Source organism: Glycine soja, chromosome 14 (assembly GCF_004193775.1).
Source record: "Glycine soja cultivar W05 chromosome 14, ASM419377v2, whole genome shotgun sequence".
NCBI lineage: Eukaryota > Viridiplantae > Streptophyta > Magnoliopsida > Fabales > Fabaceae > Glycine > Glycine soja.
Genome location: NC_041015.1, coordinates 49,405,699 through 49,549,877, shown reverse-complemented (window position 1 = coordinate 49,549,877; position 144,179 = coordinate 49,405,699). Strand labels below are relative to the sequence as shown.

Genomic DNA, 144,179 nt, shown 5'->3' with positions numbered 1-144,179 from the left:
ATGTTAATAATATAAGTTGTTGATATTATGAAGTTTAACTTCTGCAATAAAGTTTTTCTTTTGACGTACATAACAATAAAGTTCTAATTTTAAATATAGACCAAATCATCTATTTGATTTCTTATGTTATTTTTTTAGTTTAATATTTTATCTTTTGAAAAAATTTAGTTTAATCCTCTATCTTAATTAAAAGGTTTAAAAATAGTTCTTCAATTAGATAATTTAACACCATTAATAATATAAAAATATTAATCAGTGGCTAAAAAATACCACAAATTATATATATTTTCTTTCTAAACATCCTTCATTTTATATACACAAGAAAAAAAAACATAAAAAACCAAAACAAGTCAAAAACCACAAATCAAAGAACCAGTAATCACAAATCACAAAACTTGTGAACTATGGAAAGATGAACTTGCTCTTGAGGGCATGGACAGTGTGAGAGATTGGAGTCGATGTTGGCTGAGGGAGGTCGAGCATCTCACCATAGAACTTGTTGGCTTTGGTGATGATGAGAATGAGATCGCAAGCACAGTGGTCCTTTCCACATTGTTGGCTTGGCCCCAAAATGTAGGTTGCCTTCCTTCATCAAAACACGTGTCTCATAATATTTCATAGGTGTGACTTTATTGTAATTTAGACTTTGACCAGAATTTGGGAAAAAAGACTTGGAATGTTTGATTTGAGGAAAAAAATGGTGGAAGGTAGGCAGCAGACAAAACAAAGAAAATAATGGATGATAACAATGTTAACTATAAGAATCATTTCAAACCTTTTAAGTAAGAAAAAAGATGTGTTAAATCCAACTTTTTAGAAGATAAAACACTTCATTTTAAAATAAAAGAAAATAAAGTATTAAACTAAATAATAAATAAGATAAGAAAACAAATAGATTATTTGACCCAATATATTATCAACTATTTGCATGCTGAAAAGTATATTACTAGTTTCAATAATATTTACTATTTTTGTCTATTCCAAAAAATACTAATGAATAGTTATCATATTAAGGTATTGGAGTTATATTTCTATATTTTTCACGTTAAATTTGAATTTATGTACCAATATCTTCTTTCTTTATAAGAAAAAAATTGTTAAATAAGTGCATAAAGAGTTGTTCTTTGAAGGATAAAAATTAATTAGGTCGGATAACACTTTGCTTAAATAAGTAAGTCTTATTTAAAAATCAATAACCTTCAAAATCTAACCGCTTACTTGCCATGCTTTTGTTTATTTTAGTTTGACATTTTTAAGTGTACCTTGACCGGTTAAACTACTTGAAAGTCTGTTATATCTAAAAACTAAAGTCTTTTATATCTAAAAGTTTTTAGATAGATTACTATTATCCAGAATAACCTAATTGATTAATGGGTTAAAAAGGAAAAAAACTCTATGTACAACAAGATATAAACTATGAAAATTAAAATCACTTCTACTTAATTAAGGCATGAGATTGAAGTAGAAAAAAGTATGTTAACACTGTTTTGATCCCTTGTGGTTTTAGTAATTCTCACTTTAGTCTTTTCTGTTTTAAATTTTTTGTTTTGTCCTTTACGTTTTTTAATAAGGAATCAATTTTGTCATTTGATCAATTTCATACTAGCGAGTAAGACGCTCCAATATCTTTTTCCCATTTAATATTAATTTCACCAACAAATTTAGCTTTTATTAACGTGAAAAACAAAGCACAACCGAAAAACCAAACAAGTGAAGAACCTTAAAATTAACCAAACAATCTCAATGAAAGGATCTAGCAATCCCAAAGTGTACTAAATCTCAACCAACAAAGTTAGGAAAAAAATATGCAAACTGGACATGGGAATCATCAGTAGATGTACTCACTCTCTTTACAAAACCTTCACCACCTTAAAATATAAAGAATCAAAAGCAAAAATTTCTATATTAACCTTTATTTTTTAATATTTTTCCTTCAATCCAAGTGATTTTGCCTACTCGTGACTTGCTTGCAATATTTAGTGTTAGCTTAGGTCCTAAATTTTTTTATACGGATCAACAAAAATGAATAAATAGATAAGAGATTGATAATTTTGTGAAATTAACTTTCTCATTGTTAATTAATTTATAATTTTTATTTTCTACTGTCAATATTATAAAAAAATATTAGTAAAAAATAATTGATGATACATTTAAAAATTAAAATAATAATTATTATGGAATGGGGATACTTTGTGAAAATATCTTTAATTTTAAATTCTAACCGTTACTGTCATTCTTCAATTACATTAAATTGTATTGTTTATTTTCATGAGCATAGTATTATCTTTAAATTCAAATTAAATTATATTTTATGTTAAGTTTTAACAAATCCTATTGTCTTAAAAATATTATTCATATCATTTTTCAAATAACAAATATTATTGATATCACTGTAGTATTAGTCCTCTAACAACATTATTTTATGAAAATATTGGAAGAAGATATGAAAAAATTTTAAGTTATATATAGAGAAATAAATAGTACAACTCCGGTTAGAACACAATCTTATGTATGAATATGAAAACAACTAATAATAATCATCAAATCAAGATTAAAAATAGTAGACAATTGAGATTAAAATATTTAAAAATTAAAATCTAATATAACTATCAGATATTTAAAATATTTATCAAACAAAAAATAAAAATCTATAAAAGGTCTCAATTATCAATTTCTAAAATATTTCAATTAACACATCATCACCACTATGATCATCATTGTCACGATTACATTCATCATTATGATTGTCATTGTTGTTGTCGTCGCCTTGACCATTGTCGCCCTGCCACCACCACTATGACCACCATCGCCTTTCCATCTTGACTGTTGTTGTCACTATCATGATTGATGCTACAATCATCGCTCTCACCACCATGATCGTTGTTGCACATTGACGACAATGTCGATGGCAACAACAATGGTGATCAAGGCAATGAAGATGGTGAACGTCATAGTGGTTAAAGTGGTGATGAATTAATGATAATCTTGAAGAAGAGTGATGCAATTATTGAGATATCTTTGTATGCAATAGTTAATATCTTTTGTAGATTTGATTTTGGTTTGGTGAATATTTTAGATAGTTGATAGTTATATTAGAATTTAATTTAAATATTTTCTTATTCTTAAAAGGCAAGTAACATATTTATATCACTTGTCTCCATTTTTTGTAAGCCTTGAACAAATATTAAAATAATAAATGTTAGGCTAAGTAATACATTTGGTTCTTTATCTTAATTTTTATATATTTAGTTTTGTCTTTTATCTTTTTTAAAAAATAATTTACTCCTTTATCTATTAAATTTGGTCCAATTAGGTCCTTCTATGAGGTTAGAATTAAAATTGTTAATAATATTAACGTAATGATGGTTAAAAACTACCACAAAACAATACTTATGAGCTTGGACGCTTTTATGCACACAAAATTGAAAGATACCTATTATTTAGACAAAAACATATGCTAAATTCCAATTATGGATCTCTTTTAACACTTGATTTGCAATTTCTATCATCCTTTTTTCTATCACTATTTTACTAACCACATTTTAGAAAACCTGTATCTAGGTTCAATCCTTAATTTTGTATATGCTTGATTTCTTTTTTTTTTTTTCAAATGAACCTTATATCTAACATATTTATTTAATATATCATAAAAAATTAATTTCGTTAATTAAAACATAAAAAAACTTAATTAATATATTTATAGTTGAAGGTTAAACCAAAATTCTGGATTTTTAAAAAATATGAGGACTACAGTCGTGAAAAAAGGCAACAAAAATTGTGGATCAAAATTTAAAGGGAGACCACAAATTACAATTTACCCTCAAATTATAAAATTAAACCTCCCTTAAATCTTAAAATTGATTAAGATTTTTGTAGATTGAAGCATTCTGGTCTAAATGTCAAGATTTTGTAAAACTGGATATCTAGATTGAAAGAATTGAGCATATAATGTTAAACATGTGCATTAGAAAATAAGTTTCTTCAACCTAGTAACTTACCCAATTTGTTCTCTTCCATTCTTGATTGGAACGATATTTTTAAAGTTTCTTGGAGGAGAGTTGGCTTGGATTCCTCACTCAAATGCATAAAACATGGACTTAAAGCATAGACCAAAACAAATTAGATTTCGCAAAATCCATACGATAAGCAAACCCCCAAAACATTGGTTCAATTTAGTTCTCTGTTTAGAGTTCTAATACTACTTTTTTGCCCATAGTTGGAGAAAGGTATCGAATGTGCAACATCAACTACTTTCACTTCCGTTTTTAAATACAACAACGTCAACATCCATCAAAGGTATTATTACGTTATTCTTTCCTTTAATTGCATCACTACTCCCTACTTTGCTTAACATAATATTAAGCTAAAATGTTATGTACTCATTCATCATTAGGACTCTGCTATTACAAATGGGGGATATCGTTGTTTCCATCGTAGCAAAGTTAGCAGAATATACAGTGGACCCAATTTTACACCATGCTCGATACTTGTGTTGTTTCAACAACATTGCTGGGAATCTTCCAAATGCCAAGGAAGAATTGGAATTAACCCGAAACAGTGTGAAGGAACGAGTTGAAGAAGCTATTATGAGGACTGAAAAAATTGAACCAGCAGTTGAGAAGTGGCTGAAAGATGTTGAGAAAGTCTTAGAAGAAGTGCATATGCTTCAAGGAAGAATTTCGGAAGTAAGCAAGAGCTATTTCAGAAGGCAATTCCAATATTTTCTTACCAAAAAAATAGCAAGAAAAATTGAGAAAATGGCTCAACTCAACCACAACAGCAAGTTTGAGCCATTTTCTAAGATTCCCGAACTTCCAGGCATGAAGTACTATTCATCCAAAGATTTTGTTCTTTTCAAATCTAGAGAATCAACTTATAACAAGCTTTTGGAAGCTTTAAAGGATAAAAGTGTTTCCATGATTGGACTAGTTGGACTAGGAGGCTCAGGAAAAACTACTTTGGCGAAAGAGGTTGGTAAGAAAGCTGAGGAGTTAAAACTTTTTGAGAAGGTTGTCATGGCAACAGTCTCTCAAACTCCAAATATCAAAAGCATCCAAATGCAAATTGCTGATAAGTTGGGTTTGAAATTTGAGGAAAAAACAGAGGAAGGTAGAGCACAAAGACTATCAGAGAGATTAAGGACAGGCACAACTCTACTAATCTTGGATGATGTATGGGAAAAGCTAGAATTTGAGGCTATTGGTATTCCATACAATGAAAACAACAAGGGCTGTGGAGTGATTTTAACCACTCGGAGTAGAGAAGTATGCATTTCCATGCAATGCCAAACAATAATTGAGCTTAATCTCTTAGCTGGCAATGAAGCTTGGGATTTGTTCAAATTGAATGCAAACATAACTGATGACTCACCATATGCATCGAAAGGCGTTGCAACAAAAATTGTAGATGAGTGCAGAGGATTGCCTATTGCAATTGTGACGGTGGGAAGCACACTGAAGGGCAAAACTGTTAAAGAGTGGGAATTAGCATTGTCAAGACTAAAAGATTCTGAACCACTAGATATTCCAAAAGGCTTAAGAAGTCCTTATGGCTGTCTTGGATTGAGTTATGATAATTTGACCAATGAATTAGCCAAGTCCTTGTTCTTGTTGTGTTCTATATTTCCAGAGGATCATGAAATTGATTTGGAAGATTTATTTCGATTTGGAAAGGGAATGGGCCTACCTGGGACTTTTGGAACAATGGAGAAAGCAAGGAGGGAGATGCAGATAGCTGTTAGCATCCTCGTTGATTGTTATTTGTTGTTGCAGGCCAGTGAAAAAGAGAGGGTGAAAATGCATGACATGGTTCGTGATGTAGCCTTGTGGATAGCATCTAAAAGTGGTCAAGCAATTTTGGCAAGTACTGGAATGGATCCAAGAATGTTGATAGAGGATGAAACCATAAAAGAGAAGAGGGCAATATCCTTATGGGATTTGAAAAATGGCCAGCTTCTTGATGATGATCAATTGAATTGTCCATCGCTTGAAATTCTCTTGTTTCATTCTCCCGAGGTTGGCTTTGAAGTATCAAATGCTTGTTTTGAAAGGCTAAAAATGATTAAAATCCTGGCATTCTTAAGATTTAACTATACGTGGTGGACGTGGACGACAGATCGCACCTTGTCACTGCCACAATCAATGGAGTCATTACAAAATCTTCATACTCTGTGCTTGAGAGGTTATGAATTAGGTGACATCTCCATTTTGGAAAGCCTACAAGCACTTGAGGTTCTTGACTTGCGTGGTTCTTCTTTCATAGAATTGCCTAATGGAATCGCGTCATTAAAGAAATTGAAGCTTCTGGATTTGTTCAATTGTGTCATTCAGGAAAATAATGCTTACGAGGTTATAGGAAGATGTATGCAGCTGAATGAATTGTATTTGTATATACCTTCATATGCAAATGAGGAATTTCCGCATAATATCTCTTTCTCAAGATTAGAGAGGTATGTTTTAATTTTTAAAATGGACCCCTGGCAGCTGCGGACTGGCATGTTGGAAGAACATAGACCATGTAGAGCTTTATGCATAAATGGTTTTAATGCCTCAGTTCAAAGTTTTATATCATTACCAATCAAGGATTTCTTTCAAAAAGAAGAGTACCTTCATTTGAGGTACCTTAAGGGAGGTTACGAAAATGTAATCCCATCCATGGATCCACAAGGCATGAATCACTTGATTTTCCTAATCCTCGAATATTGTCCAGAGATAAAATGCGTCTTTGATAGTACCAATGTTGATCTGCTGCAAACTGAAGATGCGTTCTCCAGCCTAGTCATTTTAAGCTTGTCTCAATTGGATAACCTTGAAGAAGTGTTTAATGACCCCTCTTCCAGATGTTCTCTCAAAAGTTTAGAAGAGCTAAGCATAGAGAGTTGCAGACAATTGTACAATATTTCCTTTCCCAAGAACTCAAAGCTATGTCATCTCAAGTTCTTGACAATATATAAATGCCCGATGCTAACTTGTATCTTCAAGCCATCCATTGTCCAAACTCTAGAGCTGCTAGAAGTTGTGAGAATATATGGATGCTATGAATTGAAGCAGATAATAGAAGAAGTGGAAGAAGGGAGTGTTGATTATGTTAGCAGTCAAAGTCATACCTCTTTGATGCTCCCAAAATTAAGGACACTTACTATTCGTGGATGTCGCAGCTTGAAATATATATTCCCTATGTGTTATGCTCATGGGCTAGCAAGTTTGGAAGAACTGGTAATTGACGAATGTAATGAGTTGAAGTATGTATTTGGCAGTGAAAAGGAACATGATCTTACAGTGTACCAGCACCAGAGTCATCCTCAGACTAATATTCACATCAATTTCCTTAATTTGGAAACTCTATGGTTGGATGAGTTGCCGAATTTGGTAGAGATTTGGCCTAAATATTTTGATCCACATTTACCAAATTTGAAAGAGCTACGATGCATTGATTGTCCAAGACTGCCTGACTCTTGGGTGCGTAGGGTGATGATTATTGATTCAGATCTGCAACAAGACTCAACTGCAACGGTAATATATTTTTCGAAAATGATTATTTCTTTAATGATTATTTGTTAATTTATTTTTGGGGATGTAGTTGAAGCGTGAGTTGTGAACATGAATTGACTTTTGATGGATAAGAATTATGAATAGATAGATGGTGATAGAAACTGTATATGTTTTATAATTTTTTAAGACACTATTTCAAGTAATATTTTTTAAATGATAGTTTTTAGTTTTTTGTATTTTATTATCTTTTTACCCTGAAAATATTGAATTTTCATATTTTTTATATAAATTTTATTATATATTTTTACCATTATACTATGTACATTATTTCTTTTTCCAATATTAACATTATATGTATATTTCAAGATATTGACACTGATAATAATAGGTTTATTTTATTTTTTCTATCATTTTTTAATAGATTTTTATATTACTTAGTATTTATTTTAACAATTACACTAATCAACATAATGAAATGCTGATGTCTAAGAATATGTTATTTTTTATATAAATTTTATTATATATTTTTACCATTATACTATGTACATTATTTCTTTTTCCAATATTAACATTATATGTATACTTCAAGATATTGACAGTGATAATAATAGGTTTATTTTATTTTTTCAATCCTTTTTTAATAGATTTTTATATTACTTAGTATTTATTTTAACAATTACACTAATCAACATAATGAAAGGTTGATGTCTAAGAATATGTTATTTTTTATATAAATTTTATTATATATTTTTACCATTATACTATGTACATTTTTTTTTTCCAATATTAGTATTATATGTACACTTCAAGATATTGACAGTGATAATAATAGGTTTATTTTATTTTTCCTATTATTTTTCAATAGATTTTTATATTACTTAGTATTTATTTTAACAATTACACTAATCAACATAATGAAATTGAATAACAATATAATTCATGGTTCATGTTTTGTATATATTATAAATATTTTGATCAAAATAACAACTAACATATAGGTATTTATTAAACATAATATTATAATTGAACATGTAAATTGTAAATGACCTAATGTATAATTTAAAATTAAAAAATGCTTAAAACTTTTTTAAGCATGCAATTACCTACTATTGTTCGTAAGCGGACACTAGTCAACATTTAACCTTACAATTAGCACTTAATTTTTTAAAATACTATTTAGTTATTACATTTTACATTAATTTTTATATTCATGGCCAAATTCTTTTTAAAAAACAATATATTGTACATCCTTGAAGTAAAAGTATTCATTTTCTTGGTATGGTCTTTCTTTAGATTGGAAATTCCATTAAATTGAATTATCACACGTAACAAACTAACAGTGAATTTTGTTATGTATATAGGAGAAGGAATTATTATGCTTGGTTACCACCACATTCAACCAATTATCCAATCAAGTGCTTTCCTCTAAACTTGGACATGTACTCAAATTTAGACAACTTGGATTGACTGGTCTTGGAGTAAAAGGTCTTTTCCAATTCCAAATCAGAGAACATGGGAGCAACAGAGAACTTGCTCCTTTAAACTTGGATCTAACGCGTGCTGAATTGAGGGATCTACCTGAACTCGAGTTCATATGGAAGGGCCCCACAAATTTTCTAAGCCTCCAGATGCTTGAATTGATTGAGGTGAATGGATGTCCAAAATTGAAAACCATCTTCTCCCCTACCATTGTTAGAAGCTTACCAATGCTGGGAAGACTGGAAATAACTGATTGTGAGGAATTGGAGCAAATATTTGATTCAGGTGATGCACAAAGCCTATATACTTGTTCACAACAAGTGTGCTTCCCAAATCTCAGTATTATTTGGGTCGAAAAGTGCAACAAGTTGAAATACCTTTTTCATAATTTTGTGGCTGGTCACTTCCACAATCTGATCGAGTTGGAGATAGAAGACTGCTCTGAGTTACAGAAGGTTTTTGCTTTTGAATGTGAAACTGATGACGATGGTCAAGAAGGGATTGTTAAGGATGGAGAAAAAGTACTACTACATAACCTGCTACGTATAAGACTCAGCCGTTTGCCAAACTTCAAAGAGATTCACCATGGATTCAAGTTAAAAGATGATGTTGAAGAATATTTCATAAATGATTGTCCTAAATATTCTCCAAGTTTATATCTACACACAGGTACAAATCTCATGTCCTTTTACTAGGAACAATTCCTATGTCTTGGATATTACAATGTCAAGAAGTGAAATATTATGTCATTATAAAGATGTTGGTTAAACATTGGTCGATGATGAAGTCCTTAATTTCATAAAGCTTTAAAGATGGAACTATAATATTATACTTGCTCTAATTTTCTACTCATGCTATTTTCATTACATTTTCTTACTGTTGGAACTCTTGTTTTTGCTGCATGGAATCTCTCTTAAACCCTTATTTAAATAGAAGAGTAAAGAATGAGCATCGAGCAAGGCCTAGGAGTGTATGAGTATGCGGAAGAGAAAGATGAAGACTAAAGACTCCATTCTGCTGCCTTACTCACTTTGTGTTCTTTACTCCATTGTGATGACTTAATTTGTACCTTTTAAATTAACTTCATTGGAGGATTACTTCCTTGCTTGCTTTTTATTGTTTATTTTATTATTTGGTGAGTTTCTTTCTAGACTTGTTTTAGTTTGTAGAGTTGGATTTCACTCGTGGTTTGTTACCTTGTTACCTTTCTATTATATAACTTTCTATTATAAACCATCTCAAAACTCTGCATGCATCACTTCAAGTTCAGAGATTTAGAATGGGACAACACAAACATTACCTAGCCATTAGCAGGCCAATTATATATGATATTTCCAGAACAACCCCATTTTCAAGCATTGATACAATAAAGAGTAAGAAAAGAAAAAAATAAAGGGGATTGCCACAATCATATGATCATGTGGTGAAGTCTAAAATGACCTTGGCTTTGCCACAATGGTGGAATGCTTGAGTATGTGCAAGCTAAACTGCCCTCCTTTCTCACTAGTGTCAATCTGGGACTGGCCAGGGGGAGGCAAGAGCTCAAAGTTTTGGACCAAACGTCCCAAAGTGATGGCAAGAATAGGCAATGCAAGAATGATTCCGGGGCAACTCCTTCTGCCAACCCCAAAGGGAAGGTACCTAAAGTCATTGCCATTGGCTTCCACATGCAATTCCTCCTCCAAGAACCTCTCTGGCCGGAACTCCTCTGGCTTCTTCCAGTGTGCAGGGTTGTTGGCCAGCCACCATGCATTCACCAATATCTTGCTCTCTGCTGGGATGTCATAGCCACCAAGCTTCGCATCGTGGAGGTTCATGTGTGGGACAAGGAGAGGGATTGCCATTCGAAGCCGAAGAGTTTCCTTCACAACTGCTTGAAGGTATGGCAGCTTTTGGATGTCTGGCTCAGTCACTTGGTGCCCTGCTTCAAGAACTCTATCAATTTCATCCCTCACCTTCTGCTGGATCTCTGGGTGGTTCACAAGCTCAGCAATGCCCCATTCAATCGACCATAGAGTTGTCTCAATTGCTGAAATAATAACACATATATAATTGCTACTTAGAAAAAATCATCATATGATTTGATGTAACATAGACTATATAGTGTATGTAGACTTTAATAGTAATTCAATCACAAATTCTTATATATAGTAAGGCTGGTGGCATGATTTTTTTAATTAATTAGTTAATAATGTAAAATGTTTTACCTGGTTGATACATGGAAATTAGACTCAGACTCTAGAATATATTTACCTTTTCAATAAACTAAATTAAGGTTTTGAATTTCCATGATACCATCTTAATCATACTATGCCTTTTGTTTTCCACTTTTCTCTAAAAGCCCCCCATTCTTTTTCCTCTCTTTCCTTCTAATCTAAACTGAGAATCTAAGTAAAACCACCTGCGACTTTTGGCGGAGGTAGGCCCACCTACCAAATTTGGTCACTATCATTACCCACTACCACTACGAGACTATCATCAGTTGATCACCCACACTCAATTTATAAAAATTTAAAAAGTCTGTTTTTTTAAGTTAAAATTTAAAAAGTTACCCACACTCAATATATGTAAAAATAGAAAGATAAGAACGAGTCTCCATATAAATTAACTAAGGTCACACATCAGAATAAACAAGTTGACAAATAGATAAGAATGAGCCCCAACATGGCATTGGAAGAGTAGCCACCACTTCAACTATCCACCAAACCCCTTATTCATTCATTCAATGAAAAACATAACATAACTACGTGTCCCGTTTCCCCCCTCTAAAAGAAATTCAGAAAATGACCAATAAAATATTTTTGTGTGCTCATTAAATACCCCGTTATGTTTGGTAGTATTTCTCATAAATGAAAAAAAGTTATTAAAAATATAGCGGCTATCAATCCTTGGACCAGAAAAACTATACTTTTGTAAAAACCTAAATTTGAGAAAAATAATCAGTCAATTTCTTGATTTTAAAAAACTTCCTCTCTATAAAATGGTTGATGAAATTGCGGTGCAGCTCCATACTAACTTCTTGTATCAGCAAATAAATATATATGAAATGAAAAAAAAAAATCTACCGTATGATTTAAATTAAAATATTTTATAAATTTAATTAATTTTAGTAACTCTACGTGTCCTGCACCATAATTATCATTTTTTGTTTGTTTCTTGTAGTGGGGGTAGAAATACAAGGCAAAGCATCATACCAGCGACATTGATGTTTTCAACAATGTAAAGGACGTTGTCTTCGTTGATCTCGCCTTTTCTCTGGGCATCCAAAATGTGGTCAATAGCGCATTTTAGTTCATTGTTATTGCTGCTCTTTATGCTTCCAAGCTTCCTGTTATAACATTGTCCATTTAATTTAATTTATTAGAAATAAATATACTAAGCCAAACTCTATAGTTTTAGCTACTACTCCGTAACATAAATTGTCACTTTCGTAAAAGTGGCTATTTAATTTAGGATCATGTCATCAATGACGTATATATAAAAAAAAGCTGCAGTTGCAAAATTAAATAAAAAAGCATAATACATTATTACTAAACAAAGTATAAAATTTGCTTTCCACCCACTAGTTCAAACTAAACTCTTTCATACCCATTCAAAGATAAACGATCTCCAATTCAAGATTCTACGCCTAGAAAAAGCGAAAAACTAGTTGACTCAATCAGAGTACCAAACTGAAAAAGGTACTTTAGGAATCACACAAACACGAATTAAAACCAAAAACAAAAGGAAAGAAACATAGTAAAGTGCAGAAAAGAAAAGTAAACAGAAAGCAAGTGATTGAAACTGGATGGAGGTCCAAATCCAAAAAAAAAGTAGTATCAAAAAGTAAAACACAAAAAACATGAGATTACGAAAAAGAAAACATTTACACTATGTCTTAAAAAATTTAAAGCAACGTCAAACTTGCAAATATTTTTCGTACTCCTAACATTTTCTCAGTGTTTCTAACATTGTTCTTCAATTAGAAGACCAAATGCCCCAAAATTTGTATCTAAACTTTATCATTACTGAATTTTTATAGCGTACATGATGACTTTAGAATTAATGAATTAATGAAGGAAAGGAAATGATGAAACAGAAAAAAACTTACTTCCTCTCGTCAACGAAGTAATCCTTGAAGAGCTTCAACCTGGTCTCCTTCACCTCCTTACAAATCTTCAAGTAACCCTTCAAAAAGGGTCTCAAGATGGGAATAAAATCGCCATAGTTATACTCAAAGCTCTGCGCCAAGCGACTCCTCTCTCCGTTCAAGGCCCTAAGCCTCTGGAAGATCGGATCCTCCTCGCTCTCGAACCTCCGGTCGAACATGATGCGGTACATGTTGTTGTACATCATGAGCTGGAGGCGGCGGCGGATGACGGTGCCGGAGACGGCGGCGTCGGGGTTGTTCTTGACGTCCTCCACGACGGCGGCGGCCTCGGATTCCCAGCCATGGCGGTATTGTTGCACCACCTAGAGATATAAAATGAATTGGATTGTTAATTAAGAAACAAGAAAGTGAGAAAAAGAAAAAGTAACGTGAAATAATAATCCTAAAAAAATGATTGAACTAGTCCGAATTATAAGATTGATCTAATAATTTTTTTTAAAAAATGATTTTTTTGATATTGCTACTAATCAAAATTAATAATTAATCCTGATAGATAAAAAGAAAATGTTGCACTACCTTGTTGGTGAAGAAGGGGACGGTCATGATGCGGCGCATTTTGCGCCAGTGCTCGCCGTAGACGGTGAAGACCATGTCCTGGCCCTTGCCGGTGAAGATGTCGAAGACGACGTTGCGAGTGCGGGAGCCGAACTCCACGCCCTGCGTGTGGAGAACCTCCTTGGCGAGCTCCGGGGAAGAAACCACGACGAGATTACGCTGCCCCATGCGGAGGAGGAAGATGTCACCGAATTTTTTGGCGAGATCGGTGAGGTTGCGGTGGTTGAGGTCGTCGCCGACCTGGAGCCAGTTGCCGAAGATGGGGACGGGGAGGGGGCCCGGCGGGAGCTTGAATTTGCGGCCGCGGAGGGTGGAGACGGCAATGGCGACCACCGCGGCGAGGAAGAGACCTATGAGGGTCTTTTCCAGAAGGAGGAGATCCATTTGTAGAAGAGTTGTCACTTGTTAGTGTTTTACGATTTGGTTTGGTGAATTGAGAATTGTGAATTGTGATTTGGGGTTTTATAGAGGGGATTATGATGGGGTTAGGTGGAGATTGTGGTTTCAGTGTTGTGTTTGTGTCCTTGTGACGTACTACGTCTATCACCATTCACCACCCCAGAGTTTTAAACTTGTAATTAACAAATAATAATAATATTCATTAAAGTGATAATTACTAATTACAGTACATAATCAGTTATGGGGTGAGGAATGTAGGGCTAGCTCCTTTCCTTTTTTAAGAAATGCAAAAAATGAGAGGCTAAACACAAACATACACCAACTCTTTTGCAGATGCTCAGAACTCAGCTCAGAACTCAGAAGTAGTACTGCTATTATGATCCTGATTCAGTCATGTTGAAGTTAATTACTAGTTTATAGTCGAATTTTGTTAATTACTTTTTAGATATTAATTACTAGTATAGTAATTTCCCTTATTTTTTTAAAGTTTATGAGAGTGTAAAGAATATGACATTTCATACTATTATTATATGATAACATGAGGACTTTTAGTGATGAAAAAGGTATTTATTAAATTTTTTATATTGATAAGTGCGGCATTATCTGTTTTAAATTGTATTGTATGATACTAAATCGTGGATGTGTTTGGTTGTATTTTAGTACTAAAATTGTTGTTGTGAATGGTTGACTCTGTTTCATTTTGTTGGTACTGAATCAATTTGATTTGCTCCTCCATTATGTTTGGTACATATATAAAAATAAAGATTGATGAATTGAGGAAAAGAATATAATCATTTTTAAAGGTGAGAAGTTGAGGAGGGAAAAAAGAAATTAACGAAGATTACAGATTTTTTTAGAGTCTTATTTTAAAAGTCAAAAGAAAGTTACTACATTAGATAACAGATTAAAAAGTAATATTGTTGTCATTAGTAGTATTTGTTTTATTATTATTATTATTATATTAAGGAACACAAACATGATTTTATTTAAAAAAATAGTTTTCACTTTTAGAACATTTAGTTTTTGTTAAGATAAATAATTTAGATTTATATTTGTGTTTAATCACTTTTTCAACTCAAATTATTTTTTATTTCATATATTTTTTTTATAAAAAAAAAATCAAAGTGTTTTGCTTTTGGAGCATGGGGCAGGGGAAATTGTGGATGGAACACTGACGGCGTTAAATTACGCTGACTGTGAGTGGATGGTAGGCAGAGAAGACAGAGAGCACGTGACGTGCTTTTGCTTGTAGTAGGTGAGGAGGGGTTGGTGGCATGCAGAAATTTTTAATTTTTATATAAGATAAGACTAAAATAAAATTGTCATCTTCTTAAGTACTAGTGTAGTAAAATATTTGTAATTGTCATGTTACCTCTCATATCCCATTAAGACATTTTCATTTTGAAAACATATTTTTTTAACATAAATTCTTTTAACACATTTTATTTTATTGTTCATTAAAATTTATTAAAGATTATGTTAGAGACCTATTAAATATGATGTAGAATCTATTATCTTTTGTAATTTTTAAAAAATTTCAACCAACAAAAATAATATATTCAAAAAAATAGTTAAAGAGTTTATTATTAGTATTTCTCTTTTTGTTTATAGAGTAAGAAACTAATGTTTTTACTTGAAGAATTTTTAAAATTTGACCAGCATTTACTTCGCCAGGAGAGAAATTAATTGTAGGATAGGAGAGAAATAGGATTAAAAAAAACACAGAAGCCTAACTGAACATAAGTGGAAAACAGTAGTAAAATAGATTTTACGAGTATTTGATTTGAGAAAAATAAGAAAGACGAAAAAGGATAAAAAGAATATTATCTCTTCATCTCTCCTAATTTAAACTCTCTATTTTCCAAACACTGATGCATGTTCTTTACTTTGATATTTTATCAAAAAGATTTTTACAAAACAATTTTATGATTCTGTAGTGGCAGCATATATCTATCATGTGATAGAAAAGTGAAAACTAGATTCTATGTGATAACAAAATATTTTAAGGGTAGCTAGCTTATGAAACATTACAATAAAAGTTTACTTGATATATCATTTTATCCATGTACCTAAGAAGGAAAAACCTTGTTTCTAATCAACTTCTGATTTGTAAGCAAAGAATTGAGAAAGAAAAATCAGAAACAAGCATGTTTTGTACAAAAAAAAAAAAAAAAAAACCTAATCAAGATCTATATCATTGAATAGCCAGGGTTGGAGACTCTCTCCTAGCTGAATTTACTTGCAGTGATAGTGAGTTTGAGCTATAGTTGGGACCTTGCATTGGGTACAAGTTTGTGGAATGTGATACTGAGTGTGAATATAGTGGACATCTTTCACTCTTGGGATGTTAACAAAATATCAATGCATGTTCATGCTAATGTCATTCTGAATATTAAAAGACTGATAAGTATAGAGAGTTGACTTTTATGGTGTCTTAGATGTTCTGGCGGTATGGGCCGGGGAGGAAGGAACCAAGATTGTCTCCAGTCGTGGACTTCTTCTGCGGATATGGTTCTTCAGAGTCTTCTTGAAGACTCACCTTTGCTTCCTTAGTTGTTTGTGTTTATTTTCTTTCTTTACCCCCCAAAAAAATAATCATTGAATAGCCATTGTCGATCATGTCATGGGGTGGTGACCTTAATCAAAATAGGTGTGACATTTAAATTTAAATTAGCATATACCTATATATCCGATGATTATTCTTTATCAAAGAAAATCTACTATATATGATCGACATCATTTCAAATTTAAATTTTTGAGGGTTGAATTCACCCTTACACTTAAACTCATATTTCATGTTAATAATTTTTTTTATCGGTTAATATTAATTATTAATTTATTAAATTTTATTGGTGAAAAATTCAAACTCATCATCTATTTTTTTCTTTTTTCCATCTTTAATTATTGAATCAATCTTATATGTATAGTATTGTGATCCCCTTAATGATCTTTATTATGGCTACTCTTATCATCATTTGTTATCATTTAAGTATCACTACCTTTACCACTGCTTCAATTTGTTCGATTGATGCACCATTACCTATGGAATATATTTTTTTTTTTTTACTCAAACCAAACATTAGTTTACTTATATAAATTGTTATAAATTCTTTGATATAAAGTTTCATTCCCACGGAAATTAAAAAAATTGTAATTAAAGGTTCAAAACACTATTTTTTTTTTCGCAACCTAAACATACAAATTATGATTCTAAGCCGATTCTAATTCTGTGAAAGTTCAAATTATAATTATAAACAGCAATCCCAATTTCATGCATATCAAAAACCATATATTTGATTGAAGAAGAGCTGGTACTGTGTGTGTGCGCGCGCATTAAAAGGATAGATAAGATGGGTGATATTTTATTTGGGAGCAACCACACCATTACCAAAACTGGAGAATCAAACTATCTGTGAATCTTTATGAAACGCAACTGAAGATTGATGCGAAGACATGGAACTATATATGGTGGGGTTAATTAGTGAGTGAGAATTAGTGGAGTTGGATCATGTTGGAAGGGTGGCTCCACCAAGATTATATAATAATATTCATGTCAAAAAAAGGAATTGAATGCGATGTTAACTTATATGGTATTTGCGTGCATTTAAATATATATAGATAGATAGATAGGTATCACGTACTCATACTCATTTGTGCTGGGTTGGGTGGGTATTCTTTATATAGCAAATATGCCTTAATGAACCAAACCCCACGACCACGATCGAGTCTCTTTTTCCAAACTTCTCTATGCAATATTTTATGTAGCAGAGCTAATAAAGAAGAAATTGGAATTCTATGTTAAAAATAACAACAATGGTATAATAAGATAAATAAAAATAATATAGTAGTATCAATGAAGTTGATTAAAACCGTAGAATTTTTACATTATATATGGTAGATTTAACAAAATCTTATTGTTACTTAGTGTTCAACCTGAATTCAAATATGATATTACATGTTCTCTAAAATTTAATTGGCGCTTAAATTAGTTTATAATTCTTATAAACATTTCGATATTTGGTTTTATTCTTTAGAAAAAAAAATTGTTAAGTTAGGTTCTCTCTCTTTAAGTAAATAATTTTTCGTCGTATTGAGTTGTAATTGGGTGAAATCGTTTATATTTAAGTCTGTGTAGTAATCTTCTATGTAAATATCTACAAGTAGTCTCAACATTCAATGGCATCATGTATAATATTGGAGGTGCCCTTTTGTTCTACGTACTACTCATGCCTATAAAATTTATTTTGATCCTTGTTATTAAATAACTGTTCTTTTAAAGAATTATTAAATAATTTTGATAACACTAAGTTGATTAATTGTTATCTTAATCACTCACTGAAAGAATTCTTGTTATAATTTTACTGAGGACTAAGTATATATATGTTTGTGTTAAACATTGAGTTGCCTTAAATGTACTTTTCTTAAAGGACTGTCTTTGTTACTTTAGCGATAAATTAAATCATAGAAATTCATGCTACGTACCACGATTTCAATGGCAAAACAAACATAACTTAAGCCATTAGTAAATTTAACAAAGGCTTAATCAATTTAGGATTTTTCTTACAGTGGAGAGACATTATTGAGAATTAACCTAGATAATTAACAAGGTCCAAACCCTAAAATTTGTAGAGGGCAAAGCTCCTCAGTAATTACCAGCTTAACCCTAAATTATTATTATCAATAAAAAATTTACATGAAAGTATATTAATTTCTAAGTGAAAAGGCCACAATCAAACAACAATGGTCTATCCTTCAGTGAGCCATAGGTGACATGTGAATACAATTCATATTTATTCATGCATGTTGATAAAAAAAAAAAAAAAAACTTTTACCGCATGAATAACTCGTGTTGCGTATTGTTGGCAAGATTTGGGGTGTACAAGTGAAACATGACCAAATTAAACTATCTTTTTTTTTTTTTTAAGTTGACATGTATTTGAAATTACAAATTTAATCTTAAACTTTGAAGGGGGAGACTTTTCACCCATGCTTAATGCACCCAAAAGTGAAAATCCCTCGGTCAAACAACAAATAACTATTATGAGAGCTAAGAGGTGATATACGTATAAAATTATTCCGTCACTCGTATCACATTTTGGCATGATTTAGTGTGGCCAAGTGAAAGAGAATTGAATTAAAAATGTTTTATTACTTTCTTTTTTTAAGTTGACGTGCATTTGAAATTTGAAATTATAAATTTAAATTTTTAGGAAAAAAAACTTTTCACGCATGTATGCTACTTGATTTATATAATAAGATAAGACTCTGGAGCACAAATTTCATGCATCCAAAAGTGAAAAAGCCCCTAGTCAAACAACAAATATCTATTTTGTGAGTTATGAGGTGATATGCAAATAAAATTCATATTTATTCACATGGTTTGATAAAAAAAAAAAAAAAAACTTCCATTGCATGAACAACCCGTGTGACATACGTCGGCATGATACAGTTTGGCCAAGTGAAACAAAACCAAATTTAAAATATCTTTATTATGTTTTTTTTAAGTTGATATGTATTTAAAATTAAAAATTTAACCTTAAACTTTTGAGGGGAAGCTTTTCACACATGTATATTACTTTATATAATAAGATTACATATTTAAACTTAAACTTTTGGAGAGAAACTTTTCATCCTTGTATATTACTTTTTATAATAATACTCTACAACACACTTGTAATGCACTTAAAATTGAAAAGCCCTCAGTGAAAGAATAAAGATCTATTTCTGTGAGCTATGAGGTGACATGCAAATATATTCATATTTATTCACGCGGGTTGATAAAAAAACTTCCATTGCTTGAATTATTCGTGTTGCATGTTAGCATGATTCAGTGTGTCTAAGTGAAACAGAATCGAATTATAAATATTTTTATCATTACTTTCTTTTTTAAGTTGACATGCATTTGATATTAAAAATTTAATCTTAAACTTTTTGGTAGAAAAATTTGCACCCATATATATTACTTATATAATAAGATATACAATAAGAAAGTTTGAGCATGTTATTTCACCCATGTATTTTTGTGTAAATCTTTAAATATTATTGTCAAGAGTAACTTAATAATTAAAGAATACTCAGAGTGTTTTAGCATATTAGGATGAGATTATATTAGTATAAAAATTGCCTAAATAATACTTGTTGTGAGTTAGAAGTGGTAAAGAAAAGAATATATATTATAGTCATATTTAATTAATAGAATTCTTCTCAAATTGAAGAAAAATTAAAGAGTGAATCAATATAAAAATAATTATTTTTATTCTTTTTCTAACACTCTTTTATTATTGTCTCCTCACATTTATATCTTTGGCCGAAAGATTTTATGAAAATTCTTTGAAACATATATTTGTGAATTTTTTTTAAAAAGATTTTTAATTTTCACATACACACTATTTATTCCCCTTCTAATACATTCCATTTATTTCATATAAGATTTTTTTTTAACTAATGCCCTTTAAAAAAGTTAGTTGATTTAGTTAGTAATATTAAACTTGTATTATTTTTTCAAGATAACTCTTAAAATTATTGAGACCCATCATCTCTCTCTTTTCACTTAGAGTATGTTTGCCAAACATTTCAGTTAACTTTTAGTCTTTTTTGTTAATTAAAAAAATTATTTGATTATTTGATAAATAATTTTTAAATAACTTTTAGTATTTTTGGAGATAATACTTGAAATAATATTTTTTAAAATGCTAGCTTTTAGCTAATTTTTTTATATTTATTTTCTTTTTATTCTTAAATAAATTTTTTTAATCTTTTTTAATTAAGATAAAATTTTATTATTTTTATCTTTTTTATAATTTTATATTTTTTAACTACTTTAACAAATAATGTTACTAAATACTTATGATTTTACAAGATAAGTGTTTAGTTTTCAATTATTATCTATCTACTCAGCTTTCAGTTTTCAACTAGTTCTACAAATTCAATCTACCTATGATTTTTCCCTTTTGATGAACCATCACACGTTCCTGAAAAACTGAAATCTAGCATTAAAACTCAGTTTTACAATGTTAGAAACAAACACAAATTATTACAATTCTTCTAAGTAAATTACAAATTTTGCCGCCGTCAACGTCTATGTAATATTGGGGAAGTGTCAAGCAAAGTAGACTCAATGGGGCGTTACTTGTTGAATATTATTTTCTCTTTTGGGGGGTTGCATCCTACAGGTACCGGCCACTTGGACTTTTCTAATATTCAACGTTCATCCCTCAATTTGCATAGTACAATTAGTCAAACAATTTAAAGCTTTTTTGACAAAAAATTAAGAAAAATATTAACACGTGCAACAAAAATATTTATTTCATCTACTCACTATCGCGTTTGTTTTCTTTCAACCAATTAAGACGCTCTGATATTTAAATATTTAACACTAAAATTCATAAAAAAAACATATTTTACTTCATTAAACAAATAAAATAATCTTAATAAATCTAAAAAAGATATAACACATTTTTATTTAATTTATTCTTATGTCATCGTTTATTATTTAATTTATATATATCTCTAAAAAAATTACATACATACAAATATTTATGTATAAAATAGTCTCACATCCATCGTTATTATTAACAAAATGTTATTTCAATCAATGAGTCATGAATAATCACATAAAAGAACTTGACATCATATCTTAAGGTTTAGATTTATAGATATTCTTCTCACTTATATAATGTTAAGTTTTCTACTTGCTCAATGTAAGACTTTCACCTCATATTTATATTCCAACACATATCACATTTTAATTTGAATAAAAAAAAGACATAAAATAAAATAAAATAATCAATTTATTTATAAAAACAAATATCATAGAAAAAATATTACAAAACTATAATTTTTTAAAAGAATTTTGACCCCTTTTAGTCGTGGGTCCAAGGTTGTTGCACCTCCAAAAGATGCTCAAGATTGACCCTACCAAGTGCCAATTATACAAAACTATTCTTATACCACCCATTCACTAAGTGTATGAATCAACTGATACAAAATTATTTTAGCTTAACTAGTAATTTTGAGTCCACATGCATTTAAAACTATAATAAATATTTGAAGAAATAATTTTGTTGCTTATAATAAATTTCGAATTCAACATGGTTGTCTCTTATAGACGATACACATGGACAAAATCAAGAAAAATTATTAAGGGAGGCAAAAATTTAATACATTTTAAACAAAATAAAAATGACTAATTTTTACTATTAATAGTTGCCTAAAATTTTGTTAAGTAATAAATCATACTTCATATATCTTATAAAAGTAAATATAACAATAAATCAAACTCATTTACTTTTTTATTATTATTAAAAGTTCATTCATCAGTTTACAAACATGTCGTGAAATTTGTGAATTTTATATTAGAAGATGAGGATAAAATATATCAAAATTATTTACTTCTTTATTCTTAAGGAATGAAGAAGGATTTTTTTAATTGTCATACTTTAGTTACATTATAAAATTAATTTATTATAGCTAAAATTAATTTATCTACTAAATTTAAATATTATAAATCCTTAGATAACAATAAATAACATTATTTGTTAAAAAAATTAATTATTGTGTAACGTATATCTATTAAAAAAAAAGACAGTTAAAAGAAATTAAATAAGCAATCCAAATCCTATAAGGTATATCTATTAATAGATAAAACTTATTATATATTTTATATGTTTCGAGTTTTGATTAGACAGAAAATATATAAAATAAACAAATAAAGTATTATTTTTTTGGTTTAGAAAAAATATATTAATAAAATATATTAGTATTATAGTTTGTACAAATAAAATATATACAATGATTTAAATATATTTTTGACCATGATTTTTTTTTGAATTTTTTTATTTGCTTTTGATCCTAAAAAATTTTATATTTTATCTCTGTTGTTACATTAATACTGTTAACTTAGCACATTATTATTGATGAGAAACATATTGGTGGTTGTAATAAATTAAATTGTAAGACCACTTAATAGAGTCAACATAATGAAAAAGACTAATATAAAATTATTATTTTTTATAATCAAAGTGAAGATTGTGAAGATTTTTTTATTAGGAACCAAGTTAATTAAATACAAAATTCAAAAAAATTTAAAAGAACAAAAACATGTTTAAATTTTATTCTTATGTTTTTTAATTTACTACACCTTCATTTTCTCAAAAGAAAAAATAATCACTTGATCTTTAATTCTCATCTTTTATAGTCCTCATGGACCTCATTCCATTATTGAATAATTAATGCAGTACCAAATAAGGGCTGGTTTTATATACCTCTTAATTTCTTTCGATTTTCAAAGAAGAATCTCAACAAAAGTAACCTCTCAAAAACAAAATGTTATAAACGTTTTTTTTGCCCTTTCGCTCTTATTCTTCTTGGCATATCTGTTTCTGCAACTTCCTTTTAGACAATCGTTCAACTGTAGAACCTACTTGTTTCACCGGAAGCATTTGACTTCTCAATGCTCTTCTATCCAGAAAAAACCTTCCAATAAAAAAAGTTTTAGTTTCAAAATAAAAAAGGCACATAGCCTGCACCTGATTTTGTATCGTTGGCTGATAATGACATTAATTTGCGTTAATTTTCTCCACGTTATCATTAGTAGATCGAGTAAAATATCAATTTAGTCTTTACATACATAATATTGTGAGTCAATTACTTGATGCTATAAGAATAAAAATTTTGATAGCTTGACTTCTTTTCCTTTTTGTTTTCTACATGTACTCTTCTTTCTAAGCAAACTTGTTTGAGGTAACACTAAGTTTATTTTACATCAATGTTTTTTTTTTTTAAATATCCTTGTCAAATACAAAACAGTCCCAATGTCTACACAACCAACATAGTAGGTAATTAACAATTTTTTTTTATGGGCAAATATCCTTTTCAATGCTTTTCTTTTTCTTTTAATTATTCAATTCACCTTATATCTCACACTCAGTAGCAATCACCTCTCACAAGTACTCGAAACAGCAATTGAAATAAATTATAATACCATATTACGACTACCTTATTGACTTTCGAATACTTACTCCCATGCTGCATGTTATCTTCCTCCACCAATATATTCCCCCTGCATTCTTACCCTGTCCAGCAAATAAGTGGCGTCATACCATTGATGCATAGATTAAGAAAACTTTGGCATTAACGGGGTTGAACGCCAAATCAAACTCAACCTAAACCTAAATAGTTGGTGACTTGATAATGATTGAAATAGTATATAGAAAACAATTTATAAGGTATTTGTTATGAAATAAACTTGTCTAACAATAAACTTTGTTATTTTCTTCTTTAGAGGAAGGATTTATAATGTGAAACTCGAGATTAGTGGTTAAATTAATCAGACCAATGTTACGCTAGTTGAGTTACATACTTAGTGATAAACTAAAAAGTTATTTAAATGAATTAAATAGTACTAATCATTTATGCTTACCAAAATTAACCCATATATATATATTTGGTTTAATTATTTTCAGAAAATAATTAAAATTTTAATAATTTTGACAAAGTTGTAAAAGAAATGATTTCTACATATAAGGGAAGAAAAGTAAAGGAAAACTCTCTTAAAAGAAATGCTAATAATTTGTGAGGGTTCGATACGTCTGACTATGACTTGGTTAATTTATTTAATCAGTGTTAAAAAAAGAAAAGAAAAAAGAGAGAGTCTTGAGTGTGATTTAAGAATAAAGATGGAAGCAATAGAAGGCAAGAAAACAATATATATGCACAGATAATTACTAATGTAAATAACCAATTGTGCAATTATGGACAATTAAGATTGAATAAGGGATTTTAATTAAGCTGAGTTATAAATTGAAATAGTGATTTGTCACTAGTGAGGCTGTCTCACCTACTACCACAGAAAAAGACCAACAAGAAGGAGATGTGGCACACCTAACTCAAACAAGTACAATAGCAACCACTCGTAATTCCAAAAACGTTTATAAAATTACATTCCATCACGTCATGCTATATGTCAGTGGAAAATCAGCAATTCAATATTGTTCTACTACTAACTTACAAACTATTGTACTTTTTGACACAAAATATATATAAAGTGTATCATAATTAAATGATGAAAATATTTAATATAAAATTATAAAAGTTTATCAATATAAAATAATGTATATAAGTGTGTACATTAATTACAAATAAAAGGTCTAATATTCCCATTCATCATGTTATATACGAGGGATTAATCTTTTTTAGCTTAATTCCAATAACTTTTTTGTTGTTGTTTAATTAGTGTTCTAGACATGGCCAACACTAGTCCAAGCCCATTAACTGTACATGCCCTTGCCTTTCTAAGCTCATCCATCATCACCCCAGATAGAGTCGACACAAGTCTTTCAAATCACAAATCAAGTTAGTTAGGAGTTATAAACTTATCTTGGTAATTAAAAATGAAGGCTAAAGTGTTGAAGAAAGAACAGAAGTCATTTGAAAGAGTGTTGAAGTTGTTACTCTACTACAGTTTACTACATGAGTGTTAAAGTTATGGTAAGTAGTAACCAATGACAGATCCAAAAATATATGTTGTAGAAGCAATATTGCATATATGTTACATTAAAAAAGTAAAAATTAGTGGAGGTAACTGCCCCCAAAACCCTTATAGATTTGGCCCTAGCAGCAACCACCTTCCTTCATTGCCTCAACGAAACAGCAGCAACAACTTCTGATCAGAGCCACATGGAGGCTAGAGTATAATAATTAGTAATGTTATATTAAAATTATTTTAAATCAAAGAGAGAACAAAATTTTGATTAAACACTTCGTTATTGTTTTTCTATCAAATTAAAATTAATATTTCTGTCACTTCAATTTTCAATTTTATATTCTAATGCGATATAATACATATCTCTTCAATTAAAATCCCTTATTCAATTTTATATAATACATATCTCTTCAATTTTCAATTTTATATTCTAATGCGATATTATCTAGGCAGCAAACAGAGCTGTACTGTCCGACATAGCATTTTGTTCAATGCTAAACCGAATATATATAATATTCATACATCTTTAAGAAAATAATAAATATGAATAATTCAGAATTTGACTTAAAAATAAATAAAATTTAACTAATAATTATATTTTATAAAAAATTAAATTTAAATATTACTTAAATAATTTAACTTTAATTTTAATGCATTAATCACTTCTCAATTGATTAGTAAAACTAAACTCTTACTTACCGTTACTTACCAAGGAAAAAAAACACTTTAATAAAAGTTTTATTCCACTAAATGAGTTTGACCGTAAATCGTATGACAGTATTTAATTCGTTAAAGATAAAACTTGTCAAGATATTATTTAGGGTTAATCAACATTCGATCTTTGCAAAGATGAATGGATGACCATGCTCTCAAAATTTTCTTAGCTTTTATATCTAATGGCGGTAGTAGGGTAAGAGCCTGTTTAGATAAATTTTTCTACAAGTATTTATAGAAAAAAGTGAAAAAAATTTATATTTTCATAATTAATAAAATTTTAATATTTAATTTTAGAAAATTTACATGTTAATATTTTCATTTTAACTATAAAATATTATTTAGTAAACAAGTTTTTTAATACCAATTATATAAATCAAGAAAATTACATAAATGTAAATTATTTATATAAATTATTTTATCTAATTTATAAAAATTATGTAATTTTTTTATATATATTATAAAAGGTAATAAATTTTATTTTTTTTGTTTTTAGATCATTTAAATATTACTTTAAATTTATGAAATTTTTATAAATTAAATAAAATTCTTTTTAGAATAATAAATATATTAGTTTGTGTAATGTTTTAAATTATAATAAAATAAGAAATAATTTATAATAATTTATTAATTTGTATTAAAATAAAATTTATAATAAAAATAAATGTATGCAAAATTAAATATTAAATATTTTATTTTAATTTATAAATTTTTATAATTCTAAAAAATTAGAAAATCTTGATTAATGATATATCTAAAATAGTATTTACAAAATTAAATAAACAAGACAAGTGTTTTAGCTAATAACTTCGTGTGTTGGTACCTAAATGTGATAACCGTACCATTATTCGTACTTTAGTTAATTATAAAAATTGATTAAAAATACAATAGTTTTTAAATTAAAGCTTCCTTGAAAGATCTTTATAAAACATAATCATAATCATAAAATATTACAAAATTAAAATTCTATTTAAAGATCTTTTTACAATAAATAAAAAATTAAGAAAATGAGCAAACAATAAAGTTGATATTTTTTGAATTAAAAAATGTGATTTATATCTAAGTAAATCAAGATCGTGATTCGTGATTTATCTCTATTGGAATCATAATCGTTTTTTGGTGAATTAAATAACATGATTTATCACTTAGAAATTAAAGAACGTGATCTTTTTCTTTTTATTTTTGGTAAATTAAGAAACGTGATATATCTTTTATTATTATCATTATTGGTAAGATTGAGAACTAAGAAACTCGTAACTTGGGTAATTTTTGGGAGTATCCATATGGTACGGGTATTATTGGTTCCCTAATCCATACCCACACATATCTATATATGTTACCGATTCAATAATCCTATTATTAAGAATTATTTTGATCAGAATTACAAAATATTTACTTCTCATTATTCTAATCTTTATCATGATAAAGATAAGATATCTAATCAAATCAAATATTTAATTTAACAATAAATATAATAATCAAAGCTGATTAAAATTGAGATTGGTTTCACGATTCCCTAATTAAAATCCTACACGCAGTCACACATGCAAAATTTTACCAAAGGGGAATTGAATGAACAATCAATCTCAATCATGTTAAAGTTCTAAAAAAATTCTCAATCATGTGAATAATGAAAGAACCTGAAACAATTTCCTTAATTAAAATTGGACAGAATCTATCTAGATAAACACGTTAGAATCGAACACAATTAAACTAAAAAAGGTAACTACGTTATTTTTCTAAGAAATAAAAAAACCTACACTATAAATAAGAATGATTTCATTCAGCACCCCATATTTCCTTATGTTCTTCTAGTTGTTTTTCTTTTCACTTTTATTTTTTTATTAGATTGACAACACAATGGCTTTTGCAAAAAGCACAATTGCGGTGATTCTATTATTGTTCATGGTAACTGCAGCAATAGTATGTTACGCTGCTAGCAAGGTGAGAAGACTCTAAAACATGCCATGATCTTATATTTTATTAATAAAGTAAAATATCAATATAATATTTATAATATATTTTATATAATATATTGTTGCAGGGTAACACTGATTGTGAATTTGGTCCAAGGGTGCAAGGTGAATGGGGTGATTCATCAGCAACCTTGGAGACCAGCCAAGCCTCACCTGGTGGTTTTCCTTTGCCTTTATTGTTTCCCATTGCCATTTTCTGTGTTCTTCTGTTCTTCGGTTCCAAATTTCTAGTTTTCGGGGTTCCTATATTGTTTGTTCTTCTTTTAGTTGTTGCCTTTGTGGGACTTAGGTAGGAAGATTGCAACAATAGTGTAGGATGGTAGATTTGTAAGACGAATTAGATAAGATTCTTTTGTATTTAAATATTTTAATTTTAATATTGTAAACATAACGTTGTACAATTTATTATATGGAGTGAATAATATAGTTTTAATCAATTCCAAATAGATGTCTTAGAATTTTTCTTTAATTTTTTTTTTTTGGTTATTGTCCATCTCCACTCGCAAAATTGTCGCCTATTACCCGCAAAACAAAACACAGAAACTTAAGCATTTTCTTATATTTAAGACTTCTCTAACCACTTGAACTGCCAGACATAACCTCTCTCATCCTAATGAATTCTGAACCCAACCTGCCTAAAATTTTACTTGCCAAAAAAATAAGGCATTGGTCAAGGGCAACGTGAAAATCCAAGTCAATCTATAACTATAATATATTTACTGTAAGAGAAATCCAACTTACAATAACATAAAAAAAAAGGGAAGAAAGAAAGAAAGAGAGAGTTGCACAACCATTCACATAAGACCAGACGGGTCGGTTATACAAATATTAGCCCAAACTAAGCAAAATTTTCAATCTCTCTTGAGCCCTTAAGGAAGGGTTCTCTTAGCAATGGCATCAGCATATTGTGGTATAGCTAACAAGCCAGAGTATAACTTACACCATGAAAACATGGTCATCACTTCTCCGTACTAGTACACATGACCTTCACTCATATACACTAGAACCATAAAACATCCCAAGACAGAGAAATGAAGATAGCACCAAAACAATATACAAAAGACTACGTCCAAGATTTCATTAATTAGACAGCCAAAACTGGAACCCGCTTGTGTCCCATAACATGCTGCCGAAGCATATTATAGCCATCTCTATAGTGCTCGAGTGAGAAACATAGCTGCCGTATGGCCTCGCGTTTCTCTTCTTCTCCTTCTAAAATCACGGTTTTTTGCCTCTCGACCTCTTCCTCAAGTTGCTTTGCTTTTGATTTTAGTTCTTCCACTTGTTTCTGTGCCTCATCCATTCCAGCAATCAGTTGTACATGTTCCATGTGAAGTTGGTTCAAATGGGTGTTCAGGTGCTCAATCCTACCATCTCTGGAGTTCACCTCTTCCTTGAGTGAATAGACTTCTACATGGAGACTATCTTTCTCTAGTTTTAAAGTATCAAGGATTGTGTTGAGGTCTTTTATGTTGCTCTCTCTCTGCTCTATGTCTGCCTTTAATAGTTGAATCTCACCCTTGAGTGCCTCCTCTGTCTCCATTTTTTCAGACTGGATCCTTCTGATCTCGTCTTCAAAACAACGGCCTCGACTTTCCCATTCTCTGATCCGTTCCTCTAAATGAGTCCGTTTGTCCAGCACCTTTGACATTTCAGACTTCAACTGAGCTTTCTCTGGGAAGATTTTCTGCTCGGTGTCAGATACTGCTGTTTTCAAATCCCTGATCTCATGGTCACGGTCTGATAGACTAGTCCTTAACCTTGCAAGTCTTTCATGGAGTTTGGTGCTCTCTCTTTTCTCACTATTGAATTTGGTTTTCCATGTAGAAATGTCTTTACGAGCCAACTCAAGCTGATCATGCAACTGCTGAATTCTTTCAGATGATTTATTGGCCTCAAATTTCAGTGAAGTAATTTGCATTTCTGAAGCTTTGAGATTTTCTTTGGTAATTCTTAGCTCCCTCACAAGTGTCTCGATCTCACCATTTTGGTCAAACAATTCCTTATCCACACCATCAATGCTTCCCTCAAGCTCTATAGTCTTGTGTTCCAGGGCTTCCCCTCCTTCATTGATGTGTTCTTTCATTGATGATGACTCAAAACCAGCCTCCAAATTTTCTGTATTGAAGAGTCTGTATTTTTCAAGCTCAATCTTCAGTTTAGTAATTTCTTCTTCTGAAAGTCTTAACTTCTCATTCACAGTCATCAGTTCTTGTTCATATGCATTAATTTTGGTATAAACATCTTCAGTATTCTCACTTCTTGATCCCCTAGATGATCCATCTACATGTTCCTCTTCCTGCATCCATAGCTTTTCTTTTACCTCACGAAGCTCAGTTTCCAATTCCATTATTCTTCTGTTTATCCCCAGATCACTACCATTCCGTGAGAAACCCAAATAATTATTAACTGATGAATCGTCAGATTCCTCCTCAGAATCTGTCAAAGTAGAGGACTCATCCCCATCTTTTTGGTATACATCAGTACCATTTCCACTAGTGCCAAGAAAGTATTCAAACCCAGCAGCTCGGGTACCAGACTTAAAACGACGCCCCCTCTTCGGAGTTGGAGAGGGCCAAGTGGAGGAAGGTTCAGAGCCAGCATCTGAAATACCAGAACCTTGGGATTGGAGATCAGAGGGTATATTCTTCCGTAATTCTCCTGTGACATGATCATAACGTTCAGCCAGAGCCCGGTAAACACGGTAAAATTCCTCAACCAGAGCAACCAATTCTGGCCTCTTCTGATAATACATTTCAGCTTTTTTGGCAAATGAATCTGCATCCTCTTCTATCAGCTTCAACATTCGCTTCACACTCCGGTCCATCTCTGAGAATGAAAATCATGTCATTTTCTTGGACGACATTATGACAAAAAAGGATTGACATATACAAAGCAAGATGCAAACCCCCTCCCTCCACCCCAAAAAAACAAAAAACATGACTGGAGAATTCTTATCCAGTAAGTCATGGCAAAGAAGAAAAAGAGATGCTAATATCGCAACGACATTTATTACTTTACTAGTATTAAATTGCCCTTGTTTAGACTAAGCAACAAGGTCATAAACTTGGCAATCTAAAAGCCCATGACCTTCATAACAAAGGCAACACCTTTCATTGTTTAGCCAGCAGAACAAAGACTATTAGACTAACCTTGGCGGTCTAAAAGCAAACTACGTCAACAGGTGTAACAGACATCATTGAAGTTTAGAAAATAGAATGCTTTGAAGAATCTTTCAGCTTGTTTAAAAGATGCATGCATGGAAAGAATAAAGGGATGGAAATTGATATTCAGGTCGCATTTGTTTCAGAGTATAACTTCTCATTTCTGGGAATAAGATAAACAGGAATGATATTCCTGAGTGAGTATGGTATTTCTGAAAATATATCATGTCCATGTTGGGTATTTGGTATCCTTTAAAAATTATTCCACCAAACATGCAATTATAAGAGAAAAATATACCTAAAAAACAAATTTTTTTTTTTCTCCCACTACCCACTACCCATTCTTGCAAGACTTCAATCATCCTCATGGGAATAAATTTTGCCCATCTTTATCAATGGGAATGAATTATTGGGAATAAGACTCAAAACATATGCCTGGGAATAATTTTTGGATGGGAAATGATTTTACAAAACACGACACAACTGTAGGAATGTTATATACTCTTCTTAACATTACTGGAATGTAAACCTAAACCCAGAAATAAATGCCCTCTTTGGAAAAGCAGGAGTTTGTATTTGTTGCATAGTTGATGAAAAAAAGTTGGAAGTAGAGCAATATGGTCTACTCAAAATAATTAGCATTCCATTCACCAAAACAAAAAGATATGTAACAGCCATAGCTATCTAACAGCAGAATTTGGCTTCTCAAAAGTGAGTACTGTATTTTGGAGGGATTGAGGGAGAAGTGTATAATTATAACCATTGATTAGAAAATAAATAGCTGAAATTATGATATTATACATGTATTACAAACTACCATGAAGTAGTTAAAAATATTTTCCATTGATTTTCCAATCAATGGTTATGACTCCACACTTTCTCTTCTAAAGTACCCGACACTTTAGAGGTTCTAAATCCCTTATAGGAGATAATCATTTCAAACTACAATAGAAAACTCCACTTAAAGATGGAAACATATCAGTTGAACTGTTGAAGAGTTATCATTCAAAACACACTTTTTACCAATATTTATTTTCTAGCTTTTCTGCTGAATACACAGAACATTAAAACCTATAATTTTTTTTTGAATATAGATATCAACTTATAAAAGAAGCTTCATGGCTCTCTAGTCATATTGGTATTTGGTACCCTGTCTAGTTGGCAGAAATGTCAAATAGCCAAATTGATGTAGATTCTGAATGGTGGAAAAGCTTGTCAATTAGGCAGGTAGTGATATAGAATAAAAGTATAACAATGTTATAAATTATAATAGGTTGAATCAAAATGTAAACTGTAAAGAACATAAAAAGACATCCCTACAACACCAATCAACTGATCCAAGGCACATCGAAAGACATGGTTCTTTTTTTTTCTACCACTTAAACTCTGATCCTGGCTCCAGGCATATATGTACTAAATAGATTGGTTGGGCATGTTTGGTTTTGGATAAATTTTGACGTGTTTGGTTTCATGTCGGAGAAGAGCTCATAACTCATAATTGATTATAAATTGAAGCAATTTTGAGTAATTTTTGTGTTGGATCCAAAATTTTGTATTAAATTTTACTCCTAACTTGATTTTATAATAAAAACATTCAAACATAAATCACATCACTTTAAAATCAATTTTAACCAAAATCAATTTTATTCAAAATTAATTTTATTAACATTCATCCAAACACACATAATTACTGACACTCCTATTCACCTATTTACACCCCTATTCAACTTAAGAAGTCTAAAGATTTGGGTTGCTTTGAATGACATGCTATAAATGATGTTCAATTTCTGCAAAAATAATAATAATAAAAAATTAGGCATGCTGATCTTAATGCAAGAAGTTTTATTTGCACGTTAAGCCTTGCCACATACAAACAGAGAATTCAATTATGAAAGATGAAAGAAGTGAAGAACATCTAAAGAAATAAAATGAAAAAACTGAGGAAGTTAATGAAGTTATTGCAGCTAAAAAGCTTTCATATGAGGTGAATTTTCATTCAAGGATTACTAGTATCAAATCAATAATATAATTTTTTAAAGGCTTAATTGCAAATTTAGTCTCTCTATTTATCTTAGTTTACAAATTTGGTCTCCTGTAATTTAATTCACCAATTGAGTTTCCTTTTTTTTTTTTTACAATCCCATTATTTTAGTCTCCAATACAATTTTGGAGTCGAAGACTAAAATAACATGATTGTAAAAAAAAAAAAACAAGAGACTCAATTAGTGAATAAACTACAGGGGATCAAATTCATAAGATAAAAAGAGAGATTAAATTTGTGAGCATTTTTTAAACGATGAGTGGGAATGTGAACATAGAGGAATCAAAGAATTAAGACAAATATAATACCAAACATATAAGTTATAACACTATAGGACCATTGCAATTGCATACCTTCAAGGTTTTCAAAAAGCCACTTAGAATTCTTGGGGCTAATGTGACTATCCCACCACCAAGAATGAGACTTCCTCGATTCCAACCTCCTCATTTGCTTGCAAGAATGAACCTGAGATAACAAAACAACCCACCATTATAATGAAGCCACGATTCATCTGAAACATGCATAAGTATAACACTATAACCCATAACAACTCAATTAAAAATTCCATAACACTTACCCCAGAAGCTGCCATTTTTGCAAGAGCAAATTCTATCTAGCTGGTGAAACTCTGGTATCAACAAGCAGCCCAAAAATGAAAGGAATAAATAAATTAGCATTCACAATTCAAATTCAAAATTCAAAAAGTGGAATAATTAGCTAGCCTAATGCCCTGAAGATAGCTTAAAAAGATGACAACAACAAAATATTTAATTATGATAGTACTAATACACTATCACCCATATGGGCCCCACCTACGTGGGCCTGCACCCTCGGCCCAAAACCGACCAACGAAGAAACGAGATGCACATGACCATGAGTACCGCGCGGACAAATTTAAAAACCAAAATAAATAAATAAATAATTAAAATTACTATTAAATAGCCATAAATTTTGACTTTTTTTTTAATTTTGATTTTTTTTATCTTTTCTCGTGCCTGAATATCACGTACAACTGGTTGTACCTAAGTACAGCTATATCCACGCGTCGTGCAGCGCAATCACCTCACTTAAACGTGGTAGTTGCATTTTGCATTGCACACACAAAAATGAATAATAACATTTTATAGAATAAGACAAAAAAAGTCATGAAGAAAATAATTTTATTTTATTTATTGACGATTATTACGGTATATTTGAGTAATTCGATTATTTTTCCGACGAGTCCAAAAAAAAAAAAAAACTAGTTCGGTGTGGTGGTAACAGGATAATGACTATGAAAGAAAACAAAATTGTAGTTGATGTAGATAACGATGAATAGAGACAAATACGAGAATCCTTAGCCTCACATCCAAGGTTTTCATTTCATATACATACATCATCTCAATAATCTCTTTTCTTCCAACAACATAAAAACATACAAACAAACACAATCTAATTTCACAAATAATAATATAATAACAATAATAATTAGAGAAAATCATAGGATAGAATATGAATGAATGGAAGGGAGAGAGTACTTGTTGTTTGGATGCAGTGGTGGAATGGATATGAAATAGAGAAAGAAGAGAGAAGAGAAAAAGGGTGGAATATAGAGAATAGAGATGTTTGGATTTAAAGTGTGAGGAGGTGAGAAATTTGTTAATAAAAAGGGAAGTGGGGACTCAAAGCAAAAGAAAGTGCCAGGAAAGGAAGGGCTTGTTCCATTTTAATGTCCACTAAGCTCCCACATACTCTCTCTCTCTCTCTCTTCTTTTCTCAAAACATTTTATTTCTTCTTTTAAGCACATTTTTATTTTATTTTATTGTTGTTTATTGTACTTTCACATGTACCTATTTCTTCTTGATCAATTCAAAACGCTTTGTTGATTATTATTATTATTTAGGATTTACTGTCTTTTCATACATATTTCAATCATTAATTATTATTGTTCATATCTTACCGCGTTGAGCCTTCAATTAATTTCCTTTAATTAATTAATATAAAGAGATGTTTGGTTTCATCTTTAACATTTCTTAATGTGATTGTGATTGTAAGTAAATTTTTACATGTTTGATTTTTTTGAAAAAATTAAGTCAAGTAATTTAAAATTATCTTTACGTTGAATTGAAAAAAAAATCATAATAAATTTTATTATTAACTTATTTTTATAATGAAACTTAAACTTAAATGTAATTTTGATGTTTCTATTTTTTAAAATTTATAATTTTTATCTTTCTATTTTAAAATAAAAACATTTAATCCTTTATATTTTAAGTTTTCAATTTTAATTTTTAGGTTTTAAAATAAAGATTTTTAGTTTCTCATTTGTATAAAATTTATAATTTTAATACTTCCATTAAATTGAGAGTGTTGACCTACAAGATTTAGATAGATTAAATAAATAAGTTTGTGTCAGTGTTACTCAATATAAGTTATATTAGGTTAAACATATCATTTGTAACTTTTATGGTTCAAATAGTCATTTGTTTAAAATTTAATGGAAGAACTAAAATTATAAATTTTATAAAATTGGAGGATTAAATATTTATATTTTAAAAAAAACTAAAATTATAAATTTTAAAAAATAGAAAAAATTAATAATTCTATTTTAAGATAGAGAGACCATAATTATAGATTTTGATAAATAAAAAAAACTAAAATTACATTTAAATTTAAAAATTAAAATAGAACTAATATTGCAAATATCATTTTGCCGTCCATTTCGGCTTTTTTTTCCAATTCATTTTTCTAAACTCTTCCATGGGGCAAAATGGACTTTCCGTTTATTGTTCCTTCTTGGAGATTGGAATTGGTAATACATCTTTATCTTTATTCCCAATTAGAAAACCTGCACGGTGCCAATATTCATGCCTTAAAAATAAAAGAATCAATAAGACAAGGAGTGAGTTTCACATTTGTAAATTGTCACTCGAAAATGTAACAAGAAAGTTAGATTACAATGATAAATAATTTAAATTTTCCTACAAATAAAGCATAACGTGCGTTTTTATTTTTATAGTTACAATATCATTTACTGGAAATTGAAGCATGAATGGACTTTCGCTTTATTTTTCTTTGTCCAAAAATGAAGCATGAAGAGGTGTTACTAGGGATCATCAAGGGGCACAATTCTTTTTCCTTTCTTCATAAGATCCTATCCTTTGTGAGCAGCATATATTCTTGTGTATATTAAGCCTGTCATGTTGTTCAAATTGAAATGCCTAATTAACTTTTTCCACCGATGTTAGTATATATGATGACTGTTCAATTTACTTGGTTTCACTTTTGCTATCAAGGATTTATATTTTTTTTACTAAAGTTGGAAAGCCTTTAATAGAACCTATTGTAAGTGCATGTGCCCTATCAGTGATTAGTCTTAATGGATCACTCATTCAGACTAATTCCATATAGCAAGTTAAAATATTGTAGCTTGCAATCGATCTTGCTATACTTTCCTCTCTTCAATGCCAAATAAGACTAGATTGGTTAGTATGAACAAGTTGAAGAGGCTTCATCAATTGGCTTCTTTTGGAAAGCATCTAATTAGAATGTTTGCTGAGGTGACGTGCTTCATATAATTGAACGGTTTTACTGTTTCTTGTATCAAAAGCAAGTTCAGAGTTTATAAAAATGCTGCTAGAAATATTTTTGCAATGAATAAAGCAAATAATTCAAGCTTAACCTTAAATCTTAACACAACATTCACATGAAAGTAACTGGTTTGCATTAACACACAACTTGATACGTAAATGGCAACAAACTTGAGCAATCCTTGAGCTTTCAAGATCATGAAAAACGAAAGACAAATTGAAGTTGTTTTCTGAATCAAGAAGCCCTAGAATCAATAAGACAAGGAGTGAGTTTCACATTTGAAATCACTAAACTATGTCAAACGAAAATTTGATTATGTCAAACGAAAATTTGGTATTCAAGTTTCATACTCCTTTCTCTACTGTCTTTGATAGTAAAATACACATTTATTATCAATTTATGGAAACCATTCTGTCTTAGCGTTGTCAGAAATCAGCTTTTGGGCTTTATTTAATAAACATGCCAAGTATGTGATGTGAACTAAAATATGTCACATTCCCTCTAATTGTTTTTATAGATAATATATTAGCAATAAATAATGAACCTAACATGTTATTTAGCCATAGTAAAATAAATAATAGAAAGGCAACAAGATAACAAACCACGAGTGAAATCCAACTCTACAAACTAAAACAAGTCTAGAAAGAAGCTCACCAAATAATAAAATAAACAATAAAAAGCAAGCAAGGAATTAATCCTCCAATGAAGTTAATTTAAAAAGTACAAATTAACTCATCACAATGGAGTAAAGAACACAAAGTAAGGCAGCAGAATGGAGTCTTTAGTCTTCATCTTTCTCTTCCGCATACTCATACACTCCTAGGCCTTGCTCGATGCTCATTCTTTACTCTTCTATTTAAATAAGGGTTTCAGAGAGATTCCATGCAGCAAAAACAAGAGTTCCAACAGTAAGAAAATGTAATGAAAATAGCATGAGTAGAAAATTAGAGCAAGTATAATATTATAGTTCCATCTTTAAAGCTTTATGAAATTAAGGACTTCATCATCGACCAATGTTTAACCAACATCTTTATAATGACATAATATTTCACTTGACATTGTAATATCCAAGATATAGGAATTGTTCCTAGTAAAAGGACATGAGAATTGTACCTGTACTGTGTGTAGATATAAACTTGGAGAATATTTAGGACAATCAGTTATGTCATGTAGCATAACATCAAATTTTAACTTGAATCCATGGTGAATCTCTTTGAAGTTTGGCAAACGGCTGAGTCTTATACGTAGCAGGTTACGTAGTAGTACTTTTTCTCCATCCTTAACAATCCCTTCTTGACCATCGTCATCAGTTTCACATTCAAAAGCAAAAACCTTCTGTAACTCAGAGCAGTCTTCTATCTCCAACTCGATCAGATTGTGGAAGTGACCAGCCACAAAATTATGAAAAAGGTATTTCAACTTGTTGCACTTTTCGACCCAAATAATACTGAGATTTGGGAAGCACACTTGTTGTGAACAAGTATATAGGCTTTGTGCATCACCTGAATCAAATATTTGCTCCAATTCCTCACAATCAGTTATTTCCAGTCTTCCCAGCATTGGTAAGCTTCTAACAATGGTAGGGGAGAAGATGGTTTTCAATTTTGGACATCCATTCACCTGAATCGTGTCAAGCATCTGGAGGCTTAGAAAATTTGTGGGGCCCTTCCATATGAACTCGAGCTCAGGTAGATCCCTCAAATCAGCATGAGTTAGATCCAAGTTTAAAGGAGCAAGTTCTCTGTTGCTCCCATGTTCTCTGATTTGGAATTGGAAAAGACCTTTTACTCCAAGACCAGACAAAATAAAATATCTAAATTTAAGTACATGTCTAAGTTTAGGGAAAAACACTTGATTGGATAATTGGTTGAATGTGGTGGTAACCAAGCATAGTAATTCCTTCTCCTATATACATAAAAAAAAATTCATTGTTAGTTTGTTACTTGTGATAATTCAATTTAATAGAATTTCCCATCTAAAGAAAGACCATACCAAGAAAATGAATATTTTGACTTCAAGTAGGTACAATATATTGTTGTTTAAAAAGAATGCGGTCATTCATGAAGATAAAAATTAATGTAAAATGTAATAACTAAATAGCATTTTAAAAAATTAAGTGCTAATTATAAGGTTAAATGTTGACTAGTATATGCTTACGAACAATATTAAGTAATTGCATGTTTATAAAATTTTCAAGCAATTTTAAATTTTAAATTATATATCATGTCATTTACAATTTACATGTTCAATTATAATATTATTGTTTAATAAATACCTATATGTTATTTGTTGTTTTGATCAAAATATTTATAATATATACAAAACATGAATCACGAATTATACGAATTATAGTGTTAGTCAATTTCATTTTGCCAAATAATCAAGTGTTACGTATGCAATATGAGTTGTCTTCATAGGCGTATAATTCTGTTCAATTTATCTTTTTCATGCCTTATGAAAAACTAACATAAATATAGATTAGAATTTACATGCTCTATTTTAGGTGAATGTATGAGATGTTTAAATGAGTATTATATTCTTCATATTTTTTTAATTCATAAAAATTAAAGACCCAAGCTTAGGAATTTACAATAAATCATATAACATGTTCAATCAATTGAACAATATTCCTTTGGTGCATTAAAGTCTTAATTATATTTTGTGCTATTTATAATTTGTTTTTAATTAACTTAAATTGTATTAATTTTTTATTTATTGATAAACTATATTAGTTACATTTTTAGTTTCAACAATTATATTTTTTCATATTGTGTATTCAACTATTAATCTAATATTATATTTTAAATTATTCCTAATCAAGTTTAAAATAAAAAAAATAACATATACTTAGACTAACTTTCATTATGTTGATTAGTGTAATTGTTAAAATAAATACTAAGTAATATAAAAATATATTGGAAAATAATAAGAAAAATAAAATAAACCTATTATTATCACTGTCAATATCTTGAAGTGTACATATAATGCTAAAATTGGAAAAAAAAATAATGTACATAGTATAATGGTAAAAATATATAATACAATTTATATAAAAAATATGAAAATTCAATATTTAAAGGGTAAAAGGATAATAAAATACAGAAAACTAGAAACCATCATTTAAAAAATATTAGTTGAATTAGTGTCTTAAAAATTTATAAATTATTAAAATAAACTTATTTATCAGCATTTTTAACGAGGTTAAACATGCTATTTTATAATAAAAAAGTTTGAAAATTAGTTGAACGAGTGTGTGCCAAACATAATTTAACTATTGGCTAAATGACTTGGTCTTTTTTTAAAAAAAAAATTGTTCAACTACTTGCTCTTTCTATTATTAAAATATTCAATATGATTAAGAAAAACTAAAATTAAAGCGGGCATAAAGTAGTTTGGACACTAATTAAACAAATAAAATTTCTATCACCATATATCTATTCATAATTCATATCCATAAAAAGTCAATTCATGTTGACAACTCAGGGAAAAAATGAATTAACAAATAATATCTATTATAAAAAACTCATTTAATTATGTGCCATTAAAGAAATAATCATTTTCGAAAAATATATTACCGTTGCAGTTGAGTCTTGTTGCAGATCCGAATCAACAATCATCACCCTACGCACCCAAGAGTCAGGCAGTCTTGGACAATGAAAGCATTGTAGCTCTTTCAAATTTGGTAAATGTGGATCAAAATATTTAGGCCAAATCTCAACCAAATTCGGCAACTCATCCAACACTAGAGTTTCCAAATTAAGGAAATTGATGTGAATATTAGTCTGAGGATGACTCTGGTGCTGGTACACTCTAAGATCATGTTCCTTTTCACTGCCAAATACATACTTCAACTTATCACACCATTCAACCTTCAGCTTTTCCAATATATGACAACAAAATTTGACCAACAAAATATGACAACAAAATTTGACCAACTTATCAAGCCATATATGACAACAAAATTTCCCCTTTGAGTATTCAATGCAATTGCATTTCAAAATATTATTATTATGGTGACTAAAAACTGCCACATTTTTTAACCATCATTATGTTCAAATCATTAACAATTTTAATTCTAACTCCATAGAAGGACCTAATTTGACCAAATTTAAAAGACAAAGGATTAAATTAAGTTTTTGAAAATATAAAAGACAAAATTGAATATAAAGAGTCAAGTGTGTTACTTAGCCAAATATTTCTTATTTTAATATTTGTTTATTGTAAGTACACTTGTCTACTTGCATTTTAAAAATAATGGATAATTGAGATTAAAATATTTAAAGATTTAAATTAAAATATAATATAACTATCAAATTTTTAAAATATTCATCTGACAAAAAATAAAATCTATAAAAAATATCAATCACCACATACTAAAACATCTCAATTATCATATCACTCAAGATTATCGTTTATTTATTATCACTGTGACCAAGAGTTCCAACAGTAAGAAAATGTAATGAAAATAGCAAGAGCAGAAACTTAGAGCATGTATAATAGTTCCATCTTTAAAGCTTTATGAAATTAAGGACTTCATCATCGACCAACAACTTTATACTGAAATAATATCTCACTTCAAATTGTAAAAGGACATGAGAATTGTATCTGTACTGTGTGTAGATATAAACTTGGAGAATATTTAGGACAATCAGTTATGAAATATTTTTCAACATCATCTTTTAACTTAAATCCATGGTGAATCTCTTTGAAGTTTGACAAACTGCTGAGTGTTATACGTAGCAGGTTACATAGTAGTACTTTTTCTCCATCCTTAACAATCCCTTCTTGACCATTGTCATCAGTTTCACATTCAAAAGCAAAAATCTTCTGTAACTGAGAGCAGTGTTCTATTTCCAAGTCGACCAGATTGTGAAAGTGATCAGCCACAAAATTATGAAAAAGGTATTTCAACTTGTTGCACTTTTTGACACTAATATAATAGAGATTTGGGAAGCACACTTGTTGTGAACAAGTATATAGGCTTTGCGAATCACCTGAATCAAATATTTGCTCCAATTCCTCACAATCAATTATTTGCAGTGTTCTCAGCATTGGTAAGCTTCTAACAATGGTAGTATAGAAGATGATGGTTTTCAATTTTGGACATCCATTCAAAGAAATCCATTCAAGCATCTGGAGGCTTAGAAAATTTGTGGGGCCCTTCCATATGAACTCAAGCTCAGGTAGATTCCCCAAGTAAGCACCAATTAGATCCAAGTTTGAAGGAGCAAGTTCTCTGTTGCTCCCATGTTCTCTGATTTAGAATTGGAAAAGACCTTTTACTCCAAGACCAGACAATTGAAGTTCTCTAAATTTGAGTACATGTCTAAGTTTAGAGGAAAGCACTTGATCGGATAATTGGTTGAATGTGATGGTAACCAAACATAGTAATTCCTTCTCCTATATACATAATAAAATTCATTGTTAGTTTGTTACTTGTGATAATTCAATTTAATAGAATTTTCAATCTAAAGAAAGACCATACCAAGAAAATGAATATTTTTACTTCAAGGACGTACAATATATTGTTATTTTAAAAAAATGTGGACATGAAGATAAAAATTAATGTAAAACATGATAACTAAATAACATTTAAAAAAATAAAATGTTAATTGTAAGGTTAAATATTGACTAGTGGTTGCTTAAGAAAAATAGTAGGTAATTGTATGTTTAGAAACTTTTTAAATATTTTTTAATTTTAAATTATACATCGGCTCATTCATAATTTACATGTTCAATTATAATATTATGTTTAATAAATACCTATATGTTATCTATTGTTTTGATCAAAATATTTATAATATATGCAAAACATGAATAACGAATTATAGTGTTATTCAATTTCATTTAGCCAAATAATTAAGTAGTTCTCTTCATACACGTACAATTATCTCTTCAATTTATCTTTTTCATGCCTAATTAGAAACTAACATAAATATAAATTAAAATTTACAAGCGCTATTTTAGGGGTATGTATGAGATGTTTTAATGAGCATTATATTCTTTATATTTTTTTTTAATCCATAAAAATTAAAGACCAAAGCTTAGGAATTTACAATAACTCATATAATATGTTGAATCAATAGAGTAAATTTCCTTTGTTGCATTAAAGTTTTAATTATATTTTGTGCTATTTATAATTTTAGTTTTTAATTAACTTAAATTTTATTAATTTTTTATTTATTGATAAACTATTTTAATTACATTTTTAGTTTCAACTATTATATTTTTTTTATATTGTGCATTCAACTATTAATCTAATATTACATTTTAAATTATTCCTAATCGAGTTTAAAATAAAATAAAAATAACATATACTTAGACATCAACCTTTCATTATGTTGATTAGTGTAATTGTTAAAATAAATACTAAGTAATAAAAAAACATATTTAAAAATAATAGGAAAAATAAAATAAACCTATTATTATCACAGACAATATCTTGAAGTGTACATATAATTCTAAAATTGGAAAAAAATGTACATGGTATAATGGTAAAAATTTATAATACAATTTATATAAAAAATATGAAAATTCAATATTTTAAGAGTAAAAAGATAATAAGATACAGAAAACTAGAAACTATTATTTAAAAAGAATTGGAGTTTGCAATTCCAAAAGCAAAGAGGAGTGTTGAAGATATACTTTTGTAATTGCATAATATTTTATTTTTCAGTTTTTAAAGTAGGATTTAATAAATAAGTTGATTTCCTATATTTTAGGAGTAAGAATGAAAGTATAAAAATCAAAGTTAGATGAGAGAAGAAGTATAAAAAATATGTGTATTGCTAAATAAAACAATAAAACTTGAAGAGAAAGTTCATCTTTCCATAGTTCACTAGTAAGGAATTGATAAATATGCAGATTATTCCTTAATTTTATGGGGGTTCATGAATAACAATAAATTCTTTTTCAACTGTTATGTTTGTGCTTTGAGCCCGGCACTCACACGTTATCCTGTGAGAAATATATACAAGAAAAGAAACCAGGACATAAGGTTAATTTGATTCCTATACAGGACTTCACATATATATTAATAATGAAAACATGTTTGAAAAATAAACTGAAATGAGTAAATTATTGTTTTTTTTTCTTAGAAGTAAATTAATCCTTTATCATGTGTGTTAATTCATTATATCAATAAATAAGTATATTAATAAATAAAATACAATAATCCTTATTATATATATCAATAAATAAGTAAATTAATAAATAAAATAAATAATCTTGAAGCAAATATTTAACACTTGTTTCAGATTGGATACACAAATAATAGTGAAGAGTAAAAATTTTGAAATATTATAAGATATTTTGATCAAAAGTTTATTTGACACATAAGTTTATTTTAGTAATATATTTTCTCAAATAGATTATTTTTCTAAAATACTTGAAATAGTTTGTAAAAAATACGCAAATTAATTATAAGTTATTAACCTTTTTTCTTCTTTATTTTATTCTTATTATTTTATTTAAAATTTCATACTATTTTTTATTCAATTAAAAACCTTCTTATCTAAGTTAACATTCATATACTCAATAGTTAATTCAATAGTCAATTGTCGCTAAATTATTGTTTAAGGTTAGAAATTTTTTGATTTTAAACAATAAGAGTAAAATCGTCAAGATGATAAATTATTAAAAATAAATTTCAATATTAAAAATATTAAATTTATCATTTTATGTTATTTTATATTTATCCATTAATTTATAAATTAGTCTTGTGAGTTACCTTTCAATTTTTTAACTCCTAATTTAAATAACATAAATTTTTAACTAACTTATAAACTAATTTTATTAGTCATAGCCTAGTGATCATCAAATGATGAGTGTCGTATGATCAAGTAGAGTATTAATTAAAGGTTGCTTTAGCAAATATTTGTTAATTATAGTTCTGTTAATTAAAAAAAATAAAGTTACATTGCTAGTAGATAAAAAATAAATTAGAAATCCGGTAAAGAAGAAGGTGAACTTTTAACAAAATTTTAGAATAAGACAACAAGCCAGCTCATTAATTATGGAGTTGGCTAAGTAATGAAGGAAAGGAAAAGTTCAAGTTTACTACTTTGTTTTTCCATGCCACAGTGGCACATTAATCACCATTTATAAAATTGCACATACATGCTTGCACAACCAATTATCCTAGGACGTTGCAATCATTGTATCCACCTCTTAGTTTCCGACAGAAAGCTCCAGAACATGTTTCATTCTTGTTTGACTTGACGCAAAGCCTTCATATTTCTATGTTTCTAAAATTTCAAAACGTTCCCTTGTTAGTATCAAAATGCTTGATGCTTGATGCTTGATGCCAATTCTCCTCATATGCAGAAAATAACAACATTTTTCCTAGTTTTAATCTCAACAATTTTTATTGCTGTGAAACTTATAAATACAATGTCCTGTAATGCCAGAATTCGAAACAAAAGTTGCCAAACAAAGTATACTTAATTGTTTTGATCATTAAGGAATAATAATGATGAGTGGCAAAAGCAGCTTCCCCGTTTGCTTTTCTTTGGGGACATTTTTCCTCCTTCTACTCAACCACGTATGGTGCTGCACCCCAATTTCATCAACCATTTTATAGAAAGGAAGTTTTTTAAAAACAAGAAATTGACTGATTATGTGTTATTATTTCAGCAATTGAGACAACTCTATGGTCGATTGAATGGGGCATTGCTGAGCTTGTGAACCACCCAGAGATCCAGCAGAAGGTGAGGGATGAAATTGATAGAGTTCTTGAAGCAGGGCACCAAGTGACTGAGCCAGACATCCAAAAGCTGCCATACCTTCAAGCAGTTGTGAAGGAAACTCTTCGGCTTCGAATGGCAATCCCTCTCCTTGGGGTTGGCAGAAGGAGTTGCCCCGGAATCATTCTTGCATTGCCTATTCTTGCCATCACTATTGTTTATTCTTTATTTTTTTCTTTTCTTACTCTTTATTGTATCAATGCTTGAAAATGGGGTTGTTCTGGAAATGTCATATATAATTGGCCTGCTAATGGCTAGGTAATGTTTGTGTTGTCCCATTCTAAATCTCTGAACTTGGAGAGATGCATGCAGAGTTTTGAGATGGTTTATAATAGAAAGTTATATAATAGAAAGGCAACAAGGTAACAAACCACGAGTGAAATCCAACTCTGCAAACTAAAACAAGTCTAGAAAAAAACTCACCAAATAATAAAATAAACAATAAAAAGCAAGCAAGGAAGTAATCTTCCAATGAAGTTAATTTAAAAGGTACAAATTAACTCATCACAATGGAGTAAAGAACACAAAGTGAGTAAGGCAGCAGAATCGAGTCTTTAGTCTTCATCTTTCTCTTCCGCATACTCATACACCCCTACACCTTGCTCGATGCTCATTCTTTACTCTTCTATTTAAATAAGGGTTTAAGAGAGATTCCATGCAGCAAAAACAAGAATTGCAAAAGTAAGAAAATGAAATGAAAATAGCAAGAGTAGAAAATTAGAGCAAGTATAATAGTTCCATCTTTAAAGCTTTATGAAATTAAGGACTTCATCATCGACCAATGTTTAACCAACATCTTTATAATGACATAATATTTCACTTAACATTGAAATATCCAACACACAGGAATTGTTACTAGTAAGAGGACATGAGAATTTTACCTGTGTGTAGATATAAACTTGGAGAATATTTAGGACAATCATTTATGAAATGTTCTTTAACATCATCTTTTAACTTGAATCCATGGTGAATCTCTTTGAAGTTTGGCAAAGTGCTGAGTCTTATACGTAGCAGCTTACGTAGTAGTACTTTTTCTCCATCCTTAACAATCCCTTCTTGACCATCGTCATCAGTTTCACATTCAAAAGCAAAAACCTTCTGTAACTCAGAGCAGTCTTCTATCTCCAACTCGATCAGATTGTGAAAGTGACCAGCCACAAAATTATGAAAAAGGTATTTCAACTTGTTGCACTTTTTGACACAAATCTCCTCGAGATTTGGGAAGCCCACTTGTTGTGAACAAGTATATAGGGTTTGTGCATCACCTGAATCAAATATTTGCTCCAATTCCTCACAATCAATTATTATCAGTCTTGTCAGCATTGGTAAGCTTCTAACAATGATAGGGGAGAAGATGGTTGTCAATTTTGGACATCCATTCACATAAATCATGTTAAGCATCTGGAGGCTTAGAAAATTTGTGGGGCCCTTCCATATGAACTCGAGCTCAGGTAGATACCATAAGTAAGCATAAGTTAGATCCAAGTTTAAAGGAGCAAGTTCTCTGTTGCTCCCATGTTCTCTGATTTGGAATTGAAAAAGACCTTTTACTCCAAGACCAGACAAAGCAAGTTCTCTAAATTTGAGTACATGTCCAAGTTTAGAGGAAAGCACTTGATCGGATAATTGGTTGAATGTGGTGGTAACCAAGCATAATAATTCCTTCTCCTATATACATAACAAAATTACAAAATTCACTGTTAGTTTGTTACTTGTGATAATTCAATTTAATAGAATTTCCAATCTAAAGAAAGACCATACCAAGAAAATGAATACTTTTACTTCAAGGATGTACAATATATTGTTGTTTAAAAAGAATGTGGCCATGAAGATATAAATTAATGTAAAATGTAATAATTAAATAGAATTTTAAAAAATTAAGTGCTAATTGTAAGGTTAAATGTTGACTAGTGTCCGCTTACGAACAATAGGTAATTGCATGCTTAAAAAAATTTTAAGCATTTTTTAATTTTAAATTATACATTTGGTCATTTACAATTTACATGTTCAATTATAATATTATGTTTAATAAATACCTATATGTTAGTTGTTATTTTGATCAAAATATTTATAATATATACAAAACATGAACCACGAATTATATTGTTATTCAATTTCATTATGTTGATTAGTGTAATTGTTAAAATAAATACTAAGTAATATAAAAATCTATTGAAAAATAATAGGAAAAATAAAATAAACCTATTATTATCACTGTCAATATCTTGAAGTGTACATATAATACTAATATTGGAAAAAAAAAATGTACATAGTATAATGGTAAAAATATATAATAAAATTTATATAAAAAATAACATATTCTTAGACATCAACCTTTCATTATGTTGATTAGTGTAATTGTTAAAATAAATACTAAGTAATATAAAAATCTATTAAAAAAGGATAGAAAAAATAAAATAAACCTATTATTATCACTGTCAATATCTTGAAGTATACATATAATGCTAATATTGGAAAAAGAAATAATGTACATAGTATAATGGTAAAAATATATAATAAAATTTATATAAAAAATAACATATTCTTAGACATCAACATTTCATTATGTTGATTAGTGTAATTGTTAAAATAAATACTAAGTAATATAAAAATCTATTAAAAAATGATAGAAAAAATAAAATAAACCTATTATTATCACTGTCAATATCTTGAAGTATACATATAATGTTAATATTGGAAAAAGAAATAATGTACATAGTATAATGGTAAAAATATATAATAAAATTTATATAAAAAATATGAAAATTCAATATTTTAAGAGTAAAAAGATAATAAAATACAAAAAACTAAAAACTATCATTTAAAAAATATTACTTGAAATAGTGTCTTAAAAAATTATAAAACATATACAGTTTCTATCACCATCTATCTATTCATAATTCTTATCCATCAAAAGTCAATTCATGTTCACAACTCACGCTTCAACTACATCCCCAAAAATAAATTAACAAATAATCATTAAAGAAATAATCATTTTCGAAAAATATATTACCGTTGCAGTTGAGTCTTGTTGCAGATCTGAATCAATAATCATCACCCTACGCACCCAAGAGTCAGGCAGTCTTGGACAATCAATGCATCCTAGCACTTTCAAATTTGGTAAATGTGGATCAAAATATTTAGGCCAAATCTCAACCAAATTCGGCAACTGATTCAACCGTAGAGTTTTCAAATTAAGGAAATTGATGTGAATATTAGTCTGAGGATGACTCTGGTGCTGGTACACTCTAAGATCATGTTCCTTTTCACTGCCAAATACATACTTCAACTTATCACAAAATTTAATGTGCAGCTCTTCCAAACTTGCTAGCCCGTGAACATAACACATAGGGAATATATATTCCAAGCTGTGACATCGAAGAATAGTAAGTGTCCTTAATTTTGGGAGCATCAAAGAGGTATGACTTTGACTGCTAACATAATCAACACTCCCTTCTTCCACTTCTTCTATTATCTGCTTCAATTCATAGCAGTCAGATATTGTCACTTCTTCTAGCAGCTCTAGAGTTTGGACAATGGATGGCTTGAAGATACAAGTTAGCATCGGGCAATCTCTTATTGTCAAGACCTTAAGATGGCATAGCTTTGAGTTCTTGGGAAAAGAAATATTGTACAATTGTCTGCAACTCCATATGGTTAGCTCTTCTAAACTTTTGAGAGAACATCTGGAAGAGGGGTCATCAAACACTTCTTGAAGGTTATCCAATTCAGACAAGATTAAAATGACTAGGCTGGAGAACGCATCTTCAGTTTGCAGCAGATCAACATTGGTACTATCAAAGACGCATTCTATCTCTGGACAAGATTCTAACTTAAGGAAAATCAAGTGATTCATGCCTTGTGGAACTATGGATGGGATTACATTTTCGTAACCTCCCTTAAGGTGCTCCAAATGAAGGTACTCTGCTTTTTGAAAGAAATCCTTGATTGGTAATGATATAAAACTTTGAACTGACGCATTAAAACCACGTGTGCATAACGCTCTACATGGTCTATGTTCTTCCAATATTTCCATCCACGACAACGAGTATAAGGGGTCCATATTATAAATTAAAACATACCTCTCTAATCTTGAGAAAGAGATATTATGCGGAAATTCCACATATGCATATGAACGTATATACAAATACAATTCATTCAGCTGCATACATCTTCCTATAACCTCGTAAGCATTATTTTCCTGAATGAAACAACAGAACAAATCCAGAAGCTTCAATTTCTTTAATGACGCGATTCCATTAGGCAATTCTATAAAAGAAGAACCACGCAAGTCAAGAACCTCAAGTGCTTGTAGGCTTTCCAAAATGGAGATGTCACCTAATTTATAACCTCTCAAGCACAGAGTATGAAGATTTTGTAATGACTTCATTGATTGTGGCAGTGACAAGGTGCGAGATGTCGTATATAAACTCCACGTATAGCTAGATGTTAAGAATGCCAGGATTTTAATCATTTTTAGCCTTTCAAAACAAGCATTTGATACTTCAAAGGCAACCTTGCGAGAATGAAACAAGAGAATTTCAAGCGATGGACAATTCAATTGATCATCACCAAGAAGCTGGCCATTTTTCAAATCCCATAAGGATATTGCCCTCTTATCTTTTATGGTTTCATCCATTAACTGATCCCTTCCAGTACTTGCCAAAATTGCTTGACCAGTTTTAGAGGCTATCCACAAGGCTACATCACGAACCATGTCATGCATTTTCACTCTTTCTTTTTTACTGACCTGCAACAACAAATAAGAATCAATGAGGACGCTAACAGCTGTCTGCATCTCCCTCCTTCCTTTCACCATTGTTCCAAAAGTCCCAGTTAGGCCCATTCCAAATCGAAACAAATCTTCCAAATCAATTTCATGATCCTCTGGAAATATAGAGCACAACAAGAACAAGGACTTGGCTAGTTGATTAGTCAAATTATCATAACTTAATTGCAGACAAGCATAAGGACTTCTTAAGCCTTTTGGAATATCCAGTGGTTTGGAATCTTCTAGTCTTGACAGTGCGGACTCCCACTCTTCAAAAGTTTTGCCCTTTAGTGTGCTTCCCACCGTCACAATTGCAATAGGCAATCCTTTACATTCATCAACAATTTTTGTTGCAACGCCTTTCAATACATATGGGGACTCACCAGTTATGTTTGCATTCAATTTGAACAAATCCCAAGCTTCCTCACCAGTTAAGAGATTGAGCTCAATTATTGTTTGGCATTGCATGGAAATGCATACTTCTCTACTCCGAGTGGTTAAGAGTACTCCACACCCCTTATTATTTTCATTGTATGGAATACCTATAGCTTCAAAGTCTAGGTTTTCCCATACATCATCCAAGATTAGTAGAGTTGTGCCTGTCCTTAATCTCTTTGATAGTCTTTGTGCTCTACCTTCCTCTGATTCTTCCACAAATTTCAAACCCAACTTATCAGCAATTTGCACTTGGATGCTTCTAATATTTGGAGTTTGAGAGACTGTTACCATGACTACCTTCTCAAAAAGTTTTAACTCCTCAGCTTTCTTACCAACCTCTTTCGCCAAAGTAGTTTTTCCTGAGCCTCCTAGTCCAACTAGTCCAATCATGGAAACACTTTTATCCTTTAAAGCTTCCAAAAGGTTCTCATAAGTCGATTCTCTTGATTTGAAAAGAACAAAATCTTTGGATGAATAGTACTTCATTCCTGGAAGTTCGGCAATCTTAGAAAATGGATCAAACTTGCTGTTGTGGTTGAGTTGAGCCATTTTCTCAATTTTTCTTGCTATTTTTTTTGTAAGAAAATATTGGAATTGCCTTCTGAAATGGCTCTTGTTTACTTCCGAAATTCTTCCTTGAAGCATATGCACTTCTTCTAAGACTTTCTCAACATCTTTCAGCCACTTCTCAACTGCTGGTTCAATTTTTTCAGTCCTCATAATAGCTTCTTCAACTCGTTCCTTCACACTGTTTCGGGTTAATTCCAATTCTTCCTTGGCATTTGGAAGATTCCCAGCAATGTTGTTGAAACAACACAAGTATCGAGCATGGTGTAAAATTGGGTCCACTGTATATTCTGCTAACTTTGCTACGATGGAAACAACGATATCCCCCATTTGTAATAGCAGAGTCCTAATGATGAATGAGTACATAACATTTTAGCTTAATATTATGTTAAGCAAAGTAGGGAGTAGTGATGCAATTAAAGGAAAGAATAACGTAATAATACCTTTGATGGATGTTGACGTTGTTGTATTTAAAAACGGAAGTGAAAGTAGTTGATGTTGCAGATTCGATACCTTTCTCCAACTATGGGCAAAAAAGTAGTATTAGAACTCCAAACAGAGAACTACGATAGCATATGGTATGTGTACATGAAAATCCATTTAGGCTAAATTACACATTTGGATTTTTAAAATTTAGTTTGATTTTCATGTTTTTATTTATTTATTTAATTTCATCTTCTATCTTTTCAATTTGGTCCAATTTAGTTCTTTAATATGCCTACAATTTAATGTGGTTAATAAGTTTAACATAACATGGTTAAAATTATTACAAGAAATACTTACATGTCTAGAAATTTTTCCACACGGTGATTAAAAAGTGACTATTTTTAGTTGTCACGATAATATTTAAAAAATAAAAAAAAAATAAAAATCTTGTTTAAACAAACATTAAAATTTTTGCACTCGATTTTTCTTGTAGGATCTCATGAATCTTAAAATTGATTAAGGAGTTTTGTTATCCTATGTTTCAATCAATATAATTTAAAATTAAATATTTTGCTGGACACGTGTTAGAATTGATTCTAAAACATGTTTAACGACTAACGAAATGGGTTGCTACAGTGGATTTTACGAAATCCAATTTGTTTCGATCGGTCTATGCTTGAAGTCCATGTTTTATGCAATTGATTGAGGAATCCAGGTCACCTCTCTTCCAAGAAACATATTTAAAAAATTGTTCCAGTAAAAAATGGAAGAGAACAAATTGGGTTGGAGAAACTTATTTTCAAGGCACATGTTTAACATTATCTACTCAATTCTTTCAATCTAGATAGTCATTTTGTTTTTTTTACAAAATCTATCCATTTAGATCAGAATGCATCGATCTACAAAAACCTTAATCAATTTTAAGATTCAAAGAATCGTATTAGAGAAATTCAGCATGAAATTTTAAAGTTCTTCACAAAGGGGGTTTTAATTTTATAATTTTGAGGTAAATTGCAATTTGAGGGCCCCTTTAAGTTTTGATCCACAATTTTTTGTTGCCTTTATTTTTTTTCAGGACTTTAGTCCTCTTATTTTTTAGAAATCCACAATTTTGGTTTATCTTCATCTTAAAAAATGTTTATTTCCCTTTTATGTTTTTTAATGTATATTAAATAAATATGTTAGATTTATGGTTGAATTGAAACAAAAGAAAAAAAATCGAACATATACAAAATTAAGAATTAAACCTAAATTACAGGTTTTCTAAAATGTGGTTAGTAAAATAATGAAAAAATAGAAGGACCAAAATTACATATCAAGAGTTAAAAAAGAATCAAAATTAGAATTTAACATCATTTTTTTCTAGATAATAGGTATCCTCTAATGAAGACAATTCTATTTAAGCCATATACGACAACAAAATTTTCCCTTTGAGTATTCAATGCAATTGCATTTCAAAATATTATTATTATGGTGACTAAAAACTGCCACATTTTTTAACCATCATTATGTTAAAATCATTAACAATCTTAATTCTAACTCCATAGAAGGACCTAATTTGACCAAATTTAAAAGACAAAGGATTAAATTAAGTTTTTTGAAAATATAAAAGACAAAATTGAATATAAAGAAAGAGTCAAGTGTGTTACTTAGCCAAATATTTCTTATTTTAATATTTGTTTATTGTAAGTACACTTGTCTACTTGTATTTTAAAAATAATAGATAATTAAGATTAAAATATTTAAAGATTTAAATTCAAATATAATATAACTATCAAATCTTTAAAATATTCATCGGACAAAAAATAAAATCTATAAAAAATATCAATTATCACATACTAAAACATCTCAATTATCATATCACTCAAGATTATCGTTAATTTATTATCATTGTGACCACTATGATCACCACCACCACCTCTTGATCGTTATTGTTGTTGTCATTGCTGTCGACGTACGACAATGGTCATGCCGACAATAATGATTGTGACGACAATCATGTAGTGACAACAACGATGATCATGATGACAAAAGTGGTAGTAGTCATGGTGATGATGACATGCGACAATGATCATGGCAACAACAACAACAATGACAATCATGATAGTGGTTGTAATAGTGGTAGCAGTGGTGATGATGGACTAATTGAAATATTTTTAAAATTAATAATTTATATCTTTTATAGATTTATTTTTTATTTAATAAATATTTTAAAATTTTGATAGTTATATTAGATTTTAATTTTAATTGTCTACTATTTTTAATGTTGATATGATGATTGTTATTATTTCTCATATTCTCAGACTAATGTTGAGTTGTATTATTTCTCTTTATATAAATTAAAATATTTTTATATGTTCTGCGAACTTTGCTACGATGGAAAGAAAGATATCCTCAATTTGTAATGACACAGTCCTAATCATGAATGAGTACATAACTTTTTAGCTAAATATTATGTTAGGCAAACTAAGGACGAGGGATTAATGATGCAATTAAAGGAAAGAATAACTTAATAATATATCTTACATACCTTTGATGGATGTTGTTGTATTTACAAACGGAAGTGAAAGTAGTTGATGTTGCAGATTAGATACCTTGAACTGCGAAGAAAAAAAGTAGTATTAGCAATGTGAACAGAGAACGGCAATAACATATGATATTTGCACATGAAAATACGTGTATGATAACACTTAAGGTAAATTACACATTTGAATTTTTAAATTTGATTCAATTTAATTCTTTGGTAAGTTAAGAAGTAACGTTTTGAATAATTTTGACATAAATCAGAATAAATCACCACAAAACAATGCTTACATGTCTAGATGTATTTTCACATGCGTAATTAAAATAGTAATAGATTTTAGTAGTTTGAGTAATATTTAAAACATGTGTAAGAATTGAATATTTTCGTGTAGTGGATTTTATGAAGTCCAATATGTTTTGATGTATGCTATAAGTCGATGTTTTGAGCAATCGATTAAGGAATTTAGGCATAATTGTGAAACCTGTTCCGGTTGATTCGGCTAAGACAATGGGTAAGTCAGACAATGGTTTAGTCGATGAAATAATAATTGGTATGATTTGACTTGATATAATTGTGTAATCGATTCAATCATGAAACTTATCTAATTAAATCATCGAGTTCTGATTGGAGCATTCCGACTGTCCGGACCGAATCTGATTTCACAATTATGAATTTAGGTGGCCTCACTCTTCCAAGCAGCATGTTAAAAAATTGTTTCATTTTGATCAATAATAATAAAAAAACTAAATTGGATCATGTTTCTAGATTGGGAAAACTCATTTTCTGATGCAAATCTGCTCACTTCTTTCAATCTAGGCATTCATTTATTTCAAAAATTTAGGCATTTAGATTGGAATGCATTGATCTAAAAAACCCTTAATCAATTTTAAGATTCACAAGAATCGTATTGGAGAAATTGTGCCAAAATTTTAAAGTTCTTCACAAAGGGAGTTCTAATTTTATACTTTTGAGGGTGAATTGCAATTTGGAGTCCTCTTTTAAGTTTTGAATTGAAATTTTGTCCTTATTTTTATTCTCCTAATTTTAGTCCATTCTTTTTTTAAAAAAAATAATCCACAATTTAGGTTAAATATTCAATTTTTACAAACATTTTATTTCTTTATGTTTTAATTAATTAAATTATTTTTTATGGTATATTAAATAAATATGTTAGAACTAGAATCTAATTGAAACAAAGTAAAAAGAAATTAAACATATACAAAATTACAGGTTTTCTAAAATGTGATTAATATAATTACAATAAAAAATAGGGAATCAAACTCACATATAAAAAATTAAAAGAGAATCAAAATAGTATTTTAATATAATGTTTGGTTTAGATCACATATATTTTTCTTTGGACATAATTTGTAAAATCATCATAAGCAACGAAACTTTTTCTCCTAATATTTAAGTTGCATTTAAAATATTATTCTGGCGACTAAAAATTGTCATTCTATTAATTATGTGTGCATAAACATCTCCAAACACATAAGTATTGTTTTGTGGTTGTTTGCAATTTTCATTATGTAAAAACTATTAATAACGTTAATTCTTAACTGATAACACATAAGTATTGTTTTGTGGTTGTTTTTAATTTTCATTATGTAAAAACTATTAATAACGTTAATTCTTAACTGATAGACAGACTAAATTGAAAATCAAAATTAAAATATAAAGAATTGAATTAAATTTTTAAAACATAAAATATCAAATTGAATATAAAACTAAGATAATAAAAAACAAATATGTTTTGGCCTAACGTTTTTTATATTGATATTTATTTACTGTAATTACTTGTCTTCATTTTCCAAGGCAATCAGACTATTAACCCTTTTCAATGTCAAAATAAAGTATATATTACTTAATTATATAAATTAATATGTTTTATTAATTCTTCCGATTATTCAAATTATTATAAAATAAATATTAAATAGGATTTAAACTTAAAGATAACAGGATATGTTAGAAATTATGATAAAGTAGAATTTAATTTGAATTTAAAAATTATATAATACCCATGATATTATTTAGTACAATTAAAACTTAATTAAAAAATGATAGTAACCGTTAGAATTTAAAATTAAATATATTTGAAAAAAATAACTCCTTCGTCCTATTATAATTATTTTGTCAAAAAAAAATCTCTAAATAATCATCATTTTAGTAATTGTTGTGTTTGAAATATATTCTTTATGATGTTAACGGTTGATCCACCAAATCTATAAATTAATGATAATGTTAATTTTGTGAAAGTATCATATATATATATATATATATATATATATATATATATATATATATATGAATGAATGAATGACAAAGGGAGTATAATTAAATTAACGCTAAAGATTGAAGGCAAGTCACAAGTTGGCAACACCACTTAGATTGAAGGGAAAGTGTTAAAAATATTTATTTTAGTCTTTTAATTTTTTAAAAGAAACCAATTTCATACTTTTTGTTAGTATTACATTAACACCATCAACATTTTACGTTTAAAAAATTTTGAAGATAATGATAGTTGAAAATTACAATAACTTTAAAATTAATTATGTTATCATAAAATAATTATTTTAAATATTGTGTCACGGCTATAATAATTTTAAGATTTAACTATGCTTTTCATATATGAAAAGTCAGATTATTTTGAAGTTATTATCCAAAATTTACTTTTAGTCATGAACCTCTAATCACTAACATATCAATACCATATCATTTTCCCTCCTCTTCTTCTCCCCCTGCCTACCTCACCGGTGCTGTCATTGCTCTCCATTGTAGCTGCCACGAATAGTGTTCCCGTCTCTGCCTCCTCCTTCACAATCTAACCCTTAATCCACCCCTCCCCATGTTGTTGGTTAAATTTGAAAAATCGAGATGATCCTGGATAAATCTGAAGTCGTGTATAAACACTTTCAGATTGAATCAAATTTCGGGGTTCAACCAAAATTGTTCAATCGGATAAAATCAGAAGATTATAATTCAAGAGTTTTGTTTTGGTCTTGTGAGTTTTTCACATGTTATGCTTTCTGAACCAGGATGATTATTTATAATCAAAGAACAGGTGGTTTTTGGCGGTTGATGGAAGTTATTTATTTTTAAAAAAAAATTGCCGTTAATGGAAGTTTTAGTAACTTCCATGTAACTTCCAACCGTTGATGGAAGTTAGTAACTTCCATGTAACTTCCAACCTTTTGCCTAAACCGAACATCTCGTTATTACATTAAAACAAGCGTGCACTCTTATTTTAACATAATAAAGAGATCAATTACACTAAAATGTCCAACAAACCTCCCCCATTTTAGTGTAATTACCGATCAAATCACCAAAGTCATAACATACCACAAACTACTGCATAGATGAAATATCGTGACGATTGAATTTCATCTTAGCAAATTACACGTTTCAAATATTCGAATATCAGGGTGTCACTAAGGATTGAACCCTTTCTATTCATAATGAATACATGAAGATAATCTGCACAATAGTTTATAACATTACTCTTGCTCGACACTAGTTTTACTAGCCTGTGTCCCTATCCTTCATAAGCATATCAAAGCCAAGTCCCAGCTTCTTGAAGCGGCTAAACTTCATGCTTATATAGGTAGTCCTTTTCTTTCTTGCACCTGCAAATGCAATTTTTCAAAAGAACCATTGAGAAGTTATACTTCAACCTCCTTAACTTACAGAACCGAACACATTCCTTTTGGGATACTTTCGATGATGTGTTCCAATCTCTACATGTTAAGCTTTCCACATTGAATTCAGCACCTAATGTCATATTAGATGGGAATTGGGTATCTTAACATAAGAGATTTCAGATGGACTTTAATCCTAATCCCACAGCCGACCTTTTTACGAGATCTCTACTTAACCCTTTGGTTAAATGATCGGCCAAATTATGCTGAGTTCTCACAAACTCCACTGATATCACACCATGCATGATTAACTCCCGAACCATGTTGTGTCTAACACCCAAGTGTCTAGACTTCCCATTATACACTTGACTATATGCCTTAGCCAAAGTTGTCTGACTATCACACCTGATAGACATGGGAGGTATAGGTTTGGGCCACAATGGAATCTCATAGATTAGATTTCTTAGCCACTCAGCTTCTTTACCAGCTGCTGCTAAAGCTACAAATTCAGATTCCATTGTTGAATTTGTAATGCAGGTCTGTTTCTTGGATGCCCAAGAGATAGCACCTCCTCCAAGGAGGAATACCCAACCACTTGTGGATGAATAATCCTCCATATTGGTTATCCAACTTGCATCAGAGTAACCTTCAATAACCGAAGGAAATCCAGTATATGTCAAACCATAATCAATGGTTCCCTTTAAGTATTTGAATACTCTATTCATAGCTTGCCAATGATGAGAACTAGGATTACTTGTAAACCTACTGAGTTTAGCAACAGCATAAGCTATATCAGGCCTAGTACTAATCATTGCATACATGAGTGATCCTATCGCCCTTGAGTATTCAAGTTGAGACACTGCTACACCTTTATTAGGTAATAGCTTCAGGTTAGGATCAATGGAAGTACTTACCGGAGAACAATCTTTAAAATTAAATTTCTCCAATATCTTCTCAATATAATGTGATTGAGAGATGGAAATACCATTGTTTCCACGTTTGATCTTTATTCCTAAGATCACATCCGCCTCCCCCATATCTTTCATATCAAACTTAGAAGACAAAAATGCCTTAGTTTCATCAACTTGATCTTGGTCGGTACCAAAGATCAACATGTCGTCTACATACAGACAAATGATAACTCCTTTGCCATGAGTATCAAACTTGCTGTATAGACATTTATCTGCTTGGTTTATAACAAAACCACTAGACAACACAACCTCATCAAATTTTTGATGCCATTGCTTAGGCGCTTGTTTCAAGCCATAAAGAGATTTCATCAGTTTACACACCTTATTTTCATTTCCTGGCATAACAAACCCTTCAGGTTGTTTCATGTATATCTCTTCATCCAATTCACCATTTAAGAATGCAGTTTTCACATCCATTTGGTGAATCATCAGATTGTGGATAGCAGCAAGTGCTAACAACAGTCTAATAGTGCATATCCTAGCAACAGGAGCATATGTATCGAAAAAATCAATACCCTCCTTTTGCCTAAAGCCTTGGATAACCAATCTGGCTTTGTACTTGTCAACAGTACCATCCACTTTCATCTTTCTCCTAAAGATCATCTTACATCCTAATGGCTTACATCCAGGAGGTAAGTCAACCAATTTCCAGGTATTATTTTGCATGATGGAATCCATCTCACTTTGGATTGCTTCTTTCCAGAATACAGCATCCCTTGAAGCCATTGCTTCACTAAAAGTCTTTGGGTCTTCCTCAACATTAAGGCAATATTGATATTGAAATTCAATATCATTCCTTGACCCTTCAACCAAATAGAGTTGAAAGTCATCACCAAATGACTTAGCCTTTCTTACTCTCGTACTCTTTCTAGTTTCAGTACTAGTTGAAGGTATATCCTCAATATTAACTGAGACTTTCGACATGGAATTCATGTCCTTTGGCCTAGGTATAGATGTAAACCTTTGTTCATCAAAGATAGCATCTCGTGACTCTATAACCGAGTTCACAGCAACATAATCATTAGATTCTAGCACATAGAATCTATATGCTTTAGAATGTTCAGCATATCCAATAAATATGCAATCTATACCTCTTTCACCTATAGTTTTCCTTTTAGGTTCTGTAAGCCTGACTACAGCCCTACATCCCCAAATTTTGAGATAACTCAAATTTGGTGTCTTTTTGTGCCAAAGTTCATATGGGGTAACCTTATTCCTTTTGTTAGGAATTCGGTTCAACAAGTAACAGGCTGTCAACATAGCCTCACCCCAAAATCCTTCACTTAAACCCGAATAGGATAACATGGAATTCACCATTTCTTTCAAGGTTCTATTCTTCCTTTCGGCTACACCATTTTGTTGTGGTGTATAGGGAGCTGTAGTTTGATGTATTATTCCAGTAGATTGAAAATAAACCGGATCATAATACTCACCTCCCCTATCCGTACGAAGAGTTTTGATTAGCCCATTTTGATGAAGTTCTACCTCTTTCTTATAAATTTTAAATTTATCAAGAGCTTCATCTTTTGTATTTAATAAATATACATAACAATACCTTGATGCATCATCAATAAAAGTAACAAGATATTTTTTATGACCTAATGATGGAGTAGCATGCAAATCACACAAATCACTATGAATAAGGTCTAAGACTTTAGTCTCACTTTTAACATCCTTAAAAGGTTTCCTAGTGATCTTGGTCAACATGCAAGTTTTGCATTTTTCAATGTTCATATCAAAAGGAGGAATCATACTTGTTTTTGACATATCTTTTAATCTTTTGTAATGAACATGTCCTAATCTAGCATGCCAAATTTCTGATTTTGTCATATTAGTTATAGAACTACACGAGGCCATACAAACAGATTCATGAACAAAAGGAACATCAATGTTTAATTTAAACATTCCATTACAACGATAACCAAATCCAACAAACGAACCATGTCTTGACAAGATGTACTTGTCACTTTCAAGTACTTGCTTGAAACCACAATTATTTAAAACCATACCAGACAATAAGTTCTTACGAATACCAGGTACAAATAAGACATTATCCAAATACAAACTTTTTCCGGAAGTAAAAACTAAATTAACACAACCTAATCCTAGGATTGGTTCAGTTGCAACATTGCCCATCTTCACAATAGAGCCATCATCGATTGGTCTAAATTCCTTGAACCAACGACGATCTTTGCACACATGGCTTGTTGCTCCCGAATCAAACCACCAAGCAACGTCATCATCCTGCACATAGAATGCATCAGATATTAGTGATACATAATTCGAATTCGTATTCGAATTAAAATTATTCACTACAATCTGACCTTGTTGCTTTTCAGGATCATTAGACCCACTTGGACCAACCTTGTTCTTTCCTTTGAACACCCGGCAATCCCTCTTTAAATGACCAGGTTTCCCACACTTCCAACATGATAATTTTGTCTGTTTGTTTGGACCTTTGTTCCTATTTCCTTGAAATTTTCGTTTGTTACCTTTAGCATTGTAATTTTGCTTAACTGTTCCACTTTCCTCTACCATATTAACGGAAAAGGAACCTGCTACGGTTTTATCATTGACTTTGTCAATTTCCTGAGCCCTCAGCGACTCCTCAATCATGAAATGACTACCGAGTTGAACCAGAGTCAACTCTTCCTTCATATGTTTCAAGGTATGCTTGAAGTCTTTCCAAGAAGAAGGCAGTTTATCAATTATAGATGAAACTGCAATGGATTCATCCATTTTCAAATCATGTTGAGTAAACTGACCCAAAATCCGCAGCAGTTCATTATATTGCTCCATAACAGGCCTCGAATCAATCATTTTGTAATTAAAGAAATTACTAACTAAGAATTGTTACTTGAGGCATCTTCTGCCATATACTTGGATTCAAGAGAGTCCCATAATTCCTTAGCAGACTCAACATTTTGATAAATATCAAAGAGAGAGTCAGACATACCGTTCAGAATGTGTCCACGACAAATGTAATCGTCGTTCTCCCATTTCGAACGCTTCCTTGTTTGATCCAGAGTTTCGTCTTCCATATACACCGGCATCGGTGTACTCAGCACATACACCATATTCAATGTTGTCAAGAGAAAGTGCATCTTCTTCTGCCATCTTCTGAAATCCTGCCCTTCAAACTTGTCCAACTTCGTAAACTTGCTTGTCATCTTCGAACTATCGTTCGTCATCTCGAAAAATTTGATTCAATCTTTTGTTGGTTAAATTTGAAAAATCGAGATGATCCTGGATAAATCTGAAGTCGTGTATAAACACTTTCAGATTGAATCAAATTTCGGGGTTCAACCAAAATTGTTCAATCGGATAAAATCAGAAGATTATAATTCAAGAGTTTTGTTTTGGTCTTGTGAGTTTTTCACATGTTATGCTTTCTGAACCAGGATGATTATTTATAATCAAAGAACAGGTGGTTTTTGGCGGTTGATGGAAGTTATTTATTTTTAAAAAAAAATTGCCGTTAATGGAAGTTTTAGTAACTTCCATGTAACTTCCAACCGTTGATGGAAGTTAGTAACTTCCATGTAACTTCCAACCTTTTGCCTAAACCGAACATCTCGTTATTACATTAAAACAAGCATGCACTCTTATTTTAACATAATAAAGAGATCAATTACACTAAAATGTCCAACACATGTCACTTCACCCATTCATCTTCTTCATATCCTTCCAAATTCATATGTTAAAACCTCAAAATCTTCTTCCTTCACAATATTTTTTCTAGCAATTGTCAACTTCACCTATAATCAATACAACTCTGTTTTTGAAGCTATAGGATAACCACTGAATCCACCCTCATAGCCCCAATCCACAATGTTCATTGTCATTTTGTTAGCATTTTATGAAAATTCACTGAAAGCGGAACTACTCTAGATTGAATGAATTTTGCATTGAATCGATGAATGTCAGATTTAAAATGGGAATGCTGGGCTTAAAGGGAATCGAATTGAGTGGTGTAGGTATTGTAGGTCCACCTAGGCGCAAAAACAATGGTGTTTTGAGGGACATCCAAAACGACATCATCATTTGAGGGTGTTTCGATGATTTGGGTTTGGCCTACGCTATGGTGGTCGAAAACAGATGAGTGAGGAGAAGGAAGAAGACGACAAGAGTCGAAGAAGATGAATGGGGTGAGGCGGTGCGGCCAGGGGTGGATTGGGGGCTGGATTGTGAAGAAGGAGGAGGGGAGGGAGGTGGCTGTGGGGGTGCTGTTGGCAGTGATGGCTGACACAATGGAGGGAGGCGGCGGTGCTGGGTGGCAGAGGGAGGTAGTGGGTGGAGAAGAGGGAGAAAAAGAGGACCAGAGAGACCAAGAGGGAGAAAAAGATTGAAACATAAATTCTTTCTAAGTACATAGTTGATAAAAAAGTAAATTTTAAATAATAACTTCAAAATAAAATATTTTATTGGTATGGAAAATATATTTAAGTTTAATTTTAATGTATAAAAAAAACTCAATAGAAGAATTCATCCCCAAATCCCTAATTTTCAACTTAAATATTTCAATTAACCAATTTGAAAATCCAATCACCATACACACATGATGCAATCACCGAGCATGTTCACGTGGAGGCCACCATGAGTCTATGAAGGTTCTTCACTTGTTTGGTTTCTGGGTTGTGCTTAAATTTTCTCGTTGAATCCAAATTTGTTGGTGAAATACAAAAACGAAAAAAGATTCTGGAGCATCTTACTCGCTATTGGTGTTTCAAGCGTTGTTGTTCCGAAAGGGAGGAGATTCTTTATAAATAAAAATAATTGTAGTAACGGATAAATACCCATTATCACAATGTTTAAATTAATTATTTTAAAACATAAAATCTTAACCATGTTAGTATGAAAGTAATGAAAGGACGAAATTGATTTATTTTTAAAATATAAAGGATAAAAACCAAAATTTTAAAACTTCAAGGACCAAAGAGATTATTTAAAAGCACAAAGGAATCAAAATGATATTTAGTCCAAAATAAAAAAAACATTGCATCAAACAAAATGGGAAAAGTAAAGTAAATAAACTAATATCATATAAACAAGTTATTAGATTTAACTATTATAAAGATTAACTTACTTTTTCTACCAATTTCATGCCTTTATAAGTAATAGTGATTTCAATTTTTATAGTTTTATATCTTCTTGTACAAAGAGTTTTTCCCTTTGACTCATTAATGGATTAACCTATTTAGGGTAATATTAATCTATCTAAAAAGTTTTAAATAAACAAACTTTTAAGTTGATGAACATGTCAAATTAAACTTTAAAAAATGCCAGTCTTAGAAAAAAAAGCATGACATGTAGCAGCAGATTATTAGGCCTTCCCACAAATTGTAATTGACATCGCAAATATACAAATGAAACTCGATCTATACCTTAATATTATGTGATCATTAGTATTTTATTTTTTTTTGGAAAAACGGAGACAGTATTTATTATAAAATATTTAATATACTTTTCACCATTCAAATATGCTGTTAATATATTAAAGGTGCAACTATATTTATAACTTCAAAAGATCAGCAAATTATATTATTCAAATGGACGTAAAATAAGAATTGTCCAAGTTAAACAAAATCTAAACTAAATTGAAGATTTGAATTGGGATGCGTACCTTAAGATATGTGCAGATATGATGTCGAGAAGGTCAAGAATTTAGAAACAGCCTTTATTGCTGCGAATCGCACTATTAATTGAATGAGTTGGAGTTGCAATTTTAAAGAATGAAAATGTTGATGAGATAGGAAAAATCAAAGATAGATGACTGAAGAAGTATAAAAATATGTATTGTTGTTAAATGAAAGAATAAAACTTGGAAGTTCATCCTTCCATTGTTAGCAAAGTAAGGAATTGATAAAGATGCAGGTTATTCCTTAATTTTTTGGGGTTCATGAATAAGAATATATACTTTGTAAACTTTGTTATGTTTGTGCTTTGAACAAAAAAAAGTAGATACAAGTAAATTAAGAAACGAGGCATATATAGATACAAGAAACGAGGACAAAAAGTTTGATTCCTATACATGACTTCATATATATTAATAAATCAGATGAAATTTTATGGTAAGCAAATTGAAAAAAAAAATACTAGCTTATATACATCGAACAATTCTTTCCTGGTCGACCTGTAATATTTACAGTAAAGAAAAGTCTCCATATAAATCAATTAATTATTGTGAAGAATATATCAGAATGAATAACCAATAAGACCAAATGAAAGGACCAGATAATTAGAGTAAAACGTTAAATAACAAAAATGTCAGTGTTATTGTTGTCGTTTAATTAAATGTTGTGGGGCTGTAAGGAATATGGGATGGATTTAGTTAGTTATTGTGAACTTGGTGTTTGCTATTGGTTAGTATGTATTTTTTTTCCCCAGATTTTTGGGTTAAAATTAATATTGGTTATATGGTGGGGTATGGCCGTATGGGGCATACTTGCCTAAACTTTTTAAGTTCTGATTTTGGCATCTCTGGTGCCCTTTAATTAATATATATTGCTTTTTGCCGACGTAAATAAAAACAAGACTTCCCAGGGACTTCAAGAATATTTTGATAGAGAGTGACTCTTAAATAACCACTATGAAGCTCAAGGCAGAATGAATTTGCTTCTGTTTCACCCTTTTTATCTATTGAAAAAAAGGACTTAGGCCCACTTCTTAATTAAGAAGATTTAAGATTGTGTTTGGCCAATCATTTGTTATTTGATAAATTTATAAATTTGTTTGACTAAACAAAGATATTTTCATAGTTTTAATCTCAATAAGGTTTTGTTGCTCTAAAATATATAAATTCAACACCCTGCAAAGCAAGAATTCCCTAACAAAACATAGTCAAGCAAATTGTCCTTAATTTGATCACTAAGGAATAACGATGAGGGGCAAAAGCAGCTTCCTTGTTTGCTTTTCTTTGGGGACATTTTTCCTCTTTTTACCTAACCACGTATACGACAGCAGTGAGGAAAGTTAATTAATACTCATTTTTCTCACTTTTTTTTTCTTTCAAACGTTTGGAAGAATTTATTTACAGTTTAGTTAAATTGATCTGGTAACTTAAACACTTTATTTCAATTAGGTGTTCAAGATAACTTATGAAAACACCCTACAAATTATCTGAAAATGGTTTAACCTTATTTCCTTGACCACTATAAAAACGGTTTATATATAAATATTTGCATTCATGAACTCTATTTCCTGATGCAAATTCATATCTAAGTCCATTCGGAAGTTGGAGGAGTGCTTACTTTCGCATAAACAATGTAACCAGCCAATAATAATGTGTATTATTAATTATGCACACACTAATTATGCACACACGCACACGTCGTGCCCACACTCACGCATGCACTTACTCACAAGCGCACAGACACACCAAAATTGTTTGTGTTAAATTGAACACATGCACACACACATATCAAGATTCTTCATGTGAATTTTAATCTATATATAAATAAAGTAATAAATGATTTTCGATTAATATAAAATTTGATATATATAATCTTTCAGAAAAAGACTTTCAATCTATGAATAATTTTAACAAAATATTATTCAATTAAAAGTGATAATAATATAATAATTATTAAAATTATATAGTATAATTATTAAAATTATATAGTAAATGTTGCATTATCTAGTGCTTAACTTGTCTGATACAAAAGTTTTTAGAAAACATGGACCTGGAGAAATTAAACAAGAAGAGGTGGGATGTAATCAGCATTTTGTTACATATGATATAATATTAATCACCATTTTTTTTCCTTTCTTTATGCGATCTTATCATTTGTAAGTGGCATATATTTTTGTGTAAAGACTGTCATGTTGTTCAAATTAAAATGCCTAACTTTTTCTATACCCATGTTGGTACGTAATGTTCTGTTCTGTTTTGGACTCTGATGACGTACTGCTCAATTTACTTGGTTTCACATTAGGCTCTCAGGATTTGGGAGGATTTAAAGGATTTCAAAAAATTTGGCTAAATCACAAGTTGGAAAGCCGCTAATAGATTGTTTGCCAAGGTGACTTGCTTTGCATAAAGACCCATATGGTTTCGTAACATAAATATCTTAACAATCAAACTTTCAGGTTGATCTTTAAGTCGCAAACAATGTATTGTTAAAGTGTAATATTGATACTTTCATCTGTAAATGCAACAAATTGATTAAATTTACATTATGGTTTTACTGTTTTAAGTACCAAAAACAAGTTCAGAGTTTATAACAATGCTGCTAGAAATATTTTTACAATGAATAAAGCAAATAATTCAAGCTTAACCTTAAATCTTAACACAACACTCACATGAAAGTAACAGGTTTGCATTAACACACAACTTGATATGTAAATGGCAACAAACTTGAACAATTCTTGAGCTTTCAAGAGCATGAAACGAAAGACAAATTGAAGTTGTTTTCTGGATCAAGAAGTCCTAGCATCAACAAGATAGGGAGTGAGTTGCACATTTGAAATCACTAAATTTACTCAGATGCATGCATGACCTGAAATCTCTTTGTTTTTGTGCATACAAATAAATTAAGTGTCGCACCTTCGATACATTTTTGTTAATTATCAGATGAAATTTTGAGATAAGAGACTTAATTTGTAGAATAATTCGCAAAATATAAGAATTATCAAACTAACTTTTTAAATCCATGGTTTGTTAAGAATCTTCCCAATAATATTTTTAAGGGTGGATGAAGAAGGAAGTGGGAAGAGGTCCCATGCTCGAATCTTCCCAATAATATTTTTAAAAAAATTATCAAACTAACTTTTTCTTATAGAAACACATTTTTATTATTGGACTTAAAAAAAGTCAGTGACCATGATAATAGTAATTTTCTTCAATTTAAAAAATGACTTATATCAATTTCAAATGTGTCGACTATGACTAGTATTACCTCTTTCTACAATACTGATTTTAATAAACTGAAATATTATCGACATAATCCTGTTGCCTATTGCTAAAAAATTAAAAAGAAAAGACTTAAATATGTTTGTTTCTTAATAAATATAAATATATAATTTATGTATTTATTTCTTAATAACTTTTTATTTCGTATTGCGTTTCTAATAAAATAATAATTTTAATTTTTATTCTTGAAATTTCTTTTCTCCTTGAAAAAAATATTTTGTATTAATTGAGACTAAAATCAAATTTGTTGATTTATCAAAAAAATAAATACAAAATTTACTAATAACTAAAATAAAATATGAAGGATAAAAAATAAAATTATTAATTTATTAAGAATTTAATGTATAATAAAAATTTATTAAAGGACAGATTTTAAAATTATATATTTATTAGGAATTAAAACATGTTTAAATGAAAAGAAAAATGTTACCTGATAACCTCTTCCTACGTATGTAAATCAGTTGGGCGATAACTTGAAGCACTTTTGACAGTACGTAATACCATTGTCTAATCAGAGCTGCATTCTCCACTCCATTCCATTTCTTCTTCTTTTTAAATGTGTTAACAAATTAAGAACAAGTCCACCATCAGTTGTATCTAGAAAGAACTTCCTCTAGTATGAATGCAATTACATAAGTTGCAGAATGAAAAAAGCAAGAGTATAAAATTAGAGCAACTATTTCTATTCTTAAAGCCTTATGAGAGGACTTTCTCATCGAGCAGAGTTTAACATAGAACTTCATGATAAAATAATATTTAACTTTACATTGTGATCCAAGGCATAAAAATTGTGCCTGCAAAAAGGACGTGAGAGTTTTACCTGGGTATAGATATAAACTTGGAGCATATTTAGGACAATCTGTTATAGTCTGTTCAACATGATTTGTTAACTTAAATCCATGGTGAGTCTCTTTGAAATTTGGCAAACTTGTGAATGTTATATATGTTAGGTTGCGCAACAGTACTTGTTCTCCATCCTTATCAGTTCCTTCTTGACCATCATCACCAGCTTCATGTTCAAAAGCAAAAACCTTCTCTAATTGAGAGCACTCTGCTATATCCAAATCAGACAGACTGGGGAAATGACCAGCCACAAAATATTTAGGCCAATCTTGGACAATTTTCGCAGATTAACTTCTCCAAATTTGGTAAACGTGGATGAAAATATTTAGGCCAAATTTCAACCAGATTCGGTAATGACTTTAAATGGAGCTCACCCAAATAGAGCAAATTGATGTCAACTTTAGTTTGACGGTGAGTCTGGTGCTGGTACACAGTAAGATCATGTTCCTTTTCACTGCCAAATACATACTTCAACTCATTACATTCTTCAATTTCCAGTATTTCCAAACTTGCTAGCCCTTGAGCATAACACATAGGGAATATATATTCCAACCCGTCACATCCATCAATAGTAAGTATCCTTAATTTTGGGAGCATCAAAGAGGTATGACTTTGACTGCTAACATAATCAACACTCCCTTCTTCCACTTCTTCTATTATCTGCTTCAATTCAGAGCATCCAGATATTTCCACTTCTTCTAGCAGCTCTAGAGTTTGGACAATGGATGGCTTGAAGATACAAGTTAGCATCGGGCATTTATATATTGTCAAGAACTTGAGATGGCATAGCTTTGAGTTCTTGGGAAAGGAAATATTGTACAATTGTCTGCAACTCTTTATGGTTAGCTCTTCTAAACATTTGAGAGAACATCTGGAAGAGGGGTCATTAAACACTTCTTCAAGGTTATGCAATTGAGACAAGCTTAAAATGACTAGGCTGGAGAACGCATCTTCAGTTTGCATTGTGGTACCATCAAAGACGCATTTTATCTCTGGACAATATTCGAGGAATAGGAAAATCAAGTGATTCATGCCTTGTGGATCCATGGATGGGATTACATTTTTGTAACCTCCCTCAAGGTGCTCCAAATGAAGGTACTCTGCTTTTTGAAAGAAATCCTTGATTGGTAATGATATAAAACTTTGAACTGACGCATTAAAACCACGTGTGCATAACGCTCTAGTTGGTCTATGTTCTTCCAATCTGTCAGTCCGCGGGTACGTTTTATAAATTAAAACATATCTCTCTAATCTTGAGAAAGAGACTTTATGCGGAAATTCCTGATTTCCATATGGAAGTATATGCAAATACAATTCATTCAGCTGCAAACATCTTCCTATAACCTCGTAAGCATTTTTTTTCCGAATTAAACAATGGAACAAATCCAGAAGCTTCAATTTCTTTAATGACGCGATTCCATTAGGCAATTCTATAAAAGAAGAACAACGCAAGTCAAGAACCTCAAGTGCTTGTAGGCTTTCCAAAATGGAGATGTCACCTAATATATAACCTCTCAAGCACAGAGTATGAAGATTTTGTAATGACTGCATTGATTGTGGCAGTGACAAGGTGCCATATATCCTCCATGACCTCCACGTATAGCTAGATGTTAAGAATGCCAGGATTTTAATCATTTTTAGCCTTTCAAAACAAGCATTTGATACTTCAAAGGCAACCTGGGGAGAATGAAACAAGAGAATTTCAAGCGATGGACAATTCAATTGATCATCATGAAGAAGCTGGCCATTTTTCAAATCCCATAAGGATATTGCCCTCTTATCTTTTATGGTTTCATCCATTAACTGATCCATTCCAGTACTTGCCAAAATTGCTTGACCAGTTTTAGCTGCTATCCACAAGGCTACATCACGAACCATGTCATGCATTTTCACCCTTTCTTTTTTACTGGCCTGCAACAACAAATAAGAATCAATGAGGATGCCAACAGCTATCTGCATCTCCCTCCTTGCTTTCTCCATTGTTCCAAAAGTCCCAGGTAGGCCCATTCCCTTTCCAAACCGAAATAAATCTTCCAAATCAATTTCATGATCCTCTGGAAATATAGAACACAACAAGAACAAGGACTTGGCTAATTCATTGGTCAAATTATCATAACTCAATTCAAGACAGGCATAAGGACTTCTTAAGCCTTTTGGAATATCTAGTGGTTCAGAATCTTTTAGTCTTGACAATGCTAATTCCCACTCTTTCACAGTTTTGCCCTTCAGTGTGCTTCCCACCGTCACAATTGCAATAGCCAATCCTTTGCATTCATCTACAATTTTTGTTGCAACGCCTTTCAATGCATATGGGGACTCATCAGTTATGTTTGCATTCAATTTGAACAAATCCCAAGCTTCATTGCCAGCTAAGAGATTAAGCTCAATTATTGTTTGGCATTGCATGGAAATGCATACTTCTCTACTCCGAGTGGTTAAAATTACTCCACAGCCCTTGTTGTTTTCATTGTATGGAATACCAATAGCCTCAAATTCTAGCTTTTCCCATACATCATCCAAGATTAGTAGAGTTGTGCCTGTCCTTAATCTCTCTGATAGTCTTTGTGCTCTACCTTCCTCTGTTTTTTCCTCAAATTTCAAACCCAACTTATCAGCAATTTGCATTTGGATGCTTGTGATATTTGGAGTTTGAGAGACTGTTGCCATGACAACCTTCTCAAAAAGTTTTAACTCCTCAGCTTTCTTACCAACCTCTTTCGCCAAAGTAGTTTTTCCTGAGCCTCCTAGTCCAACTAGTCCAATCGTGCAAGCGCTTTTATCCTTTAATGCTTCCAAAAGGTTCTCATAAGTCGATTCTCTTGATTTGAAACGAACAAAATCTTTGGATGAATAGTACTTCATGCCTGGAAGTTCGGCAATCTTAGAAAATGGGTCAAACTTGCTGTTGTGGTTGAGTTGAGCCATTTTCTCAATTTTTCTTGCTATTTCTTTTGTAAGAAAATATTGGAATTGCCTTCTGAAATCGCTCTTGCTTACTTCCGAAATTCTTCCTTGAAGCATATGCACTTCTTCTAAGACTTTCTCAACATCTTTCAGCCACTTCTCAACTGCTGGTTCAATTTTTTCAGTCCTCATAATAGCTTCTTCAACTCGTTCCTTCACACAGTTTCGGGTTAATTCCAATTCTTCCTTGGCATTTGGAAGATTCCCAGCAATGTTGTTGAAACAACACAAGTATCGAGCATGGTGTAAAATTGGGCCCACTGTATATTCTGCTAACTTTGCTACGATGGAAAGAACGATATCCCCCATTTGTAATAGCAGAGTCCTAATGATGAATGAGTACATAACATTTTAGCTTAATATTATGTTAAGCAAAGTAGGGAGTAGTGATGCAATTAAAGGAAAGAATAACGTAATAATACCTTTGATGGATGTTGACGTTGTTGTATTTAAAAACGGAAGTGAAAGTAGTTTATGTTGCAGATTGGATGACTTTCTCCAACTATGGGCAAAAAAGTAGTATTAGAACTCTAAACAGAGAACTACAATAGCATATGGTATGTGTACATGAAAATCCATTTAGGCTAAATTACACATTTGGATTTTTAAAATTCAGTTTGATTTTCATGTTTTTATTTATTTATTTAATTTCATCTTCTATCTTTTCAATTTGGTTCTTTCATCTGCTTACAATTTAATGTTGTTAATAAGTTTAACATAACATGGTTAAAATCATTACAGAACAATACTTACATGTCTAGAAGTTTTTCCGCACCGTGATTAAAAAGTGATCATTTTTAGTTGTCAAGATAATATTTAAAAAATATGAAAATGAAAATCCCGTTGAAACAAACATTAAAATTTTTGTACTCGATTTCTCTTGTAAGGATCTGATGCATCTTAAACTTGATTAAGGAGTTTTGTTATCCATGTTTCAATTAATATAGTTGAAAATCAAATATTTTGTTGGACGTGTTAGAATCGATCGATTCTAAAACATGTTTAACGACCGACGAAATGGGTTGCTACAGTGGATTTTACGAAATCCAATTTGTTACTATCGGTCTATGCTTGAAGTCCATGTTTTATGCAATTGATTGAGGAATCCAGGTCACCTCTATTCCAAGAAGCATATTTAAAAAATCATTCCAATCAATAATGGAAGATAGGGGTGTTGGCGGTGTGGTTTTGACAGTTTTTTTTTTCAAAACTACGTTCGAATCAAACAATAAATTAACATGCGTTTGGTTCAGTCTGGATTTTAAAAAAAAAAAAATCCAAACCAGATCAAACCAATCTATGTGATGTAGTTTGGACGGTTTTTTTGATTTTTTTAAATTATAAAATCTTGTTTATAATCATAATAAAAATTAACATGAGAATGTAAAGGAGATGTGTCATCCAAATCTATTTGTGCTTTTTAGAATAAAATTTTTTGCAAATCTCTTCTACAATAATCAAACATAATTTTTTGCAAATCTCTCCTACAATAATTTTTTCCTGAAAATCTCTCCTAACCAGCAACATATATATAATTACACGTACTAAAATAAAAATTAAAAATATATATAATATGTAAATATGCGATTTGATTTGGTTTGATTTGAATTTTCAGCTAGAAATCGAAACCGAAACTGAACCAAACCACTCAGTTTCTATAAAAAAAACCAAACTAATCCAAAAACTTGTGGCTTGATTTGGATTTCGGTTTTTTTTTTTTTTGCGGTTTGCTGTTTTCCGTTTGGGTTGGTTTGGTTTTGAATACCCCTAATGGAAGAGAACAAATTGGGTTGGAGAAACTTATTTTCTGAGGCACATGTTTAACATTATCTACTCAATTCATTCAATCTAGATATTTTTTTTTTACAAAATCTAGCCATTTAGATCAAAATGCATCGATCTACAAAAACCTTAATCAATTTTAAGATTCAAGGAATCGTATTAGAGAAATTGAGCATGAAATTTTAAAGTTCTTCACAAAGGGGGTTTTAATTTTATAATTTTGAGGTAAATTGCAATTTGAGGGCCCCTTTAAGTTTTGATCGACAACTTTTGTTGCCTTAATTTTTTTTTTCACGATTTTAGTTCTCTTATTTTTTAGAAATCCACAATTTTGGTTTATCTTCATCTTAAAAAATATTTATTTCTCTTTTATGTTTTATTAATAAAAAATTTTAATGTATATTAAATAAATATGTTAGATCTAGGGTTGAATTGAAACAAAAGAAAAGAAATTGAACATATACAAAATTAAGAATTGAACCTAAATTACAGGTTTTCTAAAATGTGGTTAGTAAAATAATGAAAAAATAGAAGGACCAAAATTAAATATCAAGAGTTAAAAAAGAACCAAAATTGAAATTTAACATAATTTTTTGTCTAGATAATAGGTATCCTCTAATGAAGACAATTCTATTTAAGTCATATACGACAACAAAATTTTCACACTGAGTATTCAATGCAATCGCATTTCAAAATATTATTATTATGGTGACTAAAAACTGCCACAGTTTTTAACCATCATTATGTTAAAATCATTAACAATGTTAATTCTAACTTGATAGAAGGACCCAATTTGACCAAATTTAAAAGACAAAGATTAAATTAAGTTTTTTGAAAGGATAAAAGATAAAATTGAATATAAAGAGTCAAGTGTGTTACTTAGCCAAATATTTCTTATGTTAATATTTGTTTATTGTAAGTACACTTGTCTACTTGCCTTTTAAAAATAATAGATAATTGAAATAGAAATATTTAAAGATTTAAATTCAAATATAATATAATTATCAAATCTTTAAAATATTCATCGGACGAAAAATCAAATCTATAAAAAATATCAATTACCACATACTAAAATATCTCAATTATCATATCACTCAAGATTACCGTTAATTTATTATTATTGTAGTCACTATGACCACCACCACCTCTGCTGTCTTGATGATTATTATTGTTGTCATATCATGCAGTGACAACAATGACGATCATGATGACAAAAGTGATAGTAGTCATAGTGATAGCAACAACAACAACAATGATAATCATGGTAATCCTTGTAATGGTGATAGTGATGGTCATAGTGGTCATGATGGATTAATTGAGATATTTTAAAAATTAATAATTGATATCTTTTATAGATTTACTTTTTGTTTGATAAATATCTTAAAAATTTGATAATTATATTAGATTTTAATTTTAATATTAAATTTCAATTGTCTACTATTTTTAATCTTGATATGATGATTGTTATTATTTTTCATATTCTCACATAAAATAATATTGAGTTGTATTATTTCTCTCTATAAATTAAAGTAATTTCATATGTTCTGCGAACCTTGCTACGATGGAAAGAAAGATATCCTCAATTTGTAATGACACAGTCCTAATCATGAATGAGTACATAACTTTTTGGCTAAATATTATGTCATGCAAACTAAGGACGAGGGATTAATGATGCAATTAAAGGAAAGAATAACTTAATAATATATCTTACATACCTTTGATGGATGTTGTTGTATTTACAAACGGAAGTGAATAGTTGATGTTGCAGATTAGATACCTTGAACTGCGAAGAAAAAAAGTAGTATTAGCAATGTGAACAGAGAACTGCAATAACATATGATATTTGCACATGAAAATACGTGTATGATAACATCTAAGGTAAATTACAAATTTGAATTTTTAAATTTGATTCAATTTAGTTCTTTGGTAAGTTAAGAAGTAACTTTTTTAATAATTTTGACATAAACCACAATAAATCACAACAAAACAATGCTTACATGTCAAGATGTATTTTCACATGCGTAATTAAAATAGTAATAGATTTTAGTAATCTGAGTAATATTTAAAAATTAAAAAAAAAAAACCTTTGCAAAGATAATTAAAATTTTCATATTCAATTTTTCTTGTACGGTTGCATGAATCTTGAAATTGATTGAGGTGTTTTTTTACCTTATGTGTATTAACCAATATAGTTGAAAATATAATTATTTCTTTGAAACATGTGTAAGAATTGAATATTTTCGTGTAGTGAATTTTATGAAGTCCAATATGTTTTGATGTATGCTTTAAGTTCATGTTTTGAGCAATCGATTAAGGAATTTAGGCATAATTGTGAAACCTATTTTGGTTATTGATTCGGCCAAGGTAATGGGTAAGTGAGTTTGGTTTAGTTGGTGAAATAATAATTGGTATGATTTGATATATATTAAATATTTAAAATTATACATGTATCTATTTATATAAATATATAACTAACATTATTTGAGTAGAAAAATTCATCTATACTCCAAAATTTAAAATAACAATGGATAATAATGATAGATCAAAATGAGATCGTAGAGGGGGTCCATTTTTTTGTTATAAAATCGATCAGGTCGGGCCGATCCAATTAGAATCTGGTACCTAATTGGTCAGGTTTGACCAGGTCATCCTGGTTTAATTGCGTGACCGATCCAGTAGTGAAACTTATCCGATTAGACCACTTAAAAAGTATCCAAACAATGAATTCTAAATTACAAAAATTTAAATTCTCTGATAAATTACTTTCCTCAGTTAAAATTCTCTATCCAAACGCACTTTTAATCAATTTTAAGATTCACGGGAATCGTATTAGAGAAATTATGTTCGAAATTTTAAAGTTCTTCACAAAGGGAGTTCTAATTTTATACTTTTGAGGGTGAATTGCAATTTAGAATCCTCTTTTAAGTTTTGATTTGAAATTTTGTCCTTCTTATTTTTATTCTCGTAATTTTAGTCCATTTTTTTTTAAAAAAATCCATAATTTAGGTTAAATATTCAATTTTTACAAACATTTAATTTCTTTATATTTTAATTAATTAGACTATTTTTTTATGATATATTAAATGAATATGTTAGAACTAGAATCTAATTGAAACAAAGTAAAAGAAATCAAACATATACAAAATTACAGATTTTTTAAAATATGATTAATAAAATTACAATATAAAAATATGGGACCAAAATCACATATCAAAAATTAAAAGAGAATCAAAATAATATTTTAATATAATGTTTGGTTTATATCACATATATTTTTCTTTAGAGGTAATTTTGTTCAAGCCAAGTAAAATCATCATAAGCAACAAAACTTTTTCTCCTAATATTTAAGTTGCATTTTAAATATTATTCTGGTGACTAAAAATTGTCACTCTATTAATTATGTGTGCATAAACATGTCCAAACACATAAGTATTGTTTTGTGATTGTTTTTAATTGTTATTATATAAAAACTATTAATAATGTTAATTCTAAACTGATAGACAGACTAAATTGAAAATCAAAATTAAAATATAAAGAATTGAATTAAATTTTTAAAAGATAAAAGATGAAATTGAATATAAAAATAAGATAATAAAAAACAAATATGTTTTAGCCTAACATTTTTTATATTCATATTTGTTTACTGTAATTACTTGTCTTCATTTTCAAAGGCAATCAGACTATTTACCCTTTTAAATGCCAAAATAAATTATATATTACTTAATTGTATAAATTAATATGTTTTATTAATTCAACTGATTATTCAAATTATTATAAAAATAAATATTAAATAGGATTTAAACTTAAAGATAACAGGATTTGTTAGAAATTATGATAAAATAGAATTTAATTTGAATTTAAAGATTATATAATACTCATGATAATATTTAGTACAATTAAAACTTAATTTAAAAATGATAGTAACCGTTAGAATTTAAAATTAAATATATTTGAATAAAATAACTCCTTAGTCCTATTATAAAATAATTATTTTGTCAAAGAGAAAAAAAAAGTCACTAGATAATTATCACTTTAGTAATTGTTGTGTTTGAAATATATTCTTTATGATATTAACAGTTGGTCCACAAAATCTGTAAGTTAAGCTAAAGATTGAAGGCAAGTCACAAGTTGACAACACCACTTAGATTGAAGGGAAAGTGTTAAAAATATTTATCTTAGTGTTTTAATTTTTTAAAAGAAACCAATTTCATACTTTTTGTTAGTTTCAAATTAACACCATCAACATTTTACATTTTTCAAAATTTTTTAAGATAATGATAGTTAAAAATTACTACACTTTTAAAATTAATTATGTTATCATAAAATAATTATTTTAAACAGTGTCGCTGTTATAATAATTTTAAGACTTAATTATGTTTTTCATATATAAAAAATCAAATTATTTTAAAATTATTATCTAAAATTCACTTTCGGTCAAACATACTAGTACCACGTTATTCTCCCTCCTCTTCTTCACAATCTAGCCCTTAATCCACCCCTCGCCATGTCACTTCACCCATGATTCTTCGTCAACGAGCAATATAGTGTTGATCGACATTGGCATAATCCACACCCCAGTCTTGTTATTCGAAGACAAGCCAACCTTAGATTTCTCCATGAACGCGTTCATGGCGGAGAACGTGTTGTAGAGGGAGTCACTGCTTGTGCTGATCCCAACTACATTTTGCACCTTTTTTTTTCCAGGCTTTGGTTAAGATTCGACGATACCCTTTGCTGCTGGCTGGTAGCTCCATTTGCCGAGATCTGTAGGGTTTGAAGGTTCTTCACTTGTTTGGTTTCTGGGTTGTGCTTAAATTTTCTCGTTGAATCCAAATTTGTTGGTGAAATACAAAAACGGAAAAAGATTCTGGAGCATCTTACTCGCTATTGGTGTTTCAAGCTTTGTTGTTCCGCAAGGGAGGAGATTCTTTATAAATAAAAATGATTGTAGTAACAGATAAATATCGATTATCACAATGTTTAAATTAATTATTTTAAAACATAAAATCTTAACCATGTTAGTATGAAAGGACGAAATTGTTTTATTTTTAAAATATAAAGGATAAAAACCAAAAATTTAAAACATAAAGGACCAATGAGATTATTTAAAAGCACAAAGGAATCAAAATGATATTTAGTCAAAAATTAAAAAAAAAGCATTGCATCAAACAAAATAGGAAAAGTAAAGTAAATAAACTAATATCATATAAACAATTATTAGATTTAACTATTATAAAGTTTAACTTACCTTTTTCTACCAATTTCATGCCTTTATAAGTAATAGTGATTTCAATTTTCATAGTTTTATATCTTCTTCTACATAGAGTTTTTCCCTTTGACTCATTAATGGATTAACCTATTTAGGGTAATATTAATCTATCTAAAAAGTTTTAAATAAAATAAACTTTTAAGTGGATGAACATGTCAAATTAAACTTAAAAAAATGTCAGTCTTAGAAAAAAAGCATGACATGTAGCAGATTATTAGGCCTTCCCACAAATTGAAATTGACATGGAAAATATACAAATGCAACTCTACACCTTAATATTATGTGATCATTAGTATTTTTTTTTTTGGGAAAAACGGAGATAGTATTTATTATAAAATATTTAATATACTTTTCACCATTCAAATATGCTGTTAATATATTAAAGGTGCAACTCTATTTATAACTTCAAAAGATCAGCAAATTATATTATTCAAATGGACGTAAAATATGAATTGTCCAAGTTAAACAAAATCTAAACTAAATTGAAGATTTGAATTGGGATGCGTACCTTAAGATATGTGCAGATATGATATGATGTCGAGAAGGTCAAGAATTTAGAAACAGCCTTTATTGCTGCGAATCACAATATTAATTGAATGAGTTGGAGTTGCAATTTTAAAGAATGAAAATGTTGATGAGAGATAGGAAAAATCAAAGATAGATGAGTGAAGAAGTATAAAAATATGTATTGTTGTTAAATATAATGAAAGAATAAAACTTGGAAGTTCATCCTTCCATTGTTAGCAAAGTAAGGAAATGATAAAGATGCAGGTTATTATTCATACTAATTCAATCAGGAATAGCGACCTTGTGACTGCATGCATGTGCCCTATGAATAATTAGTCATAATGGATCACTTATATATTCATACTAATTCCATGGCAAGTTAAAATAGTATCTTGCAATCAACAATGGAAGTTTAATTCCCTTCCTCTCTTCAATGCCAAGTATGAACAAGTTGGAGGGGCTTCATTTTTCTTGAATTGGCTTCTTTAGGAAAGCATCTAAGAATGTTTGCTGAAGTGACTTGCGTCACGTAATTGAGGGAGAAAATCCCTTGATATATATTCTCCTCCATCAAGGCTAGCTGAGTTCTATAAAATGCAAGAGCCTACCGCTGATGTGTCAAGATATCCTTCGTTTGTATTGAGATTTAAAATGAATTTTCCGTTTCATAGTATTAATAGCTTAACAATCAAATTAACTCGCATTTTGATCTTTTGTGTTTGATGTTTGATACCATATTCTCATCATACGTGCTGAAATTAACAACATTTTTCTTAGTTTTAATCTCAATAAGGTTTTGTTGCTCTAAAATATATCAATTCAACATCCTGCAAAGCAAGAATTCCCTAACAAAACGTAGTCAAGCAAAGTGTCCTTAATTTGATCACTAAGGAATAACGATGAGGGGTAAAAGCAGCTTCCTTGTTTGCTTTTCTTTCGGGACATTTTTCCTCTTTTTACTTAACCACGTACCACAGTGAGGAAAGTTAATTAGTACTCATTTTTCTCACTTTCTTTTTCTTTCAATCGCTTGGAAGAATTTGTCTACAGTTTAGTTAAATTGATCTTGTAACTTAAACACTTTATTTCAATAAGGTGTTCAATATTACTTATGGAAACACCCTACAAATTATATGAAAATGGTTTAACCTTATTTTCTCGACAACTATAAAAACCTTACTTCTGCATAAACCAGCTAATAATAATGTGTATTATTAATTACGCACACACGCACACGTGCCCAGATTATAATAATGAAGCCACGATTCATCTGAAACATGCATAAGTATAACACTGTAACCCATAACAACTCAATTAAAAATTCCATAACACTTACCCAGAAGCTGCCATTTTTGCAAGAGCAAATTCTATCTAGCTGGTGAAACTCTGGTATCAACAAGCAGCCCAAAAATGAAAGGAATAAATAAATTAGCATTCACAATTCAAATTCAAAATTCAAAAAGTGGAATAATTAGCTAGCCTAATGCCCTGAAGATAGCTTAAAAAGATGACAACAACAAAATATTTAATTATGATAGTACTACGATATGAATACACTATCACCCATATGGGCCCCACCTACGTGGGCCTGCACCCTCGGCCCAAAACCGACCAACGAAGCACATGACCATGAGTACCACGCGGACAAATTTAAAAACCAAATAAATAAATAATTAAAATTACTATTAAATAGCCTCACATCCAAGCTAATTAAAATAAATAAATAATTAAAATTACTAATAAATAAATAACCAAAATTACTAGTTCGGTGTGGTGGTAGTAGACTAGTAGGATAATAACGATGAATAGATACAAATACGAGAATCCTTAGCCTCACATCCAAGATTTTCATTTCATATACATACATCATCTCAATCATCCCTTTTCTTCCAACAACATAAAAACAAACCAACAAACACAATCTAATTTCACAAATAACAATAATAATTAGAGAAAATCATAATATAGAATATGAATGAATGGAAGGGAGAGAGTACTTGTTGTTTGGATGCAGTGGTGGAAGCCGTGAGATAAAGCAATGGATCTGAGAATAGAGAAAGAAGAGAAGAGAAAATGGGTGGAATTGGTTTTCTAATTCATAGACCTAAAGAGATAGCTAATAGAGATAAAGAATGAAAGAATTGGAACGTTAAAAAGAATAATAGAAAAATAGTCACAAAACGACAATTATAATTGTGGTCAGCTAAATGAATGCGTTGTATGTGGAAAAAAAGACAGTGCCTCTAAATTATTGTGATACACTCTGGAAAGAGAATGTGACACCCACTGAAAAGATGGGACCCACTGAAGGTGTGTGTCGTTGAAAATATTCACCAGATTTGAATTACTAGTTTTGAATTCCCACACTGTATGCATTGTCTTATTCTACAAACTCTCTTTTTCTCTTCTTTTCTCAAAACACTTATTTATTCTTAAGCACATTTTTATTTTATTGTTGTTTATTATACTTTCACATGCACCTATTTCTTCTTGATCAATTCAAAATGCTTTGTTGATTATTATTATTACTATTATTATTTAAGATTTGTTGCCTCTTCATACATATTTCAATCACTAATTATTATTATTCATATATTGCCGCGTTAAACCTTCAATTAATTAATCTAAAGAGATGTTTAGTTTCACCTTTAACATTACTTAATGTGATTGTAAGTAAATTTTTATATTTTTTATTTTTTTTAAAAATTAATTCAAGTAATTTAAAATTATCTTTACGTTGAATTGAAAATAATTATAATAAATTTTATTATTAACTTATTTTTATAATAAAACTTAGACTTAAATGTAATTTTGATCTTTTTATCTTTTTAAATTCATAATTTTTTTTATTTTAAAATAAAAACATTTAATTCCTTATTTCTTAAAATCTCTAATTTTAGTTATCATGTTTTAAAATAGAAATTTTTAAATTTTTATTTGTGTAAAATTTGTAATTTTAATACTTCCATTAAATTAAGAGTATTAACTATGAAATTAATATAGATTAAACAAATAAGTGTCTCACTTAATATGAATTACATTAGGTTAAACATATAATTTGTAACTTTTGTCCTTCAATATTATTTTTTTAAAATTTAATGAAAGAACTAAAATTATATTTTATAAAATTGAAGGATTAAATATTTATATTATAAAAAAATAAAATTATGAATTTTAAAAAATAAGAAAACTTAATAATTTTATTTTAAAATAGAGGAAACATAATTATAAATTTTAATAAATAAAAAAATTAAAATTACATTTAAGTCTAAAAATTATATTGCTTTAAAATAATCTTTACAACACACGTTAAGAAAATGTAAGTTTAAGGACGTGAATACTGCAAATGTCAGTTTGCCGTCCATTTCGGCTTTTTTTCAAATTCATTTTTCTAAACTATTCCATGGGGCAAAATGGACTTTCCGTTGAATGAATCTTGAAGCTGCCACCATTGTTCCATTACAAGTGAGCTTAAATCATCTTTGAGCTACCTACCATTATTACTGAATTTTACAATTATTCGAAAATGGAACAAGAAAGTTAGATTACAATGATGAATAATTTAAATTTTCCTATAATGTTTCTTTTAATAATTAACTTTCTTATTTTTATATAATAATTATTAAATTTGTTTTATGTTTTCAACATATTAAATAGTTTATTTTTTATAAAGTAAGAGAAAGATTTGTAGGACTATTTGCAGAAGAATTGGTAAGAGAATATATTATTACTTAGATTGGTATGCATAGTCTTAATTAGAGGTAAAGAGAAGCAGCGTAAGCTACTGTCATAGGTTTGAAAATTTTCAAACAAACGCGGTAAATTAATGGTGACTTTAATTTAACGTGGAGACAAAAAAATGATAAAGATGAAAGTTGTAAATAATGGGGGGAAAAGTTATTGGTGGTAGATTTGATTACGGTAGAATTATTTTTCAGTTTATTAATGATTCCATTAAATACAAATCAAACTAAAAAGTTAAAAAAAAGCATAAAAATTAAATTAATTATTTCAATTTTCATAAAGAATTTAAATAATTAGCGACAAGTCATGGTATTCACACTAATGTCATGAGTGCAAAATAAACTAGAATCAAATATTATTATAGCATATCCAGTTCTATTATACTCTTTTCATGTATAAACTAGAATTATATAAGATCTTTTTTCATCTCCACGTACAATAATACAACTACACTATTTAAATATTGACCACCAAAACTTCATCACCAGATCAACATGTCCTTGTCCTTAGAAAAGAGTCAAATATTATTATCAGTAAACAAAACTACAAGTTTCAAACAAAAGTCTCCTTCAAAGAAAATATATATACATAATCCAAAACGCTAGACTAAGACCCTAAGCTAGTCCCTTCTAATAGTATATACATAACTAACAAAAAGAAAGGACTTATTCGTAGTTTATCTTTCAGCTCTATGCCTTCGAGAAACAGTGTGATCTCCTGCATCATATGCTACCTGTCAAACATGATCATCACAGTCATACGACATAACACAAACACAAAAGTTTTTCTAATTTATAGTATTTTTTAGAATATATTTAGTATAACATTTGAATTTATATTACTTTTCCCTTTCTCGTTCTTAGTATTTTAACAAAATATTTATTTCATTAAAATTTTATTTTTTAATATTATATGTTTATTATTTTAATATCATAACTTAGTGTTGATTTATAACTAACAACATGTAGTCTTTGTCAAAAAAAACTAAGAGCGTGTAATTATAACAAAACGTTGTTTTTAACATTATATTATTTATATTACTTAACATTAGTAAATATTTAAATAAAAATAATGATTTTTTTTGTTTGAAAATCAAAATAAAAATTAGAAAAATGTTATAAAACGTTTTTATGTTATTTTTATTTACCAATTAGCATAATAGTTTATTTTACTAAATATATTTAATTTAATAAACAAACTTAAAAAAATAGTTAAAAATATCTTTTCATCGACCGTGTAATTTTCTTTAAAATTTTAAATAATTTATTAATTATTTTGTTAGATTTCTTACAATGAGTCATTCTTTTCGGTATTATTTTTTGTGTGTGTTTCAATTATTAGACAATTCTAAAGAATTTAAAATTTAAAAAATTTCAAATGTCTTAATTAAAATTCTTGAAATTTCTAATATGTAAAGGGAGAGCGAATAAGAAAATAGAAAGGAAAAAAAGTTCATTTTTGCATATTCTCCAAGAAATTTCTGACCTCCCTCCTAACTGGAATATCACTTTTGCAACAACTCTTTGACCAAATTCGGAGAAGAAATGGTTTCCTGTTCAACAACGTATGCATGCACCTGTGTTTGGGATAAAGCAAAAAGTTCTTAACTATATATATGGTTTCAAATATCCAATTGACAAGAAGTATTGTGCGGAAGCTTATTTTTCTTTGTCCAAAAAATGAAGCATGAAGAGGTGTTATTTGGGACCATCAAGGGGCATTCATTGTTGCCTTCTCTAGTGCTTTGGATTAACGAATTTTTTGTTTTCATAAAAAAAAAAGTGAGATAACTGATAAATCTTTCAACTTTTGTCTTTTTAAGACTTGCATGGCAGTGAAAAGCATTTCACATTTTTTGTTTCTAGCTACAAAGAGTCTAGAAAACATATGCCGAGGAAAACATACAAGAGGAGGTTTGATGTAATCGGCATTTTGTTACCGATGATAATCACCATTCTTTTTCCTTTCTCCATAAGATCTTATCCTTTGTGAGCAGCATATATTCTTGTGTAAATTAAGACGGCATCATCGACCAATGTTTAACCAACATCTTTATAATGACATAATATTTCACTTGACATTGTAATATCCAAGACATAAGAATTGTTACTAGTAAAAGGACATGAGAATTGTACCTGTGTGTAGATATAAATTTGGAGAATATTTAGGACAATCAGTTATGTCATGTCGCGTAACATCATCTTTTAACTTGAATCCATGGTGAATCTCTTTGAAGTTTGGCAAACTTCTGAGTGTTATACATAGCAGGTTATGTAGTAGTACTTTTTCTCCATCCTTAACAATCCCTTCTTGACCATCGGCATTAGTTTCACATTCAAAAGCAAAAACCTTCTGTAACTGAGAACAGTGTTCTATTTCCAAGTAGTTCAGTCGGTGAAAGTGACCAGCCACGAAATTATGAAAAAGGTATTGCAACTTGTTGCACTTTAGGACACGAATAGTCCTGAGATTTGGGAAGCACACTTGTTGTGAACAAGTATATAGGCTTTGTGCATCACCTGAATCAAATATATGCTCCAATTCCTCACAATCAATTATACTCAATTGTTTCAGCATTGGTAAGCTTCTAACAATGGTAGGGGAGAAGATGACTTTCAATTTTGGACATCTATTCACATAAATCATGTCAAGACTCTGGAGGCTTAGAAAATTTGTGGGGCCCTTCCATATGAACTCGAGCTCAAGTAGATCCCACAAGTCAGCATGAGTTAGATCCAAGTTTAAAGGAGCAAGTTCTCTGTTGCTCTTATTTTCTCTGATTTGGAATTGGAAAAGACCTTTTACTCCAAGACCATGCAGACGAAGGTATCTAAATTTAAGTACATGTCCAAGTTTAGAGGAAAGCACTTGATCGGATAATTGGTTAAAAGTGGTGGCAACCAAGCATAGTAATTCCTTCTCCTATATACATAACAAAATTCATTGTTAGTTTTTTACTTGTGATAATTCAATTTATATGTTCAATTATAATATTATGTTTAATAAATACCTATAAGTTATTCGTTGTTCTGATAAAAATATTTATAATTTATACAAAGCATGAAGCATGATAATGTATGATATTATGAGCTGTCTTCATACACGTACAATTCTCTTTAATCTACCTTTTTCATATCTTTTGAGAAACTAACGGTTCAACTACACCCCTAAAATGAATTAACAGTCCACGCATAAATTATAGTGTTATTCAATTTCATTTAATCATCCATCTATTCATAATTCATATCCATAAAAAGTCAAATCATGTTCACAACTCACGGTTCAACTACACCCCAAAAATGAATTAACAAATAATAACTATTTAAAAAAACTCATTTAATTACGTGATATTAAAGAAATAATCATTTTGGAATAATATATTACCGTTGCAGTCGAGTCTTGTTGCAGATCTGAATCAATAATCATCACCCTACGCACACAAGAGTCAGGAAGTCTTGGACAATAATTGCAATGTAACTCTTTCAAATTTGGTAAATGTGGATGAAAATATTTAGGCCAAATGTCAACCAAATTTGGTAACCGAATCAACCGTAGAGTTTCCAAATTAAGGAAGTTGATGTGAATATTCTGGTGCTGGTACACTGTAAGATCATGCTCCTTTTCACTGCCAAATACATACTTCAACTTATCACAGTATTCAATGCTCAGCTCTTCCAAACTTACTAGCCCTTGAGCAAAACAAATGGGGAATATATATTCCAAGCTGTGACAGCCAGAAATAGTAAGTTTCCTTAATTTTGGGAGCATCAAAGAGGTATTATTATGACTTTGACTGCTAACATAATCAACACTCCCTTCTTCCACTTCTTCTATTATCTGCTTCAATTCATAGCAGTCAGATATTTTCAAAACCTCTAGCAGCTCTAGAGTTTGGACAATGGATGGCTTGAAGATACAAGTTAGCATCGGGCAATTATATATTCTCAAGTCCTTGAGATGGCATAGCTTTGAGTTCTTGGGAAAGGAAATATTGTACAATTGTCTACAACCGTCTATGATTACCTTTTCCAAATTTTTGAGAGAGCATCTTGAAGAGGGATCATGAAACACTTCTTGAAGGCTATCCAATTCAGACAACATTAAAATGAGTAGGCTGGAGAAAGCATCTTCAGTTTGCAGCAGATCAATATTGGTACTATCAGAGAGGCATTTTATCTCTGGACAATATTTGAGGAATAGGAAAATCAAGTGATTCATGCCTTTTGGATCCATGGATGGGAGTACATCTTCGTAACCTCCCTCAAGGTGCCTCAAATGAAGGTACTCTGCTTTTTGAAAGAAATCCTTGATTGGTAATGATATAAAACTTTGAACTGAGGCATTAAAACCATCTATGCGTAAAACTCTAGTTGGTCTATGTTCTTCAAATATGTAAGTCTGATAGTCACTAAATTCTCTATGCCAAATCCATCTATGCAAATTCCATCTATCCATAAAGCTTGGGTGCATTTCAAAAATTAAAACATACCTCTGCAATCTTGAGAAAGACAAATTATGTGGAAATTCCTGATATGCATATGAACCTATATACAAATACAATTCATTCAGCTGCAAACATCTTCCTATAACCTCGTAAGCATTTTCTTCCTGAATTATACAACGGAACAAATCCAGAAGCTTCAATTTCTTTAATGACGCGATTCCATTAGGCAATTCTTTAAAAGTAGAACCACGCAAGTCAAGAATCTCAAGAGCTTTTAGGCTTTCCAAAATTGAAATGTCACCTAATTTATAACCTCTCAAGCATAGAGTACGAAGATTTTGTAATGACTCGATTGATTGTGGCAGTGACAAGGTACCATATGTCATCCCTGACCTCAAATTATAGCTAGATGTTAAGAATGCCAGGATTTTAATCATTTTTAGCCTTTCAAAACAAGCATTTGATACTTTAAAGTCAACCTTGGAAGAATGAAACAAGAGAATTTCAAGTGTTGGACAATTTAGTTGATCATCATCAATAAGAAGCTTGTCCACTTTCAAATCCCACAAGGATATTGCTCTCTTATCTTTTATGGTTTCATTCTCGTCCAACATTTTTGGATCCATTCCAGTGCTTGCCAAAATTGCTTGACCACTTTTAGATGCTTTCCACAAGGCTTTCACCCTTTCTTTTTTACTGGCCTGCAACAACAAATAAGAATCAATGAGGATGCTAACAGCTATCTGCATCTCCCTCCTTGCTTTCTCCATTGTTCCAAAAGTCTCAGGTAGGCCCATTCCCTTTCCAAATCGAAACAAATCTTCCAAATCAATTTCATGATCCTCTGGAAATATAGAACACAACAAGAACAAGGACTTGGCTAATTCATTGGTCAAATTATCATAACTCAATCCAAGACAGACATAAGGACTTCTTAAGCCTTTTGGAATGTCTAGTGGTTCAGAATCTTTTAGTCTTGAAAATGCTAATTCCCACTCTTTAACAGTTTTGCCCTTCAGTGTGCTTCCCACCGTCACAATTGCAATAGGCAATCCTTTGCATTCATCTACAATTTTTCTTGCAACGCCTTTCAATGCATATGGGGACTCATCAGTTATGTTTGCATTCAATTTGAACAAATCCCAAGCTTCATTGCCAGCTAAGAGATTAAGCTCAATTATTTTTTGGCATTGCATAGAAATGCATACGTCTCTGCTCCGAGTGGTTAAGAGTACTCCACACCCCTTATTATTTTCATTGTATGGAATACCTATAGCTTCAAAGTCTAGGATTTCCCATATATCATCCAAGATTAGAAGGGTTGTGTGTTTGATTAATGTCTCAGATAGTCTTTGTGCTCTAGCTTCCTCTGATTCTTCGTCAAATTTCAAACCCAACTAATCAGCAATTTGCACTTGGATGCTTCTAATATTTGGAGTTTGAGAGACTGTTACCATGACAACCTTCTCAAAAAGTTTTAACTCCTCAGCTTTCTTACCAACCTCTTTTGCCAAAGTAGTTTTTCCTGAGCCTCCTAGTCCAACTAGTCCAATTGTGCAAGCGCTTTTATCCTTTAATGCTTCCAAAAGCTTCTTATAAGTTGATTCTGTTGATTTGAAAAGAACAAAATCTTTGGATGAATAGTACTTCATGCCTGGAAGTTCAGCAATCTTAGAAAATGGCTCAAACTTGCTGTCATGGTTGAGTTGAGTCATTTTCTGAATTTTTCTTTCTATTTTTTTTGTAAGAAAATATTGGCATTGCCTTCTGAAATAGCTCTTGCTTACTTCCGAAATTCTTCCTTGAAGCATATGCACTTCTTCTAAGACTTTCTCAACATCTTTCAGCCACTTCTCAACTGCTGGTTCAATTTTTTGAGTCCTCTTAATAGCTTCTTCAACTCGTTCCTTCACACTGTTTCGGGTTAATTCCAATTCTTCCTTGGCATTTGGAAGATTCCCTGCAATGTTGTTGAAACAACACAAGTATCGAGCATGGTGTAAAATTGGGCCCACTGTATATTCTGCTAACTTTGCTACGATGGAAAAAACGATATCCCCCATTTGTAATTGCAGAGTCCTAATGATGAATGAGTACATCACATTTTAGTTTAATATTATGTTATGCAAACTAGGGAGTAGTGATGCAATTAAAGGAAAAAATAACGTAATAATATCTCTTACATACCTTTGATGGATGTTGTTGTATTTAAAAACGGAAGTGAAGTGAAGGTAGTTGATGCTGCAGATGGGATACCTTTCTCTAAATATGGGCAAAAAAGTAGTATTAGAACTGTAAACAGAGAACTACAATAGCATATGGTATGTGTACATGAAAATATGTATATGATAGCATTTAATTAAGCTAAATTACACATTTGGATTTTTAAAATTCAGTTTGATTTTCATGTTTTTTTTTAAAATTTAATTTCATCTTCTATCTTTTCAATTTGGTTCAATTTAATCCTTTCATCTACTTAGAATTTAATGTTGTTTATAATTTTAACATATAACGATGGTTAAAATCATCACACAACAATACTTACATACATGTAGGATCTCATGAACAAACATTACAGATTTCTCTTGTAGGATCTCATGAATCTTAAAATTGATTAAAGAGTTTTGTTATCCTATGTGTTTCAATCAATATAGTTGAAAATCAAATGTTTTGTTGGACACGTGTTAGAATCGATTCTAAAACATGTTTAACCACCGACAAAATGGGTTGCCAAAGTGGATTTTACGAAATCCAATTTGTTTGGATCAGTCTATGCTTTAAGTCCATGTTTTATGTAATTGATTGAGGAATCCAGGTCACCTCTCTTCCAAGAAACATATTTAAAAATCGTTCCAATCAAGAACGGAAGAGAACAAATTGGGTTGAGTTTCTAGGTTAGAGAAACTTATTTTCTGAGGCACATGTTTGACATTATCTACACAATTCTTTCAATCTAGATATTCATTTTTTTTATACAAAATTTAGTCATTTAGATCAGAATGCATCCATCTACAAAAACCTTAATCAATTTTAAGATTCAAGGAATCATATTAGAGAAATTGAGTACGAAAATTTTAAAGTTCTTCACAAAGGGGGTTTAATTTTATAATTTTGAGGGTAAATTGCAATTTGAGGCCCCCCTTTAAGTTTTGAACGACAATTTTTGTCGCCTTAATTTTTTCATAACTTTAGTTCTCATATTTTTTAGAAATTCATAATTTTGGTTTACCCTTCAACTTTAAATACGCTTATTTTTTATGTTTTAACTAATGAAATTAATTATTTTATGATTGATTAAATAAATATGTTAGATCTAAGATTCAATTGAATAAAAGAAATCAAACATATACAAAATTAAGGATTGAACCTAAATTACATGTTTTCTAAAACATGGTTAGTTAAATAGTGGGAAAAAAGAGGATGACCTAAATTGCGGATCAAGAGTTAAAGGAGAACCGGAATTAGAATTTAGCATATTTTTTTGTCTAAATTGTGGTGACTAATCACTACCACTTTTTCAACTTTGTGTGAATAAAAATGTTGAGGCAGATAAGTATTATTTTGTGGTGGTAGTTTTAAACTGCCATTATGTTAAAGTTATTAACAATTTTAATTTTAACCTGATAGAATGACCTAATCAGACCAATTTAAAAGGTAAAGGATTAAATTAATTTTTTAAAAGGATAAAAAACAAAAGTAAATATAAAACAATAAGATAAAGAACCAAATGTATTACTTAACCTAACATTTATTATGCTAATATTTGTTTACTGTAAGTACAAAAAATAAAGATAAGGTAATGGTAGTCATGACATGGTGATGACGGCCTGCGACAATGGTCATGACAATTACAACAACAATGACAATCACGACAGTGATTAAAATAGTGGCAGTGGTAGTCATAATGGTAATGATGGATAAATTGAGATATTTTAAAAATTAATAATTGATATCTTTTATAGATTTTTTTATATTAATATCTTAAAAATTTGATTATTATATTAAATTTTAATTTTAATTTTTAAATATTTTAATTTCAACTGTCTACTATTTTTAGTCTTGATATGATAATTGTTATTATTTCTCATATTCTCACAAAATAATGTTGAGTTGTATTATTTTTCTCTATATAAATTAAAATAAGTTCTACTAACTTTGCTACAATGGAAAGAAAGATATCCTCAATTTGTAATGACACGGTCCTAATCATGTATGAGTACATAACTTTTTAGCTAAATATTATGTTATGCAAACTAGGGACTAGGGATAATGATGCAATTAAAGGAAAGAATAACTTAATAATATATCTTACATACCTTTGATGGATGTTGTTGTATTTACAAACGGAAATGAAAGTAGTTGATGTTACAGATTAGATACCTTGGACTGTGAGGAAAAAAAATAGTATTAGCAATGTGAACAGAGAAACGGCAATAAAACACACACACATATATATATTTGCACATGAAAATATGTGTATGATAACATTTAAGGTAAATTACACATTTAAATTTTTTAATTTGATTCAATTTAGTTCCACAAAACAATGCTTGTCTAGATGTATTTTCACATGCGTAATTAAAATAGTAATAGATTTTAGTCGTCTGAGTAATATTTAAAAATTGAAAAAAAGCCTTTGAAAAGATGATTAAAATTTTCATATCCAATTTCTCTTGTACGGTTGTATGAATCTTGAAATTGATTGAGGTATTTTTTTACCTTATATGTTTTAATCAATATAGTTGAAAATATAATTATTTCTTTGAAACATGTGTAAGAATTGAATATTTTTATGTAGTAGATTTTACGAAGTCTAATATGTTTTGATCTATGCTTAATTCCATGTTTTCTAAAATCGATTAAGGAATTTAGGCATTGTCGTGAGATCTGACCCCATGATTGTTAGGGAGGTATTGAGTCAGTGGTCTAATCGGTTGGTCAGTAATTATTCTGGTTTAACTTGATATATATTAAAAATTTAAAATTATACATGTATCTATCATACATAAGTATATAACTAACATTATTTGAGTAAAAAATTTTATCTATACTTCAAATTCAAAATAACAATTGATAATAGTGATACATTAAAATTTGATCGTAGAGGGGCTCCATTTTTTTTTTGTAAAATCGGTCAAGTCGGACCGGTCCAATTGGAATCTGGTACCTAATCGGTCGGATTTGGTCAGATCATCTCGGTTTAGTTGCGTGATCGATCCAATAGTAGAATTGGTTTGGTTAAACCACCGGATCCTGGTTGAAACAATTCGACCGTCCGAGATGAAACAGATTTCACAACTATGAAGTTAGGTGGCTTCACTCTTCCAAGCAAGATGTTAAAAAATTGTTTCATTTCGATCAATAATGAAAAAAACTAAATTAGGTCAAGTTTCTAGATTGGGAAAGCTCATTTTTTGATGCATAGGTTTAACATGATCTACTCACTTCTTTCAATCTAGACATTCATTTATTTTAAAAATTTAGGCATTTAGATTGGAATGCATTGATCTACAAAACCTTAATCAATTTTAAGATTCATGGAATCGCATTAGAGAAATTGTGCGCGAAATTTTGAAGTTCTTCACAAAGGGAGTTCTAATTTTATACTCTAAGGGTGAATTTTGATTTGTAGTCCCCTTTTAAGTTTTGATTTGAAATTTTGTCCTGATTTTTATTCTAGTAATTTTAGTCCATTTTTTAAAAATCCACAATTTAGGTTAAATTTCAATTTTTACAAAAATTCTATTTCTATGTTTTAGTTAATTAAATTATTTTTATGGTATATTAAATAAATATGTTAGAACTAGAATATAATTGAAATAAAGTAAAAAAAATCACGCAAAATTAATTTTTTTTAAGAATGCAGTTAGTAAAATTGCAACAAAAAAAAAGGGAACAAAAATCACATATCAAGAATTAAAAGAGAATCAAAATAACATTTTAACATAATATTTGGTTTAGATCATATGTATTTTTCTTTAAAAATAATTCTTTTCACGCCAAGTAAAATCATGTTTGTTTATTGTAATTACTTGCCTCCATTTTCAAAGGCAATCAAGCTATTAACCCTTTCAAATGTCAAATAAATTATATATTAATTACTTAATTATATAAATTAATATGTTTTATTAATTCTTCCGATGATTCAAATTATTATAAAAATAAATATTAAATAAGATTTAAACTTAAAGATAATAGGATTTGTTAGAAATTATGATAAAATAGAATTTAATTTGAATTCAAAGATTATATAATACTCATGATGATATTTAGTACAATTAAAACTTAATTTAATTTGTGGGTTTGACCTACTGTGGTGGTCGAAAACAGATGAGTGAGGAGAAGGAAGAAGACGACAAGAGTCAAAGAAGATGAATGGGGTGAGGTGGTGCGGCCAGGCTGTTGGCAGTGATGGCTGCCACTATGGAGAGAGGCAGCGGTGCTGAGTGACACGGGGGAAGTAGGTGGGTCGAGAAGAGGGAGAGGGAGAAGAAGATCGATGAAAACCAAAGTCACTGCATGTTCACGTGGAGGCCACCATGAGTCTTGGTCAACGAGCAACAGAGTGTTATTCCAAGACAAGCCAACCTTAGATTTCATGGTGGAGAACGTGTTGTAGAGGGAATCACTGCTTGTGCTGATTCCCAACTACATTTTGCACTTTTTCTTTTCCAGGCTTTGGTTTAGATTCGACGATACCCTTTGCTGCTGGCTGGTAGCTCCATTTGCCGAGATCTGTTTGGTTTTTTGAAGGTTCTTCACTTGTTTTGTTTCTGGGTTGTGCTTAAATTTTCTCGTTGAATCCAGCTTTGTTGGTGAAATACAAAAACGGAAAAAGATTCTGGAGCATCTTACTCGCTATTTAATATACTTTTCACCATTCAAATATGCTGTTAATATATTAAAGGTGCAACTCTATTTATAACTTCAAAAGATCAGCAACTTATATTATTAAAATGGACGTAAAATATGAATTGTCGAAGTTAAACAAAATCTAAACTAAATTGAAGATTTGAATTGGGATGCGTACCTTAAGATATGTGCAGATATGATGGCGAGAAGGTAAAGAATTTAGAAACAGCCTTTATTGCTGCGAATCACAATATTAATTGAATGAGTTGGAGTTGCAATTTTAAAGAATGAAAATGTTGATGCGAGATAGGAAAAATCAAAGATTGATGAGTGAAGAAGTATAAAAATATGTATTGTTGTTAAATGAAAGAATAAAACTTGGAAGTTCATCCTTCCATAGTTAGCAAAGTAAGGAATTAATAAAGATGCAGGTTATTCCTTATTTTTTTGGGGGTTCATGAATAGGAATAAATACTTTTTAAACTTTGTTATGTTTGTGCTTTGCACAAAAAAATAGATACAAGTAAAGAAACGAGGACAAAAGGTTTGATTCCTATACATGACTTCATATATATTAATAAATCAGATGAAATTTTATGGTAAGCAAATTGAAAAAAAAAAAATACTAGCTTATATACATCGAACAATTCTTTCCTGGTCGACCTCTAATATTTACAGTAAAAAAAGTCTCCATATAAATCAATTAATTATTGTGAAGAATATATCAGAATAACCAATAAGACCAAATGCAAGGACCAGATAATTAGAGTAAAACGTTAAATAACAAAAATGTCAGTGTTATTGTTGTCGTTTAATTAAATGTTGTGGGGCTGTAAGGAATATGGGATGGATTTAGTTAGTTTTTGTGAACTTGGTGTTTTGGTTAGTATGTATTTTCCCTCAGATTTTTGGGTTAAAATTAATACCGGTATTTGTTGGATTATAAATATGAGATAAAATTTTACATTAGACAAAATAAGAAAATAAAGTATCATATAAATGAGTCCGAGATGTTCTCAAGGAAAAAAAATACATCTTGACAAGATTTACACAAACAAAAACTGGTCAGACATGAGAGAGAAGTGTGTGGTATGGGGTATACTTGCCTAAACTTTTTAAGTTCTGATTTTGGCATCTCTGGTGCCCTTTAATTAATATATATTGCTTTTTGCCGACGAAAAGAAAAACAAGACTTCCCAGGGACTTCAAGAATATTTTGATAGAGAGTGACTCTTAAATAACGACTATCAAGCTCAAGGCAGAATGAATTTGCTTCTGTTTCACCCTTTTTATCTATTGAAAAAAAAAGGACTTAGGCCCACTTCTTAATTAAGAAGATTTAAGATTCTGTTTGGCCAATCATTTTAATTAGTTATACGTTATTTGATAAATTTATAAATTTGTTTGACTAAACAAAGATATTTGGTCATTAATAAACAGAGCTATTTCTCTAATATATAATATCTTTTCATATGCTATTAATTTGAACAACATTTGAATTTATTAGTTTGTCCTACTGGGAAACAGGTACTTCAATATAGATAAGTAAGGGGCCTTAGTTAGTTTGTTACTTCAATCAGGAATAGCGACCTTGTAACTGCATGCATATGTGCCCTATAAGCAATTAGTCCTAATGGGTCACTTATATATTCACACTAATTCCATGGCAAGTTAAAATAGTATCTTGCAATCAATAATGGAAGTTTAATTCCCTTCCTCTCTTCAATGCCAAGTATGAACAAGTTGGAGAGGCTTCATTTTTCTTGAATTGGCTTCTTTAGGAAAGCATCTAAGAATGTTTGCTGAAGTGACTTGCGTCACATAATTGAGGGAGAAAATCCCTTGATATTCTCCTCCATCAAGGCTAGCTGAGTTCTATAAAATGCAAGAGCCTACGGCTGATGTGTCAAGATATCCTTCATTTGTATTGATATTTAAAATGAACTTTCGATCCATTTCATAGTATTAATAGCTTAACAATCAAATTAACTCTCATTTTGATCTTTTGTGCTTGATGTTTGATACCATATTCTCATCTTACGCGCTGAAAATAACAACATTTTTCTTAGTTTTGATCTCAATAAGGTTTTGTTGCTCTAAAATATATCAATTCAACCTCCTCCAGAGCAAGAATTCCCTAACAAAACGTAGTCAAGCAAAGTGTCCTTAATTTGATCACTAAGGAATAACGATGAGGGGCAAAAGCAGCTTCCTTGTTTAAACAAGTTATAAGTTAAAAAAGCAGCTTCCTTTATACTCTATGGTCACATCCCAGTGGCAAAAATATTTGCTTAGTAATATTCTAATTGATTAAAAAAAAGTTATAGGTTGTATACTTGTAATTGCATTTAATTCCAACCAAGACACGAGGACCAATCAAGTCATGGCTTGAGGAGTTATTTTTGTTACAGGATAGGGGAGGTTATTTTCAGCTATTGCATTTATATCTATTGTAATAGAAAAAAATTACAGAACTTATGGATGACATTCGTGAGAATGTCTCTGTGTTGACATTGCTTGCTGAGGTCTTGTGCTTGCTGGATATGATTGTAAATTCATTTGCTCATATGATATCAACTAAGCCTGTTGATCGATATACAAGACCAGAATTTACAGGTAAGGAAATTGATCATTTCTATAAAAAAATTGTATATCAGTAAGAAATTTCTTTATTGGTATTTTTTATTTGATAGAGAATGGGCCGTTGGCAATTGATTCTAAACAGGCTATTAATCATATTAAGAGGAAGTATGAGTTGGAGAATATGGAAATTGTGAACAAGGAAAAAGAAAAGGTTCGATATGATTTCCTGGTATTTGTAGAATGTAATTTCCATCAACATGTTTCTAATTAATTTGAACCTTTATAGGCTGACAAAGCCATTGCAGAAATTGAGGCAAAGTGTGGCCAAAAAATTGAAGAATGCAAAGAAGAACAAAGGCAGCAGTTGATGCGCATTGAAGATGAACACACGTTGCTCGTAAGCATAGAAAAAGTCTTGAATTTGAAATTATTGGCTGCTTAGAAATATTCTATCATTGCATTCTATTACATGGGATCATAAGTGTTCTGATTTGTCTTTAGTTATATTTTTAATTACTTAATGTTCTAATTAATTGAAAAAACCATTTTTTTAAATAAAGTTACTTTCTGATTAGTATTTGTTAGAGATGCAATATAAAGTCATTCATGTATCGTTACCTAGCAGCTTGAGCTTTTTGGATAGTTTGTTAATGACATGGTACGAAATTCTCTATGACTATGTGGTCTAGAGTTCAATCCTTTCTACTCTTATTCTTCTAATAAAACGTTAAATTTCAGCCAAGGTAGATCATATGTGGACTTGTGCATTATCCACACTTAATGTCCAAAAGGCTCTTGCATGAGAGGCATGTTAAAGATGTAAAATAAAATCATTCATGTATCTTCACCTATGAACTTAAGCTTTTTGGATAATTTGTTCATGATAGTAATAATTAGTAACATCAAATCTGTTATTTAAATGTATCAAAATTTACATGTGAAAATTTAAATTGGTCTAAGTTCATTATAGTTTGTCTTTGACTATTATAGTCCTCTATACCTTTCTTTAAATGGGTATGTACTGAGTTGTAGGGAAGTTATCGCATCATCACTTTCCTTTTTTATGAAATTTGATTAACATTAAGTTTAAAAACTTCCAGGCACTAGGTCACTTGATTTTTCCTGCTCAATTTATAGGTTACTCAGATGAAGCAGGAGCATGACAAGAGGCAAGCAAGCCTCATAGCTGAACACAACGAACAGCTAAAGCGTACCCAACTGCAAGCTGAAAATGAATTGAGAGAGGTGCCACACACGTATGTTTGTCAAAGCCAAAATTTGTATAGAAATTTATTCACCTGTTGATATCTTAATTGTATGTAGAAAACAATGTTTATGAGGAATGATCATGAAGCTCAGATCAAAGCATTGAGGTGTGAACTTGAAGATGAGTGTCGGAAGCTGGAAGAGGAGTTGCATCTTCAAAAATCCAAAGTATGGAATACCCTGATATGATAAATTAATTTCTTGTCATAATTTTTATTATTATATTTATTCTTTGGAATATATTGCAGGAAGACAGGCAAAGGGCTTTGTTGCAGTTGCAGTTGAAAGTGATGAGTGACAAGCCCAAAGAGGACCAAGAAGTGAATTCAAAACAGGTTGACTTGTGTTTCAATCTATTTGTCTGCGTCTGTCTTCAAATGGATGCCATATTTGCTAATTTTCATGTTGGGATACCTTTGGTAGTTTGGTTTGACATATTACATTTATCATTTGGAAGGCACAGTTGGGGAAATGAGAAGACATTTCTTGTATACCTAAATGTGCTTCTTTAATATTCTTTCGACACAAGCTTGAGAATTGTGAACTTAAATACATAGAAGGGTGATGCAAATAAAGACCCACTGGTTTACATATGCATTGTCTTCATGCTAAAATTGTCACTTATGAAACAGGCATAATCTTGTTACTGAAGGCATAACTATTTACTAGCATGATATTAGATAGATTTGATTGGTACCACTTCTCATATCATAGCTGTTTCAAAATTTAAGTTGAAAAGATTTTTATTGATGATTTTTGCACATCACAAAGGGAAGGGTGAAGACAGTGCTATGAAGGCTTCATGTCATAGCAGCAGAAATAGTGTGTGTGTGTGTGTGTCTTTAACTGATAGACATTGGTTTGGTTGTGATTTGGTATCTGTTACTTTAATCATGCTTCTTTTCAAGCTCCTTACTATCTTAAAGATGAACACTATAGAAAGTAACTACACTTACTATTTAGTGGTTTCATGAGTGTAAGGATATTCCAATTGCAATTTGTTTTTTTATTCTGATATCATGTATGCTTAAAAGTTCTGCTGAAAAGATGGGTGTGTTTTTACAAGTGTAAGGATATTCCATTATTTCAAAGCTTTCTAATTTTGTCTGGTGATGATGTGTTTTTACAAATGCTAAAATTAAGATAGACTCCATGCTATTACTTACTAGTAACTGTTCCCTGGAATTCTATAATTTGTTGTCTCAGACTCTCAGTCATAGCCTCTGCCAGGGAATAAATACCTTGAATTCAAATGTCAAATCAGACACTGCATTCAAAGGCGGTTATTACATAATAACCGTCTTTGAATGTTACATCTGGTCGACATTCAAAGACAGTTATTATGTAATAACCGCCTTTGATAGTTACATCTCCTAGAGATTCAAAGGCAGTTATTACATAATAACCGTCTTTAAATGTCGGTCAGATGTAACATTCAAAGGCGGTTATTATGTAATAACCGTCTTTGAATCTCGAGGAGATGTAACTATCAAAGGCGGTTATTACATAATAACCGTCTTTGAATGTCGATCAGATGTAACATTCAAAGACGGTTATTATGTAATAACCGTCTTTGAATTTCGAGGAGATGTAACTATCAAAGGCGGTTATTACATAATAATCGTCTTTGAATGTTGATCAGATGTAACATTCAAAGACGGTTATTATGTAATAACCGTCCTTGAATGTTGAACCAGACACTGCATTCAAAGACGGTTATTACATAATAACCGTCTTTGAATTGTTCTAACTTTCAAAGACAGTTATTATAATAACCGTCATAAAAAGCAATTGCGTTTCAACGACGTTATATATAACAACGGTTTACAACCGTCGTTAAAAACACTTAATAACCGTCGTAAAAAGCCATTTTTCTAATTGTGTTTGCTTTTTTTTGGGGACATTTTTCCTCTTTTTTCCTAACCATATATGACAGTGAGGAAAGTTAATTAGTACTCATTTTTCCCACCTTTTTTTTTCTTTCAAACGTTTGGAAGAATTTATTTACAGTTTAGTTAAATTGATCTTGTAACTTAAACACTTTATTTCAATAAGGTGTTCAAGATTACTTATGTAAACACCCTACACATTATGTGAAAATGTTTAACCTTATTTTCTCGACCATTATAAAAACGGCTTATACATAAATATTTGCATTCATGAACTCTACTTCCTTATTCTTCATTCTGATGATTATTTCTCAGAGAAAATGCCTCATAGACTCCAAATTAAATAAACTTGACTTTTGTGTATCTCATTTCAGATACAACTCAACCGAGGAAAAATTCAAATCTAAGTCCATTCGAAAGTTGGAGGAGGGCTTACTTTTGCATAAACAATGTAACCAGCCAATAATAATGTGTATTATTAATTATGCACACACACTCACGCACACATGCCCACACTCATATGCACACAGACACACACCAAGATTGTTTATATTAAATTGAACACATATGCACACACATATCAGGATCCTTCGTGTTAAATTGAACAATAAGAAAAAAAACCAATGATTCATATTTTGAAATATTTATATTATGACAATTTTAATTTATATGAATAAAGTAATAAATAATTTTTTATTAATTTAAAATTTGGTATATATGATTTATCAGAAAGAGACTTTCAATCTAACAATAATTTTAACAACACATTATTCAATTAAAAGTTATAATGATATAATAATTATTAAAATTCTATAGTATAATTTTATCCTTCGTGATGTCTATAGTGCTTTCAATGTTGCATTATCTAGTGCTTAAGTTGTATGATACAAAAGTTTTTAGAAAACATGGACCTGAAGAAATTAAACAAGAAGAGGTGGCCATGGGATGTAATCAACATTTTGTTATATATTATATAATATTAATCACCATTTTTTTCCTTTCTTTATGCGATCTTTTCATTTGTAAGTGGCATATATTTTTGTGTAAAGACTGTCATGTTGTTCAAATTAAAATGCCTAACTTTTTCTACCCATGTTGGTACGTAATGTGTTCTGTTCTGTTTTGGACTCTGACAACGTACTGCTCAATTTACTTGGTTCCACATTAGGCTCTCAGGATTTGGGAGGATTTAAAGGATTTCAAAAAATTTGGCTAAATCACAAGTTGGAAAGCCGCTAATAGATTGTTTGCCAAGGTGACTTGCTTTGCATAAAGACCTATATGGTTTCATAACATAAATATCTTAACAATCAAACTTTCAGGTTGATCTTTAAGTCGCAAACAATGCATTGTTAAAGTGTAATATTGGTACTTTCATCTGTAAATGCTACAAATTGATTAAATTTACATTATGGTTTTACTGTTTCAAGTACCAAAAGCAAGTTCAGAGTTTATAACAACGCTGCTAGAAATATTTTTACGATGAATAAAGCAAATAATTCAAGCTTAACCTTAAATCTTAACACAACACTCACATGAAAGTAACTGGTTTACATTAATTAACACACAACTTGATATGTACATGGCAACAAACTTGAACAATCCTTGAGCTTTCAAGAGCATGAAACGAAAGACAAATTGAAGTTGTTTTCTGGATCAAGAAGTCCTAGCATCAACAAGACAGGGAGTAAGTTGCACATTTGAAGTCACTAAATTAACTCATCAGATGCATGCATGACCTGAAATCTCTGTTTTATGCTTACAAATCAATTACGTGTCGCACCTTTGATACATTTTTGTTGATTATCAGATGAAATTTTGAGATAAGAGACTTAATTTGTAGAATAATTTGCAAAATATAAGAATTAATGCAAACAATTACAATCAAGGAGACTAAAACTGCTTAGGGAACAAAAGTTCTAAAATAGTTTTTTATCAGAAAGAAAAGATGTTGCAATGCTTGACAAAGCATATTTGCAAATTAAGAAGCACAAGTTGGCCACAAACGTCTCTTGTATGCAGCCACTGTCGAATATTTCTTGATAAAAAAGTATTAGTTTAATAATATTATTATATTACATGTTCATGACTATAAGAGGCCATGGGTTGTAGGTTGATTTGTATAAATAAGTGCAAAAGAATTGAGTTATTTACCCTCCGATTCTGCTTTCATGTGTGCATGAGTTAAGTGAAAAAATAGTTTGAGAATTATTATGGCCATACAAATCTTACATTTTCTAACATTTTTATTATTAGAAGGGACCCGTGACTGGGAAAGGGAAACTTAAGGGTAGATGAAGAAGGAAGTGGGAAGAGGTCCCATGCTCGAATCTTCCCAATAATATTTTAAAAAAAATTATCAAACTAACTTTTGCTTATAGCAACACATTTTTATTATTAGACTTAAAAAAAGTCACAGTGACCATGATAATGGTAATTTTCTTCAATTTAAAAAATGACTTATATCAATTTCAAATGGGACTATGACTAGTATTATATATCTCTTTCTACAATACTTATTTTAATAGACTGAAATATTATCGACATAATCCTGTTGTGTATTGCTAAAGAATTATAAAGAAAAGACTTAAATATGTTTGTTTCTTAACAAATATATAATTTCTGCATTTATTTTTTAATAATTTTTTATTTTGTATTGAGTTTCTAATAAAATAATATTTTTATTTTTATTCTTAACTTTTTTTTCCTTGAAAAAAAATCATTTATATTAATTGAGACTAAAATCAAATAATAAAAATGTGAAGGATAAAAATAAAATTATTAATTTATTAAGAATTCAATGTATAGTAAAAATTTATTAAAAGAAAAATTTTAAAATTATATATTTATCAGGAATTAAAACATAATTAAATGAAAAGAAAAATGTTACGTACCTGATAACCTCTTCCTACGTATGTAAATCAGTTGGGCGACAACTTCAAGCACTTTTGACAGTACGTAATACCATTGTCTAATCAGAGCTGCATTCTCCACTCCATTCCATTTCTTCTTCTTTTTAAATGTGTTAACAAATTAAGAACAAGTCCACCATTAGTTGTATCTAGAAAGAACTTCCTCTAGTATATATGAATGCAATTACATATGTTGCAGAATGATAAAAGCAAGAGTATAAAATTAGAGCAACTATTTCTATTCTTAAAGCCTTATGAGAGGACTTTCTCATCGAGCAAAGTTTAACATAAAACTTCATGATAAAATAATATTTAACTTAACAATGTGATCCAAGGCATAAAAATTGTGCCTGGAAAAAGGACATGAGAGTTTTACCTGGGTATAGATATAAACTTGGAGCATATTTAGGACAATCTGTTATAGTCTGTTCAAAATTATTTGTTAACTTAAATCCATGGTGAATCTCTTTGAAATTTGGCAAACTTGTGAATTTTATATGTGTTAGGTTGCGCAACAGTACTTGTTCTCCATCCTTAGCAGTTCCTTCTTGACCATCATCACCAGCTTCATGTTCAAAAGCAAAAATCTTCTCTAATTGAGAGCAGTCTGCTATATCCAAATCAGCCAGACTGGGGAAATGACCAGCCACAAAATTATAAAAAAGACATTTCAACTTGTTGCAGTTTTCAACTTCAATCCACTCCAAATTTGGGAAGCACACTTGTTGGGAACAAGTATATAGGCATTTGAATTCTTCTGAATCACCTGAATCAAATATGTGCTCTAATTCCTCACAATTACTTATTCTCAATGTTTTCAGCATTGGTAAGCTTCTAACAATGGTAGGGGAGAAGATGGTTTTCAATTTTGGACATCCATTCACATAAATCATGTCAAGCATCTGGAGGCTTAGAAAATTTGTGGGGCCCTTCCATATGAACTTGAGCTCAGGTAGATCAAATAAGGTGAGATCAACTAGACCCATGTTCAATGGAACTAATTCTCTAATGCTTCCAGGTTCGCTGATTTGGAATTTGAAAAGACCTTTTACTCCAACAATATCATTCAAATTAAGGTATTTAAGTTTGAGGACATCTTTAAGTTCGGGGGCAATCGTTTGATCGTTCAATTGGTGGAACATGGTGGCAACCAACCATAGTATATCCTTCTCCTATATACAAATTAAGACATTTCATTGTTAGTCTACTACATTTGATAATTCAATTTGTTGGAATTTCCAAATTAAACCAAAGATAGAACACACCAGTAAAAAGAGCACCTTTTTAGTATAAGGGCACAACTTGTTTAAAACGAAAGTAGCTATCAGAATTTTTAAAAACAATTGTAAAATGTACTAACTGTGTGTAGTAATTTTTCTTAAAATAAAAAGCGCTAGTTGTGAGGTACAAATTGAGTCAATAAGTGTTCGTTTACAGGAATAAGTAGGTAATATTGTTAAATAAAATTCAAACACTTCTAATAAAAAATTATATACCTATCCTTCACAATACACATGCATGTTCAATTATATTACTATATTTAATAAAGACCTAAGTTATCTATTATTTTATCAATCTATTTATAATTTACAATATCTTTCATTAAGGGAGCATGCGTATGAAAGGGAGAAATTCCAGCTGTTATGAGATCCACAGCTAGCTGTAACTCAGTTTAAATAAAAGTTGAAGCATGGATTATAGCGTTGATATCTCAGTTTAAACTCCAACAAGAGAACGACCATAGCTTATATCTCTAGTTTATTGCCCACTTCTTTCATTACGAAATATGAAAAAAAAATCTTAAAATGATTAAAAAAATATTAAAGCTGGAATAGATCAAGTAGTTTATACTAAAATTAAAATAAAAAAATTTGTGTTCTAGCCATGAAAGGTTAATAAATGTCCATAAGTCACGGTTCAGCTAAACCCCTCAAAATGCATTAATGAATTAACAAACAATAACTATTTTTTTAATTAACCAAACTCATTTATTTATGTGCTATTATAGAAACCTTCATATTCAAATTAAATAATATATTACCATTGGAGTTGTGTCTGGCTGCAGATTTGAATCAATCACCGCCATATGCAGAAAAAAATTTGACAATCTTGGACAATTTTGGCAGATTAACTTTTCCAAATTTGGTAAACGTGGATGACAATATTTAGGCCAAATTTCAACCAGATTCGGTAATGACTTTAAATGGAGCTCACCCAAATAGAGCAAATTGATGTCAACTTTAGTTTGACGGTGACTCTGGTGCTGGTACACTCTAAGATCATGTTCCTTTTCATTGCCAAATACATACTTCAACTCATTACATTCTTCAATGTCCAGTTCTTCCAAACTTGCTAGCCCATGAGCACAACACATAGGGAATATATATTCCAACCCCTGACATCGACGAATAGTAAGTGTCCTTAATTTTGGGAGCATCAAAGAGGTATGACTTTGGCTGCTAACATAATCAACACTCCCTTCTTCCACTTCTTCTATTATGTGCTTCAATTCATAGCATTCAGATATTCTCACTTCTTCTAGCTGCTCTAGAGTTTGGACAATGGATGGCTTGAAGATACAAGTTAGCATCGGGCAATTATATATTCTCAAGACCTTGAGATGGCATAGCTTTGAGTTCTTGGGAAAGGAAATATTGTACAATTGTCTGCAATAGTCTATGTTTAGAATTTCTAAACTTTTGAGAGAGCATCTGGAAGAGGGGTCATGAAACACTTCTTCAAGGTTATCCAATTGAGACAACCTTAAAATGACTAGGCTGGAGAACGCATCTTCAGTTTGCAGCAGATCAACATTGGTACTATCAAAGAGGCATTCTATCTCTGGACAATATTCTAACTTTAGGAAAATCAAGTGATTCATGCCTTGTGGATCCATGGATGGGATTACATTTTTGTAACCTCCCTTAAGGTACCTCAATTCAAGGTACTCTGCTTTTTGAAAGAAATCCTTAATTGGTAATGATATAAAACTTTGAACTGAGGCATTAAAACCATCTATGCATAAAGCTCTAGTTGGTCTATGTTCTTCCAACATGTCAGTCGGCAGGTGCCAGGGGTACATTTTATAAATTAAAACATACCTCTCTAATCTTGAGAAAGAGATATTATGCGGAGATTCCTCATATGCATATGAATTTATATACAAATACAATTCATTCAGCTGCAAACATCTTCCTATAACCTCGTAAGCATTTTTTGTCTGAAGGAAACAATGGAACAAATCCAGAAGCTTCAATTTCTTTAATGACGCGATTCCATTAGGCAATTCTATGAAAGAAGAACCACGCAAGTCAAGAATCTCAAGTGCTTTTAGGCTTTCCAAAATGGAGATGTCACCTAATTGATAGCCTCTCAAGCATAGAGTATGAAGATATTTTAATGACTCGATTGACTGTGGCAGTGACAAGTTGCGATATGATGGAATTTTTGTCCACCAGGATCCCCACTTATAGCTAGATGTCAAGAATGCCAGGATTTTAATCATTTTTAGCCTTTCAAAACAAGCATTTGATACTTCAAAGGCAACCTTGGGAGAATGAAACAAGAGAATTTCAAGTGATGGACAATTCAATTGATCATCATCAAGAAGCTGGCCATTTTTCAAATCCCATAAGGATATTGCCCTCTTATCTTTTATGGTTTCATCCTCTATCAACATTCTTGGATCCATTCCAGTACTTGCCAAAATTGCTTGACCCCTTTCAGATGCTATCCACAAGGCTACATCACGAACCATGTCATGCATTTTCACTCTTTCTTTTTTACTGGCCTGCAACAACAAAAAAGAATCAATGAGGATGCTAACAGCTGTCTGCATCTCCCTCCTTGCTTTCACCATTGTTCCAAAAGTCCCAGTTAGGCCCATTCCCTTTCCAAATCGAAATAAATCTTCCAAATCAATTTCATGATCCTCTGGAAATATAGAGCACAACAAGAACAAGGACTTGGCTAGTTGATTAGTCAAATTATCATAACTTAATTGCAGACAAGCATAAGGACTTCTTAAGCCTTTTGGAATATCCAGTGGTTTGGAATCTTCTAGTCTTGACAGTGCGGACTCCCACTCTTCAAAAGTTTTGCCCTTTAATGTGCTTCCCACCGTCACAATTGCAATAGGCAATCCTTTACATTCATCAACAATTTTTGTTGCAACGCCTTTCAATACATATGGGGACTCACCAGTTATGTTTGCATTCAATTTGAACAAATCCCAAGCTTCCTCACCAGTTAAGAGATTGAGCTCAATTATTGTTTGGCATTGCATGGAAATGCATACTTCTCTACTCCGAGTGGTTAAGAGTACTCCACACCCCTTATTATTTTCATTGTATGGAATACCTATAGCTTCAAAGTCTAGGTTTTCCCATACATCATCCAAGATTAGTAGAGTTGTGCCTGTCCTTAATCTCTCTGATAGTCTTTGTGCTCTGCCTTCCTCTGATTCTTCCACAAATTTCAAACCCAAGTTATCAACAATTTGCAATTGGATGCTTCTAATATTTGGAGTTTGAGAGACTGTTGCCATGACAACCTTCTCAAAAAGTTTTAACTCCTCAGCTTTCTTACCAACTTCTTTCGCCAAAGTAGTTTTTCCTGAGCCTCCTAGTCCAACTAGTCCAATCATGGAAACACTTTTATCCTTTAAAGCTTCCAAAAGGTTCTCATAAGTCGATTCTCTTGATTTGAAAAGAACAAAATCTTTGGATGAATAGTACTTCATTCCTGGAAGTTCGGCAATCTTAGAAAATGGATCAAACTTGCTGTTGTGGTTGAGTTGAGCCATTTTCTCAATTTTTCTTGCTATTTTTTTTGTAAGAAAATATTGGAATTGCCTTCTGAAATAGCTCTTGCTTACTTCCGAAATTCTTTCTTGAAGCATATGCACTTCTTCTAAGACTTTCTCAACATCTTTCAGCCACTTCTCAACTGCTGGTTCAATTATTTCCGTCCTCATAATAGCTTCTTCAACTCGTTCCTTCACACTGTTTCGGGTTAATTCCAATTCTTCCTTGGCATTTGGAAGATTCCCAGCAATGTTGTTGAAACAACACAAGTATTGAGCATGGTGTAAAATTGGGCCCACTGTATATTCTGCTAACTTTGCTACGATGGAAACAACGATATCCCCCATTTGTAATTGCAGAGTCCTAATCATGAATGAGTACATCATATTTTAGCTTAATATTATGTTAAGCAAACTAGGGAGTAGTGATGCAATTTAAGGAAAGAATAACGTAATAATATCTCTTACATACCTTTGATGGATGTTGTACTTAAAAACGGAAGTGAAAGTAGTTGACGTTGCAGATTGGATAAGTTTCTCGAACTATGGGCAAAAAAGTAGTATTAGCACTATAAACATAGAACTACAATAGCATATGGTATGTGAAAATATTTATATAATAACATTTAGGTTAAATTACACATTTGGATTTTTAAAATTCAGTTTGATCTGTTTTTTTTAAAATCTATTTCATCTTTTATCTTTTAAAATTGGTTCCATTTAGTTTTTTCATTTGTTTAGAATTTAATGTTATTAATATTTTTAACATAACCATGGTTAAAATCATCACACAACAATACTCACATGTCTAGAAGTATTTTCACATGATCAAAAAGTGACATTATTTAGTTGTCACAATAATATTTGAAAATTAAAAAAATGAAAATACCTTTGTGAAAACGATTAAAATTTTTGTACTTACTTCTCTCTGGAATGATCTCACATGAATCTTAAAATTAATTAAGGGGGTTTTGTTATCATATGTGTTTCCATCAATATAGTTGAAAAAAGAAATTATTTTGTTGAATCATGTGTGAGAATCAATTCTAAAACAAGTTCAGTGACCGATGAAAACAATTGCTATAGTGGATTTTATGAAATCCAATTTGTTTCACTCTATGCTTTAAGTCCATGTTTTATGCAATTGATTGAGGAATCAGGCCGCCTCTCTTCCAAGAAATATAGTAAACAAAAATCATTCCAATGAACAACGAAAGAACAAATTGGGTCAAGTTTCTAGGTTAGAGAAACTTATTTTCTGATGCACATGTTTAACATTATTTATTCAACTTTTTCGATCTAGATATCCATTTTTTTTATACAAAATTTAGGTATTTAGATCAAAATACGTTGATCTACAAAAATCTTAATCAATTTTAAGATTAAAGAAATTATATTACAGAAATTGAGCATGAAAATTTTAAAGTTCTTCACAAAGGGGTTTAATTTTATAATTTGAAGGGTACATTGGAATTTGAGGTCCCATTTAAGTTTTGATCCACAATTTTAGTCCTCACATTTTTTAAAAATTTATAATTTTGATTTAATCTTAGTTTTTAAAAATGTTTATTTCTCTTTTATGTTTTAATTAATGAAATTAATTTTTATGGTATATTAAATAAATAGTTAGATCTAGGCGGGTTGAATAGAAACAAAATAAAAGAAATTGAACATATACAAAATTTAGGATTGAACCTAAATTATAGGTTTTCTAAAATGTGGTTAATAAAATAGTGGAAAAAAAATAGGAGGATCAAAATTATGGATCAAGAATTAAAAGAGAATCAAAAATTGTAATTTAGCATAATTTTTTGTCTAGACCATAGGTACCCTCCAATGAAGGAATTTCTAGCTATGAGCCACATACAACTACTATCAACAACAAAGTTCTCCCTCAGAGTATTCAATGTAGTAGCATTTCAAATATTATTGTGGTGACTAATAAGTGCCACTTTTTCAATTTTGTGTGCATAAAAATGTTGAGGGGCATAAGTATTATTTTGTGATAGTTTTTAACCATTATTATATTAAAATTGTTAACAGTTTTAATTCTAACCTAATAGATGGACCTAATTGGACCAAACTTAAAAGATAAAGGATTAAATTAATTTTTTAAAAGGATAAAAGACAAAACTGAATATAAAACAATAAGATAAATAACCAAATGTATTACTTAGCCTAACATTTATTATTTTAATATTTGTTTACTGTATGTACAAAAAATATAGACAAGTAATATAAATATGCTACTTGTCTTTTAAGAAAATAGGTGATTGAGATTAAAATACTTAAAGATTCAAATTAAAATCTTGTATAATTATCAAATCTTTAAAATATTCACCAAACAAAAATCAAATCTATAAAAAATATCAATTATCATGTATTAAAATATCTCAATTATCATATCACTCTTCTTCAAGATTACAATTCATCACCACCATAACCACTATGATTGTCACCACCTCCACCATCTTGATCGTCATGGTTGTTGTCACCGCCATCATCGCCAATGTGCAAAAATGGTTATGGCGGCAGCGATAATTGTTGCAGCAATCATTGTAGTGACAATGACAATAATCATGACGGTAAGGTGATGCTGGTCATATTGGTGGTGGCATGTGTAAATGATCAAGGCGACGACAACAACAATGACAATCATGGTGGTGGTTGTAATGGTAGTAGTGATGGTCATAGTGATCGTGATGGGTTAATTGAGATATTTTAAAAATTGATAATTGAGATCTTTTATAGATTTAGTTTTTTGCTTCATAAATATTTTAGATATTTGATAGTTATATTAGAATTTAATTTGAATTTTATAATATTTTAATTTCAACCATATACTATTTTGAATCTTGATCTAATGATTGTTATTAGTTGTTCTCATATTCTCACATATAATCGTGTTCTTAGACTTAAAGATAATACTATAGTGATATCAATAATATTTTTTATTTAAAAAATGATATCAGTAATATTTTAAAGATAATAGGATTTGTTAAAACTTAACATAAAATATTATTTAATTTGAATTTAAAGATAATACTATACTCATGAAAATAAATAATACAATTTAATGTAATTGAAAAATGACATTAACCATTTAAATTTAAAATTAAATATATTTTCACAAAGTATCTCCATTACATAATAGTTGATAATATATTTAAGGTAATAATTTATTTGTTTCCTTATCTTATTTTTTCATTTAATTTAATAGTTTCTTTTTTCAAAAAAAGGAAGGTATTTTATCTTCTAAAATGTTCAGTTTAAGCTTTTATCTTTAAGGTTAACACTATTACCATCCACTCATCCACTCTTTTCTTCATTTTGTCTGTTGTGTACCTACCATTATATACTTTTTTTTTCTCAAATCAAACATTCCAAGTCTTTTCCCCCAAATTTTAATCCAAGACCCAAACCCATGAGGAAGAATGAGTTTTCCAGCATATTTACTTTTCCACGAAGCCACGCCTATGAAATAGTGTCAAACATGTGTTTTGGTGAACAAAGACAACCTTCATTTTGGGACCAAGCCAGCAACATGGGAAGGACCATCGCGCCTGCGATCTCCTTCTCATCATCACTAACGCCGATAAGTTCATGGTGAGATGCTCGACCTTCCTCCACTAGACAGGGCAATAAAACCTGTACCTATGGATATCCATCTGAATCCGTTCTGATATTGACGGGTAATATCCAAGTTGATCGGGTTTGAGTTTGGATTTTTCTCGATAACCAAAAGTCGGATACGGGTATAGGATTATTACATTTGTCCCGATCCTGAACCTGGACCCTCCCGGCTACTTAAAATTTTTGCATAATTTAATCAAAAGATCTAGAATTTTTATTACTTCTTAATTTTATTTTAGAATATTTACTTAGTTTTAACGATTTTTGTAGACACGTGCATTATAATAAATTTATTGACATATATGTAGTTAAAAATAAATGTTTAACAATCAATTTATATTTTCTAAAATAAAAATTTTAATATTTTTTTATAAAAAAAAATATTTTTCTAATTTGAATCGGGTACGGGACGGGCTCGGGGATACCCAATACCCAATGGGTACGGGGATGAGAAAATAAATTTTAATTCGTCGGGTATCGGATACGGGTACGAGGACATGTTAGGAAGTCAGGATCGGAGATTGGGGGAGACAATACCCGTCTGTGCCCCGCTCCATTGTCATGTCTATCCTCCACCACCATCGACTCCGATCTCACACAGTTGGCGCCTGCAAGAGCCTCTCCCTTTTTGGAACCATCATAACATGAGATGGATTTGTGATTTAGGGTTGTGATTTGTTATTTGTTATTTGGTTTCTTGATTTGTGGTTCTTGAATTATCTTAGCTTCTTGATGTTTTTTGTTCTTGTGTTTATAGAAAGGAGATGTTTTGAAAGAAGAAGAAAAATTGTATTTTGTGACAATTTTTAGTTACCATTTAATATTTTTATATTATTAATTGTGTTAAGTTTATCTAATGGAATGACTAATTTAAAATTTTTAATTAAGATAAATAATTAAAGTAAAAAATCTTAAAAATAAAGTATTAGATTAAAAAAAAAAAGATAGGAGACCAAATAAATTATTTGGCCTATATTTAACGGTGTGACTTTGTTGTTATATAGTCGTCAAAAGAAAATTTTTATTGTTATAACTTCATAAGATCAACAACTTACATTATTAACATGGATGCAAAACATATATGAATTGTAGAAGTTAAACAAAATCTAAACTAATTAAACTGAAGATTTGAATTGAGATGCGTACCTCAAGATATGTGCAGATATGATTTCAAGAAGGTCAAGAATTTAGATACAGCCTCATTGCTGCGAATCACAATATTAATGGAATAATGTGGAGTTGCAATTTTAAAGAATGAAAATGTTGATGAGAGATAGGAAAAATCAAAGTTAGATGAGAGAAGAAGTATTTAAATATGTATCGCCAAATGAAAGAATAAAACTTAAAGACGAAGTTTATCTTTCCATAGTTCACAAGTAAGGAATTGATAAAGATCCAGGTTATTCTTTAATTTTATGGGGGTTCATGAATAAGAATGAATTCTTTTTCAACTTTGTTACATTTGTGCTTCGGGCCCGGCACTCACCCGTTATCATGTGAGAAATATATACAATAAACAAGGATAAAAGATTTGATTCCTATACCTGACTTCTGTAAGCAAATTGAAAAAAGAATGAAAAAGATACTAGCTTACATCGAACAATTCTTTCCTGATCGATCACTAATATTTACAGTAAAGAAAAATATCCATATAAATCAATTACTTATTGTGAAGAATATATCAAAATAACCGAGACAGCATGCAAAGACCAAATAATTAGAGTAAAACATTAAATAACGAAAAAATAATGAAGACTTGTTTGAAAAATGAAGTGAAATGAGTAAATTATTCCTTTTTATTTTCTAGATGTAAATTAATCCTTTATCATGTGTGCTAATTCATTATATCAATAAATAAAATACAGTAATCATCATAGTATCAATACATAAAATACATCAACTGAAATATTTTAATTTCCTTATGAAGCACGTAACGTAATTGTTTTTTTTTATTTTTATGGATAGAACATTCTTATATTCAAAACCATGCTCTGAGATTTAACATTTTTCACTTCACTGTGACAAATGAAAATTAGAGACTACTTAATTACATCATGATCTTGAAGATAGAAAATATTTAAGTATGTTAGTGGTAAGTATTTTTAGAATATTGATTAAGAAACTGAAAAAAAAATATTTATTATGTAAATAATAGAAGAATATAAAAAAGATCATAAATAAGATAATTTTTTGTCAATCAGTAAAAAATATTTATATTTTAAATTCTTTTACCAATATCTTTAAAGGAATAGTTAACATTTGCTAATATTTAATGATGGGTCGTAACCATGTCCTCAATTTTAATGAGATAGAGTACATGTTGACCCAAGGTATTCGATGCACACCAACCCATCAATCGGTTTATTATGAACATATGAAATTTAATACTTGAACCATACATAAAGTTCAAAAATAAATATACATACTACAAAAGCTGGAAGTGCTCTAAAACTGAGACAAGTAAAGAACTATGGAGAGTGCCATAGTAACGTTATCAGGTGTAGTAATTCCATGTATATCAACATTGGGTCTTCTTTTAGTTTCAAACAAAAATGACCACTACTCTTAATTTCTGAAATATATATATATATATATATATATATATATATATATATATATATATATATATATATATATATATATATATATAATTGTTTGAGTTTTACTTTATTTTTTCCCTTGGAATTCATCATAATACGATATATAATTTTATCAAGAAAATATTTGACTTATCTATTTATAGTTAATTGATTTGGTATTAACTCTTTCCGGTTCTTGATATAAACACTTTGAATATAAGCAGGCAGACCAATAAAAATAGTTAATTAAGTTGATTTTCTTAAATTTTTTTTTAAATTTAATATACCAATTTTATCTCTTTTAATAATTATTAATTTGTTATGTGTGATGTAAAAATATTAAAGACTAAAAGTATTATAAATTATTAAATTAATAAAAAGTATAAATAGTTAGAGTATTTAATTGATAAGGAACTTTAGTAAAAAAATATGTCATAGGAATTATAAAATACCTTCTAAAAGGATTATTAATTCTTTTTTCCTATTTAAATGAAGGATCAGAAGGAGTAATTGTAAGATATTTTTAACTATCAGAATTATGAAATATAGGTTAAAAATATGATAAATGATGAATTTATAACTGACGAGTGATTATTTAATTCTAATGAAAAGTTTCATATAAATTCTATCATTGATAAATTCAATAACATAAAGGAACAACGTGAATGACGTAAAGGAAAATTTATTATGCATTTAATATTATAATTTAATGTGTATTTAATATTTATCATTTTTAAAGTATTATTATTATTATTATTAATTTTATATTTATTGCTTTCATCACTTACCACATATCAGTTTCAATGCTGTGCATTTTATTTTATAATATATATATATATATATATATATATATTTAATTATTAATTAATCAATTTTTTTATCATCATTAAGTTGTAATAATAAACGAACCGCGAGGGGGTATATCTTAATTGGTTAGATAATACGTATGAATTATTGTATTCAAAAAAGTAAATTACTGGGATTATATATATATATATATATATATATATATATATATATATATATATATATATATATATAAATTCAATATAATTTTTATCTCTTATTTTGCTGTTATAATTTTCATCTTTTTATTTTAAAATAAAAATATTTTATCTTTTATTTTAAAAAATCTATAATTTGGTCTAATTCTCAATTTGACTAACTTTTTATTTTATTTTATTTCTTACGTTTTAATAAATTAAATTAATTTTTATGATACCTTAAACAAGTGGCGTTAGAGTGGAAAGTCAACCTGGAAAAGCAGTAGGCTTATTGTGAAGCGAAGGCAACAAAAGGGAGTCATAATATAAGATTTGTCACTAAGATAAGCAGTCTCGTGCATGCATTTTTTCCCACTTCTCTTCAGCGTTTATGTAACGGTGCTTTGCTTTGCATGCACTTTCTCTCTCTAAAATAAACTCACACCCTCTACTCTCTCTCTCTCTTTCTTCCCAAAAACACAACATTAATTGACATCTCTTTTTCTCTGTGTCACTGTGTGTGCATGGTTGTTCTGTTGCAGCACACAGAAAGCACTGCATATATAGTTGTTTTCTCTTTGAGGTAATTGGTTTTGCTATCCCTTTATCGTAAAAAAAATCTCGAACAATTTGCTGTGTTTTTGTTTTTAGGGTTTTGACTTTGCAGTGGGAGTGAGGGGTTGATTTGTGTGCGATGGAGGTTGAGGTTTGCATGAACGTTTCGTGCAAGAATGGCTATGCGAGAGAATGGAAGAAGGGGTGGCCTCTGCGATCGGGTGGATTCGCTAGACTCTGCCACAAGTGCGGGTAAATTTGATTCGTCTACCTCTTTTTTTTTTTAATTTTTTTATTGCTGAAATTCCATAGTTTTTTTCATTGTTGGGGTTATTTCGCGAATTTGACTTCTCTAAAGTGAATATAAGCAAAGTTTTCGGTAAGGTTTTAAAACATGGTCTATGACTGCGATTTTGGCCAAAATGTCTATGTTTTTTGGGGTGTCTGCAACATGGAGTTGCATGTGTCATATTTGTTCAAAATTTCTCACAGTATTAAGTAACACAATAACAATTATTATGGCCGCATGGGTCACATTTGTTCACAATTTCCCTTGATATCAAGTAACATAATGATAATTGTGGACGCATGGTTTGCATGGATCCGAATGGATCATATTTGTTCATAATCCCACGATATCAAGCAACATAATCACAATTGTGGCCGCATGGGTTATATTTGTTCACAACTTCTAATGATATTAAGTCACACGATGAAATTGTGACCCCAATTTAAAATCTTGGTCATCGATAAGAAAATCAAGTGATGATATTTTAACAAATTTATGATTTGTTATGCATGTGCAAGGAATATCAAACATTGATTTTGTCATCATTTGAGATTTGTTATTTTACCCTCTTACTCTAGAGGAGCTAGATCCTGATTTTACAATATCATAACTTTGGGTTTTGACATGACTTGTTTTTTTGGATAATTTTGGGCTTTGACTTAGGTCTTCTTATGACTTCAAATTGGATAAGTAAGGTTCAAGGCATTTTCTTTCCTAGATTTTCTGGTTTTATGTGGGTGTGACTGATATAAAGAAACTGGCCTGATTGCATTGTCCTCTAATAACAATAATTGCATAATTCATGAACAATTGTAGTTCTTCTTCGTTAATGTAAGAAAAGGAGCTAGTGAGCTACTGCTTGCTAATGTTGGGTCAAAGCAGATTCTTTTTCTTTTTTATTTTCTTTTAAAAACAATTCTCGCTTCACTGATTATAGCGTGAGATACTATGTTCAAAAGTCTAATGGGAGCGCTTTTTCAGCCTTTATATGTTACATTCTGAACATTCAAAACATTTTTTAATTTGTTTGGTGGTGTATTTTGTATGCCAGGGTATACCGTAACAATGAAATAGTTTTTCTGGGGATGCATCGGGAATGGGATGAATGTAGCTGATTTGTGTATTTTAAGTGACTAAAACTGTAAAGTTTTTATTGGAAAAGGAGATGTTTATTATAGTTTTTTGTGTCTGATATAAAAAGTGTTTTATTTTCTAAGAAAAACATTACACTCTTAGTTGCTTAAAATCATCCCTAAAGTGTTGATGTCAACAAAATCCTGTTTCTAAAGATAAAACAAACAAAAGAATGTTGTGTTTACTTAGATGTAAAACCATTCATGAACCTTTGCCTAATAACTTAAGCTCCGGGGACAGTTAGTTAACATTACGTTTGAGCCTCTAAGGCGAAGCAGTACAACACAAGGTCAGTTGGCATTGTGCATTGTCCATAATTCCATGCCTCAAAGTCCAAAGATGCATGAAGGGGCATGTTAAATATAAAACCATTTATGAACCTTAACCTAGTAGCTTGAGCTTTTGGGGTAGTTAGTTTATGATATATGGAATATGGATTATGAAATAAGTATCCTGGATTTAGAGAAAAAAAAAAACTGTCAGCTTATGTGATGCACCGATTCTTGATGTTTGGTTTTTGTAGTCAAGTACTCATGTTGTCTCTAAAACATGCATTATTGATCTACCTTTGCCTTTCTCTTCTTTCTTACATATTAAATCTTGCAATGCGTTTTTTCTAGTAATAATTCCTATATTGGTTCTAATTTCTGCTTGGAAATCCTTAATGTGTCACTTTGTATGCTTCAGATCTGCCTATGAAAATTTAATTTTCTGTCAGAAATTTCACCTATATCAAACAGGGTGGAGAGAGTGTTCCTTTTGCAATAAGGTAAATTGATAGCATAATTTCTTTTTGTTTTTCTTTTCTATATGAATTCTATTCAAGCCTTGTCTTTCTCTCTTTAGACTTTGAAGTGTAGTATTTGACTTGGTTTGCAGACTGTCCACTGTGGATGTATAGTATCAAGCTCTATGTTTGAGTACCTTGATTATGGAGGAATAGGTTGTGCTACCTGTGTGAAGACTTCACAACTTAATTTGGTAAGGTTAATCTGAATATTCATTTTTGAAGAATGATTTCCAAGCCTAAACTGTATTTCCTTTGTAATTGATGGTAGCTTGCTACTTTTAGTTTGTCTCATGTTGAAGTAAAGTTGTACTTCTAGATTCGCAATTTTTGTGCATGGATGTCTAAATTTTCTTTGAAGTTACTCACTGTAAGAGGGATGAAAAATAGTAGAATACTATTGTTGAAATAATAAGGATAGAATGCAAGCATGCCACTGATAGCCTTCAAATAATTGTAATGTGTTATAAAACAGAAAACATAATGCCTGTTAATACTAGTAACTTTTGCCAAGTACTAGTGAAGTAGAATACACGATGTTGTCTATAAAAAGAAGACAATTGTAATTTCTATTATGTATTTGCAAGACTAAAATCCATATTTATTATAATTTGCTTCATTCCTAGTTAATTTGTGTCTCTGTCTCTGCACCTGCCATATAGTTATTTTTTCTAATTATGTTTAGAAAATTGTTTCTGTTAGTGATGTTCCTTGATTTCCTGTTACTGCCATGATTTCATCATTTATTTGACATTGCGTGAGATGTAGTTAGCAATATTTTTCAAGAGGCTCCACTTAGACATATTATGTTATTTGATTCCTTGCTGCTGTGACATGGAAAGTTCAAGACTCGTATCATTTAATGTTTTGCTGCAGATACGGGATACTAAAAACACTATTGGGTCTGTTAGATCAATAAAAAACAATGCACGCAATCGTCATACTGAACATATCGATGGTAGATTATTGGTGGACAGTGCTGGCAAAGGAAACCTTATGCTGTTGCGTAGAGATGTTGAAGCTAGTGAATCCATCCGTTGGCCTCGAGCAGAGAGAGATGGCATAGATTCATGTATTGGTCCAAACAGGCAAGAGGATAGAAGATTTTCAAATGTGGTGAAACTGTCTGGTCATTCATTAAATTTTACAACATTGGATCATAACAGACCAACATGGGAGACACAAACTATGCACAAATCAAGTTCACTGAATATGTCTCTTGGAACCTCATCAGGAAATTCTGTCCAGCCTTCTGCTTTGGACATTGCAGAAAGGAGACTTGAGGATAAAGCATCCTTTTGTCCCTTTCCTCAAGGGCAAAGATCTCTCTCCATATCTAAATCATTGATGGATGGGATAACCATGAATCTGGAAGATAGCAAAGATGTGATTTCTCAGGAACGCGTTGCCCGGCTACCTGCTAATGGGAAACCCAAGAATCTGTTACATTTTCGATACTGGCCTAGGATTACAGGTCAAGAGCTGGAGAAATTGTCGGGAGAGTATCCTTTATAATTATTAACTAGTTCTTTATCCCATGCTTTGTACATGAGTAAATGTTTATTTTTATATCATCTCAATCAGTAAACAATTTTTTTAATATATATATTATATTTTAAATTTACAATTAACAATTTAAATTGTGATTGGAGGTTACTTTTAACCATTGAGAATTTCTTTTAAACAAAACTATAATAATTTTTTAGAAATATAGACAAAATAGAGTTGATTGTAATGGATAGATAGTTAAGTAGATTCAGTATACAAATACAGATGAGTTCTGGAGATGGTTGAGAATAATTTTTTTGACTAGTTGCAGGGGTAGTGTGTGAAATACACTTCCAAAGGAGAGAAGAGAAAGAATATTGAAAATGTCTGATTAAGAGAGTCTCATTAGTTATGTATTATAATTTATAATATAGGCATAGGTTTTGCCTGTTACACATCGTCTATGTTATATATAAATTTGATTCATCACCAGTTTCCCTTGATGTTATCATTACAGTTTGAAGTCTACTATAGTGCCATTGTTTGAGAAGGTATTGAGTGCCAGTGATGCAGGTCGAATTGGTCGACTTGTTCTCCCAAAATCTTGTGCTGAGGTATGCCTCTATTAATGAAATATTTATCTCAATCTTTTAGTACACATGTATATGCAGTTCTTTTCAATAACTTTTTATTAAAGAAAAATATCATCACCCTGTAATTGCAGCACATTTAATATGACAATTTGTACCTGAATTTCAGGCTTACTTTCCTCCTATTTCACAGTCAGAAGGTCTTCCTTTGCAGTTCAAAGATGTGAAGGGAAATGACTGGACATTTCAGTTCAGATTTTGGCCTAATAACAATAGTAGGATGTATGTATTGGAGGGAGTAACCCCTTGCATACAGGCCATGCAATTAAATGCTGGTGATATTGGTATACATCCATCTTGAAAATGTTATCTAAATTACTTGAGTTTTATACTCATAGTCATACATAGGCAGATCGTTATAGAATTTTAGAATTGTTCCCTTGTACTTATTTGTTGTGCACTATTTGGTTTAAGTGCATATATATATGGGGCAACCCATATATTGCACATTTGAAGTTATCATGGATTTATATGATCTTTTTGCTACAGTAACATTTAGTCGGATAGATCCTGGAGGCAAATTTGTCATGGGTTACAGAAGGGCATCAGATTCTATGGATACACAAGTTGTGAGATTATTTTCCATTTTACTATATGTTGCCTCTTCATTAGATAATACATCTATATTATTCTCTTCTTTAGGTGAATGCGATAAATGATCATTATTGACACAGGATGCCTCTACTTTTGCTCACTCCAATGGTTTTGCAACAAAGGAAGCAACCTTTTCTGGTGCAACTGCAAATCTGCACTCAGGAAAAAGTTATCCTGATCTTCTCCAGACAAGGAATGGAAATGGCGAACCTTACTTAAATGGATGTTCAGAACATTTGCGTTTTGGTACTGGAACTGCTGATTGTCTACAAACTGAAAATTGTGAGATGGTAAACAATGATTTGCTGCAGCAAACAATTTCAGTTTCTGAGAAGACTCTAAATATTGCACCAAAGAGTAAGAGGTTGCTGACACATAATGAAGATGCTGTGGAGTTGAGAATTACATGGGAAGAAGCACAAGACTTGCTTCATCCACCACCTAGTACCATGCCAAGTGTTGAAACAATTGAGGACAAAGAATTTGAGGAATTTGAGGTAGTGTGACACTTTCTATTGTATTAGTTTTCTATTTCAAGGGGAATATGGACTGATATGGTGTGAACTTTGGAGCGTTATATTCAAATTTCTGTTAGCTTCCTAATCTTTTTTATTTCAATTTATTTAGGAACCCCCGGTTTTTGGAAAGGGGACTACAATCAATGACCCCCCATCTGGGTAAGATTAAATACATTGCATATTTAGCATCATATTCGTATTTGATTCAGTAGAAAATCTTGATTGGGTATTAATTAGCAGTTCTATATGTTGTTTGTAGCTCGATCTTGCCTTCAAATTTTTCCAAACAGATGATAATGGTGTTTGTACCTTTCTGGATCCATTTATTTTATCCATTGATGTCCCAGCTTCTGTTTAATAAATTCATAACCTCTTCTTTAGCTGTAAAACCATAGTGCAATCTTGGAAAACCTCCTTAAGAATCACTGCTTTAGTTGTATGTGACATATAAACTATTATCCTTAAATTATTTGCTCTTATTAATTTTCCCTGGAACTCTTAGGTAATTGATACTTTATCATTGTTGCAACTTAAAAGGATTGAAAATTAATTTAAAAGAGCAGTCATACAATGCTCTTTATTGTGGTGAAGAATTTTTTGATAAAATTTGACCTTTTATTTGTAACTCATTTTGTTTACTCTTTTGCATAATGTGATTAGGAACCAAACTGAATTTTTATTGTTGAAAGAAAATTGGAATTTTCTTTGTTCACAAACCAGGTTAGTTAAGAGGATAAATACAGCAACCTCCTTAGTTGCTAATATGATAGTTTTTCAAGGTAATAGTTGGACATGTTTCTGGTTTCCATCTATATTAATAAAATGGCCTCTGAGGCAATTAAGGTTGAGCATTTAGGGGTTGATGAATTTCCATGTTTACTTTAAAGCTATTGTGAGAGGTACTATTATTTGGATATGGGTTTAGAAACAAATAGGCATCAAGCTAGTATATTCAATTGTAGATGATATTTTTCATCAAGCAACTCAAATGTTTGGGGTGCTAGCAGGTGAACTTTGTTTTGTGTTTTTAGACCTTGATGGTAGTAAATATATGGTCTACTGTTCTTATTACAAACAATGGCTTTTCAGGTCTTTGAGCTCTGCATCAGAGAAAATGAGTTCAATGGACTTAGAAAATATTCCAGTAACCAGCAAAGGTGATGATCCTACTCTCTATTTTTTATATATGCTCTGCATTTGACAAATTGTCTTGTTTCTGGCAACGGGGTTTGGGGGTTGTTGCTGCAGTACAATTGATTCAATTCTCATAGTGTAGGAGGCACATGCTAGTTTTTACATTCCTAAAGTTTATTGGGGTAGATGGATTGATATCTTAGTTAAATTCTATGTTTGGTGTTTATATTTAGATTTCAAAGTTGTATGGCTTCTACATGTTTGTGGGTATTGAAATAACAAGTCTTCTTTTATCATACCATGTAATCCTTTGGTGGTAGAAATGCGATGTTCAGACTGAAAATTTGCTTCCTGAATTGAGTCCTTCCAATGCTTTTAATCCATTCCCTTGTCCAGTTGATTTAACTCAATTTCTATATTCTATTTGTCCTTCTTAATTAGTAGATTAATATTTCTTGAATTCTCTGGCTGCATGTGATCTTCCACAGATTCTAAAAAGCGAAGAATTATGGAAAAACTTGATTCATCAGCTGGTGCCACAACCAAGCATCCAAGGCACTGTTCTGGATGCACTTGCATTCTGTGCATTCAGCCCCCAAGTGGAAAAGGAAGACATAAGCCAACATGCACGACCGTGAGGCGCCAATTCAAGACCCTTATGAAGCGTAAGAAGCAACGCGAATCAGATGCTACTCAAAATGATCAGATTCATCACAGTGATGAGGGAGATACCCATGGTGCATCAAGAGAGGGTGCAATTGCAAGTAACTTGGAGAATGAGGGAAGCCTCAACAGAATGGATGAACTCGGTACAGGACAAATAGACCTTAATAGTCATCCGGATCATGAATAATACATGCAGGTGGATATGTGATTCGAATAGTGTTTCGATTCATGTATTAAATATTTGGAGGAAATTAAAATTTTTCGTTATCATAATAGTTCTATCTGATTTTATTGTAATGGATGGATAGTTATATGGTTTGTATATAAAGGAAAAAAAAAAAAACCATTTAGTAATTGTTCGATCTTGCCATTAAATTGGTCAGGCTAGGTAACTCTTATTTTCAGGATAATTTTTTGTTTTGGAGTCCAAATCGTGTTTAATATATTTGTATCTATGATATACAACTGTAATATATTTGTATCTCTTGGATAAACTTCTCTAAAAATATATATAGAGAAGAAAATATAAAAAAATAATTTACCCGTAAGTTAAAATTAAAGTATACATAGGTTAAAAGTAAGATTTTGGAGAAGCTAATATAAAAGAATTTTTTCATATTAACTTATTAAAAGTTAATTTTAGGTTATGGGAAAAAATTTAATAAAAAGGCTATGTGAAAGATTTTCTTATTAAGAATAAAACTAATATATATTTATTTAAATTAATTTATATTTTACTATATCATTATAACTTGTTTACTAAACGTTAAATTATTTGTTTAGTATGTTCAACATTTATTTTGACAAAGTGGATTTACCTAAAGGTGGAGTTGATCCCATGCATGCATGTATTTCTTTTGTCAAGTCAAAGAATGTTGTTAAAACCCTCATCAAGTTTTAATTAAAACAAAAAAGTAAATAACTTTTAATGGTTAAAATATAATTTTGATTCAAGAATTTTTAAAATTTATAATTTAAGTCTTTTTTTAAAAAAAAAACATTCATGAATTTAGCCATGGTCCCTTATTCCAATCATCGACCATCGTTTCATTTAACGTTGACGGAGACAAATTTAGTTTTTTTTTAATTATTTAATCATCTGTAAGCTTAATTTATATTAAAAAAATTATAAAAAAAAAAAGTAAACACAGGTAATCGTGAAGCCCTGATGTTCTTTCATCTTGAATTTTGAGAATAGCTGAAACCAAACCAAAAATATCAACAAAACGTTGTTGAGCCACGGGATCCCCCACCTTTGTCCCTGTTATACTAAATCCTCAAGCGTATTCTCCAGTATTAAATTCTCATTTCCCTTCATTCCATAGCCACAACCATATTGATGCTCACAGTGCTGGAATAACAACTTTTCACCATGATTTTTTCACATGTTTAAAGATAATTTTGAACCCTCCTTGAAATCAACATTGTGAAAAGTTAAGATATTTTATGACGATTCTTATAAAACCATTTAAAAAGTTATTGATATTATAATAAAAAATAAAAAAAGTTAAGATTTTTACAAAAAAAATCATTTTAGAATTTTTTAAAAATAAAAAAATGAGAATTCTAATATGATTTTGTCAAAAACCAAAAAATCATCTAAGAATGTCTACAATCGAATACAATATTTTTTTAAAAAAATTTAAAAAATTAGAATTCTAAAATCATTTTTCAAACAACCCTTAAAATGTATTTTAAAAAAAACAAATTAAAAAAAAATTGAAAATTATAAGATGGATTTTGATATTTTCTCAAATACCCATCTTAGACGATTTTCTTTGAAAAAAAATAAAAATTTAAAAATTCTAAGATCATTTTGAAAATATAAACATTCTAAGATGATTTTTTTTTAAAAATAAAAAATAAAAATCCATTACTTTTTCTGCATAATAAAATAAATTTATTCATAAAATAATGTAATATATAACCAATCGTATACATTACTTTAATAACTATTTAAGTGACATATGAGATAATATATCTAAATTATTTATAAAAATTAAATTAGAATCACTAAAATAAAATTTAACTGAGCGTGTATTGTAAACTAAAATTAAATTTCTTAGTTTGATTCCCTTAGCTCTGATTTAAATGTCTTAAGTATATAATTATAAACCATATCCAGATATATATTTTCTCATCCAAAAAGTTTTTCGCAGAACCGAAGTCCATGTCTCCGTATTACTTTAGTAATTGTGTATATATTATAACAAAAACAAAAGTCTACAATAAAACTTATAGTATTGGATAATGTGAGGAGATGATCATGTGCAGCTACGTACATCCCTAGAATCAATCCAGAATTTGAAAAAAAAAATCCTTCAACCAATATAAGCATGCCATAGTAATGCCACATGATTTGAAACCTCTGGCACAGAAATTTAGATCCACAAACATGTTTAAACTTTAAAAACAGAAAAAAGGTGGAGAAAGGATACAACTCTCACACTCTCGTGTCTGTAAATGTTATTTTTGTACAGTACAGAGATGAGTTAATATACAAAGTTTTGTCATCCAACAAAATGAGGTTAGGAAGGAGTGCAGAGTGTAGAAAGAACAAGGGTTTCTTTTTGAGTTTCCGTTGATGGTGGGTTTCATATCACAATTTGGGTTGTGCCCTTCGGATCGTCTCGCTACAGATCCAACACTAGTCTTGGTGGCTCAGTCCCGTCAACCTCATGTAGCGGACCGCCTTGTCGAATATCCGTCGTAGGATCTTCTGCCTCCTCCGCCCCACAAACCTTCGTCGTAGTCACACTAGCATCTCGTCACACGTGAGACCTTGGTTGACACTGTTGTCACAGTCGCACAACCATCTCCTTGCACGTAAGTTCACGTGGGCTTGGATTTGGAGTTCACGTTCGACTTCCTTGAGGCTAGGAAAGTTTTAGGGCTCGACTGTGAGAAAGAAAGGAAAGGGTAAGAGAACTGTGTCGCAAGACACTAAGAGAGCACGCGAAAAGTAACAGTGAGAGATTGAGTAGTTACACTGTAAGAGACTGAGAGGGAAAGCGAAAGGGAAATGAAATTTAAAACATAAATGGGAAGGGTTTTAAAAGACCATTTTTTGAAAAATGTCCTTGAATCCTGCTTTCAAAGCTTTCAAAGATTTTTTTTATAAAAGCATCTTAAAAAATTGAACTTAATTTAAAAAATGTCGCCACTTATTTTTATACATCGATTTTTCGAAAACCAACTTAAATTCAATGACTTTAAAACATGTTTTTTTTAGTAATGTCATAGTTTTGCTAGTGCTTATTTAAAAATATCAACCTCGCCTAAAGATTTATTAGTAATTATAGTGACAATATTAGTTGTCATCCTTAAGTGAAGAAGAGTTAGCCTAACTTATTAATTTTTTCAATTCATGATAATACTTAATTACAATATAATTTTGAATAGTGACTGTTGTTTTGCATTACCTCATTTAAAGGAATTAAATCCTTTTGTCTAATGAGTAAGTTTTATGTTTGACTTAATTCAAAAAATTTGAAATGAGAAAAATAGTTAAAATAATTATCAAAATTATGTTTCATGCCATATTGAACTTGATGATAATTGTAAATGGCATCAAATTACGGACACTACTAGAATAATGCTTTTCTAAGTCGGTTGATTTGTTCCTTCTAAGTCGGTTTTCAACCGTCTTAGATAAGCACGTCGTAAAATGGGGTGGTTTTTACAACGACGGTTGATGAACCGTCTTAGAAGATGACTATACAAAGACGATTAATTTATAACAGTCTTAGAATTTGACGTTTTTCAATGCGGTTTTTGGGCCCAACCCGTCGTAGTATACTCCCCTTTCTAAGACGATTATGAACACAACCGACTTAGAAAGTTACAGATACTAAGAGGGTTATTATGATTGTCAAAATATTATGTTAGTTATCTAAGACTATTATTTAAATAATCGTCTTCGATTGGTTTTTTTTCTGCTTTTTTATTATACTTTTTTAGATAATTTTTTTGGATGGATTTATTTTTTCCTGTTGTCTTGTATCTTTTAAGCAACTTGTAATACAAAAATGTATCATACCTCGGGTTTAATAACCGCCATGTCAATTTCTGACATCTTAAACCAATTTGAAAAGTAAAATCTATTGACATTGAAAGTTTCTTTGTGATGCAAGCAACCGGATAATACATCCAGTAATCAAAGGAATTTTGCAATCAGGATCAAGAAGCTCCAGCAACATTTCTCAAATGCATGGTCCATGAAATTATTTGCAGAACAGATGTAAACTTGCAAAAGAGAAGAATCATAATAGCTCAGCACCTTTCAAGTCCAAAGCAACAGCTGTAAAGAACAGAACAAGAAGAGTCACTATGCGCAGAAAATGCCATTAAATAAATGAAAACTAAGCAAACATATACTGCTAAAAATTAAGGATGACAACATATTGTTTGTGTGTCTTTTACGCTACATATATTGGCCACGACAAAGTGCCACAAATGATAAATTCTCTAAAGTAATTCGCACACACAGGGAAAGATGTACTTATTGCCATTCAAGTCTATATATAAAATTACCAATATTTCTTTACATACTCATGTTTGAATACATGTATAATTGAAATACTAAAGAGTAAAGACATATTCAGCATCAAACTAAACATATTCGACATCTAAGCAAAAAGCAAATCTCGATATCCATGTGGAACGTAACATAAATAACAAAATAATACTTGTAAAGTCTGAGGTGCACGTTTTCACAACTAAATTACTTTTTCAGATGAGGGAAGGCATTATATCCTGAACACAAAGAACCTCTGTCCATGATTATGAAGCAAATAAATAAATATCAATAGATGAATGTCGTTGTTTAATGACTTACTTGTACGACTTGCACAGTCGCGCTTTCCACGAGCAAACGGCACCAGCTCAATATGAGGGAAACAATCTCACGGCACGAGCTCCACACCAACAATCTTCATGGCGCGACCTCCAAAATCTTCACGGGTTAGTGCTTTTTAGGGTGAGGTAGAGTGTTTGGGGTTTCACCTAGGGCACTGCAGGGTAGACTGTTTGGGCTTTGAAAATGTTCGTATAGGTCAAGGGGCGGGATGAAATATTAAGCAAAATACAAAAACGGTCTTAGGCGCTACCCGTCGTTGTCTTGTTTGACCTTTACATTCTAAGACGGTTATTTGTAACCGCCTTAGAATGTGCGACATAAATATGAATATTTGTTCCCCGAATTATAAAAATGCCACCGCGTTCTTTTCTAAAAAGGTCCTTCATAACCGTCTTAGAAACAACGTCGTAAAAATAACCTTTTGTAGTAGTGGGATATAAAAAATGACATCACATTTTAAATGTTGAGAATCACTCTAATCATTTTAATCATAGAAGATTTTAGGTTTAAATAGAGGCACATGTGAGTTGTTCTTTGAGTAGTGGGCAAAAGATTTTAGTTTAAAAAGGAGGTCCACTTTAGGGTTTTGTAGTGAAGGTGTCATTCCGTTACTCACACTACTTTTGAGCATGGATGGGAGTTAGGCTAAAACAATTAACAATCAGAGAGGTAGATTCGAGTTGTTCATTAGGCAATGGAAATTTCGTGTCTTGCATTCATCGAAAGAGCTGAGGAAACTTCAACTTCCATTATTTGGGTTGATCTAGCTTCTTGTCATGGGTATGTATGTCTTCTTCATCAATATGAATATTTGTCACCCGAATTATAAAAATGCCACCGCGTTCTTTTCTAAAGAGGTCATTCGTAACCGTCTTAAAAACAACGTCGTAAAAATAACCTTTTGCAGTAGTGGGATATAAAAAATGACATCACATTTTAAATGTTGAGAATCACTCTAATCATTTTAATCATAGAAGACTTTAGGTTTAAATAGAGGCACATGTGAGTTGTTCTTTGAGTAGTGGGCAAAAGATTTTAGTTTAAAAAGGAGGTCCACTTTAGGGTTTTGTAGTGAAGGTGTCATTTCGTTACTCACACTACTTTTGAGCATGGATGGGAGTTAGGCTAAAACAATTAACAATTAGAGAGGTAGATTCGAGTTGTTCATTAGGTAATGGAAATTTCGTGTCTTGCATTCATCGAAAGAGCTGAGGAAACTTCAGCTTCCATTATTTGGGTTGATCTAGCTTCTTGTCATGGGTATGTATGTCTTCTTCATCATTGTTTTTTTTTTCTATACATATTTTTTTTTCAATGATACCACAACTTGCAATCAAATCTTGCAGTTAAAAGAAGATTGAGTAATTGCAAGTTGCAATAGCACTCACAAACGGATGTATAGAAGATAAAAAACAATGATGATGAAGATATACATACCCATGATAGTGAATCTAGATCAACCTATATAGATAATGAAAGTTGAAGTCGTCTCTTCCGATGAACACAAGATACACAAAATTTCCACTACGTAGTGAACAACTCGAATCTACTACTCGGGTTATTAGTCATCCTTAGTCTAACTCCCTGCTCAATTATAGTGTAAGCAACAAAATGATACCTTCACTACAAAATCCTAAAGTGGACCTCGCTTTTAAACTAAAATCTTTCGTCCACTACTCAAAGTACAACTTGCATCTATCTCTATTTAAACCTAAAATCTTCCATGATGAAATTAATTAGAGTAATTTTTAGCATTTAAAATGTTATGTCTTTTTTTTTTTATTTACAATGTCATACAATTATCAATGGTTCAATGTAATGTGAACGTAAATTTTGACTAATATTTTGATAAAAAAAATATTTTTTGTAACATTTCAGAAAGTTCTAAATAAGTCAAATTAGACAAGAGGATTTAATTCCTTTAAGTGAGACAATGTAATACAATAAATCACTATTTAAAAATATATTGCAATTAAGTGTATGGAACTAGGAAAATAAATAAAGGTATTGGGAGTTTGAAGCACACCATTAAATACTAATTCCTCCATATATCTTAAAATATTGGAAAACCACTAATTTTCTTATTGATAATATATATATATATATATATATATATATATATATATATATATATATATATATATATCATAATATTATATAGAGAGAAGGAATTGAAATAATATTTAAACCTAAAACATAATATAGTTGGTTGGTGGTGATTTTGAGAATTTAATAAAAAGACCATTCATAAGAAAACTTGACAAGTAGACATGATAAGTTTTATCCCCATGATAGATTATCTAAACGACATCTATACTCTATTATATATTTGCATTTCATTAATTAGTGTGACACTTAATTTTACTTTTAAGTAGTTTAAAAAAAATTTTGAGGTATCTTTTCACGGGGGAATTAATTAAAAGGAAAATCAAAGAGAATTGAAATTTTGTTTTAAATAAAGAAGTTTATGAATTATTTTCTAAACTAAAAGAATATGAATTAATGGAAAATATATATAATATTTTTTATTACACAAAAAAAATCCAATAATATAATATTTACTTTAAATGCAAATTTCACCTTCCTCTCTTTTCCAAAATTATCATTGAGGTCATACTTTTTTACTTTTTATTCTCGAGGTTGTATATATATATAGCAAATACTTAAATTAATGTTTTACACTAATTAATATTAATATCAAATCAATAATTGTAAGTAGTCTAATAAGTTCATTAACGTTTTGGGGACAGAATACGAACACTTCCCAAATAGCATCTATTATCTCAATATTATTGCATATAATTTTATGTTATTCAATCTAACACCACAAAGTAAAATCAGAGTCCAACTAACAAATTTCATTGATTTATATATAATAATTAGATATGCTCTGGCACTGGATTTACTCCTTAATTAACTAACACTGTAAATAAAATCTCAGTTCAATCAAACACTTGTATTTATATTTTATCGCCTTCTCTACTTGATTTGTAACTATTGTTATTGTGTGTTACAGGCTTCTTACTCCAACGAGAATCATTCACTTACCATCATCAGAAGATGAATTCCAAACCACCCTCCGTGCCTCCAAGAAGCATTTTGAGAAGATCAACGTCAAACACTAACGCCTCAAGGGTATTCTCCTGTATTAAATTTTGTCATCCTTAAGTGAAGAAGAGTTAGCCTTATTAATTTTTCTAGTTTAGGATAATACTTAATTACAATATAATTTTGATTAGTGATTGTTGTGTTGCATTGCCTCATCTAAAAGAATTAAATTCTTTTGTCTAATGAGTAAGTTTTATGTTGTACTTAATTCAAAAAAAATTGAAATGAGAAAAATAGTTAAACTATGTGTCAAATTTACGTTTCACACTACATTCAACTTGATGATAATCGTAAATGGCATCACATTATAGATAAAAAAAAAATGACATCACATTTTAAATGTTGAGAATCATTCTAATTATTTTAATCATAGAACATTTTAGATTTTAATAGAGGCAGATGTGAGTTGTTCTTTGAGCAGTGGACAAAATATTTTAGCTTAAAAGGGAGGTCCACTTTAGGGTTGTGCAATAGTGAAGATGTCATTCTATTACTCACACTACTATTGAGCATGGATGGGAGTTAGGCTAAAATGATTAACAAACAGAGAGGTAGATTGGAGTTGTTCATTAGGCAATGGAAATTTCGTGTGTCTTGCATTCATCGAAAGAGGAAACTTTAACTTTCATTATTTGGGTAGGTCTAACTTCTTGTCATGGGTATGTATGTCTTCTTCATCATTGTTTTTTTTTCTATACATATTTTTTTTCAATGATACTGCAACTTGCAATCAAATATTGTAGTTAAAAGAAGATTGAGCAATTGCAAGTTGCAATATCACTCACAAAAAGATGTGTAGAAAAAAAAACAATAATGATGAAGACATACGTACCCATGATAATAAATCTAGATCAACCTACCTAGATAATGAAAGTTGAAGTCATCTCTTTGGATGAACGTAAGACACACAAAATTTCCACTGCTTAATGAACAACTCGAATCTAATGTTCAGGTTGTTAGTCATCCTTAGTCTAACTCCCTTCCACAAAATTATAGTGTAAGCAACATAATGATTCCTTCACTACAAAATCCTAAAATGAACCTCACTTTTAAACTAAAATCTTTTGTCCATTACTCAAAGTACAACACGCATCTACCTCTTTTTAAACCTAAAAGCTTCCATGATGAAATTAATTTTGAGTGATTCTTAGCATTTAAAACGTCATGTCTTTTTTTATTTGTAATGTCATATACAACTATCAACCAGTTCAATGTAACGTGAAGCATAAATTTTGACTAATATTTTAACAAATATTATTTTTCTCAACATTTCAGAAAGTTTTAAATTAAGTCAAACATAAAACTTACTAATTAGACAAGAGGATTTAATTGCTTTAAGTGAGACAATGTAATACAACAAATCATTGTTTAAAATTACATTGCAATTAAGTCCATTAAAAATATTAACAGATATCATGATAAAGACAAAAATTATTGATGACCAATCAATGTTTATTTTATCCTCACATTAAAACACCCTCTCATTAAATATTCTCAAAGTATTTATATACACTACTACAAAACCCCATTATTATGTTTCTTATTTGGTGTTTTCTACATCCATTTTAGAATCAACTGATGTAAAATGCCAATTTTTTTAAAATCAATTTTGTTAGAACCTATGTAATAAATTTTTACATCGATTTTACACAGGTGGTATAGATCCATGTCGCCATTGAGACACCAATTGGCACCCTAAATTGTGGTTCCATCATGTACGATTGCAATGGGCACTAGATTAATGAAAGAAAAACAACACTAAAAAAACCCAATCGAATCAACACAAAAAGGATTTGCTGAAGTGGAAACACAACAAAAATAAACAATCATCTAGTAGCAACATGTTACCAATACAAAAAAGACAAAGACATGGAATAAAATTATAGGGGAAGATTTATATTACATAATTGAGTTACGAAAATGATGTTACCTCCATGGAGAATTATGCAATGAAGTTGCAGAATCAAGATGTGACAAAAGCAAACCTCAATGAGTTCTGGGGAGAGGGAGCAAAGGAGAGACAGATCCAGATCCACACCGCCATTGAGATACCAAACATTGTCTGCAGTTATTGTTCCATCTTGTGTTGCAACAGACACCAGATCAACGCAAAAACAAACACACTCTAAAAAATTTCAAATCTAATAAACATCAATGAATCCATTGAAGCCAAAACACAACAAAAATTAAACAATCTCTCATAGATTAACCAAATGAAAAAGACAAGACATTGAATGAAAGAGGGGAATTAAGATTACATGATGGACTTTTCAAAACAATGTTACCTCAATGGAGAATTGTTGTTGTTCAATCAAGATTTGGTGTAAGGAAATTAAACCTTAACGAGAGCGAGGGAGAATGAGTGAAGGAGAGGCAGATCCAGATCAACACTATAACTGAGGCAACCAAGGTTATCAAACTCACAAATGAACTTGCTTACTCATCCAAGTTTGAGTCTACATGAGAGACACAAGTTAAATTGGAGAGAAACTCGTTAATGGGCAGACTCATTTGGTTCATATTTTGTACGTTTGTGGTTGAACCTCTTTTAATCTGTTCATTGTTTTTGAACTTGTGCTCCTTCTCACTGAATCACTTCTTTTCTCTTTGATTGAGGGTTACCTTCTCCTAACTGGAAATTGTGATTTTAATCTACCATTTCCACTGCAGTTTATTTTTTTCCTCTGATTCATGAATCCATTTGTGATTTGCTTCCTCCTCTAAATTGCAAATCCATTTGATGGGGCACCATCTTTTTAAAGGAGGAGGAAGGTGACGGCTGATGGATGAAAAAAGAGAGAATATATTAGGGTTTTTTAGGTTAGTGGGTATTGGGCCTATAGTTATAATTGGGCCATTCTCCATATAAGTAAAAATTGTATAATTAAATAGAATTAGTATAATACAAATAAAAAAGCATAGTTATGTATGAGAAGTATTATATAATAGAGATTAACTATATAACATATAATAGTATATAAACATAATAAACAATGCACATGCATAAATAAATAAATAAGTCTAGTAATTAAATAGAATTAATAAAATAATAAATAAAACATAATATATAATATAATTATCTAAACATATGCCGGATAAAATATTGGATTATTATGTTATTTATTGGTAAAAGTTGGGAGAAGAGAGCGATATTGTTAAAAAAAGAGATCCAACTATCTCAACATTGCTCCCTTGATTGAAAGCCCTCAAAAACAAACCTTAGTAGTAAACAACTGTTGTGGAAAAAGTGATTTTAGAATATAAAAATTAGTGGGCATTCTCATTTAAGGCAAATATTTTCTTATTTGATTTTTTTTTCCAAAAATACATAGCCTTACCTTAATTATTTCATATTTTCTTTTTGAAAAAACTATTTTTTATTTTTTAAAAACTTATCTTTTCTTTTTCTTATTAATTTTTTTCATGAACAAATACCTCGAATACTTGTTTTTAGATTGTTAAAAAATAATTTATTTGTTCACATTAATTAGTGAAAATTAATAATTCAAAAGTTTGCCATAAAAGAATAGGAACAAAAGTTAAATAATAAGATTCTAGTAATAAGTTTGGATAAGAAATGAAGGTATAATTTAGCTTACAAAAAATATTCTATTGTTTGAGATTTTTTCCAAAAAAATATTATATAACTTTTCCCTTTTTTCTTTTTTGTAGAAAATAATATATTTTATTTATAAATAAAAATTTAACATCACTTTATTTTACTCTTAATTTCATCATGAAAAGACACCTCAACCTTTTGTTTGTAGCTTGTTAGGAAATTATTTATTTATTAACATTAATGGTTAAAAAATAGTTTTAAAAGATGCTATGTATAAAAATCATCAGAATAAAAAGTAAATATTCCACTGAAAATTTTGGATGAAAAGGAATTGTGAAATTTTAAACTAAAGTAAATATTCTATTATTTGATTTTTTTTATAAAAAAAAGATATTAGATAACTTTTCTATTAGTCCTAATTCTCTTTCAGAAAAGAATTTATTTTATTTATAAATAAAAATTTAATATCTCATTCCTTTTCTCCTACTTTCTTCATCAAAATAAAGACATGTCGATTTTTTGTTTTTAGAGTGATATAAAATTATTTATTCATTCACAATAATTAGTTAATTTTTTAAAAAAAGTTTGCTATGAAAGCAATATAAGAATAAAAATTAAATAATAAAATCCTAGTGATAACATATTGACATTAAATAGTTTAAAGTTTGCCATACAAAATCAGGAATAAAAAGACCCAATGATAATTATTAGAAAAAAAAAGATGGTAAATTTTCATTCAAAGTAGATATTAAAATATTGAAGATTTTTTGTTTGAGATAAAAAAAAATATTATATATTTTTCTCCTTAATTAACATTATTTTGTAGAAAAAAATTTATAAACTTCTTTATTTTAAAAAGAAATTAACTCTTCCTTCTTGTAGAAGATCATCATCTTTGACAAATTAGGGTGATTGTATATCCCTATCCTTATTCATCTTTTAAGATTGTCATGTTCGCCATAAGCTATGATATTAAATTGAATGAATGAGATTATCTCTGACCGTGAAACCATTTTGATTTTTGTTAACTCGTTGACAAGTGTACGAAATTGTCACAAGTAGTAAAGTACTCGAAAGTTCGAGTGTCGAATCCACATATATTTTGTTTGTACTTCATGCAAATCTAATTTAAAAGCAATAGATAAATAATTTAAAATAAAGATAAGAAAATATAGGAGATAAGATAAAGATTTAAAAGAAAAAGATAAAAGATTGAAAGATTAAAATAGAAGATAAAATATTTAAATTGAGATATGAAAGGCTAATATATATTTATTTAAATTAGAAGATCAAAATAAAAGATTGAAAGGCTATGTGAAAGATTTTGTTATTAAGAATAAAACTAATATATATTTATTTAAATTAATTTATATTCTACTATACCATTATAACTTGTTTACTAAACGTTAAATTATTTGTTTAGTATGTTTAACATTTATTTTGACAAAGTGGATTTACCTAAAGGTGGAGTTGATCCCATGCATGCATGTATTTCTTTTGTCAAGTCAAAGAATGTTGTTAAAACCCTCATCAAGTTTTAATTAAAACAAAAAAGTAAATAACTTTTAATGGTTAAAATATAATTTTGATTCAAGAATTTTTAAAATTTATAATTTAAGTCTCTTTTTTTAAAAAAAAAACATTCATGAATTTAGCCATGGTCCCTTATTCCAATCATCGATCATCGTTTCATTTAACGTTGACGGAGACAAATTTAGTTTTTTTTTAATTATTTAATCATCTGTAAGCTTAATTTATATTAAAAATTTTTTTTTATAAAAAAAGTAAACACAGGTCATCGTGAAGCCCTGATGTTCTTTCATCTTGAATTTTGAGAATAGCTGAAACCAAACCAAAAATATCAACAAAACGTTGTTGAGCCACGGGATCCCCCACCTTTGTCCCTGTTATACTAAATCCTCAAGCGTATTCTCCAGTATTAAATTCTCATTTCCCTTCATTCCATAGCCACAACCATATTGATGCTCACAGTGCTGGAATAACAACTTTTCACCATGATTTTTTCACATGTTTAAAGATAATTTTAAACCCTCCTTGAAATCAACATTGTGAAAAGTTAAGATATTTTATGACGGTTCTTATAAAACCATTTAAAAAGTTATTGATATTATAATAATAAAAAAAAAAGTTAAGATTTTTACAAAAAAAATCATTTTAGAATTTTTTAAAAATAAAAAAATGAGAATTCTAATATGATTTTGTCAAAAACCAAAAAATCATCTCAGAATGTCTACAATCGAATACAATATTTTTTAAAAAAAAATTAAAAAAATTAGAATTCTAAAATCATTTTTCAAACAACCCTTAAAATGTATTTTAAAAAAAAACAAAAATTAAAAAAAATTGAAAATTATAAGATGGATTTTGGTATTTTCTCAAATACCCATCTTAGACGATTTTCTTTGAAAAAAAATAAAAATTTAAAAATTCTAAGATCATTTTGAAAATATAAACATTCTAAGATGATTTTTTTAAAAATAAAAAATAAAAATCCATTACTCTTAAAAAATTGAACTTAATTTTAAAAATGTCGCCACTTATTTTTATACATCGATTTTTTGAAAACCAACTTAAATTCAATGACTTTAAAACATGTTTTTTTTTTAGTAATGTCATAGTTTTGCTAGTGCTTATTTAAAAATATCAACCTCGCCTAAAGCTTTATTAGTAATTATAGTGACAATATTAGTTGTCATCCTTAAGTGAAGAAGAGTTAGCCTAACTTATTAATTTTTTCAATTCATGATAATACTTAATTACAATATAATTTTGAATAGTGACTGTTGTTTTGCATTACCTCATTTAAAGGAATTAAATCCTTTTGTCTAATGAGTAAGTTTTATTGACTTGGAGAAAGCGTATGATAGAGTGCCTAGAGAGATTTTGTGGAAAGCTCTAGAGAAGAAAGGGGTTAGGGTTGCATATATTCGAGCTATCCAAGATATGTATGATAGGGTATCGACTAGTGTTAGGACACAGGGTGGAGAGTCAGACGATTTTTCCATCACAATTGGTTTGCATCAAGGGTCAACCCTTAGCCCCTACCTTTTTACCTTAATTCTGGATGTTCTCACGGAACAAATCCAAGAGATAGCGCCGAGATGCATGCTTTTTGCAGATGACATAGTCCTCCTTGGAGAGTCGAGGGAGGAGTTGAATGAGAGGTTGAAAACTTGGAGACGAGCTCTAGAAACACATGGCTTTCGCCTAAGCAGAAGCAAATCAGAGTATATGGAATGTAAGTTCAACAAAAGTAGGAGGGTATCTAACTCAGAGGTGAAAATAGGAGACCATATTATCCCTCAAGTCACACGGTTTAAATATCTTGGGTCTGTAATACAGGATGATGGAGAAATTGAAGGGGATGTGAATCATCGCATTCAAGCAGGATGGATGAAATGGAGAAAAGCATCGGGGGTGTTATGTGATGCAAAGGTACCGATCAAGCTAAAGGGAAAGTTTTATCGGACTGTGGTAAGACCGGCGATTTTGTACGGAACAGAATGTTGGGCGGTCAAGAGCCAACATGAGACTAAAGTAGGTGTAGCGGAGATGAGGATGTTGCGGTGGATGTGTGGTAAGACTCGACAGGATAAAATTAGAAACGGAGCTATTAGAGAGAGGGTTGGAGTAGCGCCTATTGTAGAGAAGATGGCGAAAAATAGACTTAGGTGGTTTGGGCATGTAGAGAGAAGACCGGTAGACTCTGTAGTGAGGAGAGTAGACCAGATGGAGAGAAAGCAAACAATTCGAGGCAGAGGAAGACCCAAAAAGACTATAAGAGAGGTTATTAAGAAGGATCTCGAACTTAATGATTTGGATAGCAGTATGGTACTTGATAGAACATTATGGCGGAAGTTGATCCATGTAGCCGACCCCACCTAGTGGGATAAGGCGTTGTTGTTGTTGTTGTTGTTGTTGTCTAATGAGTAAGTTTTATGTTTGACTTAATTCAAAAAATTTGAAATGAGAAAAATAGTTAAAATAATTATCAAAATTATGTTTCATGCTATATTGAACTTGATGATAATTGTAAATGGAATCAAATTACGGACACTACTAGAATAATGCTTTTCTAAGTCGGTTTTCAACCGTCTTAGATAAGCACGTCGTAAAAGGGGGTGGTTTTTACAACGACGGTTAATGAACCGTCTTAGAAGATGACTATACAAAGACGATTAATTTATAACAGTCTTAGAATTTGACGTTTTCCAATGCGGTTTTTGGGCCCAACCCGTCATAGTATACTCCCCTTTCTAAGACGATTATGAACACAACCGACTTAGAAAGTTACAGATACTAAGAGGGTTATTATGATTTTCAAAATATTATGTTAGTTATCTAAGACTATTATTTAAATAATCATCTTCGATTGGTTTTTTTTTTCTGCTTTTTTATTATACTTCTTTAGATAATTTTTTTGGATGGATTTATTTTTTCTGCTGTCTTGTATCTTTTAAGCAACTTGTAATACAAAAATGTATCATACCTTGGGTTTAATAACCGCCATGTTAATTTCTGACATCTTAAACCAATTTGAAAAGTAAAATCTATTGACATTGAAAGTTTCTTTGTGATGCAAGCAACCAGATAATACATCCAGTAATCAAAGGAATTTTGCAATCAGGATCAAGAAGCTCCAGCAACATTTCTCAAATGCATGGTCCATGAAATTATTTGCAGAACAGATGTAAACTTGCAAAAGAGAAGAATCATAATAGCTCAGCACCTTTCAAGTCCAAAGCAACAGCTGTAAAGAACAGAACAAGAAGAGTCACTATGCGCAGAAAATGCCATTAAATAAATGAAAACTAAGCAAACATATACTGCTAAAAATTAAGGATGACAACATATTGTTTGTGTGTCTTTTACGCTACATATATTGGCCACGACAAAGTGCCACAAATGATAAATTCTCTAAAGTAATTCGCACACACAGGGAAAGATGTACTTATTGCCATTCAAGTCTATATATAAAATTACCAATATTTCTTTACATACTCATGTTTGAATACATGTATAATTGAAATACTAAAGAGTAAAGACATATTCAGCATCAAACTAAACATATTCGACATCTAAGCAAAAAGCAAATCTCGATATCCATGTGGAACGTAACATAAATAACAAAATAATACTTGTAAAGTCTGAGGTGCACGTTTTCACAACTAAATTACTTTTTCAGATGAGGGAAGGCATTATATCCTGAACACAAAGAACCTCTGTCCATGATTATGAAGCAAATAAATAAATATCAATAGATGAATGTCGTTGTTTAATGACTTACTTGTACGACTTGCACAGTCGCGCTTTCCACGAGCAAACGGCACCAGCTCAGTATGAGGGAAACAATCTCACGGCACGAGCTCCACACCAACAATCTTGATGGCGCGACCTCCAAAATCTTTCACGGGTTAGTGCTTTTTAGGGTGAGGTAGAGTGTTTGGGGTTTCACCTAGGGCACTGCAGGGTAGACTGTTTGGGCTTTGAAAATGTTCGTATAGGTCAAGGGGTGGGATGAAATATTAAGCAAAATACAAAAACGGTCTTAGGCGCTACCCGTCGTTGTCCTGTTTGACCTTTACATTCTAAGACGGTTATTTGTAACCGCCTTAGAATGTGCGACATAAATATGAATATTTGTTCCCCGAATTATAAAAATGCCACCGCGTTCTTTTCTAAAAAGGTCCTTCATAACCGTCTTAGAAACAATGTCGTAAAAATAACCTTTTGTAGTAATGGGATATAAAAAATGACATCACATTTTAAATGTTGAGAATCAATCTAATCATTTTAATCATAGAAGATTTTAGGTTTAAATAGAGGCACATGTGAGTTGTTCTTTGAGTAGTGGGCAAAAGATTTTAGTTTAAAAAGGAGGTCCACTTTAGGGTTTTGTAGTGAAGGTGTCATTCCGTTACTCACACTACTTTTGAGCATGGATGGGAGTTAGGCTAAAACAATTAACAATCAGAGAGGTAGATTCGAGTTGTTCATTAGGCAATGGAAATTTCGTGTCTTGCATTCATCGAAAGAGCTGAGGAAACTTCAACTTCCATTATTTGGGTTGATCTAGCTTCTTGTCATGGGTATGTATGTCTTCTTCATCAATATGAATATTTGTCACCCGAATTATAAAAATGCCACCGCGTTCTTTTCTAAAAAGGTCATTCGTAACCGTCTTAAAAACAACGTCGTAAAAATAACCTTTTGCAGTAGTGGGATATAAAAAATGACATCACATTTTAAATGTTGAGAATCACTCTAATCATTTTAATCATAGAAGATTTTAGGTTTAAATAGAGGCACATGTGAGTTGTTCTTTGAGTAGTGGGCAAAAGATTTTAGTTTAAAAAGGAGGTCCACTTTAGGGTTTTGTAGTGAAGGTGTCATTTCGTTACTCACACTACTTTTGAGCATGGATGGGAGTTAGGCTAAAACAATTAACAATTAGAGAGGTAGATTCGAGTTGTCCATTAGGTAATGGAAATTTCGTGTCTTGCATTCATCGAAAGAGCTGAGGAAACTTCAACTTCCATTATTTGGGTTGATCTAGCTTCTTGTCATGGGTATGTATGTCTTCTTCATCATTGTTTTTTTTTCTATACATATTTTTTTTTCAATGATACCACAACTTACAATCAAATCTTGCAGTTAAAAGAAGATTGAGTAATTGCAAGTTGCAATAGCACTCACAAACGGATGTATAGAAGATAAAAAACAATGATGATGAAGATATACATACCCATGATAGTGAATCTAGATCAACCTATATAGATAATGAATGTTGAAGTCGTGTCTTCCGATGAACACAAGATACACAAAATTTCCACTACGTAGTGAACAACTCGAATCTACTACTCGGGTTATTAGTCATCCTTAGTCTAACTCCCTGCTCAATTATAGTGTAAGCAACAAAATGATACCTTCACTACAAAATCCTAAAGTGGACCTCGCTTTTAAACTAAAATCTTTCGTCCACTACTCAAAGTACAACTTGCATCTATCTCTATTTAAACCTAAAATCTTCCATGATGAAATTAATTAGAGTAATTTTTAGCATTTAAAATGTTATGTCTTTTTTATTTATTTACAATGTCATACAATTATCAATGGTTCAATGTAATGTGAACCTAAATTTTGACTAATATTTTGATAAAAAAATATTTTTTGTAACATTTCAGAAAGTTCTAAATAAGTCAAATTAGACAAGAGGATTTAATTCCTTTAAGTGAGACAATGTAATACAATAAATCACTATTTAAAAATATATTGCAATTAAGTGTATGGAACTAGGAAAATAAATAAAGGTATTGGGAGTTTGAAGCACACCATTAAATACTAATTCCTCCATATATCTTAAAATCTTGGAAAACCACTAATTTTCTTATTGATAATATATATATATATATATATATATATATATATATATATATATATATATATATCATAATATTATATAGAGAGAAGGAATTGAAATAATATTTAAACCTAAAACATAATATAGTTGGTTGGTGGTGATTTTGAGAATTTAATAAAAAGACCATTCATAAGAAAACTTGACAAGTAGACATGATAAGTTTTATCCCCATGATAGATTATCTAAACGACATCTATACTCTATTATATATTTGCATTTCATTAATTAGTGTGATACTTAATTTTACTTTTAAGTAGTTTAAAAAAAATTTTGAGGTATCTTTTCACGGGGGAATTAATTAAAAGGAAAATCAAAGAGAATTGAAATTTTGTTTTAAATAAAGAAGTTTATGAATTATTTTCTAAACTAAAAGAATATGAATTAATGGAAAATATATATAATATTTTTTATTACACAAAAAAATCCAATAATATAATATTTACTTTAAATGCAAATTTTACCTTCCTCTCTTTTCCAAAATTATCATTGAGGTCATACTTTTTTACTTTTTATTCTTGAGGTTGTATATATATATAGCAAATACTTAAATTAATGTTTTCAACTAATTAATATTAATATCAAATCAATAATTGTAAGTAGTCTAATAAGTTCATTAACGTTTTGGGGACAGAATACGAACACTTCCCAAATAGCATCTATTATCTCAATATTATTGCATATAATTTTATGTTATTCAATCTAACACCACAAAGTAAAATCAGAGTCCAACTAACAAATTTCATTGATTTATATATAATAATTAGATATGCTCTGGCACTGGATTTACTCCTTAATTAACTAACACCGTAAATAAAATCTCAGTTCAATCAAACACTTGTATTTATATTTTATCGCCTTCTCTACTTGATTTGTAACTATTGTTATTGTGTGTTACAGGCTTCTTACTCCAACGAGGATCATTCACTTACCATCATCAGAAGATGAATTCCAAACCACCCTTCGTGCCTCCAAGAAGCATTTTGAGAAGATCAACGTCAAACACTAACGCCTCAAGGGTATTCTCCTGTATTAAATTTTGTCATCCTTAAGTGAAGAAGAGTTAGCCTTATTAATTTTTCTAGTTTAGGATAATACTTAATTACAATATAATTTTGATTAGTGATTGTTGTGTTGCATTGCCTCATCTAAAAGAATTAAATTCTTTTGTCTAATGAGTAAGTTTTATGTTGTACTTAATTCAAAAAAAGTTGAAATGAGAAAAATAGTTAAACTATGTGTCAAATTTACGTTTCACACTACATTCAACTTGATGATAATCGTAAATGGCATCACATTATAGATAAAAAAAAATGACATCACATTTTAAATGTTGAGAATCATTCTAATTATTTTAATCATAGAAGATTTTAGATTTTAATAGAGGCAGATGTGAGTTGTTCTTTGAGCAGTGGACAAAATATTTTAGCTTAAAAGGGAGGTCCACTTTAGGGTTGTGCAATAGTGAAGATGTCATTCTATTACTCACACTACTATTGAGCATGGATGGGAGTTAGGCTAAAATGATTAACAATCAGAGAGGTAGATTGGAGTTGTTCATTGGGCAATGGAAATTTCGTGTGTCTTGCATTCATCGAAAGAGGAAACTTTAACTTTCATTATTTGGGTAGGTCTAACTTCTTGTCATGGGTATGTATGTCTTCTTCATCATTGTTTTTTTTCTATACATATTTTTTTTCAATGATACTGCAACTTGCAATCAAATATTGTAGTTAAAAGAAGATTGAGCAATTGCAAGTTGCAATATCACTCACAAAAAGATGTGTAGAAAAAAAAACAATAATGATGAAGACATACGTACCCATGATAATAAATCTAGATCAACCTACCTAGATAATGAAAGTTGAAGTCATCTCTTTGGATGAACGTAAGACACACAAAATTTCCACTGCTTAATGAACAACTCGAATCTAATGTTCAGGTTGTTAGTCATCCTTAGTCTAACTCCCTTCCACAAAATTATAGTGTAAGCAACATAATGATTCCTTCACTACAAAATCCTAAAATGAACCTCACTTTTAAACTAAAATCTTTTGTCCATTACTCAAAGTACAACACGCATCTACCTCTTTTTAAACCTAAAAGCTTCCATGATGAAATTAATTTTGAGTGATTCTTAGCATTTAAAACGTCATGTCTTTTTTTATTTGTAATGTCATATACAACTATCAACCAGTTCAATGTAACGTGAAGCATAAATTTTGACTAATATTTTAACAAATATTATTTTTCTCAACATTTTAGAAAGTTTTAAATTAAGTCAAACATAAAACTTACTAATTAGACAAGAGGATTTAATTGCTTTAAGTGAGACAATG

At 30.3% G+C, this 144,179-nt stretch overlaps 8 protein-coding genes and 1 pseudogene across 20 annotated transcripts in view; 4 read left to right on the top strand and 5 right to left on the bottom strand.

Annotated features, from left to right (window-relative positions):
• The window catches only part of LOC114385042 (probable disease resistance protein At4g27220), a 10,340-nt gene extending 135 nt beyond the window's left edge, over window positions 1–10,205 (top strand). The window contains exons 2-5 of the mRNA XM_028344976.1: window positions 4,217–4,296; window positions 4,394–7,511; window positions 8,852–9,638; window positions 9,903–10,205. Coding sequence (XP_028200777.1) covers window positions 4,410–7,511; window positions 8,852–9,638; window positions 9,903–9,910 — 3,897 coding nt within the window. The 5' untranslated portion in view covers window positions 4,217–4,296; window positions 4,394–4,409 and the 3' untranslated portion in view covers window positions 9,911–10,205. The remainder of the gene's footprint in view (window positions 1–4,216; window positions 4,297–4,393; window positions 7,512–8,851; window positions 9,639–9,902) is intronic.
• A 19-nt stretch (window positions 10,206–10,224) lies between these two features.
• On the bottom strand, window positions 10,225–14,132 carry LOC114385043 (trans-cinnamate 4-monooxygenase-like). The gene is made up of 4 exons (XM_028344977.1): window positions 13,636–14,132; window positions 13,060–13,421; window positions 12,164–12,297; window positions 10,225–10,998 (listed from the first exon to the last, which is right to left on the bottom strand). Exons 1-4 carry the CDS (start codon window positions 14,056–14,058, stop codon window positions 10,400–10,402), a joined length of 1,518 nt encoding a protein of 505 aa, XP_028200778.1. The 5' UTR covers window positions 14,059–14,132; the 3' UTR covers window positions 10,225–10,399.
• A 14,791-nt stretch (window positions 14,133–28,923) lies between these two features.
• On the bottom strand, window positions 28,924–35,178 carry LOC114383201 (protein NETWORKED 4A-like). Of its 2 annotated transcripts, XM_028342825.1 has the most exons (4): window positions 34,968–35,178; window positions 34,028–34,078; window positions 33,804–33,915; window positions 28,924–31,074 (listed from the first exon to the last, which is right to left on the bottom strand). In XM_028342825.1, exons 2-4 carry the CDS (start codon window positions 34,040–34,042, stop codon window positions 29,330–29,332), a joined length of 1,872 nt encoding a protein of 623 aa, XP_028198626.1. In that variant the 5' UTR covers window positions 34,043–34,078; window positions 34,968–35,178; the 3' UTR covers window positions 28,924–29,329. The 2 variants fall into 2 exon arrangements, with proteins under 2 accessions (XP_028198626.1, XP_028198625.1); XM_028342824.1 differs by lacking the exon at window positions 34,968–35,178 and having other exon boundaries at window positions 34,028–34,223.
• A 2,368-nt stretch (window positions 35,179–37,546) lies between these two features.
• LOC114383300 (putative disease resistance protein At5g05400) lies at window positions 37,547–81,534 on the bottom strand. 8 transcript variants are annotated; one of them, XM_028342950.1, is made up of 9 exons: window positions 81,371–81,532; window positions 80,710–80,759; window positions 79,375–79,439; window positions 75,313–75,380; window positions 51,985–52,064; window positions 48,779–51,887; window positions 42,298–42,421; window positions 38,135–38,802; window positions 37,547–37,873 (listed from the first exon to the last, which is right to left on the bottom strand). In XM_028342950.1, exons 6-9 carry the CDS (start codon window positions 51,869–51,871, stop codon window positions 37,859–37,861), a joined length of 3,900 nt encoding a protein of 1,299 aa, XP_028198751.1. In that variant the 5' UTR covers window positions 51,872–51,887; window positions 51,985–52,064; window positions 75,313–75,380; window positions 79,375–79,439; window positions 80,710–80,759; window positions 81,371–81,532; the 3' UTR covers window positions 37,547–37,858. The 8 variants fall into 8 exon arrangements, 6 of the variants coding, with proteins under 6 accessions (XP_028198751.1, XP_028198746.1, XP_028198747.1 ...); XM_028342945.1 differs by lacking the exons at window positions 38,135–38,802; window positions 42,298–42,421 and adding an exon at window positions 46,647–47,433 and having other exon boundaries at window positions 81,371–81,533; XM_028342946.1 differs by lacking the exons at window positions 37,547–37,873; window positions 38,135–38,802; window positions 42,298–42,421; window positions 75,313–75,380; window positions 79,375–79,439 and adding exons at window positions 45,934–46,390; window positions 46,647–47,433; window positions 54,498–54,567; window positions 64,721–64,780 and having other exon boundaries at window positions 81,371–81,534.
• A 2,226-nt stretch (window positions 81,535–83,760) lies between these two features.
• On the bottom strand, window positions 83,761–89,672 carry LOC114383299 (annotated as a pseudogene).
• A 7,267-nt stretch (window positions 89,673–96,939) lies between these two features.
• On the top strand, window positions 96,940–97,674 carry LOC114383275 (synaptonemal complex protein ZEP1-like). The gene is made up of 3 exons (XM_028342902.1): window positions 96,940–97,029; window positions 97,107–97,207; window positions 97,283–97,674. Exons 1-3 carry the CDS (start codon window positions 96,957–96,959, stop codon window positions 97,436–97,438), a joined length of 330 nt encoding a protein of 109 aa, XP_028198703.1. The 5' UTR covers window positions 96,940–96,956; the 3' UTR covers window positions 97,439–97,674.
• Window positions 97,675–98,137: 463 nt separating this feature from the next.
• On the top strand, window positions 98,138–98,774 carry LOC114384179 (synaptonemal complex protein 1-like). The gene is made up of 3 exons (XM_028343837.1): window positions 98,138–98,241; window positions 98,320–98,430; window positions 98,511–98,774. The coding sequence occupies exons 1-3, from the start codon at window positions 98,143–98,145 to the stop codon at window positions 98,772–98,774; spliced, it is 474 nt and encodes a 157-aa protein (XP_028199638.1). The 5' UTR covers window positions 98,138–98,142.
• A 2,769-nt stretch (window positions 98,775–101,543) lies between these two features.
• On the bottom strand, window positions 101,544–112,761 carry LOC114383658 (probable disease resistance protein At4g27220). Of its 4 annotated transcripts, none has more exons than XM_028343379.1 (6): window positions 112,647–112,761; window positions 108,340–108,410; window positions 105,105–108,231; window positions 103,440–104,235; window positions 103,046–103,160; window positions 101,544–101,817 (listed from the first exon to the last, which is right to left on the bottom strand). In XM_028343379.1, the coding sequence occupies exons 3-5, from the start codon at window positions 108,213–108,215 to the stop codon at window positions 103,123–103,125; spliced, it is 3,945 nt and encodes a 1,314-aa protein (XP_028199180.1). In that variant the 5' UTR covers window positions 108,216–108,231; window positions 108,340–108,410; window positions 112,647–112,761; the 3' UTR covers window positions 101,544–101,817; window positions 103,046–103,122. The 4 variants fall into 4 exon arrangements, with proteins under 4 accessions (XP_028199180.1, XP_028199179.1, XP_028199181.1 ...); XM_028343378.1 differs by having other exon boundaries at window positions 101,545–101,817; window positions 103,046–103,163; XM_028343380.1 differs by lacking the exon at window positions 103,440–104,235 and having other exon boundaries at window positions 101,546–101,817.
• A 2,648-nt stretch (window positions 112,762–115,409) lies between these two features.
• On the top strand, window positions 115,410–123,232 carry LOC114384534 (B3 domain-containing transcription repressor VAL1-like). 2 transcript variants are annotated; one of them, XM_028344228.1, is made up of 12 exons: window positions 115,410–115,645; window positions 115,730–115,869; window positions 117,728–117,809; window positions 117,920–118,021; window positions 118,704–119,329; window positions 119,833–119,929; window positions 120,075–120,249; window positions 120,455–120,534; window positions 120,640–121,056; window positions 121,187–121,236; window positions 122,167–122,234; window positions 122,700–123,232. In XM_028344228.1, exons 2-12 carry the CDS (start codon window positions 115,757–115,759, stop codon window positions 123,062–123,064), a joined length of 2,175 nt encoding a protein of 724 aa, XP_028200029.1. In that variant the 5' UTR covers window positions 115,410–115,645; window positions 115,730–115,756; the 3' UTR covers window positions 123,065–123,232. The 2 variants fall into 2 exon arrangements, with proteins under 2 accessions (XP_028200029.1, XP_028200028.1); XM_028344227.1 differs by having other exon boundaries at window positions 115,714–115,869.
• Window positions 123,233–144,179: the final 20,947 nt, after the last annotated feature.

Coding starts and splice junctions, on each gene's coding strand:
- LOC114385043 (XM_028344977.1), bottom strand. CDS start 14,058: ATGGATCTCCTCCTTCTGGAAAAGACCCTCATAGGTCTCTTCCTCGCC. Junction 12,298..13,059: donor TACTTCGTTGACGAGAGGAA/GTAAGTTTTTTT, acceptor ATGTTATAACAG/GAAGCTTGGAAGCATAAAGA. Junction 10,999..12,163: donor TGAAAACATCAATGTCGCTG/GTATGATGCTTT, acceptor TTATTATTTCAG/CAATTGAGACAACTCTATGG.
- LOC114383275 (XM_028342902.1), top strand. CDS start 96,957: ATGATTGTAAATTCATTTGCTCATATGATATCAACTAAGCCTGTTGAT. Junction 97,030..97,106: donor TACAAGACCAGAATTTACAG/GTAAGGAAATTG, acceptor TTTATTTGATAG/AGAATGGGCCGTTGGCAATT. Junction 97,208..97,282: donor TGAACAAGGAAAAAGAAAAG/GTTCGATATGAT, acceptor GAACCTTTATAG/GCTGACAAAGCCATTGCAGA.
- LOC114383300 (XM_028342950.1), bottom strand. CDS start 51,871: ATGGGGGATATCGTTGTTTCCATCGTAGCAAAGTTAGCAGAATATACA. Junction 42,422..48,778: donor AACAAGACTCAACTGCAACG/GTAATATATTTT, acceptor TTATGTATATAG/GAGAAGGAATTACTATGTTT. Junction 38,803..42,297: donor GTCTGGTCTTGGAGTAAAAG/GTCTTTTCCAAT, acceptor TTGGAGTAAAAG/GTCTTTTCCAATTCCAAATC.
- LOC114383658 (XM_028343378.1), bottom strand. CDS start 108,215: ATGGGGGATATCGTTGTTTCCATCGTAGCAAAGTTAGCAGAATATACA. Junction 104,236..105,104: donor AGCCAGACACAACTCCAATG/GTAATATATTAT, acceptor ATTTGTATATAG/GAGAAGGATATACTATGGTT. Junction 103,164..103,439: donor AAGTTTATATCTATACCCAG/GTAAAACTCTCA, acceptor ACATTTAAAAAG/AAGAAGAAATGGAATGGAGT.
- LOC114384179 (XM_028343837.1), top strand. CDS start 98,143: ATGAAGCAGGAGCATGACAAGAGGCAAGCAAGCCTCATAGCTGAACAC. Junction 98,242..98,319: donor CTGAAAATGAATTGAGAGAG/GTGCCACACACG, acceptor AATTGTATGTAG/AAAACAATGTTTATGAGGAA. Junction 98,431..98,510: donor TGCATCTTCAAAAATCCAAA/GTATGGAATACC, acceptor AATATATTGCAG/GAAGACAGGCAAAGGGCTTT.
- LOC114383201 (XM_028342825.1), bottom strand. Junction 31,075..33,803: donor GCTTTTTGAAAACCTTGAAG/GTATGCAATTGC, acceptor TTTCATTCTCAG/AGATGGACCGGAGTGTGAAG.
- LOC114384534 (XM_028344228.1), top strand. CDS start 115,757: ATGGAGGTTGAGGTTTGCATGAACGTTTCGTGCAAGAATGGCTATGCG. Junction 120,535..120,639: donor ATTCTATGGATACACAAGTT/GTGAGATTATTT, acceptor TTATTGACACAG/GATGCCTCTACTTTTGCTCA. Junction 122,235..122,699: donor TATTCCAGTAACCAGCAAAG/GTGATGATCCTA, acceptor GATCTTCCACAG/ATTCTAAAAAGCGAAGAATT.